General features: G+C 54.6%; 3 protein-coding genes across 12 annotated transcripts; 1 reads left to right on the top strand and 2 right to left on the bottom strand.

Moving 5' to 3' along the window:
• Nucleotides 1-2,060: 2,060 nt before the first annotated feature.
• CLUH (clustered mitochondria homolog) lies at nt 2,061-32,502 on the bottom strand. 3 transcript variants are annotated; one of them, XM_065646950.1, is made up of 26 exons: nt 32,325-32,502; nt 22,878-23,074; nt 21,442-21,613; nt 21,137-21,280; nt 20,798-20,925; nt 19,997-20,151; nt 19,388-19,513; nt 18,236-18,383; nt 17,716-17,808; nt 16,558-17,252; nt 15,956-16,173; nt 15,316-15,420; nt 14,082-14,182; nt 12,471-12,623; nt 11,853-11,915; nt 10,943-11,187; nt 10,414-10,498; nt 9,618-9,771; nt 9,152-9,291; nt 8,960-9,040; nt 8,217-8,342; nt 7,809-7,930; nt 6,373-6,466; nt 5,571-5,705; nt 4,345-4,418; nt 2,061-3,846 (listed from the first exon to the last, which is right to left on the bottom strand). In XM_065646950.1, the coding sequence occupies exons 1-26, from the start codon at nt 32,440-32,442 to the stop codon at nt 3,678-3,680; spliced, it is 4,041 nt and encodes a 1,346-aa protein (XP_065503022.1). In that variant the 5' UTR covers nt 32,443-32,502; the 3' UTR covers nt 2,061-3,677. The 3 variants fall into 3 exon arrangements, with proteins under 3 accessions (XP_065503022.1, XP_065503020.1, XP_065503021.1); XM_065646948.1 differs by lacking the exon at nt 32,325-32,502 and adding an exon at nt 25,392-26,756; XM_065646949.1 differs by lacking the exon at nt 32,325-32,502 and adding an exon at nt 25,995-26,754.
• Nucleotides 32,503-35,902: 3,400 nt separating this feature from the next.
• Nucleotides 35,903-43,778, bottom strand: CCDC92B (coiled-coil domain containing 92B). The gene is made up of 4 exons (XM_065647313.1): nt 43,734-43,778; nt 40,338-40,491; nt 38,084-38,131; nt 35,903-37,013 (listed from the first exon to the last, which is right to left on the bottom strand). Exons 1-4 carry the CDS (start codon nt 43,776-43,778, stop codon nt 36,364-36,366), a joined length of 897 nt encoding a protein of 298 aa, XP_065503385.1. The 3' UTR covers nt 35,903-36,363.
• A 16,487-nt stretch (nt 43,779-60,265) lies between these two features.
• Nucleotides 60,266-102,073, top strand: RAP1GAP2 (RAP1 GTPase activating protein 2). 8 transcript variants are annotated; one of them, XM_065646849.1, is made up of 25 exons: nt 60,266-60,575; nt 61,161-61,196; nt 82,332-82,416; nt 85,266-85,301; nt 85,856-85,900; nt 86,467-86,499; nt 86,767-86,976; nt 87,475-87,578; nt 88,124-88,202; nt 88,609-88,662; nt 88,759-88,842; nt 89,700-89,800; nt 90,471-90,600; nt 90,816-90,971; nt 91,661-91,732; nt 92,132-92,218; nt 92,434-92,568; nt 94,554-94,691; nt 95,075-95,190; nt 95,510-95,623; nt 96,140-96,257; nt 96,661-96,787; nt 97,906-97,985; nt 98,154-98,192; nt 98,673-102,073. In XM_065646849.1, the coding sequence occupies exons 1-24, from the start codon at nt 60,319-60,321 to the stop codon at nt 98,160-98,162; spliced, it is 2,406 nt and encodes an 801-aa protein (XP_065502921.1). In that variant the 5' UTR covers nt 60,266-60,318; the 3' UTR covers nt 98,163-98,192; nt 98,673-102,073. The 8 variants fall into 8 exon arrangements, 6 of the variants coding, with proteins under 6 accessions (XP_065502921.1, XP_065502920.1, XP_065502919.1 ...); XM_065646848.1 differs by having other exon boundaries at nt 95,075-95,193; nt 97,909-97,985; XM_065646847.1 differs by having other exon boundaries at nt 95,075-95,193.
• The last annotated feature ends 20,254 nt before the right edge of the window (nt 102,074-122,327 follow it).

The following is a 122,327-nucleotide window of genomic DNA, read 5'->3' as shown; positions in this document are numbered from 1 at the left end:
GTGAAGGAAAAACGCACTTAGAATGAGTTGTTCGCTGTTCAGCTGTACATACAGTCCAGTGTGTTCTAAAAAGTCAGTACCGAGAATCTTCCAGCAAGAGCTGGTGCGTAAATCGTAGGGATAAACACATTGGGAGTGGGGAAGGGTGAGTTGGATTTACAAGTCACGACTGGATTTAACTGGCCTTTTTATCTTTCCACTGTGTCATGTAAGTAGCTGCTTTCTTGTCCTACCTGTCCCTCAGGCTTCCCCCACTTCATTCTGAGATGAGTTAGCAAAGTCTTCATGTTTTAGAAGTTGATCCTGACATTGACATGAAGGCAAACGTGGAATTTTTTCATAAGAACGCTGTTCGAGGTTGCAATTGGAGAAAACAGTTCCCAGACTGTAGGAATTAACTGAAGCTATTGACACAATTTAAAAAAGAAAAAAAAAATCAGTAAAGGAATGTATATAATACTGCTCTGTGTTTTACAGTAAATTCGTTGCTCTCAGACTGTGTAAAACAAAATTTATTCATGTTTTCTGCATATTAAAAAAATCTTATTGTACCAATTGGTAAACTATTAAATGCATATAAAACTAGATGTGTTTTTGTTTCCTTGGATGCAAGAATTAAAACTATTTTGGAAAAAAGCTAATGGTGTTTCACCCTTCAGATTGTGCTCCGCACCCGCTTTTTCTTTTGGCTGATTTTGCTGTGAATGGTGCCTTTGCGAGGCGGGTGTGAGCACAGCGGAGCTGATCCAGCTGTTCCAGCTCCATGCGGGGGGACCCAGTGGCTCTGGGCAGCGGTGGTTCCACATCGGTGGCTTTCTGTTGTCTGGTGGTGTGTAGCTTGTTGGTTTTTTGGTTTTTCCTGTGGTCTGGCCCTAACTGCCTTGAGGGCTGCTTGTAAGCAGGTCAGTGAACTGGAAATGTGTGTTTCATAGATGTAAGAGCAACAACGGGGCTGTGACTGTGATGTGGGGCAGCGAAACAAGCTGCTGGCAGTTGTGTGCTGTGTCACTGGGGAGCAGGAGCAGACCTGAGGTGGGCTTTTGGGGGAGATGGACTTTCATTTGGGAAAAACAATGGAATTTTGTGCTCTGCCAGAGCTGAGGTGCGAGCGGAGTGTCTGGCTGAGGTGAGGGGTGTCTGGGGGGCTGGTCCGGAGCTGTCAGGGTGCAGGTTTTGGAGGTGGCCCCTGTACACCTGACAACAGTTTGTCAAACGGCAGAGATGAGGGAAATCAAAGACTGGGTAGCTGAGGAGTTTTGTTTTCCCTTCAACTTCACTTGTTGACGGTGCAGCAAGTGCCTTACTGAAAGCAGCTTTCTAAGTGTAGGAATTTAATTCCCAGCAGTTGTTTCCCTGTAGCACTCTTAAAACATTTCTCAGCAGAATATATTGAATACGAAAGAATAGGTTGAATATGAAATTAAACGTATAGGAATTTTGGCCAGTGTTGGAAGGTGATGTATTTAGCTGACTGGGCTTTGCTCTGAACAACACGAGCACTGAATGCAGTGAAGGTTTAACTGGTGGCATTTTCTTGGAAGTTGTAGCTTTCGTGACGTGATGTGTGTGATGACGTGAAGTGGTGGAATTCCTTCAGTCTGGACAGAAAGCAAGGAGGATAAACCCAGTGTATTTCTGTGTGGGGCCTTCAGGATTGGTGGTGGTTTTCGTCTTTCTCTGAATTAATCTCCTGCAGTTGTTTTTCTCAGGCAGCAGCAGTTCCCTCTGGGAGCAGCCGAGGGTCAGCGCTGCTGCGGGACGGGTGTTGGATCTGCCTGAGCCGGACCAGAACGGGTCCGGGAGGGTGAACTCCTGTCACTGGATGAACGTGGACAAAGTGAGTTGCTGTCCACGCAGACAGAGCGGTGTAACCTGCACCGGCGGCACGAGCTGGGCCAGGAGCTGTCGGTGCTGGTGAAACCACCCGGTGTGCACCCCGGTGACGGGCACAGCTGGCAGCGCCTGCAGCTGCTCCAGACCTGCTGTCCTGGAGCTCAGACTGGTGGTATCCAACCCTTCACACCAAACCGTAAAGAAACCAATACATAAAGTACCTAAAATAGTTTAAAAAGCTTTTAATGGACTGAAAGACACTAGTAAAAGAAAAATCTTGTAGGAAAGATGCACTGTAGTCATTTATTGATTGCTTTCCAGGAAATTCAGAATTTTTCTAATAGGAGCAAGTTCTTTTGCAGTAAAGACTCGTGCTTTGTCATGTCTCACAACTCGGAGGCTGCTCCCCGCTGTCCCCCAGCGAGTTACAGATCCCTGCCATGGCGCACAGGGACCCGAGGGTGCAGGGCACAGGGACAGCATGTTTCTCCAGCAGGTCAGTAAAAGAAGCAACGCGAATTAGCACAGGACAGACAGCGCGACAGAGGGAGAGACTGTGTCAGCTGGGGACCAGCAACAGCTTGATCTGTTTGGGAAAAAGGACATTCAGCTCTGTCGGCACCCCCAGCCTGTCCCCGACACCCACCATGGGACCCTGTGACAGGGAGGGGACACCAGGGTTCATTCAGTGGCATCTGCCATGTCAGTAAAGTCCATCACCAGCAATGGAGGCTCCCTGGCAACAACCTCAAAACCAGTGTGCAAAAAAAGTTAAGATATTAGCCATAGGTTTCAGTGCTGTGGGAATTCTTAGTTTTTATTTAAACCCTCTTCCCTCAGCCCAGTAATTTCAGGTTGTGGGAAACTCCTGACTGAGCTGGCTCAACTTGTCCCTCAGGTTGAAGTCCATCAGCTCCAGGTTACAGTTGCTCTTGCACATGGGATTGAGTCCCTGTTGGTTCTGACTTTTCCTCCCCCTCTTTTAACAGGGCCAGGATTTCCTGCTCAGTATTGCAGGTCAGTTGATGGCATTCCCAGGCACTCCCGGGCACTGGGGTTTCCATTGCAATGGAAGTTGTGCGCTTTTTAAACAGCAAGCCCTCACTCTTTGGATACAGTATCCTAAGTTACTCTCAGCTGCAAGCAGATCAGAGAGGTGGAACTGTGAGTATCATTCATATATATATATATATATTTCTATCTATATCTTTACCTTGAAAATTAGAATGTGAACATTACAAAACCCCACTGAATTGCCAAACTGCCAACCAAAAGTAGAAAAATGGTTAAAGGAATCCAATGGCTATGTCCTGATGTAGAAAATGCTGTATGTCCCCCACTTCCACACAGGTTACAGGCTTCAGTTGTCTGAGCGACACAAATATGGCTGCGTAGTTCTCAGCACAAACTGGGATAGTGACTGGGGGAAAATCAACCTTGGATGGGGCTGGTTTTGTACTGTTTTAGCAAAGCAGTGGCCTTAGTCAACATAAAAATGACCTGAGAAATGTTACATACCTCGAGACAGTTCATTTGGAATTCATATGTACAAGGTAGAAATAACTGATGAGATGCACACGCACACGATACGTACACACGCACGCAGGCCCGGCAGCCCCGGTCGCTGCTGCATCCCGGCCACCTTCCCCTCACGTGGCAGACACAAGCTCAGGCAGACAGATTACATTTCTCAGATTAGTTCTTTGCATTGTGTATTAATTGTACCAGTGCAATAACATTGTCAAAAAAGGAGGAGCTGCTCCAGGGGCATCCGAGACCCTGGCTCAGACTCAGAAAAGGGTTTAAACTTTTTTTTTTTCTTTTTTTTTTAAGCGAGGTACACATTAAGCAGAGCTCTGTGTTAAGGGGATCTCAGCAGAAGGCATGCTTGGCTCAGCCTCTTTCTCCTCCACAGCTTTGTCCTCTGGTTCCAGCTGTTCACCACTTTTTATGCTTTCTTGGAGCTGCTGGCGTCGCTGCACCTCTGCTTTAAGGTTCTCCAAGTCTTTTTGGCTGAAGGGGAAACCAGGAGGGGTAACAAATGTTAGACCAGCCTGAGGTTGCGTGAAGCAGAGGGACAAGGTCGTGTTCAGCAGAACAGGACGTGCTCCCAGCACTGCCTGAGCCAGGCTCGGTGCTTGGTTTGGAACCAAGAGGCACAGTGACGTGACCCATCGGTGGCCACTCACGCACAGGCAGTGAGGTTACACCTTGTCTATGGCCAAGCAGTGTCCAGCTACTGCTGGAAAATTTTTACCATCAGGGATTTTTATAGCAAGAGAAGAATACGGTCTCAGCCTCAATAAAATTTTCAACTATAAGTCTAGGAAGCAATTTATAATAAATGAAAACAAAAAAATTAAGAGTACTGCTGTTTATAGTGGTCTCAAGGATGATAATCAGTGGCTCTTAATGCAACGGGAAGCACGGGGTTATGCTTTCTCAGGAACAAAGATAACACAAAAAGACTACTTGATTTCGAGGGTACAATGCACCAGGGTATCACTCTACCTTAGTGGAATGAAGAGAATTCCATTGATAATGTTGAGCTGCTCCAGGACACTGGCCATACTGGGAGCTGTGAACTACAGCACAAGAGAAAAAAAAGTTTTACAAGTCAAAACCCAGAGAGCACAACACAGAGCTCCTTAGCAAATCCAGGCACCATTTACCAACAGCTGAAAAAAAGCTGGGTCCTATACAACGCTCTGGCAGCTGTGAGGTGGCACAGTTAATATTTTCTACCTCGTGACATCTAAGTTAGAAAGCAGCATCCAGAGGCCTCTGGACACTGGGGACAACCTCCCCTCTGAACTCTGTGGGACTCCAGTTAAATGCAGTATATATATATATGTCTGTCCAAAAATGTGCATTTTTTTTCTCCTTCAAGCATAACAAAGGTAAAATCTTCATTATCATTTTGTGGGTTTGAGCCTCTTAGCTGGACACTGTTTCCTGGACTTGACCATTTACTCGATTCAAGGTCCCTATGCGCCAATTCCTCAGTTCTTTACCCAATGAGAAGAAAACCCCACTGCTCCCAGCACAGGATCCTGCTTGGCCTGTTCTGGAGGGAGCTGAAGCCTCTTTCCCCTCCTGGCAGCCCATGGGGACACGGGGACACAGCCCCAGCGCCTGGGTCAGCGCTGCTCCCCTGGACGTGCCGCAGATGGGCTGGTGAGATCTGTCAGGAGCACAGACCAGAGCAGTGGGGCTGGGCCCAAGAGGCCACGTCTGCTCCTGCCCCACAGCCGGCAGAGCAGGGCCCCCCCGTGCCACTCTGCTCCCTGCACCACAAAATCCTTGGAAGGAGAACAAAGCACCTCGTGCAAGATCATGGCATTTTTTAGTATGAGGAAACTGAAGTACTTTGGGTTGAGCAACCTGCCTGCAGCCAGTGAGTCAGCGGAGCGGCAGGACTGTGTGGGGGTGTCCCAGGCTCCCGCACCGCGACCTGCCCCCCGCGTCCCCACCGACTTCCCCGGGTGCCCTGGGACCATCGGCTGCGCTCAACTGCCCGAGCTCAGGAGAAAGAGCCGCAGCCCAGAACCGAGGGGAAAAACGTTCAGTCTGCGCTGGTCACCCTGCGCCGGGTCAGAGCCGCGGCAGGGACCCCCTGCCCACACAGCCATCGCCACCTCCTGCATCCCACACACACGTGGCCTTTGGGAGCAGCTTGACACAAACCTCCGCCTTCACAGCAAGTGCTCTCGATCGCTTGCGTTGCACAAGGTTACCTTGAGCGGCATGATGTTTGCGTTGGAGCCGTTCTTGTAAATCTCGTTCATTGTGCGTTGAAGAGCGACGGCTTGCTGAGTCAGGTATTTCAAGTACTCAGAGCTCTCTTTGGTCTTTTCGTGGTGTTCTCCAAGCTGATCAGAAAAGGAAAAAAAAGGTACAACATTACAAAACAGAACAGGACCCAAACCAGGGTGCACTCTGAGTCTCTGCTGGCTCAACGTCCCTATTGAAACTCACTAGAAGTGGATTTCACCTGCCTTGGCATCCAAAAAACAAAACAAAAAAATTTCTCTAGGAGCCTTATTATCAACAGGACACGTTTCCATCAAGTCAGAGCACGTTTGCAGGGTGAGCAGCATCCCCTCACCAGGCCGTGCGTTCAGCCAGTGCCACGGCACTGATTCACCGCGTACGGCTGCAGACGTGTTCAGACACACCCCGGGCTGAAGCAGGAGTTTCACTGTGCAGGAAGAGAGTATTGCCCACGGAACAGCGCAACCACCGAACTCGTTTGGATTGGGTATTTCACACACAGGTGGTGTGAAACGTGGAGAGAACAGAGCAGCTCTCTCGGTGCCCCATGAGAACGTGGGGTCCCACCACCAACACGAGTTTCTGTCCATGGACAGAAGTCCAGCAAGAACAAGCTTGCAGGAAGGCTATTTGAAGACTCTTGGCATAAAATCCGGTCCATTGTTGGACAGGGTAGCAGTTCTGCCCCAGCCCTAGAGAGCAGATTCCCCAGCGTCTGCTCTGAGCTGTGTGTGGCCGCAGCAGGTCATCCCGGCAGCTCCTCACCTGGTTCTTGTAGATGGTGTAGCCCTCCTTCTCGTGCTGCAGAGCCGAGCGGAACTCTGCTTTGCTCTCGTACACTCGGGCTACCAGGTGGTGGCTGAGGGAAGGAAAGGGGTTGAGAGGTACTTGAATGAAGGAGAAACATTTCTGCACTACAGCAAGCACAACTTCAACATAACCACGTGTGGGCCAGAAGACCTAATGCCAGTGTCTGGGGAGGCAGATCCCAGGCTCTGCATACAGCACCCCTGTAGCTGCTTCTCCCCACCCCGTCTGGGGATTCATGTCCTACATTGATTTCAGCCGGATTTTTGTTGAAATGCTGAGAAGTGACCTACAGAAATAAAGACTGAACTGGGGATTTTCTCCTCCTGCACCCAGGAAAGCTGAAGGCCAGTGGTGAAGTAAATGGAGCAGCACATCCACAGGACCATCTTGGGGACAGCTTTGTTAACTGGAGAAGGATGCAGCCAGAAACCCTTCCCCTTCAAAAAAGGTATTTTTGCTTCTTAGAAAGCAAACATGTGAATTACTTGATTATTCACCGAAAAAATTAAAAAACCTTCCAGCACAGAAACAACCAGCAAACAGTGGCAGAGCTGAGACCCCAGTCACCCAGGCTCCCTCCAGCTGGGAGAACAGACTTGGCCTGGACTTTGCTTCCCTAGTGTTCCTGGAATGAAAAGCACATTTCTGGGTCTGGCAGAGTGACTCTGTGGGAGGTGATGAATCTCACTGGCATCCCGGTGCCGCCAAGGGAAGGCAAGATGCTTTCCACAGAACACATATCCATCAACTGCTGGAAAACAAATCAGACTCTTGTGGGTGCTTAGTAAGATTTATTTTCACCCTGACAAAGCACCGATGGGTTGCAGTGTGGTAGCAGTAATGAGGAGCGGGGCAGCCTGTCTGACAGCGAGCCCGTTCTGCAGCGTGTTCGGAGCAGATCCCACAGGTGCCGACCGCTCCCAGCTCCCTTGGAAACACAAGGGAGCCGCTCAGTATTTTATTCAAATACAAGGCTTTATGGTAAAGGACAAAAGCAAATTATATGCTTCTCAAAGATAGCTCCCTGAGGGCTAGAACAATTAAATACGAGTGTTTACATATCGTCTTGGTCTCCCAGTATAATTACACGAATCTCACTCACTCTCCAGCCTTCACTTGCCACATACGTTTTTCACCTGAGAGTCCACAAGAACCAGGGTCACCTTGACAGGTTTTTGGGGCAACCAGCAATACAGCAGATCCCACAATTACCTTTAAGAACAAGGGATTTCTGACTTTCGAGACAACAAACTTGGATGCTGCATCATGACCTTGACTTGTGCAGCCCAGCAGTCCGACAGCTGGGCCGAGACTGAATCTCTAATGCAACAGGAAACAGGCGGACACAGCTGGACCGGATCCCTCCCAGCCCAGCACTCTGCCTGCCTCACCTTAGTGCAACTTTCAAAGACTTGGAGCCGTGGTACTTGGAGCTGATGGCCAGCGCGTTCTCCAGGAAGCGCAGGGACAGGTCGTACTCCATCACGCCGTGGAGCACCAAGCCGATGTTGTTCTGCAGAGAGAGGCGCACGGGTGGTCAGAAAGGTGGGTTCACACCACGCCTTTACTGCTGTGTAGCCAGCAGGACCAGGCGGGCGTTCTGCTCTCGAAAGGGCTGCAGCAGCGCGCGTGGCCCGCGGATCGCTCTGCACCACACGGCAGGAGCCTGTTCTGCCCCTTGCGAGCTCAGCTCAAACCGCCAGACCAGAGAGGGAAGAACTCTCTCTATTTTATGCAAGGGCAACAAGAACAGAATCCGGGAGTTTCTTACGGATTAGAAACTCTACAAGATTACTCACATCTAAGAGTGCCATTTCTGGGTGATCCTCCCCAAATACCAACAGCATGAGGTAGCGTGCACGGTACAGCAAGTTGAGTGCCGTGGAAAGCTGGCTGTTTGCAAAGCAGTACAGAGCAAGGTGCATCTGTAACAAAAGAAGTAATCCAGCATTAATGGTTTTTACTTGCCACGCTGTAATGCAAACTAATCTCTCCTTTCTACTCCCTTCCTCAGCTTCACACAAAAAAACGGTTTTCTTTTATGGTTAAAAAGGATTTCAGCCCCTCAGGAAACTTCAACTGTGCTGGCTGCTTTACAGCTCCACTGAGGTATCACGTAGACACAGTGCTGAGGAAGCTGTTGAAGTGTTTCAGTTCAGTTTCTCTTATGCACCTCATGGAATATTTCAAATTGAAATTGTGCTTTTGGAGGGATTCTTGTTCTTTCATTGTTTTTGACATAAGCCCATGGCAAAAGCCAGCAAAATTAATGATTATAAATAAACATTCAGCAGACAAACCCCAAAATTCTAAACTAAGGACAAATACTGACTACACAGGATGCTTATAATGCAGATGCTTAGGTATCCAGTTTACAAAAATCACACGATACAAAACTTATGATGAAAGTGGAGGATTTGGGGAAGAACGTTGCAGAAGGAAGGAGAGCTGCAACTGTTCTCTAGATGCAGACACGACTCAAGGCTCAGAGACTCGGGGTGGACACACGAGGTGCTGCTGCTCCCCAGCACCCTGTACTCACGTATTCTTGAATCGTGTTGGGGTGTTCAATGCCCAGGACCCTCTCGCTCATTAGCACCGCTTTCTGCTGATTACTTAAGGCCTAAACAGAACAGAAGACCCAAGAGCAAGTCACACAGTGCTGCACACTTGAGCAAGCAGGCCGGGGGAGGGAATGCGAGGACTGAGCAGCCCTGCACGAGCCATTGCTTACCTCTGAATAATCCCCCATGATGTAGTTGAGACGAGCCAGCAGCCTCAGGCAAGCACAGATTTCTACATGCATAGCACCATACACATTGTTGAACAAGTTTAAGGCTTCATTGATGAGCTCACAGCCCTCCTTCAAGAAACCTGAAAAAAGTTACATATGTATGTTAAACAACCTCCAGTGCTACTGGAGAAGCGCGTTGCCTATGAAGTGTCCAGAGCAGTGGGACACACAGCCACAGGTCACTGCCCTGCATGAGGACAGACACCCAGGAGCAGGAAACCACCACTCCGCATCCAGCATTGCTCACGGCTGGTAACTACAGCGGGTGTTTCAGATGGTCCTGGAGACCAGGATTCTGTCCCAGAATGGGCGGGTGCTGGTGGGGGCAGCGGGTCCTGCCACACGCACCCCGCTCGTCCTTCCAGCAGCGGTTGCCTCGAGAGGCAGAGGAGTGTTGGGTCTGTACCTTGCTGAACCTTGGCTTGCCCACTCTGGAAGAAGTGGAAAGCATCTGAGGCTTTGGGGTTTACGTGCTTCACCACAGGGAAGATGTTGAGAATATCCTCTTCCGTGAAGGTGGGCTTGTGCCTGCTGTCGAAGTTGTACTCCTTCAGCAGGATCTGGGGAACCGAAAACACCAGAGGTCACAGTCACCACTGTCATGGGCACTTGGCAAGAAAAGAGGGAAAAATGAGCCCTGAATTCTGCATGTGAATTCACAGTCAAAACATCTCCTGTGTCGGTACCTGTGCACAGAGTTTTGAAAGGTGATGTGTAGGTGTGCAGCTGACCTGCGCCTGGTGAAATGGAGGCACAGCCGTGCCAGTGCTGGGACCCCCACCCAGCCCAACTCCCGCACCGCGGAGCAGCGAGACAGCAGCGCTGCGGGGCAGGAAACCCCCGGGGCCAAGCGAGGACAGCCCCAGGTCCTGCTCTGCTCAGCCTAAGAGCTGCTGCTTTTTGCACGGGGGATGTGTGCACAGGAACCGAAGGTGTGAGTTTGGTTCATCACACAGAGCAACCTCCAGGACCTGTACTCAGGCTGGCTGATCTCCCATGGGGATGCACAGCAAGTTCACCCTAACAGGGAACTGATTAGAAATCTCTTTCCCCAGGGCTGGAACCTGTATTCCAACACAAACACCGCCAAGACCTTTGGAGACTCACAGTCCGTGGGAAAGGCTGTCCCTGCAAAGCAGTTTGCACTTACTCTTCCTCAGTACAGAACATGATGGGGAAGGGAGGGAAGATGTGGATCTTACCTGGACTCCAGTTTTGAGGGAGATTTCACGAAGCAGGGTGATTTTCTGCAGATTATACTCTTCAGCTGCTTGGTCAGCATTCTCACTGCAAAAAGCACACACAAGCTCAGCTCTGGGTGAAGTCTCTGCTCCAGGACATCCCTGCACAGTTAGGCGCCAACCAAAGCCCATGACCAACATTACAGTCGTCACTAACACTCTAGTAAAGCTTACAGAGATGCACAACAGTACTTGTTACTGAAATGCTATGTGTGTTCTCGTCAAAGCTCACTGCAGAGTTTAGGCGAGGGCCTGAATGCCCTCTGGACTTGCTGAAGAGCGAGCTGTCTCATTTCAGATTTCAATGGCACTTCCTCATGCTGCTCTTTGCCTGATTTATTTCCATGATAAGCCTGTAAAACTCCCTCAAGAGTACAAATTTATATTCAAACAGAAAACAAGTCAAAAAGGGAGGTCCTATTAAAGAACAGCAAGAGCTACAGACACTCTGTGAGTCTGGGTACAAGCGAGGGCAATTTCCTCTGCTTACCATTCAAGACTAAAATCGAAGTAGTTCTTTGCTTCTGAACAAATATTCTTCCAAAGCTCCTGAGGGGTCATGCTGGCCCACGCAGTGTTATCAGCATTTCCAAGGTTCCTGTTTTTCCTTTTCTTATTCTTTTTCTTAGAGACCAGCTCATCAGCGGGAAGATGGGCAATGGGGTTTGGGAAGGAGCTCAGGAAGCAGTTGAGGAAGTGGCTGATGGCGGCTGATAAACCCGACAGCTCCACGCCCTGCGGTGAGACACCAGAATCAGAGGTGGGAGACACAGGATCTCACAGGACAACTCCAACCCCAAGCCCCACACAGATCCAGTCCTGCCAGAAACAGGAAAATCCTCCAGGAGAGGGAGAGGAAGGCAATATTTGCAAGTGGAACTAGCACAGACAATTGCGGAAATATAAGTATATAGCTACACATATACAAATAGATAGTTCTGTTTCGGACAGAGAAACTAGAGAGTGTAAAGAAGATTTTGCCACTGGAATAAAGCCAGGTGTATTGCTGTCCTAGGGACGGACAGGTATATGGATACACTAGTGTTCATGCAATTAAAAAAGCTCCTAAGAAGGGCAAAGGCGCATTGTTTAACAGGAAAAGGTATTACAAGGAAAACAAGCTGTCATTTCACTTTTAAAAGCCTCCAACATAATGAGTGAGAATCTGGGGAAGGCAGGCATGAATGATTACTCCCTGGGAAAGCTGCCTTCACGTGGGAACTTGTTTTCCCTTACGCACAGGCCTGTACCTATTTTAGCGCTAATGAGATTGTACTTCCTGTTGCTAAGCAACCCCCACGAACTGCTTAATGAGAGAAGAGACTCCAACAGCTCTCCATTTGTGGGAAAAAGTCGTTAGTGAGGACACAAAAGGCAAGAGGTTAGACTGTGGGTCATACCTGGAGGTACGTCTTGAAGATGTGTTTAGCCGATCGAGTGATCAATTCACTGATTCCTATTTTCTACCCAAAGGAATAAAGAACAGAGAGAGTCAATTTGCAATAACAATGAAATATACACTTTGCTTTTGCAACGGGCTTTTCCCAGACCTGCAGCCGCCGCGTTCTCCAGCCCTCACCGCGCAGCACAGCCCTGGTTTGCGTTTGCCGACGCTCCGGCAGCACCCTGCGCGGTGCCCAGGGCCACCCGTGCACCAGCCCGGCTCCAGGGGCTGCCAGCAGCCACCGCAGCACCAACGCTTCCCAGCTTGATCCAAAGCCCTGATGGATCCTGGAGGCTTAAAAAATGCTTAAAATCCAACTGTGTGTTGCCTGCTATTACACTTGGGAATCCCTGAAGCGCTTCTCTGTCCCAAAGGACACTCAAACACTATGAAAGCCATTAAGGATCTGGGAGCAGAACTCCCCATCCACCACTTACAGGTCCTTCTCCCTCCTCCTCTGTTTCTGAAGCTGTTTATTTTTTACACAAACAACTGGCCCAGTTGGAAGCTATTCAGGGCAAATTGCACCAGAGGCAGTTTTAAGTGACAGTCTGCAGTTAAGCCTGATGCTTACGAAAATGTGATCCAGCTGCGCACGGCCAGGGGTCTTGGCGATGAAGTTGACAACTTTGCCCAGGTAGCGCATGTTGATGCCCCTCTGGTGCATGGCCTCTGCCAGGGTCGCCCCGTCCATTGGGAGCACCGTGTGGTCCAGGCAGTCTTTCACCTGCACAGTACAGACAAATTTCTGTTACTGAGAGCAAGCAGGAAAGAATTAAAAAAAAAAAAAAAGAAAAGAAAAAAAAAGTTATCTGACTGGGGAGGGAAAAAGGCGTTGCCTGACAGACAAGGCAATTTCCAGGGATGACACTGGAGTTACAAGCACAGCAAAAACTGGCACGTACAGAACCCAGCTCAGCCGGGTAATGAGCTGTAACCCCAGAGAGCACCACGCTGCGTGCAGGGCACACGTGCAGTGTGTGCGAGCTCCTGCCATTGTGCCATTGGTACTCGTGTCTCTGGGGAGAATGAGCAACGCACACTCCCAACAAGTGCTGAGCAGCCAAGGTGTGGGGGGATCAGCCGTCACACCAAACCAGCTCTGGTTCACCCCATTCCCCGTGCAGAACGACCAGAGGCCGAGGCCCCACGGAGCAGTGCAAGGATTGTGCGCGGGTGCTGAGTGTGCAGCCTCTCGGGGCCCAGGAGACCAGTGACGGGTTCAGGTAACTCAGCACAACTCCCCGTAACTCTGCAGACTCCAGCGGCTTGCCATGGTCGACTCGGGGACTCCTGTGGCTCAACGAGAACCACGTTCCCCTTGGCACGGCTTGCTTAGCTAATGCTTGTGCAACCAGCAGGCTAACCCTTCTCTAAGGGCCTCACGGTCACCAACTAAAAACATTTCCATTTAAAAGACTACACGGAGTTGTACCCGCATAGCTGATAAGGGGAACTGGGGCTTGCATTTTAAGTTGTGGTGCAGTGCTGATAAAGAGTCAATTCATGGAGTAACAGCAGTGACTCTCTGATAGGCAGAGCACAGAGCTCTGCCCACTCACCCAGCTGCCCTGGAACTGGCCCTGTGTGTGCTTGCGCAGCATTTGGCGTTTATATCCCAGTGTATCAGCTACCTTGTAAAACAACAGTCACCAGCTGTAACACATGCATTAGCAGTTGATTTAGAGAGCTCTTGAGAAGGGAAAAGCTGGTATTTCTTATCTAGCCAGGTGCACAGGTAAGCACCAAAATGCTTAAGCCTTACAGAGGGAGTTTTTCCCATAGATATTAGTAAGAACAATTTCCCAGTTCACTCCAAATTGTTAGTCACCAATTGAGTCACAATCAGGGTCAGATAATACAATAAGCTGTGCAGGATGCCCAGGGCTAGGGAGGGTGACTTACGTGGTCTTCATTGTCCCAAACTCTTAGCAATAGCTGTTAATTACTAGTGCCACTTTGTTGGAGGTGGGACAATTGCGCCATGACACAAGGGAAATGGAAAACCCCTCATGCGCTTGCACCAGAGATGCTCACGCTGTTCACCGTACATCCCCACCGGTGCCAGAGCCCATCCGGCAGCAGCAGCTGCAGCGTTTCCTTGGGAGCAAAGCTGGCGCACTGCAGCAGCACAGGCTCGGAGCGGCTTTCTGGGGGATGTTACCGCTGCTCCTCAGTTCCTTACCAAGCCGGGGATTTGGCACGACAGCAAGAACGCAGCTGCATCCTTCAGCAGCTGCTTCTGATCCTGCACCTCCTCTTTGCTGGACTCGGGAAATCGAACACCTGAGACAGTAAAAGAGAAAAATATAAAACACATGAACTCAAAAGAAGAAACAAGGCGTATACAGAAAGGTATAGCAAGAGCACCTAAAAAGTTAAAGTGATTCTGTCTCCTTGGAATTAAAAAGACGCTGCTTCAAACACTCGTCTACACTACAGCATGTTTTGATGGAAAGAGCATCAGATGGAAAGCTGCTCTGCTTGCTGAGGGGCTGTGCTGCTCCTGCCCACCCATTCTTTCTCAACGCAGATTTTCAAAGTCCAAATTCTGCTCTTTATCTGGTCCATCCCACCTGCTGCAAAGTGCCATGCACACTTCCAGTGCAAACAAGTCCACTGCCTAGAATGGAGCAGGAACGTCTCAGCAGATGGACCAGTAAATAACAGTGCTAGAAACTCAGCCTTTTGCTTTTGCACACTCAAATTAAGATAAGGTTGAACTTCGACCTGCAAAGTTGGTGCCAAAGCACTAACGTTTACCAGCCTTAGGAGATGCTTGGGCGTTTCAAAACACATACTCCTTCCGGCACATTTACTCCAAGCTAAATTCAAGTATATGACCATTCCCCTGCAATTTGCACATGTACGGCCTTGGTATTCACCCCCATGAACACTGTGGGAGCTTATTCTGTATTTCCAAATAAAAAATACGGATTCCAGCCATGGAAAGCTATACACGATGCCTGTGATGCACGCGTTTGAAAGGGCACTGTGACCTGCTTACCACAATGTTACTAAAACAAATCCTGCCCTTCACTGAGGATCCAACATCAGTTGTTCAACTACAACTGCTGGGTTTTGTGTAAACTACTACATTAGGATCAAATTTAATTTTCCCCCTCCCTCTGCTCCAAGTGGTCTAGCAGCTGGGATGCTGGAGAATCGCAAGCAGATTCTTGGCAGTGACCTGCAGAGCTCCCCAGGCGCAGCAGCTCACTGCCACCTTTGGCGTTTGAGCATTGCAATCAATTCCACTTTTCTCCTTCTGTATCTTTGTGCTTCACGGGGAACCCTGTACCGTGCCCAGCTAGCCAAAAGCCAACAATATTCTTGGCAACAGAACACGATTTTTTGTCTGTAGCTGGCTGGACACAGTGATTCTCTGAAGGAGTAAATCCAGCTCTTTGTACACATACCTGGTGAGAAAATATCTGGGTTAAACCGAATATCAAATGATGTGTCACTAATGGAGCCTACAGCCTTGCAAGCATTTCGAATCACTTCTCTGCTTTTGGGATCCACTGGAGCAGGAAGAAAAACAGAATACAAATGAATGTGGATTTCAGAAAATGACAAGCCTAGCTATTAAATGAAGATAAAAGCTTTGTTACTAAAAGCAGCAATGATGGTACATTCTGCAAAAACCCATTACAAAACCAGTCATTTGGAAGATATCTGGCAAGGAGGATGGCTGCAAAACGCAGTCTGAGCAGGAGCACACGAGACAACCCAGAAAACCCATGGACCACCCTCCAGCCGCCCGGTACTCAGAAACCCCCGCCTGGGATCCCAGCAGTGCTGCTCCCACTGAGCCCGGCAGCCCAGCCCAGCCCAGCCTCCGGCCGCTGGGCTCAGAGCTGCTGGGCTCGCTGCACACACACACACTTGCCAGGGTGACTAATTTATTAGTGTGCAAAGAGCTGAGACAATACTGATAGAAGCAGCTGGTGCTTATCCTGTTTAACACCAACCGGTCACCCCGAGCACCCCAGTGCTGCAGCCCCAGCCAGGGCAGGCGGCCGGGGCTGCTCCTGGTGCCGTGGATGAAATAAATACCTGTTCCATCATCGGATGCAATGGTCTCAGCCAGCTCCTTCACCTGATCAAGTCCAGTCACGTTATCATCAATTTTACCATCCTCTGACTCAGATTTCTCGCTGTCTGCAGTACCGTTCTCCGGAGAGGAACCATTTTCCAGCACACCTGAGCTCTCCTGCTTGTTGGCTTTCTGCTGCATCAGCTGCAGTGCAGCCAGCTTCATGAATAAGAGATACCTACAGCAAAGGAAGAGGAATTCAGCACAGCAGGAGAATCTAAGAGGATCACAACTGCTCTGCGAGAAAACACCTCACAGTTAACATTGTAGACCATACAGTGCATGGGATATCCGCAGGGAAAGAACTTCCAAGTGTCTGGACAACAGCCCTGGAGCCTAAGAAGCAAACCACCTCTTCCCACGGCTCCTTGCAGCCCTGCCAGAGTCCCTGCTGTTTTCACCTCTCGTTAATGGAGTTTCTATAATTGCCGCTGCAGGACCAAGCAATGGGGCATCAGCTGCCACTTCTGGGAGCTGTTGGGATGTCCCTGGGACAAGGCAGCCTGGTCCTGGCCCAGACTGGTACCAGTGGCAAGTCGAGAAAGCGGGGAGCTCAGCTCACCTGTGTTCTACAAAGGCATCAACAAGCTCTTGCCGGAGACAGCAAAGCTTGTGTCTGTGCTGCTTGGGGAACCCCATTTTCTTACATTCCTCTGGCATCTCCTCCCCATCAACAGGCAGGAAGTTTAGATCTGGAGGGAACGTGCGGAGCAGGTCCAGGATGTAGTGACGCCCGTCATTGCCAATAATGCCTTTGCACTCCACCGAGGAGCACAGCTCCACTTCCTCATTCTTGTCATTGAGGACTTTATGCTTCTGGATCTTGAGTGGCCTGCTGGTCTTCTCCAGCAGCTCCAGGTACTTGGGGTGCGAGACAACGGTCTTGCCAAAGTCTATTGACCCATAGATAACGCTCTGTTCCTGCTCCCGTTCCAAGATGCCAGGAATAATAGACTGAGCCGTCACCCTGTAACCTCTGTAATCCACCACCACAGTCCCCAGCGTGTACAGCCCTTCTACATCCACCGCATTGTAGGTCCGCACACCATTGAGATCATTGGTAGGAGCTACATAAGCAGCAACATCTCCGCCAAAGTCCTTGTAGTGGTCACGGACATCAAAGCCTAGGCTGAAGAAGATGTTGTTCCAGATGAACATCTGCATCTTGGTCTCTTCGCTGGGGTTGATGGCCATGACGTTGCCATCAATGACAGCCATGGCACCTCTGGTTGCTGCCGCAGTGAAGTCGCTGTGAACCTGGAGGCAGGTGGAGAGAACGCTGGGTAAGGAAGAGCTCCCACCCTCCCAGCACCTCGCTCCCAAACCTCCCCACAAACTTTTCCTGCCGATGGGCTGCCAGCAGGCAGGGCAACTGGCTTACACTGTTGTGAGCCTGGCCACCGACTTGGATACAAGCTCTGGCAGCCAGAACAGGAGGGATCAGCACGGCTCAGGCTCCTCAGCTCTCTGCAGAGGAGGGCTCAGGTGTATGCGTGTCCCTCCTCCCCGTTCCTCCCACCCGCCCGAGAGGACGGGGTCAGACAGGACAGCGGAGGACGGGGAGGCGGCTGCCTCGGGACTGGCAGCAGAACACAACCCGTTAGCTTACAAATGGGCATCTTCCTCTTGCGCTTGTCAAGGGGTCGCACAGGTGAAGTGTCCAGATGCGATACAGGCAGCAGAGAAGGGGCTGCAGGGGCTGCCTGCACATCCCAGTTACCTTGAAAATGGCTCGTTCTCTCAACAGCCTCTCGGGCAGGTTCTTGCGTGGCAGCTCTCGCGTGGTCTGCAGCTCCTCATTCCAGTCTCTGGTCTGAAAGAGTCAAAGCCTTGTGGGAAGCAATGCACTGGGTAGGAAGGGGCTGGCAAGTCAGCGTTTCTGCTTTATGAGGCATTTTGTGAGAGAAGGGAGGGGAAGGGGGAAGAACTCAGGCTGCCATGGAGTTCAGAGGAAGTGGATTAGCAGCAGGAATGAACACTCCTCGTGAGCGGACTCTATTCACCAGTAGCTGGGGACAGATCTTACATTAGCCCAGCTCCTCTCAGACCTTTATGTGCTCAGGGAGCTGCAGCCCGAGCAGCACAGCCCCTGCAGTCAGGGGCACTGACAAGAACAAGGACTCCTGCAAGTCTTCCCTTGATGAGTAAAACCCTTCCAAAGATACCAGAGGTTACTTGTTAAAAGTCACCTGGTTCACAGCACAGCTGGCAGCACAACTCCTGCCAAGCAAGACCAATACCTGTCCAGGTATGTGCTCCTCATAGCCCAGTCTAGAAGTGTAAGCATCTTCTGCCCGAACACAGTCCATGGCGTGTTCCACCTGTGGAGCCGTCCAGCTGTACACTTGGAAAGGAGTGGCTATCCTTTCAAAAGGGTGTCTCTGAACCCTAGTTTGGGAGTGAAAACAATTAGACATTTTCCAAAGGAAGATTTCTTTCTACACTAAGAGAATTTTCTCTCTGCTGCAACATCAGCTTCTGACAAACAACAGAACAAGACTAGGCCTGAGGAGCAGCACAGTGGACTCTCATTTCCCAAGTACTCTCCCCCGCGAGGACTGCCTGGCGCGGGCAGCACCTCAGCAGCCCGCAGAGCCACCCGGGCTCTCCCCGCTTGGATCCCCGGTTCCATCACCGCAATGCCCTTCACCCCCTGTGCTCGGGGCGGAGGACGCCCCTCCCAGCCCTCACATGGCCGTGGGGGCTGTTCCAGACCCAGCACACACCCCCGGCCATGGGAAACACAAGTTGCACCAAACAGGCTCTCCTGGAACCTGTCTGCTCCCAGCAGGTGCTGTCTCAGCTGCATTTCCTTCCAGCCCGAGCAGCAATGCAGTAAAATCACTTTTCAATGGCCAGATAGACGCAGTGGGGGCTGCAGGCCACTGCTCATTTCCAGCTCTCGTCTAGTATCGCTTTTATCTTATTAAGAAGAGCAGAAGCATAGCTCCCGAAAGCCACACAATGTGCCTGTCAATTTGCACCCTGCTGAGCCCAGGCAGTTCATTAAGTGGACTCTAACGAATGACAGGCTTTTGCACAGAACCTGCTGTCCTGGAGCAGAATAAATGGTCCTTGCAGCAAGGACAGGCAAATGAAACAATACATTATTGTTTTTATTATTATTATAGGCACTAGAGGAAATTAGAGAAAATGATCATGCACAGACATGTTTAAAATAATTATCCTCTCCGCCATAAGCCCACGCAAAGCCAGGGTGCTGCCGTGACACTGTCAGGTGTTCCGAGGTCCCCGCGCGTCCCAGCCACCCCAGCGCTGCGCGGGCTCAGAGCAGCACCACGCTCCTCGCTACAGCAGCGACCCAGCTCCCCAGAACCAGCCAAGCACACAGCAGACCGCTCAAGGCAACTAGAGAAGAAAAGTGCTGCTACCGTTTCTTCTGCAGAGCGGAAAAGTTTTTTTTGAAGGTAGGGCTGATCTGGTTAAGTAGTTCCACCAAGGAATGACTGAGAAAACTGGGGTTTGCAGGTTTGGGGTTGAAGTTGTAGGCAGTAGATCTGCAAGAGAAAAGGGACAACAGCTGTTTGTCAGACCTGAGACTTTCCGTACCGTAGGAACGTGCTACATGAACAAGAGCTTTCCACATATGCAATGAAAAATCTAGTCCAATCTGTGCCCAGCTTAGGAAGTTCTGACTGGCTGTGCTTTTGCTTTAGGGCAAAATGAGATAGCTGCAATGGCCAGGATGGAATTCCCTCCCAACGCAAAATGCTCTAATTAGCTGATGACATTATGTGATGTTTAACTTTCCCTAAAGCATCAGGTATTTATCCACTGCGGAGAAATGGTACCAGGTATAACTAAACAGCCCAATCCAGTAGAGCAAGTCCTACAAACCCATGTGAACAGCCAATTAAAACGGGCTATTTTCCACCAAAAAAGAAAAACCCTGCAGCAATTGTTTGTTTGTGGGTTCTTTTCCAGTTGGCTATCACAAGGTCCCTGCTGTGGGGCAGGACAGGAGGATCTTAGTTACTCACTGATTCAAGTAAAATCCTCGAGTGGACGCGGTGATACTGACGTGCCGATCCTCCACCGTGATGACATATAAATACATGAGGTCTCCGTGCATTTTCCGGTTACCCGGTGGAGGATTCCAGCCACTCATCGTCAATACCTTTAGGCACTGCAAAGGCTACAGAAGAACACAACAGAAGCAACTCCTGTCAGCTGGAATTAATTCCCTTGAGTTACAGAGCCACCCAATGTACATGCCAGACTCCTTTTACCCGCCACCCTTGGTTGGTTGCAGAACCAGAGCTTACAAGAAAAGTTGTTCTCAAGAGCACAGCCTTCCTCAGGCCGTTTGCAGCCCACTGACATGCCTCAGTTGCTGCCTTTCGCACCATAACACACAGGCAAAAACAGACACCCTGGGCCTTTGGGCTGCACAAGGCACAGATTTCTTGCTTCACTGGTTTTTAAACAGCAGCTTCTAAACCAGAATCCAAATGGGACAGTATTGGAAAGCTGAGGGTAATTTGTAGTGATCTGCAGCTCCTGCCTCTAGGACCTTGCAGAGAAATGCTGCTCTCCCTCCCGGCCACCCCCGCCAGGACTGGCTATTTTACACTCTGCAGACGGCCAGACTGGGTGTCCAGAGTTTTGCACACAAGCTCTTGGACTTTATTCCTTTGGCTAAGCTGTGCTGCTCCAGCACTCATTAAGCATCAAGCAGAGCAAATCCCAAAGTCCACTTCAGTGCAGGTTTCAATCCGTGAACACCAGTTTGCTGCAAGGAACGTGCCGATTGGCACTGGAATGACCCAGGAGAACTCTACCTTCCAGTCTCTGTTCTGGGGCTGAAGGGCACACAGGGGTCTCTCTTTGCTACCTGGCAGGATATGTTCAGGAGGGGTGCAGTCAATTTGCTCCATTTCAGTACCTTTCTTCTTCCGTTTTCCACTGTCTAGAACAGACAGAGATAGAAAGTCAGTGCTGAAAAATGTAGCATTCCCTCCTCCAGTAATTACTCGAGGAGGAATGCAGAACTGCTCCGAGTGTTTCTCTGCACTCCTGAATGATGTGGGACAGCTGATCGTTACGAGGTGTTTCAATGAGGCCAGGAGTCAGGGGAACGAAAACACCAACCACACCAGAGAAGCCTTTTTGCCCCATACCTCCCAGGTCTCCTTCAGTGAAGACACTCAGGAAGGACAGGGAATTACAGTCCACACCATTGAAAGCATCTGATGGGTCAAGACTCTTCAGAAGGTCCCGAATGTGACGCACGTGTATCCTGGCTTCTCGCACTGTGTATGGCTCTGATGAGCAAAAAGGGAGGAAAGAAAATGGAATTACATGGTTGCTTACTCCTTTGGCACACAGGTCTCCAAAGGGAGCCATGGGAAAGGGTTGCCGGGTGGCCGAAACCACTCCCTGTGGAAACCCTCAGCATTCCCTCCCAAAGCCTGAAGGAACTTGCCTTCCACCACTTTCAGCAGCGAGCCCTCCTGCAGTCCTTCAATAGTTTTCAGCTCAGCAAAGTTATCGAGGACGTTGCCATCCAGCTGCAGAGAGAAGCAAGTCCGATGGCAGGTATCCTCACGGTCCATCAAAACCTGGTGGATCTCTTGCACCATCTCCTGAGGAGAGACCTTCAGACGGAAGAACCCAGTCAGTCATTTTCAGTCCTCATACATGTTCTTGCCAAACCCTGTCCCTCTGCTGCAGAATCAAACTCCAGGCTTGGACAGGCGGGGTCTGACTGCCCCCCCAGATCACCCTGTCCCTGCCGGGCGGGCACAGCCACCTCCACCAGTACGGGCCACCCCTGCTCCCCCCGAGGCATCACCCCACGGCACCGCCCCGAGCACTCGGCATGGGACAGAGGAGGCAGCGAAGGAACAGATGGTGCTGGGGGAGCCCAGGGGCTCTTCCCTTATCCATTCACACTGTGCATTTGTGGCAAGGCTTTGAGTGATGCACATGGAAAACGGACTGTTTCCTCCACCCGAGCTGCCGTGGTACCCGCGGCATGTTGTGTCCGTGTCAGTGCCACATCTCCAGGGCACGTCACCTGCAAGCGCACAGCTCCCGTGATGCAAGAAACTGCCCTGGCTTGTGCAGCAGGGCTGCTCCGCTGCCTCCCTCCCCGGCTCCAGCACCACCAACACTGCGCTCGAGCTGCGAGGACGCAGGGTGGTTTACATAAGCTCCTGTAAACAACATGGCCTGCTATTATTAGCCTAATAAAACTAAAAGCCAAGGGGATTTAAAGAAGAAAGCCAGGCTGAGATACAGCTCGTTCCACCGGGGGTGCAATTCACTGCACTCCCGGCTGGTCCAGGGGAGATAAGACTTCCCTCTGCATTTATACTCCAGATGCCTCTCCCTGAAATTAGAGATACTTCCTTCAAATGGCTTTCAGTGAAGTATCAAGCTAAATCAGAATATCAGCTAGGCATGTCAAAGCCCATCCTGCTTTTGCAGCACGTCACTGTCCACATGACACACGCGGAGCTCTCTGTGCAGAGGCTGCGTCATTGTTCCCTTGATCCAGGCTGGTGCTGGAGCTCCCTGTGCTGTGCGAGCGCCTGTGGCTGGACCAAACCCAGCTTAGCCCGAAGGAGCATCACGCCAGCATCGCTGGGCCACGGGGCGGGCAGCTCCTCCTGCACCCGCCGTGCTCTGCTGCCTCCTTCCCACTTCACCCCATCAGGATGGACACGTCTGGAGCTGGGAGCAGCCTGGAGGTGCTGTCCAGAGCGTGGAGGCTCACAGGGGCCTCCCTGGGCACAGTCCTGTCCCCTTATCCCCTTCCCTGCCTGGCTGAATGAACAGTGCTGTGTGTGCCCTGGCTCAAACGCTTCCATCCCCTCCAGTGCCGTCCCCGTCCCCCCAGCCGGTGACAGGAGGTACCTGCAGGGAAAAGGGCTCTATCCCCGGAGCACAGATCTTGACGGTAAATCCCGTGTCCTGTATGACAATGACCTCCTGATCGTTCCCATCTTCTCCTGGCTCAGGCTCCTCGTGGCCGTTCTGCCTGGGCTCCTTCTCACCCTTGAGGCTGTCGTGCGGGCCGCTGCCGTTCATCAGCGCCACGCCAGCCGGGTGCTCTGCGCGAGAGGAGAGGGACTGAGACAAGGGCCAGCAAACGGACGGGCCTCTCCGAGCGGCTGGACAGGCCGGTTTGGACAACACCAGCATCCTCTGGCCAACCCAGGTGAACCAGGGGTTAAAAGGCAGCCAGCATTTTATTCTGCACTTGGTATTTACTAGACATAGGTGTGCCAGGCCCTTCCCTCCCTTCACATCGCAGCATGATTAACACGCTCTCGCTCGCCTGCGGGGTTTGCGTCTTCCACAAACTGTGCGGAGAGGGGAGGGAAGGAAAGCAGGAAGGATAGGCCAGTGTACAACACATCCAACTTTGTCTATGAAGCCTCTTAATTAAAAGGAATGGGTGTGTGGTGCTTTGTGGCCCAGAGGCAGCTGTAACCTCTGCACCAACACGTTACACAGCTCCCAACATCCCTCCTGGTGCGGGGCCGCTTGGGAGGGAGGAGACGCAGCGGCACTGCCAAGCTGAGCATCACGTGGCTGCCAGGTTACTGCACAGGCAACAAACAGCTCCCACGGCCCTGTCTGCATCTGGCCACCCTCTCCACTGCCAAAATACTCCGCGGAGATCCCATCGTGCCAGGGCGAGGCCTTGCCTGAGCAATTTTATTCAAGAAAAAGGTGATGACATTTAAAGTGCTCTTTTAGACAGATGCGTCACAGGGACAGGGAGCTCTCTGCACCTACTTCACCGCTCCCACAATGGTTTGTTTTCTTTTCCAGTAAGGCCGATAGTGTCAGAGCGCTGATAAGATCTAGGAAGCTGCAGGTCTCCTAGAGCAGCCTGCCCCCATCAAACCAGGCTGGGGACCATGCTAGAAGAGGACTGAGGGTAAGCTGGAGTTGTGGAAAGACCGGCTGACATCAGGCTTGGAGAGGGAGAAGACCCCGTGACTCCAGCACCACCCTGAGCCGCTGGCCCGGCGGTGAGCGCTGAAGGGAGCGGGTGCCATGCCCACGGGGTCTGTTTGCAGCACGGCTGGCCCGGCCAGCGCAGCACCAGACCCCAGAGTCACATGTGGTAGCCCCGCTCGCGGGGAGCGCAGACACAGCAGGCTGGGGCACACAGAGCCGGGGCCCAGCACCAGGCTGCCGCGCTGCTGCCCCCCGCCAGCTGCACCTGGCAGGTCTCCTCCTCCTCCTCACCAGCCCCAAGGCACCAGCCCCAGCTGCACGCCGGGGGAGGTGGCAGCTCAACCTCCATCACTGCTGCGACGCAGACCGGCGCTGCGCTGGAACACCTACAGCTACCACGGCTGGTTCCTACCTGTCAGCCCCAACAGCTCCAGCAGCCCAGAGAAGTCAGCCAGCCTTGGCCATGGGTACAAACAGGGAGGGAAACGCTCTGTCCCCTTGCACACCTCTGGAGCACAACACCGGCTGCAGCAACCAACTGCTCAAGCGTCCCCGGAGGGTCGTACACCTGCTCCAGACTAAGGCTGCCAACAGCAAACCGCCTCCCAGATGACTGTCAAGGCTGAACCAGGACATGGCGAAAGAGCAAGAAGCACAGGGAAGCACACTCGTTCCACACGGCAGCAGGTAACGCAGCTACCTCGACCAGCCTCTGCTGCCTTCAGCATTCAACAGCTGCAGCTCATGTTCCCTGTCACTTCACGGATGTCCCTAACACAAGCTCCTCATTTCTTTGACAGATGAACCCAGGGGTGAGCCAGATGAGAGGCCTGGCTCTGGCTCTAGTAGCTGCAGTCATGCCAAAGGCTTGCCCAAGGCCGCTTCCAACCAACCCACTCATTGGCAGCAGCGAGGTGGGCACCGAAGCTACTTTTGTGCTGCAACAGTTGGCAAGATGCTCCCAAAAGGGACATTGTCACCTCTATGTGATTTTGTCTCCTGTATTTTTTCCAAGCTGCTCATCCCTGCAGCTCAGACATCTCTTCCCACCCACACATGGCTGGAGGGAGCCAAAGGCTCTGAGCAGACGCTGCTCCAGCCCCTCGCTGGCCCTCGCTTCCGCCCGCGCTGCTGCAGCTCGGGCCCGCACACCCGCTCCCAGCCGGTACCAGGACCACGTCTGCAGCCACACACAAGAGAAGGACTTGCTTTATCAGTAAAAAAAAAAAAAAAAAAAAAAAGAAGCAAAACCCCTGTGTGTTTGTTTTGCTAACACGGACAAGGCACAGATGGGTCCCTTGCCACATTCCTCCTTTTCCTTCTGCCATGAAGTTAAACGCCACCTGCCTCCCCCCTCCCTTGTCCTGCCCCATTCCACGGGCACAGGCGGCCACCCACCCCATTATGGGCAGTGTTTTGGCTACATGAAGCATGACAGAGCACCGCGCCGCTGAGCACCTGCAAGTGTGAGCTTCTTTTTCTTCCTCTTCTTCTTCTGCTGCTTTGACAGCAGCGCCTGTGCCTGAGAGTCAGGATCACGGCTGGACCTACCGCCAGGGCAGGCAGCAGGGCCCATCCCTACAGAACCAGAACCTGCATCCCGAGCCACAGGTGACACCTCGCCGGGGGAGAATGGTGGCACAACTGCCCTTTGGGCCAGCGGGGTTTTCCCCGCGCTTGCTGGCAGAGCTGAGGAAGGGGTCCCAGGGCTCCCCGGGGAGGGAGCAGCACCCCTGCATTTCAGCCCGCTGTTCGGACTTGCTAAGACTGCGTCTAAACACAAAGCGGCTTGTCCCTTGCCACAGCCCTGGCCGGTGGGATGTGCTCCAGGGGCCACATCCTCCCTGTCAGCTGCCGCCTCGTGCTCCTGCCGGCAGCAGGATCTGTGGGCAGAGCCGCCGTCCTCAAGTTTCATGCAGCTCTGGCAAGCCCTAAGCGACTGAGCATGATCGAGCAGCCCCGTCGGTCTGGCCCCAAGGTCGGTGGGAAGGACGGCTGCCGCGCGGGATGCCTCTGCTGGCCGCAAACAGCTCTGTGCACACACCGTCACCAGCCCCTCACCGCCCGGGGCCTCAGACAGGTCCTGGATGCGTTCCGAGCGTTTCTGCAGGCTTCCAGCCACCGCCTCGCTGGGGACGACGTCTGGGTATGGCCCGGCATGCTGGGCAGCTTCGGGCACCTCTGGGCACACGGTGCAGCTCCTGGGAGGCTTTGGTAGGAGCGGTGACCTCTCATCGGGAGAGTCAGAGCTGCGCGTCTGGAAGATCAGATCGGTGACATGTCTGCAGCAGTTTGCAAAAAGGCCGTTCCCCATGATCACAGGCAGCCTGGCTCATACAGCACTGGGTTAGAAAAGTTAGTTTTGTTTGCAAATCTCTTGTTTGCGCACATATACAGAAGGCCCCACAAGGCAGACTCCCACACAGCAGCCTCACTCTCCCCAGCTGGGACCTGCTCGCCTTCTCACACCGGCAGCCACCTTCTCCAAAGAAAATTCCTACTCAGCCCCAGGGCAGTGGGGGGCAGAGGGCCGGCAGCTGACTCAGTGCTGTCCTGTGCACTCGGAGCTCACGTCCCACGTGCTGGCTGGAATCGGACGCTGGGCTCGCAGCAGTTCTCCCAAAGTGCTGCCCAGTGACCCTCACCCACCGCACGCCCTCGCCCTCTCCCCACCACCACGCTCACGCCACCATCACATCGCCAAGCCCAAAAGCGGCTCCCGGCAGCTGAAGATCTCCTCTCCCCGCCGCGCCAGAACAGCAGCAGACGCGTATCTAACAGGTTCTTCAGGCGCGTTCGCAGAGGGATGCCGGCCCAATCGCGGTTATAAATAGCCCGATCTCGAGTGCTGCTGCGGTGCAGCCTGGGACGGCTGCTGGAGCGCTCGGCGCTGCCAAACCTGCGCGCGAGGGAGATGCATTGAATTACAAGGCGAGGGCAGTTACTATGGCACACCCGGGCTCGGGCACAGCCATCCATACCAAGCAGGCGAGCACAAAACACCGCGGCAGTGAACCAGGGAGTAGTTCCCAGACAAATCTTCTGTCCTGTCACTCTGCCGTACCGAACATGAACCACAAAACCGCACACACAGCCCCCTGACACCACTCCTCTCGCCATGCAGATTTGAGAAATCTCAGCCTGAAGCTGGGATTTTGGAGCTGGAGGTCACTGCAAGCACCAGGGGCCCTGCGGAGGCCGCAGCATGTCCAACGTGTCCCAGCGAGGCTGCGCTGCTGCCGCCTGCCCCTTGCCTTCCCGGCCACACCGACACGCGTCCTGCACTGACTGGTTCCCTGGGACACACGACAAGAGCTGGATCTTTCAAATTCACCATGTGACGTGTGAGAGCTGCAGCCTGACCCGACCAGCCCTGGATCCATCTGGGAAAGCTTTTGTGTCTGATCAGGAAACATGACAACCCCCCAACCCAGGGCAGCCCGAGTTTCGGCACGGGCTCCCCAGCAAGTCTGAGTGCTCAGCACAGCTTCACGTGCAGCAAGGGCCCAGCCCCACACCGAGCAGAATACAAACATGTGCCACAGCCCTAGCACAAAAATCTCAAAGCTAGAACAAAGCCCAGAGCACGGAGCTCACGCAATCACTTGCTCAGGGCCAACACACACACACACAGGAAGGACAGGGCTGGTGTCAGTATAGCTGATGCAAATTACATTTTAGCTGAATAATTAATTAAACAAAACTAATAGTTTAATGAATGTAAATAAATGGACAAAATGAATAGGCATGAGCTCCAGAGATGGCCCCAGGGGAAGTGTTTCTGCAGGACAGCCCATCGGGGAGGCGGGGGACAGCAGGGACCTGCTCCCTCTGCCTCCCCTCGGAAACCACCGCTTCCCCAAACTGTCAGCGCTCCAGCTGCAACAAGCACTTCTTTTCATGAGGGCCCATGGCAAAACGTTAGAGCTGCTCTCCCGCCGTCATTAAACTCAAATTGGTTATAACCCATCTGTGGGCAGAGGTACAAGCGCCGTGTTTGTTTCAGCAGCCTCCCCACAGCAGGGCTGACTGGCGGTGAGCGGCGGCTGCAGCGTGCGCTCGCTCGACAAGGGCCCACATCAACCCTGCGGCACCAACGATCCACGGACAGCAAGCGGGGAAATTATTCACTCCTGGCTCTTGTGCATCCACAGTAAACTCTGGCTGGATAGACCTAAACAACTCAAGCCACATTCCAGCCTGCTGAGAAGTTTGTGGCTTTCTGTATTTGTATTGATACTGGGACACGGGCATTGCAGCCATGCCCGAGGGCATTCACAGTCCCACAGCTGCTGGCTCAGGCACCGACAGGCCACGGAAATGCCTCGTACTTTGCATTCGGCACCCCAGGTTACCCACACTGTGCTCTCTGCACCTCGGAACTACATGTAAACCTATTTGTAAACTTTCTATCTGGCCAAAACTTTGGAAACTTAGTCCCAAAACTAGCTGGCTGGATGATCCTGCTGCAACATGCAATTCAAACACCGCAGAGATCGGGAGCAAAGACTAGGAGCTAAGGCAAGGGCAAAGAGCAGCACCAACGAAAACATCAACTACGTTAGGAAGAGCATGTTCCTCAAATTCCAAGAGAAGAGCACTGGATGAAGGAATCACATTTCAGACAGATATCGAGAATCAGTCAATAATTCTCCAAATCCATGTATTTTACTCTGGCACATACCTTAGTTTCAGAAAGCTACCGAGGCAGCGAGAGCCCAAGTCAGTGAACTCTCCCGTTAGACTCCGTGCAGCAGGACCAGCACAACATGAGGCTCTCTGGGCAACAGTCACCATCCTGCAGTTTTCTGTTGTTGGACAGTAACTACATTAAACACTGAGTCTGCAGCTTCACCAACAGGTTGCAGTAGAGCTTTTCTCTTTAAAGAGAATGGCAAACTAAGGAGACGCTGTTTAAAAAAAACCATGCTGTTAATCTAATGTCACTTGGCTGTCAGGAACCGCACTTCAGTGGCCTGCTTCACGGGATTCTTTCCTCGGGACCAGTCAAGCAGCTGGTGAGCACCGCAGCAGGTATTTCTTCAGCTTGAGAACAGAGCTTGCTTCCGCAAGTGTAGATCTACTTTTCCACCTGAAGAGGGAAGGTCTGTCACCCGTGTTAAGTGCCTCTACGCCGAATTGTCAAGAAAATGCCAGATAACCACCCGTCCCAGATTCATCATGCTAGAGAGGCAGAACGCAACAAAGCTCAGCTGTCAAACACGTACGTGCGAGCCCCTCTACATCAACCACGCACTCGCGGGAGGCGAGAGTCAAACACTAACCCTTAGACAGCCTCGTTACTGCTGGTGAAAAACTGACCTGCTTCCAAAGAGTGACAGCCACCGGCACCACTGGAGCAGCCATGCTTTGGCTTTCATCTTTCGCACTCTGTCCAAGCTCTGCCCCGTGGACTGGTTTTACTTCTCAAATGCAAATAAAAAAATGCGTGGACTTCAGACTTGTAAACCTTCTAGAAATAACAACTTTCTACTACAACCCACAGAGCACGATGCAAGAAAGCAAAGCGAGCGCTGGAAAGGTGCGCTGGCATGGGGTGTGCTGCCAAGTTTAGTCCTTTACAGACAACGAAGGCAAACACAGGACTCTGCAGCACAACACACTTTTTACTGTGCATGAGGCAGTTCTGCAGGTGGATTTATCCAGGTGCATGTTCCTGACCTACTTACTTTTGCTTTTCAGCTCGAAAACCCATGAGCAAGGCCCTGCCGGCAGAGCAGCGAGCTGCCAGCAGGAGCTCAGCTCTGTTATCCCACCGGCAGAACCACTCCAGATACGATCCCCTCAGCCTCCCAGCTTCCATCCTGCGCACAGATGCTGTGTTATCACACTCCTTTCCTCTTCTTCACCTTGGAGCAGTGATCAGATTTCTCTTGCACAATATTCTTCTGATTCTCCCCCCTGAAGCCTGTTACAACTCCATATTAAAAAACCCCGACTGCCAGCAATTCAGCCCTTTCCAAAACACCAGCGAACCTCCAAGGTCGTGCGACAGACAGCGACAGCAGATCCCAAGATTAACAATCAGTCTTCTGACCTTGTTACTAACACACAGCTACACTTGCCTCCGCAGCAGTTTTCCACTAACACCTGCATTCTCCGCTTTTTTAACAGAAGACATGGCTGAAGATATGGGTGGCCGGGAAGAACAGAGGTGGAGAGATCTAGTTAGAAAAAGCAAATCTTTGGGCAAGTCAAGGTTGCAAAGCATTTTATGGTAGCTAGAAGCACCGCTAAACTTGCACCTGAGACAAACTTGTTGGAAGAGAGTGGCAACTGTAGGACCAAAAATAATCCAAGAAATGCTGCATGCAACAGCTGTGTCTTCATCTTGTGCTAGCTAACAAGAAAGGTAACTTAACCCGTAACTGTCCTGATGCCCGGCACAGCAGAGCGGTGCGTTCCTCAGCCAGACACCCACTCAGCCTGCCCGGCGGTACCGACCGTCTCCCTCGGACAGAGCGGGGTTCACAGCCTGCCCGGCGGTACCGACCGTCTCCCTCGGACAGAGCGGGGTTCACAGCCTGCCCAGCGGTACCGACCGTCTCCCTCGGACAGAGCGCGGTGCTCCACAGACAGCGGCGGGTACACGCAGCAGCGGCAAATCCTCCCTGGCAGAAACAGGCCTGAGAACCAGAGCTGCAATGCTGCCAGCGCGGACAGGCTGCCCCGACTCCCTGCAGCAGCGGAGCCATGCGGGAGGGAACTGCCTCAGCCCCAGGCTGCGGGCAGGACAGGAGCCTTCCTCCCCCTCCTCCCCGGCCCCAGGAGCCACCTGAGCCATTGTGCAGCACTGAAACCCAGGGAGGATTTTTCCACCTCCCTGCCTCCCTCAGCAATCAGCCTTCGCCCTGAGAGGCAGGGATTACGTGGGGTAACTTTTTAACCCAGTTGCTGGCACTGCCGGCGTGACGCCTGCTCCAAAATCCGGTGTGCGGGAGGGAGGGAGAGGCCTTCGGCACCGCGCTCCCCACTCCTGGCCTGCATCCAGCCTGCTCCAAACCAAACACTGATGAACTTTGCTTTAGGTGACAAACTTCAAAAATTCACCTAACCGCCACAAAACCAGGGGAGGGAGGAAGCGGCGGGTCGCTCGCTCAGCAGATACGAGTGCCTCAGGACGAAGGCCAGCCACAAACCAGGCTGCTCCTGCCCTTTCTTCTCATGTGTTAAAGATCAGAGAAAAAGGCTAAAGCTGAGACCAGTGCTCAGGACTGTAACGTCTTGACGATCAGATGCTCAGCAGCACCCAGAGCAGAGGCAGCCCCGCAGGGTCTGTGCCCAGAGCCCTGGAGCAGGTGCTGGGGATGGTCAGGACACGGGGCTGCACCGCGTCCCTGGCCTGAGCCACCCAGGCTCTGGTTTAAAGCTTGAGCAGCCGGCAAATAACTAGTTAAAACACGTAGTTTTCAGTGAAGATCTCACATAAGCCACCAGCCCTTCCCAAGAAAAGCCAGGGTCTCACTTTGGAGTATTTCCCATCGTGACAATGGCTCTCGAATCCCGAACCCCCAGGACAGCCCAGCCCTCTCCCACCTATCGCGACACCGGCAACACGGGCAGCGCCAGCTCCCCCCCCGCCCCCGCCCGGACCCTCGTGGCCGGGGACCGTTCCCGTTCCAGGAGCGGCCGCCGCAGCTCGACCGGCAACGGCAGCGGGCTCCTCGCGGCCCGGCACGGGCGGGCCCGGCCCCGCCGCTCCCCGCCCCACCCGCCGCTCCGCCGCCTGCGGGGCCCGGGCAGAGCGCGGGGCCCCGGAGCGGCCGCTCCCCCCCCGCGGCCGCGCGGTGGTGCGGCCCGTGAAGGTGACCTTCACCGGGGCCGGGGCTCCCGCTCCGCCGGGACGGGCCTGCCCGGGAGCGCCGCACGGCAAGGCCGCTCCCCAGGGCCCCGGCCCCGGGCTCGGCCTCGCGGGGACCGGGCCGAGCAGCGGGAACCGCGCGTCGCGGCCCCGCTGCCAGCGCCGCGGCCTCCAGCCCGGCAGCCAGCGCCGCCGCCGGCTGCGCGGAGCCTCCCCGAGCCGCGGAGCGGGCGGCACCGCTTCCCACAAGAAACGGGCACCCCTGGGCCGAGGGGACCCGGGAGCCCGACCCCGCGGCGGGACAGGCGGGCCGAGCCCGGGCCGCTCCGCCGGGCTGTCCCTGCCGGGACCGGCAGCCGAAACTGACAGCGCCGCCCCGGGTCCCCGCCGCGGCCCCGCGGCCCCGCTCCCCCGCCACCTCTCCGGCGGGCCCCGGGCGCCGCGGCGCCGGGAAGGGGGCAGCGAGCCTGCACCGCCGGGGCAGGCACCCCGGGGCGGGCACCCCGGCCCCGCCAGGCACCACCGGGCCCGCCCCGCGCTCCCGCCGCAGGCCCCGGCCGCCCCCTTACCGGGGCGCTGCTGGGTGTCCGCCGGCCTCCTGCCGCGGGGGCCCGGCTCCTGCTGCTCGCCACCTTGCGCAGCGGCCGGCACGGCGGCCGGCGGCATCTCGTCCGCTTTACCGACCATGGGCCGCGCCGAGCCCCGCGCCCGCCCGCCGCGAAGGACAGCGCCGCTCGGCCCCACGTGGTGCCGCGACCCCGCGCCGCTACGGCGCGCCGCCTGGGCCCAACCTCCGCGCCCGCCGGCAACGCCTTAAAGGGGCCGCGCCGCGCGGCCGGCCCGGCCCGCGCGAACCGCCCCTGCGGCGGCCGGACGGGGCCGTGGGGCCGGGCCACGGGCTGGGCGCCAGGCGCGGGCACGGCCTGGGGAGGCCCCGCAGGATCCAGTGAAGGTTACCGGCTGCGGGCGACCTTCCCGGAGGCCGCAAGGTCGCCGGCAGGGAGGGCCGCACCGGGGGGTGGCAGCGCCCGCCTGGGGAACCGGGACGGCCCGGCGGGGAGGGCTCGGCGCGGGGCCTGAGCTGCTCCGGGCCAGCGCGGAACGGTGAACGCGGACAGAGGCCTCGGGAACCGGCCGCCTTCCCTGAGCGGGGCCCGGCGGCCGGCGGGGCTGCCGGCGCAGGCGGCGCGGGCCCGGCACAGGCGTGCGGGCTGCCCGGCCTGCCGGGCGGGGACGCGGCAGCGCCCCCCGCTCAGGGACAGGGGCACGGCGGGGCCCCGCCGGGCACTGTGCGCTCCAGCAGCTCACAGGGCGGAGCGCACATGGTTTGGGTTGGAACGGGTCATGGCTGGGAGCTGGAGGTCCAGGGGCAGGTCAGGACAGGACAACCCTCTGCAGATTTCAATGTCTTTATTAAGAAAAAGGCATATTACAACGACTCCTAAAGTACAGCTCCATACTCTAGTCTCTGCGTATTAACACATTTTGAAAAGCACTTGGTTAAAAAGCAAAGTCAACATCATCCTGCTGAATAATGGTGTCATGTAGTAAAATGAACATTCAGATAAAGCAGAGCGCTATCAAACCTTTGGCATCTGTCCCACCGCAATGGCTCTCCCCGGCACGAGGCACAGGCTTTTATTCTCAGCTGAGCTTCGCAAACTCAGCCAAGGAGAGTATTTTTGCTCCGACTAAACCGCAGCTGCTCTGGGAACGGAGAGACTGTACCTGGGGTCCTTCCCTCCCGTCCCCTCGGCCAGAGCCTCCTCTGGGGCCCCGAGCACAGCTCTGGCCGGGCAGAGGGGACGTCCCCGCCTCAGGAGGCCTGTTACAGCCTTGGCAAGGACTAGGGTGACAGTGACCTTCCACCTGCCCTTGAAGCACCCGAGCAAATACGGATGGTGCCCGTGCCCGCAGGGCCGGCGTGCTGAGGCTCAGCACCTCACCCACGTCCCAGGGGGAGAAAGGGTTTGTTTTTTCAGAAATACAAAGGTTTGAGCAATCTCATTCCTGCTATAATTGCAATGACAGGAAAGGGGATCTTTTCTGGAAGCTACAAGATCAATGAAGTCTCTTGGAAAGAGGCAGGAGGCATCGCCGCACCCCGTGGAGGTCCAGCTGCCGCGGGGGTTGTGCTGCGTGCCCCTCTCACACCGGCAGCTCTGCGACCCTGTTCCTGCCGACAGCACGAGCTCCGCTCGCAGCGAGGCGGTTCACACGATGCTTGGGCTCTGCCTCCGGCACAGCTTCCCCGAGGCAGCCGGACGTGGCCGCGCTGGGGACAGGCTCTGCCGGCGCCTGCGGCAGCGGGACGGTCCCACAGCCTCCCCAGGGTCTGAGGGGCCGTGCTGCCCCCGCCCCGCAGCGGCCCCACAGTGGGATGGGAAGGATGCAGCCAGGAGCGCCTGGATTAGCCCCAGCAAACACATTCAGAAAATATGGCTTTTTAATTAACAGGGTCAAGAGGGAGAACTTCCCAATGGTCTGCCCAGGGTTAAAATAAGTCCAGGGGAGCGTGCACCAAGTCGTCAGGATGGGCTCTGTCTCCTGTTCCAGCACCGGCACAGCCACAGTGAGTGGAGCAGGAGCATCTCCCCCTCATCTGCCACTCGCCCCACACCTGCTGCGAGGTTGTGCAATTTGACACACAGCTTTCTCAGAGAGCATTAGGCAAAATAATAAGGAAAAAAGAAATTAACAAACCAAACTCATCAAGTCCATGAGCCGCTGCAGAGCTGCAGAGGGAAGGGGGTGCGGAGGAGAGGTGCCCGGCTGTTAGTCTGTGCACAGAGCTCTCAGCACGTTGTGCTGTATAGACATAAGACATCGTTTAACAACCGAGCTTATTGCTATGCATCCATTTCCAGTCTAATCATTAAGCTTTACGAGTCAACACTAAACATTGCTTGTTCCGTACAAAGCACGTTGGTGTCTGCGGTGACTCTCCGCGCTCTGTGTGTGTCGGGTACACGGCGCAGGGTGACGCTGGGCACCCCCTGGGCTCCCACGAGTCCAAACGCACCTACAGATCCGTGTCACACAGGCCAGGGGCTCATGTCCAGCCTGAGCCCGGGGGGCTGCAGGAGCCCCCGCGCCGGGGGGAGGGCAGCACTGCCCGGGCTCCCTGCGGCTCACAGCAGCCTGCTCAGTGAAAAACAGGAACGCTGTCTTTTTGTTCTTTTTTTTTTTTTAAACATTTTGATCTCTTTGATCATTTTATATAAATACAAAGATTAAAATAATTTATCTCGACATCATTTCTATTACAATCATACAGTGTTTTCCCTTCAAAACAAGTGCATGTATGTGTGTGTATATATATGTGTATATATAGTATCTCTAGATCTTCCCTCCCGCCGAAGAAAAGCAGCAGTGACGGAAGCGGGTACAGCGTGCAGGAAGCTGACCCTTCCCGCTCCAAGACAAGGATGCCCAGGGAAAAGCACAGGGCTCACCCCAACAACTCATTTCCGAGCAGGTTACGCTGGCGTGAAGGGAGAAACTGGGGGCTCCCTCCCCGTCCGTTTGGGAGCTCCCCCCTCGCTCAGGCAGCCCGTCCCTGGGCTGCGGGTCAGGCCTGCCCAGCTGCCCGCAAACACCAGAAAAGCAACCGGGGGACTGGAAATGAGATCAACTCCTTCAGCAAGCTGCTAATTAGCAGTGAAGAGGAAAAGCTCCTGCAGCTCAAACAGGGTTGCTTCATTTACATACTAGGCACTAAAAATGACGATTGCTAGGAAGGTATTTACAGAGAAGAAGGATCATACCTCTCCCTCCCCTTTTCAATGCTCAGGTCAGTCATGAACACCATGATTTTATCAAGGATTTTATAATAAAAATGCAACATACTCTGTTCATCGGGATTGTCTAGGAAGGAGAGAGGAAAGCAGCTGTGCACACCACAGCCAAGGGAGCAGCCGCACAGCGCAGACGTGCGCTGCCCTCTCCCGTGTTAGAACAGAGACAAACCCTCAGCAGAACCACTCGGAACCTGAGAGAAACAGCCATTTCCAAAGGCCAAACGGTGCCTCCCCTGCGCGACACCCCGGGAACCGCCTGCCCGCGACGCTGCCGCCCGAGCCGCCCCTGCTGCCGCTGCAGGGCGGGTGACAGCGGGTGACCGCGGGGACCCCAGCCCCCTGCTCGCCCAGAGCCCGCACGGGCACAGCCGGCCTGAAATCCCCCTGCACAGTGCCAGCCAGGGCTGGGGCTCGGCCGAGCCCCCGCAGTGCCGAACCGTGTGCCGCACACACACCCCGGCCAGGGACACGCACCTGGCGTTCCACCCTGGGGGGCAGTGGCAGCAGCAGATCTTCTCATCGCAGAAATCCTATTTTTCTTCATTTTTCTCTCCCTTGCAAGCTCTGCACAGGCGCTCAGCCATCTTCCCTCCGCAGCCCTGGGGCTGGGCTGCCCACCGGCTCAGATCCTGTGGGCTGGGGGGTTCCTTCCCAGCCGCCCGTGGGCAGGAGCTGCGAGCAGGGGACCCGCTTTCTGCTGCCCCTTCCCCTCCGAGGGGACGGGGAAAGCCAGCTCGGCCGGCGCCCACCCCGGTGCCGCTGGGCTCAGGCCATGCCGGCCGGTCGGGCCGTGCCGTCCCCTCGACGCCTACTCCCGGGCGCGGGGGGCACTCTGGGGGCCGGGCCCCTGCCTCTTGCTGGGCTCGCCCTTGGTCGACCTGGCCCTGGCTGCCGGCTCCTGCGGGGGCTGCCGGGGCGGCCTCTGTGCCCGGGGGGCCGCGGCGGCACCGGCCGTGCTGTGGGCCGGGGTGGGGGGCTCTGGGCGCTGCGGGCCGTGCGGCCGCACTGTGTAGAGGAACAGGGCCGGGTCGGGCATGGCGTCGTGCTCCTCCGGCGCGAGGTCCCTGGCGCGGGCACCATCCCCGGGTGGGCGCCGCGGCTGTGGCCGGTGGGCACGGCGCCGGGGCCTGCCCTCGGGCGGGGGCTGCTCGGGGGCCGCCCGCCCGCCCGCCCGGGGCCCCGGCAGCCGCTGGGCCGTGGCGTGCAGCTGCAGGGACAGGTAGGCAGCCGCCTCCGTCTGCTTCTGCAGCTCCGTGTCCAGGATGGTGACGCGGTGGCTCCGCCGCTTCAGCTCCTCCAGGAACCGGCGCTCCTTGTTGCGCAGGCTGGAGCGCAGCGCGGCCACCAGCGTCTCCTTGTGCCGCAGCTCCTTGCGCAGCTCCAGGTTGTCCTTCTCCTTCTCCTGCAGCTGGGCCTCCATCGCCCGGCACTTCTCCTCCAGCTCCCGGTCCAGGACGTCTGTGGGGACAAGGCACGGGGGGTCAGGGGCAGCAGTGGGGGCTCAGCCTGGCACAACGGACTCAGCCCACAGCTCCCGGGGGTCCCTGCACACTCCCGACATGACTGTGAGGACACATGGACGCGGCTGCTGGCCGCTCCGTGGTGCTGCCGTGTTCCAGTGGTGCCATTAAGGCTGCTCGGGTGCTTTTGGGAGCTGGAGCCCCAAATCCCCTGCCAGCGCAGGCAGCCCTGCCCGTCACCCCGGCCGCGGCGCTGCGGGCACGGCACGGTGTGCGACACCCAAACCAAGGGGCGAGAGCAAAGGCAGTTTCAGCGGAGGATGCCGTTGCCATGGAACCTGCCGCCTCTGCCTCGCTGCAGCCTCGTGCTGCAGTTTTAAGATTTCCCTGGGTAACTAGTCTTTCACCCTAAAGATGACTCTGAGTGTACACAGAGGGCACGGGGGAGAGAAGACCGCCTGCAAGAGAAAAGGAAACGGCAGCAGCGAAACCATCGGGCCAATTTAGGAGGGGTTGTCAAGCTCAAACCCGAGACTCCACAGCCCAATTAGCGAGGACAGAGATGCTAACCTGGGATTACGGGGGAGCCAGGCTGTGCATGCAGGGAAGGAACCTCCACCCTGTGCAGGAGGAGTGAACTCAGGGGGACCTCAAACATTATTTTGTGGGCAAAACTGATTGTTTGATGAACCGAAGGTGCTGGGAGATTTTCAGAATTGGCATCTGGATTGCAGTGGGTGAGCGGAGCTGGAAGGGGCAGATAATGTCGCTGTTTTTTCCCTGGGGCTGCAGGGTTTGCGGGCGTTGGGTCAGTGTCAGGTCAGCACAGCCAGCCCGGGGTGCTGGCTGTCACACCAGCCCCTCCCAGGCGGCTGCCCAGGCACTAAACGGGCTGCCAAGAGGCTGTGAACGCGCACGCTGATTGTCCAGCGCCAGCCCTGCCTGCAGCCCAACTGTCCCTTGCAGACAAGGTCCGTGTCCCCTCCCTGGGCCACCCCCACGGCCCCTCTGGCTGCCCCCCACACCCAGACACGCTCCCCCAGATCTTATCTGGGGTTGTGCCCTTACCTTGCTGGCGGGCTTCCAGCTCCTTGATCTCCAGGTCATGGGTGAGCTCTGGAAGAGAAACCAAAGGGGACTGAAGGCGCATCCCCCCGTCCGTCCCACGCTCCCGCTGGGGCCGGGGACACGGGCGCTCAGCACCGCTGCGGCGCTGCCTCTGCCTGCCCTTGGCGTGAGCCACAGGCTGAGACAAAAATACATGATCCTGGCAATTTGTATGCTATTAAGCAGCTTTGAAGTCTGAGATCTGCCACGGCGCTTGCCCCTGTGATATGGCCAGCGCTGCGTCTGCGGGTCCTGCCCCACGGCGAGCGGGAGGCTCCGTTTCTCTGGCAATGCCATTGCTTTTTCTAAGAGAGTTGCTGAACCATTTTCAGTGCTTTAAATCAGAACAAAGAGCAGAGCAACGGACTGAAAATAGACCAAAGTGTAAGCTGCCGCCCCAAGTATTTCATAATGTACTGCTTCCAGGCTGATCTCTGCACGTGACACGTGTGGGATGGGCTCGTCTGGGCGCGATGCGCCCACAGAGGGATGCTGCCCCACTCCAGGGCAGCGAGGGGGAGCTCAGGGACTTCGTGTTCACTTTAACCTGTGCACCTTTACATACAATCACTTTTGAGATAATGATCACAGCCCACCAAACCCCCAGCAGCCCTGAGGGAGAAGGAAAAGGGCAGTAGCAGCGTTCGGTTGTTTTGGGACTTTTTTTTCACCTGAAAATGAGTTAAAATGGTTAATCTTTGCCCTACATTTTTCTTTTAATCTGCTTTCATGTTGACTCTAATCCTCATCACTGCCATCCTTCTGAAATGAAATGCTTGGCTCAGGCTTCTCTGCCCGTCTGCCTTGGAAAACAAATCTGTAGTGAGAAGGCAGAAGTAGCTGAGAATGGAATGCAGTTTCTGGAAAGCTTCTGCAGGGCAGAAGCGGTGCAGCTCCGCGGGACGGCGGGGAACGCTGATGGAGCCCTCGCGTTCCTCTGCAAACACCTTCCAGACCGCGGCACCCAAACTGCCTGCGAAGTCACCTGCAAACCAGTCGGGGCTGCCCCCATCGCTCCGAATGGGAAGGGGCTGCAGAGTCACACACGTCAGCTGAGGCTGTCACCTGTCCCATCAGACAGGGCTGTCACTCGCCTGCCCTGGGAGGAGATCCCTGATCACCAGCTGTGCCCCTGGGACTCACAACCCCCTGGGCTCTCGTGCCCCCGGGCACAAGAACTCTGCTGTCTCCTATCTGGAGAGGCTCTGGATGAAGCTGTTAAAATAACGAAACAGAACAGCAAAAGCTCAGAAAGGATGGAGAGAAACAGACAATTCTATCACTACAGACATGTCTTTGTTACCCAGGAATCAGGGAGAACGAGATGCTGGAAGACAAGGAGTAATTAGCTATGGCTGAATTATTGATGAGGGCACTGGCACAAGCGGGAAGGAGTGTTGGTGGCAGGCAGGGGGCTGGGGAGCGAGGCTGGCTGAAGGGGAGGGTGACATTGGGTGACATTGGCACAGCAGGGCCATGGGCGGGGGGCTGGTGGCTGTGTTCTGAAAGTGGTCTCACACGCCCCCATTACTTCTTTCCCCTGGCACACTGGCACTTGGGAGAAATGAAGAACCACTTTCACATTGCAATGAACAAAATACCTTTGTGGGCACAGAACACGGGAGGAAAAGGCAGAACCATCCTGCTGGCTAATGCTGGTTTTTCCCTTGCCTTACACCAGGAATCCCTCGGGGCAGTGACTGCTGCAGCCAAACCCCTGCAAGGTGCAGAACACGCAGCCGGGAGAGCGCTGAGCTACCGGCGCTAATCCTCCTTCAGAAGCATGCCCTGAGCACGGCATGTAGGCAAAGGGAGGGGGTTTAATGCTGGATTATCAACACAGACTCCTGTTTTATCACCCGCTTGGCCAGCTGATGCCCAGGAAAAAAATCGCTCTGGTTCTTCAGTGTTGCAGCCGGAGGAAGCTGCTGGCACCCATCGGCAGAGGAGCTATTCCAGAGGATTTGACGCACATCAGACCATGTAGCATGGTCCAGGCAGGGGCTGGTGCCACCTGGCCAGGTGTGCAAGCAGGAGGCTGGAAGGGATGGAGATCCCCTGATCCCACACTGAGCAGGATCCCTTGGCTCGGTGCTCGCCTCCTCCGCGTCCTGCCGAACACCAGCGCCAGCTCCCGCGTGGGCCCGGCCCCAGGTGCCAGCAGGTGCTCAGTGGGCTCGTGGCTCCCCCGCACCGTGGCCGCCCCAGCGCTCACCTGAGCAGTGCTTCTGCAGGCGCAGGATCTCCAGGTGCAGGTCATGGAGCAGCTCCATCTGCTCCTTCTTCAGGAAAGCGATGTGCCGCTGCACGCTCTGGATCTGGTGCTCCAGGGACACGGTCTCCATCGCAACCAAATTCACAGTCCAGGCCTGTGGGGAGCGGAGATGGCTGGTGATCAGATGCACAGCAGCTCAGCGGGCAGTCCCCGAAGCCTGGCGAGGGGCAGATGGGTGACTGCTCTCATCTGCCCTTTCCACAGGCCGTGACTGTGGGTGATGCAGCTGCACTCAGCAGGTCCCCAGGGAACAGTCCCCAAGCTGTCCCACTGCCCCAGCGCCTCTTGGGACTGGCTCTCGTCCTGCTGTGTGCAGGCTGGGAGGCTCATGGACTGCAGAAGCAGAAAATGCTGCTGCACAGACCCTGACATTGGAATGGCTCGTTTCTATTTTGGATTTGGCCCTAGGAAATGTATTATTGCTGAGCAGGATCGCATCTGGGGCAGGATTGCTCCTGCAGTCCCCAGGTGGGAGTTGCACCAGAGACGATTTTGGCTCTCGCCTGACAAGCCGCATGTTACGAAGCAGTAACTGCAGTGAGAGATCTAACACATGAAAAATACAATATGCTCCATCTAACCCAATCAGTGTTACATGGCGAGGAGTGTCGTGTTGTCTTCCAGAAGAAGAAACATTTTCCCCAGTAATTTGGCCAGCACAGCAGAGCTGCCGCAAGTCCCGCGCCGGGCGGTGCAGCGCATATTGGGGTCCCTCACCACGTGTGAACAGCTCCGGCAAAGCAGCACCATGAGCTGCCCACCTGTGCCAGTGCAGTGGGAGAAAAAATAATCCCCTGAAAGAACTCGTAATCCTGGGAAACACCATTTCCTACGAACGTGGAATCTATCCTGACTCCCCGCACGCAACCCAGGAGGAGGGGCAGCCTCAGCAAACCGTGGTGCCAACGGGGTGACACTGCACCAGCCAGCCTGAGGGACGGTGTGCACTGTCCTGTCCCTGGGGAGCTGCTGCCATTCCCTCCTTCATTCACGTCTGACTTCAGGTTTCTTTCTATAGAAACTTCAAAACGAAGCGAGCGCTCTGGGTTATGTCCATGGCACAGCCCAGCTGGGTAACATAGCACATTTCAAGACAATTCCTGCAACCTAAATCGAATCAAACTGCATTTAAGCTCAATTCCGCAGTAAGCGATCTTGGCAGTGCTGCGAGTTCAAAGCTTTCCTCTTGCCAAAGCCTCTCCAGATTCATGAAATCCTTAGGTCAGGTCTCCTGTTCCATGAGAGGGAGGAGAATTTAAGGGGGTAGTAATTTACTTGTGCCAGTGCAGCAGCTGTGGCAGTTACCTGGCATCTGCTGCAGGCTGGAAACACAAATCACCCCCAGCACAGCCCGTCCTGCCGCCAGCTGCGGGGCTGGAACACGCCGTGCGCTGGGCCCAGAGCAGCTTCTTGATGGGAGTTGGGGCACCTCATCTCAGAAACGGCAGAAAGTAGGTTGGACAAAGCCCGGGGGATACATAGTGCTATTTTCAAGCACTTTGTTCTGTCTAGTTGAAATGTCTTTAATAGAAATGGCTGCAAATTTTCCATTGAACTTTCCCTCCTCCCTTTAAGTGGGAAATTACCCTTTTTTACCAATGAAAATGTTTTAATTTAAAAATAAGTAGTTGATAAATATCAAGCTGTAAAGAAAGCCGAAGAAAAACAATTCTGGAATTGAGATCTGTTTGTTGTCTCTGATTTGGAAGATAAAAAGCCTGCATAATTTACCTGACTGTGTGTGGAGAAAGTCTGTTTTCAGCATTGCTATGGGAAATCTCTAGTGGGTTTGGCTGAGCTTTGTCTGTCCACTGTGACTTTCACCCATTCCCTTGAGAAACAGCTCTCAGCTCCTGCCAGGAATGTCAGACATTTCACTGTTCTCACCATGCGACTACAATCTTTGGGACAAGGCACATTGGAAGTCCTGATCTCAGCTGGGTGGTCCAAAGCGCTGGCAGAAGACCTCAGTGAGATTCACAATTTCATGCCAGCTTACCAGAACTCATTTTACAAATCAAAATGACTGAAGAAACCTCTTGCAGTAGCTATAATGACCAATTTAGTTGCAAGTCTGCTAAGAGCTGATTTTCATTGCACAGACACATTGTTTGAGAATTTGCTTCCAGGGCAAAACTATACTAAAGGCTGTTGTTTCATGCCAATCAGAATCCCAAAACTTTGACCCAAGGAAAAACCTCTGCTCTGATGGTGCATTTGAAAGGCAGATATGGTACATACACATACCCAGCACAACAACCATCAAACCGAGATCACGTAATCATTTTTCCCCATTAAATGGCAAATTAACCAGGAGTCAGAGGGCACAAACAAGGTTTTCCAAAACAGGTCGATAATTTGTCCTGTTGTGGTTGCCAGCAACCCCCTTTCCATCACATTAAAACATATGCAGGAATAAACACTGATATGTATTAGAAATCTATACTGTTTAGTATTTACAATCTCAAAGAACACAAATGCAAACTTAGCAACAATGCCACAAAGCTAGTACATCTTTAAATGTCAGGAAAACAAGGCAGCAGGAAGCTAAGAAACTTGTAGAAGGTCACAGAGGTAGCGGCAATGCCAGGAATAGAAACTAGAGGTGAAATCCTGGCGTTGTGAAAGTCAGTGGGAAACCTTCCTTGATCTCAGCAGAGGCAGAATTACACTTGGAATCCTATTTGTTATTCATTATCTATCAGTATCTATTTCAAGATAAAATCAATACAAGCGGTGTTTATAAATTATTGTGTTTTCTCACAATTCTCTAAACACCACTGCCTGACTAACAGCCAAAGCTGAAGCCTGTGATTTGGTTGCAGATGCTGAAAGCAAGGCCGTGTTTTCTCCTGCTGGTTCCGGGGGAATTAACTATGGATTCAGCTCGCTGCCAGGAGAAGAATCTGGCCAACCATCAACGCTTTGAATCAATCATCACATTAGGTGGGTGATCCCCCCGGTGCCATCCTACACTTCGGGAATTTCGGAGCGACGCTTTCTGGTCCGCAGCTGAGTCCTGCTACAGACACTTAACCCTGCAGCTGCCGGCGGGCAGAGCCCCGCTGTGCTCGGAACTGCCCTCTGCAGCGGGCGGGGAACCAGCGGCGGGTCTGCACAGGGCGAAGCAACTTCTAGAACAGGCACAAGCGGGGCTGGAGGCAACTTCTGGAGGGACGGTCCCCACGCAGCGCAGAGACCCTTCCCGGGCCGCTCCCTGCCCGCGTCCCCCGGCTCCCGCGCCAGCGCCCGCATCCCCGCCGCGCCGCCGCCGCCCGCCGGGGCCGCTCTCCCCGCCCGGGGCCGCCCCCCCTGCGCCCAGCCCCTGTCCCTTACCTGGGGGGAGCGGCGGGGCCCCGCCGGCCGCCCGCTGGGCGTCATGGGGCGGCGGGGCCGGGGCCGGGGCCGGGCTCCCGCGCTGCCCGCGCTGCCTGCGGCGGCCCCGCCTCGCCCGGCCCGGCCCCGCCGCCAGCCGCGCCGTAAACAGGCGGCAACGTGACCGGAACTGGGGAGCTCCGCCGGGGCGAGGGCGGGGAGCGGGGCCGCGCCGGGAACCGAGGCGGGGGCTCGGGGGACCGACCCCAGCGCCGGGAACCTCCCCTCGTAGCCGGGCCGGGGCTCCGCTGCCCCGGGGGGGGACGCACTGGGGTCGGAGATCCGCTCCCCGGGACCCCCCACCGGACCGGGCTCCGCTCCCCGGGACCCCCGCGGCCGCCGCCGGTCCCGCTCCCCGCCGCTGTCCGCGGTGCTGAAGCCGGCGCGTCCCGGAGCCGCCCCCAGCACAGCCCCGGGGCTGCGGGCGCCACCGGGGGCCACCATGGGCTCGGGGGCGGCTGGGAACCCGCAGCGTTCGCGTGTCCTGCGGGGTTTTCAGCGTCAAGGCGACTGAAAGGGGGAATGGAAGTGAAATGTGGGATGGTCCCCACTCCAGCCAGGAAATCAGTGGGGAGCGCGAGTCAAAAAAGAGCTTCCCAGAAGCTGTGGTCAGAGAGATGGTGAGAAAAGGTGGTTTACTCATGTGCTTACTAATTCTTCATACCCTTTCGTTGTGATATGCAGACCAGCTGGGGCTCCACTTTCAAAGATGACTAAATTCATTGCGCCTCTTTTACAGCAGGGGAAGCTCAGATGCAGTGGCCTGTTCCATGTCGCATGGCAATGAAGGCACAGAGAAATGGTAGCGTCCTCCCCGTCAGCTGACAGTCTGCTGATTCCCATTCCCTTATTCCCAAATATGCTACAAAGAGTGCAGTGTTCCTGTTCCGATGCTCAGCCAGATTGTGCTGCCATCCTCACATTACAACGGCCACTATTCTGCCTATTCAGCCTTCAGTGCACTAACAGCATGTGAAGATGTCGTAGGGCAGCCCACAGGGTATGGTTTATGGTATCGTTTTGCCATCCCACACGTCCTTTCTTCCCCTTGGATGTTTCAAACCTCTGACTGAGTGCCTGTGCTGAACAAAGCAATAGAGGTTATCCTGTGCTGACTCCTGTGTGGGCCTCCTCTCAACTTGCTTTCTCTGAAAAAAAGAGATCTTCCTGCAACAACAAGTTGTTAAGAGGTGAAGGATTTCTGCGTGAAGGAAGACAGTGCAGACATTCTTACTCAGATAAATGTTGTCTCATCAGGAGCACCTCTCACGTGCTTATAACCATCAGGTCAACTCTTGCCAAGGTGTCTTTTGCCCCTCTCTTTGCAGTTTGCTATGTTTGGGGTGTGTGTGCTGTTTTAATATCTCACTGTATCTTCCCCTAACTCATGTGCTAACTTGAGTAGCAGTGAATTACAGGTAGGGGGGTTGGAGAAAGAGGGAGGAGTGATTTCTGAGTGCATCATGTTTCACCAGGTTCGTACAATTTTCATTGATTTTCCAGTGAATAAAAGACAAGCCTCCAAACAACCAAGGTCAGGCATTCAGGGAGAGCTGCCTCTGTGAATGAGGTCATGGCTCTGGGACACAGCCGTGCTGTGGGGGAAGGCAGCGGGGCACAGCGCACTCTCTGCACCCAGCAGGGCACAGCTCACCCTCTGCACCCAGCAGGGCACAGCGCACCCTCTGCACCCAGCGGGGCACAGGATGAGCCGGTGCTGCTGCAGCAGTTGCTGGCAGCTTGGATTCAGCCACAATGGATACAGACTATTAACATTTCCCATCACCTCTCTTGCTTGTGCTCATCGTTCCACAGTGAACTGGTTTGGCTGGCAGCTTTTTGCTCTGAGAGAGCTGCTCTCAGCTTTCTGACTGGGACATGGCCTAGCAGTCCCTCAGCTAATGCCTCCTGCAACCGCGCTGTTCTGCGCCACAGTTACGCTGCGACCCCTTCCCTGCTCCCACCTTGCTCTGAGAGACAGGAACGGCCTCTCTGATGGGTCTGAGGTGGTTTGTGATCAACACAATGAGTCAAAATTGGTAGGAATATCCATTTCAGCCTCAGGAGGAGTTGTGGGGTCCCTGCTGACAGCCCTGGTGCGTGACAGAGCTCCGAAGGCTGTCGGGCAGAGCCGGGCTGCTCCTGGCCTGCTGGGCACCAGCTGAGAGACATCCAGCTGCAGTGCTGCCCAAAGAGGTTGCTGGCAGCACCCGCTGGCTGGGCCCGTGGGTGGCAGCGGGGCTGGGGGGAGCAGCTGCACAGGGAGCCCCCCGCGCCCGGGTTTGGCTGCAGAGTCGTGGCTCTGCCCCCCGGCAGAGATGGAGATGGCAGAGCTGCAGATGCTGCAGCGCGGTGTCGCAGGCGGCAGCTCCGCCGGGCGGGGCCGGTGCTGCCCGCAGCTCCGAATCGACACTGGCCTCTAGCGGCAGCGGCACCGGCAGCGGTGCGGGAAGCGGTGCGGGAAGCGGTGCGGGAAGTGGCGGCGGTGCGGGCTGCCCGCAGGTCTGTCTGTGGTGACACGCCTTGCGATGGGTGACACCAGTTCCCATCAGAGCTGACAACCAATACCGGGATAATCCAGCCACTTCCCAAGAGCAGCGTCTGTCTCAGTGTGCACCGAAGTTAAACCCACGTTCTATGCCTGTTGGGGCCAACTGCATGGAGTGCTTTAGACCACTGCTTTCCCCTCCAACCCCGAGTTATTTATTAGGGGATTTTTTACATTAATTTAAAAATGAGTTTAACTTTGCCTCAAATATTATTTTTCAACCTAATTGAAAAGTAATGTGTGTGTGTCTTCTAATTACTTTGAAGAAACTAATAAGAAGCTCCTTAAAGTGATGGAGGGCTAAAAGCTAGAGGGTTTTGATAAATTTAACATTAGCTTAACATTTCCACTGGGATTTGAAAATATCAGACTTGTAAGGATATTTGCTTGAGCTAAGTAATGCAATTTGTCCTTCTTCAAAGAGCTGTTGCTCTCCCAGCTGACTGTGGGGAGGGCTGCGGTGGTGCTGGGGCAGCACAGCCCCGTGACACCTGGCTGAACGGGGCACAGCTTGGGGAAATGAGGCCAAATCTGCCAGGCTGGCTCTGGCACACTGGCCCAGAGGGACGTCCCGCTGGGATCAGCACAGCGCTGGGGGTGCAAAGGAGCATATGAATTCTGTTTACATGACCCTGAGCAAGGCATGGACTCTCCAGCTGACACGGCAGAGCACCACTCTGCTTCTGACCAGTGGGCAGCTGGGACAGAGGCACTAATGCCTTTCAGATGTGTTTGGGCCCAACAAGATTGGGACTCCAGAGTTGCCAATAATAGGTACTTACTTCAGTAATCAATGTTATTTGATTTAAATGAAACTGTTGGATTATGGGTGCAGCAGCTGGGGTTGCTGAGTTGGGAAATTATGTTCTTAAAGATTAGAAAAGCAAGGGTTTAGGGCCAGAACATCACTGTTGAGGAGCAGTTTTTAGTGGGATTTGAAGCTTCTTGAAGTAACACGTAACGTGCATGTCCTTGGAGGCTCCGGTGGGATGCAGCCGGTGGGTGGGAGCCCCTCACCCGCGCAGCCCCCCCGAGCACCCTTCGGTTGCCCTGGGAGGAGCGGGCACTGCACGGGGCTTTACATAACCGGGCTGGGCAATGTGACCCCCCCGCACCTGCCCGGCCCGGTCCCCCGGTGCCGGAGGAGGCGGGAGCGCGCAGGAGCCCGCGCAGCCGCCCCAGCCCCCGCGGGGACGGTGACCGCGCTCCGGCGCTGCAGGACCGGGGGTTCCCCGGCGGGGTCCCCCACTTCCCCGGCGGGGCTCCCCCTTCCCGGCGCCCCGCCCGCCCTGCGGCAGCGCTCCGGGCCGGCATGGCCTCGGGCAAGGCGGCGGGGGAGCGGCGCTGGGAGCTGGTGCGCTGGTGAGTGCGGGGGGGCGGCGCAGGGGCCGGGGCAGCTCCGGGGGCCGGGGGGTCCCGGCGGGCGACGAGAGGGGCTCAGTTTGCAAGGGGGTCCAGGCTTTAGCGTGGGGGGTTGCTCCTAGCCCGGGAGAGCCTCGGTTGCTGAGCCAGGTGAACGGGGGAATCCCGGCTGGGGAGGGCTCCGGTGGGGTTGGGGGGGACAGGACATAGCCCCGGCACTCTGAGGTCCCCCGGGGCACCCCAAGGGTCGCAGTGTGGTCCTGGGTACGGGGCTGTGGTGGGTCCCCGGCGGCCGGCTACTCCAGCTGGTGGGGGACGGCACAGTTCCCCTGACAGGGAGAGGGCAGTTTGGGGCTGCAGCTGCTGCAGGGGGATCTCTGGTGCTTGGGGTCCAGTAGAAGAGTTGGATCCCAAAGCAATAATCTACTTCTGGGAAATGGCCTTGCCCTGCACGGGAGAAGTGTGGGGAGCAGCAGCATCCTGGTCCCGGGCACACTTGGGTCCTGTACGTGCAGCGGGAAGTCTCTGAGACACGCACGGGATGCTTGGGGGACATCTTGGCTGTTGTGGTGGGGGTGAAGGGGTGCTGAGGCTGCTCTGGGCTTGGTGTGTGGGGACCTGCTTCTTCCTGCTGGGAACGGGTGATTGCGGTGACCAGAGCAGCTGGGCTGGGCTGACATTGGAAACAAGCTTCCTCTGTATTTTTTGATTTTTAATTGTGTAGTTTGTGACGTCCAAAGCTTGTGACTTTTGAGCAGGGCGCTGTAGCGATGCCAGGCTGTGACTGGGGTGACTTCGGTTACAGCATGGTGCTGCTGGTGTAAGAGCTGGAGTGAGCCCAGGGCTCATCCTGCATCCCAGAGCCGGGCTGGGGCTCCCGGCTGTGGGTGGTTTCCCAGCAAACCTGGGGGAACAGAGTGGAAATTGTTGGAGGATCACTCTATGCTTGTTAAGCTTTTTCTTTCTTTGTTCCCCTCCTCAGCAGCCTAGGACACTATTTCTCTTGCACACTTAGACCTGAACTGTTACAATGGCTACTTGATTGTTCTGCCATCGCCCTGTCTCACCCCCCTCCACCTTCCTTCTCAAAAGGCGTCCTGGCTTGCCTGCCACTACTTTGTGCAATGTTATCATGTGCAAGAGCTGCAGGGGAACACTGGGACTATAATGTGCTTGGCTGGTTGTACTAAGAAAATTAGCGGGTCAGTCTGTACCGGGGACACTCAAAGAATCTCCTGGCTTTCCTTTGGCTGAGAGCAGGAGGTCCCGACTCCTGCGCTGTCACTGCCCCTGGCTCTGGCAGGATCCCCCCAGCCCTGGGCTGGGTGAGTTCAGGCCAGCAGCATCTGCACGCAGGGGAGAGGCTGCAAGCTCGCCCCAGCCTTGGCTGGGCTTTCATGGATGCTGCAGCTGTGCGTGCATGTGTCTCCAACCAGTACTACAGGGGCTTTAAATAATTAATTGCTTGTTGATGAAATTTCATGTTCAGAGAAGGGTGTGTGAAGTGCAGCTGGTTGTTGGGATGAAAACAGGCAGCAGAATTGTATTCTAAAAGATGGGAACGACTGCGTTTACCGACATTTTGCTCATGTAAGAGAGAACCTGTACTTCTCTAATGAAAATAATAACCATCAATTCATCACTTGAATATTATTTAATAAGCCTCAACATCTGGCCTGACATTCAAAACAATGTTAGAAATCACTGGCTCTCAGACCAGACTAATGCCTAATATTGGGGCTGGTCAGGAGCTGTGGGAGCAGATGATGCCCCAGGGCGGGGGTGCTGAGCTGGGGGTGCTGTGCTTCTGCCTCCCAGGGTTTTACAGTGAAACATCCCGTTTGGAGATGTTTGCTCTTTTCTGTGCCTGGGGGTTACGGGTGCTCATGGGCCTGGCCTGGGGCATCCCATGTCCTCTGCAGGGCTTTGCACTGCAGCTGCCCGTGCTGGGTGACGGGGACCTCTGCTCTGGTGGCAGTGGTGGTGGGGATTGAGGGTGGTGGAGGAGACACCATCCCCTCCCCTGGGCACGCCCTGGAAGGGATGCCCTGTCCCAGCTATGGCTTTGTGTCCATGGGAGCATCTGCTGATGGGGACAGTTGGGGCTGTGATGTTTTGCTGCTGCCCCTGAGGAGCAGTCGGTGGTGCTGAGCCAGCTGCTCTGCTCTCCACGTCCTGCCGCTCCCTCACTGCAATCCTGCACTAATAAATATTTCAGCCTTTCTTGCTGTTATTTTTAGGTACGTGAGGGAAGGCCGGTTTCAGATCGAGGAGAGGACGCTGACGGCTTTCCAGTGGCTGTACTCGCCCCAGCAGCACCGCATCGTCAGCCGGGCGGACCTGGGCTCACCCAGCAGGTAAGGGGGGGCTGGTGGGTGCAGGACTGGGGTCCATGGGGAGCGTTGCCATGTCCCCTGCCAGTGCTGCTGACAGCCTGCTCTGTCATGAGCCCTCGTGGCTTTGAGGTGGGTCTCCTGAGCCTCAGCCTGTCTCTGGGGCCCTGTGAATATCTCAGCATCTTGGGTTTCACTTTAAAGTAAGGTTCCAGATGCAGGGGTTGCAGCCGGGAGCTGCAAATATCACACAAGTGCCCTCGGGTTTACAGCAGTGGAAAGGACAAATCACTGGCTGCCATCCCAAACTTTTGTTTTTAAAAGCCCCATGCTTTTTGTCAAGCACATAGTCTTTTGGGGACCTCCTTAAAGCATGTAGCACACTTGAGATTTACTTAGAAAATAAATTGGGAGGCTGCATATCTCCCAATCACAAGTGATCTCTGGAAAGTATTTGTTCTGATCCCCCGATTTCACTTGGTGCTTAAACTCTCCCCTTCACAGCTCGTTGAGAACATGTCTGGGAGCCATGTCCTGGGCAAGTGCTGTGACTCTCCCTGCTGATGCATATGCATCGCCGTCAGTTTGGATCCCAGTGTCTGATGATAAAATGCCATTAACATAAAAGCCTTGCAGGCCTCAAGACACATATAGCGCCGTGTCTGTTTTGCTGCCTGTTAAGAGCACTGAAACACCCCGAGTCCCTGGGTGGCTGTGCTGCTAAAAGCTTTTCCCTCTTTATTTCAGCAGCAGTTTTGCTCTGAGAGCCCTTAAAGCCCTGAAGTATTTATTTCCCTGGAATCGCCTGTGCCAGAATAACAGTGGGAGAGAGGGGGTGCATGTGGAACTTCAATGTGTGTAACGCCATTTATAACTAATGTTAAATACCGTTGGGGTTAATTCCACTGGATTCATTTGATTTCCCAGTGGGCTGGGGAGTTACCTGGAGAAGTCTGGTAGAGTGTGTGGGACATCAGTGAGCACGGTGAGTTGAGCACTTGCTGCTTTTTCTTTGTATAATGCTGGTGACACAGCTGAGCAAGAGGAGGGCCTATCTGCTGGGGGGTTAATGTAACAGGTGTATTTTATTATTCGCACACATTAATGTACTCATCGGTCCCACTGGAGCAGCACTCCAGGATGAGAGCACAGGTCCAGTTTCCTATGGCTCTTTGCCCAACTGAGTGGCTTTAGCCCTGGACCCCTGCAGTGCTGTGTTTGGGAGCAGTTAAACAGGTTTCAGGGCTACCAAAAAAGGGGATTGCATTGGTTTCACTGGGTCTCTTTAGGAACCAGTGGGACCCAAGCAACGTGGCTTGTGAGGAGCATGCTGAGCTCTGTGGTGCAGGCTGATCCTTGGGGCTCTGCCAGGTGACAGCATCGTGGGGCTGGGGGGATGACCTGTGAGTTAGAAAGGATGGGGCCTGTCAGCGGGAATGGAAATTTTGCCTTTCCTCTCAGTGGGCCTAGATTTTGGCCCTAGAAGCTCTTGTTTCGCGTGGTCCAGTCTGCGTCTGTCTCTAGTTTGGCTGTAACACACGAACGGGCTCGCATGCCAGACTAAAGTCAGCTTTCAAAGCCAAATGCGAAGTGGGTAGCTCCATTTTCTAGTTATTTTTTCACAAAACAGCTCTTTCACTCTAAAAGTCCCAGGCAGGTTTATACAGGCGAGATCCTCAGCTTTCGCTGGCGGCGGCTTCTGCTCCAGCAACGCCACCGAAGTCCCCGCTGTGAATAGCCCCTGCCCAGGACCCTGTCACATCCCCATCCTCAAGGGACCCGGTGCCGATTTCTCGCTGACACGTTACTGGAGCAGCGCTCGTTCCTGTCCCCTCCGCGGGACGAAGCGGGGGCGGCTCTGCCCCAGCAGCCCCCCCGCAGCCCCGCGATCGCCGCCCGGCTCGGAGCCTGCGCGGGGCGGCCGCTGCGCGGGGATGCGGCCGCTGCGGGGCGGGGAGCGCGCTGCTCCGCGCCCCCGCAGCCGCGGCTGCTGCTGCACCGGGAACGCAGCGGAAACACAGGTAAGGTGCTTTTGAGTCTTGCTAAATCTAAACACACGTATATAACGGTATTTACAGCGCGTGTGGGGACCAGAATATAAATATCCAGGGTAATCCTTCAACAGAAGAGATTTAAGTCCGTATTTGTCCTTGTTTTTACCCTGTATGGGCTTGTCTGAATGCAAATGTAAGGCAGAGCCGAGAGATCTATTGTTGAAATGCTTTGCCATTCTCAGCTTCTCGGTTTGCATTTAAATCTGCGCTAAATACTTCAGGCACGGGGGCTTTGTGTGGGGGGCTTGGGGACAGGGAGCTGGGATCTGTGCCCCGGTGTGACTGCGGTGCTTGCCAGCACTTATGTTAAATAATGACAATTCAAAGGAGGCAACTTCAAAAGGGCTTTTCAGCGCTCTGCTCCCCTGTCTTGGGGGGTTCTGGCGTCGGTGCCTGCTCGGGGCCCCCCTTGGGTGGGCTGCGGGTCACGGTCCTGCCTCCCCAGGTGCCTCGTTGCTGAGGAGCCCCAGATTTCTTGCATTTGACAGAAACAGGGCACAGAAGGAGATCGGTTTGAGCCTTGCGATGCACCCAGTGCCCTGTTTGCTGGGGTGGCCCTGCTCCCCTCTCTTTTCGAGCAAGACCACAGCTTATCTCTGCCAGAGAAGCAGCGTCATGTCTGCTCCAAAGGAGAGCAGAGCGTTTCTCTTTATCCCGCTCATCCCCACGGGTGAGCACTGGTGTACCCGCTGTGCAAGCGTGTCACCCGTATCCCTGGTGTATGCGGGACGTGAGACAGATCTTGCCAGGTCCTGCTTTATTTCCTCATCTTCTGCATACTCCAGGCTTCACTGTTTTATTTAAGACTGCTTGTTGTTTTAGTAGCACAAGGGACATAATGTCTGTCCACATGGCACGATTTATTGAAGGTTGGAAACACGCCAAGGAGTCTAAATTCAGATGCAACAAGAAGCATGATTCCAGGCAGCAGGCTCCCTTTCTGCACACATCAGGTTTAACAGATATTTCGTGCTCCCTCTGCTGCTGGTTCCTCCCAAAGGGCAGCTCACAATAACCATAGCAGCAAACCTGACTTTTTAATTTGCCGGTATTTGTTTTAGCATCCTTCCTTCCTCTTCATCCCTGAGCGTATCTGTATGGTAGCAGGTTCTGGGGGCTGCTGGGAGAGTCCCTCTGCTGCCTGTCGTGTACCTGAAGTCAGATGCTTGATTGTCATTAGTGGCTGCTGTGGAAACAGGAACAGGACTTCAGTAGCAACAGTAGGAAGAGACATTTTTTCCAGGAGCTAAAAACAGCTCCTTCTCCCCAGACTTCTTTCCAATTTCATGGGTGTAGATGAATCCCTGCTTAGAGTTAACATCTGCCTCCAAGTTGGATGCCAAACCAGAAAGAGCTGTTTCTCAATTCTGATTTGAATCTAGCCCAGCTCTTTCAAACACCTCTCAAAATGGTGGAAAAATACAGGTGATACTTGCAAGATGTAGCAGGGTTTTGAAAAGCTTAAGTCCAAATCCTGCATGTCTTGTTTGCAGTGTTCAGATGGAGCCATGTACAAGTTTGGCCTTGAATTTGAGCCCTGACTGCTGCCTAAATCTAATCCTGCGCCAGCGCATGTTGGTGTTGGGCAGCGAGTGGTTCCCCATCTGCTGCTGGGGCTGTGAGGGGCGAGGGCAGACATTGGTCCCCGAGCCCAGCTCCTGCTTCTGCAGGCACCATCTCCTGTGGTGTCTTCCTGAACATGCTGAGTGTCAATTAGGTTTTTATTTTTCCTTCTGTTATTAGGAAACTGTTCAAGAGACTGTTTGTATTAAAGATGAGAAACTTCCTAATTTCCAGCCAAAGCATGTTCAGGTTCACCCATGCTTTCCTCCCTCCATGTTTTGCCAGTGCTGTTCTTTACTTTGAGCAGATCTTTTTCTGTCTCACCACAATTTCTTCATAGGCTGCAGATGCATCCCGCCCATGTTTGCTGTGTGATCTGGGCCAAATGCTCTTGGGTTTTTCTGGTCCAGCTCTGTGCCAGCCTGCCTGGCTGGAGCATCCTCTCCTGTGCTGAACCTGCATGGGAAGGTCCGTGGCTGGGAAAGGTGGGGCAAACAGACACACAAACGTCTGCTTGAACAGGCTCTTCCTAAGGACACAGCCTCCCCTCGCCAGCAAGACAGAGCTCTGCAATGGGTGGACCTGAGAAAACAAGCAGCTCTGTATGTTAAATTCATACTGGGCTGAGAAGAATTTAATGAGCCTGGGAGCCTGCGTGATGACTTTCCGTGCACAGCGCTGCGATCAGACCAGCTCCATGTCCCTCTGCAGTACAGAGCTGGGTCGTGTGATGCTGGAGGAACCAGTTGCCTCACGTGTGTCAGGCTGGGTGCCCAGAGAGCACGTGTGTGTTCAAAACACGAATGCTGGTGATGTTTTTGGTGCTGCAGGGTGCTCAGGAAACCCGGTTACCCCAGGAGGCCTGAAGGCAGCAGCCGGGGCCCTGACGGGTTGTGTCGAGCTCCCCGATGCTCCATGCAATGAGTGTGGGAGGGATGGGGAGTCACTTGCTACGTGTGGCAGGAGTGGGGGGTTTGCTTCTGAATGTACAGCCTGGATGGGCCTTCCTCACCCTCCCTCTGCACTGCCTGGAAACAGCGCAATCAATACTGCAAAGAAAAGACAAATTAGCATTGGCGGACTTCAGACCTCGAAATACTTCAACACATAGATTTCTGCTGGTGTTACTGTCCTGAAGCAGCCCAGACTTTGCAGTCTGGCCTTGCCTTCCTGCACAGGGGTCCTGCGAGCGTTGCAGTCTGTGCCAGGCTGGGCACAGCTCTGCTCCCACCCACCGCCAGCGTTCCCCGGGACAGCGGCTCTGGAACGGCTCTTGCTGTGGTCCCAAACCCGGCTGGGTCAGTTTGCCTGTTTCTGCAGGTTCTTGAGCTGCTGCCTGGCTTATGGATGGGTCTGGCCTTTGAGACCAAGCTGGGTTTTGTGGGAAGCTGCTCTTTAAGGCATTGAGTTACACACTTCCTTTTACTTTAGCAGCACCATGAAGGGGAGAAAATACTGTTAAAAATATTCCATGCACTGAGTCAGAGTTAATTCGGACACTGCTTTCCTTTGCTTTGTACATTGAGGCTGATGATATGCACAGCGTGTTCTTCCTGCCAGGACAAAATCTAATATTTCTGGGTGCCCACAACCTTCCTTAGAATCATAATAGAAAGATGAATACCGTCAGCATGCCGCATGCAATATTAAAGCACTCGTGATGCAATCAGTCTCTCTTAGCCTCAGTAACAAAGGAAAGAATTACGCTGTCCTTCCTGGGCATAATTCTGCTCCGTGGTGTGGGCTCTGACTGCCGGCAGATGGCCCGCTGCCCAGCCAGACCGTCCTGTGCCCGCGCTGGGGGTGCGATGGAGCGGCTGAAACTTGGGCACCTCTCCTGTGCGCTGTGCCCTGGGAGCTGCAAATGCTCCAGGGGAGTCTGGGTTTATTAATTGGCTCGTTAACAGCATGGCTTGCTGCCCCAGCTGCTGCTCCCTGTCCCCGCTGTCACCAGTGCGGCGGGGGCTGCTTGCCGGCGTGGGGCAGGGCGATGGGAGCTCCTGGTTCAGGCAGGTGCCCTGAGAAATTTGAATTTTGTCTGGTGCAGATGGTACCAAGGAGACATCCTCCCCCAGGCCTTTGTTTCTTAATTTTGACTGGTCAGTTATGATTTGGCTGTGCCTGCTCTGAAGGGAGGAGGGTTTATTTTTCCTTTTGTTTCTGAGCCCAACTGTGCAAAATACCTTGCGGGGGAGAGGGGAAGTGAGAAAATGTCATTGCAGACAAACTATTTCTGGATGTGCTCCCATGCGGGTGAGGTGGTGCTGAGCGGAGGGAGGCTGGTGGCCTCCGGGAGTTGCAGTTGAGTCCTTGGTATGTGTTTAACCTTGTTCAAGTGCTGTTTGTCACCTGTATCTGGTGGTCCCTGCAGCCCTGAGGGTGCCTGGCAGCGGGGGAGCAGGGAGAGCTCCGCTTCAGCCCCCACCAGCCACGCGTACCCCCGGGCACTGGTCCCACAGCGGGGTGAGGTGGGATTTGTGCTGGGACTGCCCTGCACCCCTCCTGGGCAGTGGGACATGGGGACAATGTCCCTATGGCTGCAGCAAGGTCCTGCCCTGCTGGGCTCCGAAATCCCATGGCGGGTGTGTGAATCTGTGTGAATCGCAGTAGAGCTGGGCAGAAATCAACTGGTACAAGTGTTAGAAAGACGTGACCTGGGGGAAGATGAAGTGAGAGGATAACGTCACCCTGCTGTTGGTGCAGAGCTTTGACACAGAGCATGCAGGCCAGAAGCAAATGTTCTCAAAGCAGGTGTCTGCTCCAAATATTTCATGGTACCTAAATTATGGCTTTGAAGCCTGCAGCATTTGGGGGATTTTATTTTATTTTATTTTATTTTTAAATGATGTCCTTAGGAGCTCTAAAATGCAAAGGATTTCCATCATTTCATGCCTGTAAGGAGAGAGATGGCTGTGGGCTGAAAAGTAGGAGTAGAAATAGCTGGATTTCAAGCTTTTTCCCTGGAATTGAGCGATTTCTCCCTCCAGCCCCCTATCCCCCCCTCCTTCTTTCACATATCAGACAGAATCCAATGTCTCTCCGTTTAAGGCTGCTGGGTGCTTGGATGGGAGTCTGACCCCTGTGGGTGCCAAGCGCTGGACTGAACGTTGCTGAGTCCCGCCGGAGCCCCGCGGTGCCGCATCAGGGGATGTTTTCTGTGTGCACCAGGTGATATTTTAACTCACCGGAGCAGGAGGTGAGTGTTCGAGTAGCCAAACCGGTAGGACCGTGGCAGCTGGAGGCTTTCAGCTGATGCGGGGACGGCTGCCTGGGGGGCTTGGTGACTGATGTAAGCTCATACCCAGCTAGAGGTCAGCATTTCCATTTAAATGGGATTGCTGCAGCCTGCCTGTTACAGGACCACGGGGTTTTTGCTGTGGCCAGGCTGCAGATGGAGGGTTTGATGTTATGGAGCTTCTGGGGGACTGGAGGAGAGAAAACCTGTGTGTGGCAGCTGCTCGGGGCTGGGATGAGATGTCTCACAGGGGATCTGTTTGCCACAATGGGATTTTTGCTTATTGAGTTTTAATGCTTTTAGTGAGATGTCCTATGAAATACACTGGCAGGTCAGTCAGAGGATCCCCTGCCACGGAGCCAGCCTGGTGCAGTGGATGCAGCCCGGTCATTTGGGGACAGCCAGGAGCAGAGCCACCCCAGGAGGGACACCTCAGCATTGCCACTGGTGACATCTGCACTGGGTCGTGGTGGCCGGGCAGGCGCGGCGGATGCAGCCCCATGGCATGATGCTGGTGGGCGACGCTGTGCCCATGGCTCAGTGTGCTGCCCATGCAACCCTGTCTGTGGCTCCTGCCACTCGGAGAAATACGATATTTGCAGCGTAAGGTTGTGAAAAGCCTCAGGCCACAAAAAAAAAAAAAAAAAAGGAAATGACTTTTCTGGTGTTTGTATGTGTGTGTACATGCGCTTCTGCGCTGGGGACAGCTGAGCAGGAGGTGCTGGGTCCCCCTAGCACAGCGCGGGCAGGAAGCACCCGCCGTGCTGTTCTCGGCACAGCTGGCACGCGGTGCTGCCGGCTCCGTCACCGCATCCCCCGTGGCCGGAGCGCCCCGGCAGCACCGCGCCACTGCCATGTTCCAGAGAAAGCGCAGCGTCTCCTTCGGCGGCTATGGCTGGTGGGTGCCTTTCCTTTCCTCTCTGTCCCCCTCACTGCCAGGACCGCAGTGCTGTGCCAGGAGCTTTTCTTCCCTCCACGGCTCAAAGGAGGAACCACCACGATGCTGAGCCCCGGTGAGCCCCTCGTGAGCCCCGTGGGTGCTGAGTGCTGAGGCACCTCCTGGGGCTCGTGGTGGGCTCCCATGGGCATGTCCCTTGCAAGAGCATCTCGTGCCTCTGCCCCCGCTCCTTCCGTTGTTGCGGACCTGCCACCCGCTCTCCCTCTGCCCAGGCAGCAATGCGCACGGCCGCCTTCGGCACCTCGTGGCACGTGCGGTGAGGTCCCACCTGGTTCATGGCAGGTTCCTGTGCCCGTCGGTGCCTCCCTGAGTCACTCCTGCACCGTCTGTCCTCGGCAGAGTGCCGCGGCTGCCGCCTGCACCCTGGGCTCAGCGGGACTGTTTGCTGCTGGTGTTCCTGCCCTCCCAGACGTGTCCATCTGTAGGGAAATAGTTTAAGCAAGTGGCACTGTTCTCCCTCTGCCCTTCCTCTAGTTTCCCTCACTCTAAGGTATTTTATGCCCATTCTGAGTCTGTGCTGTGTGATTGCGATCAGCCCGTGGGAACTGATGGCCAAATCGGCAATTCTGTACTGATTTTGGCTGTTTGGCACAGGGGCAGAGGGTCCTTCTGCTGTCCCCTGCCTGTGTGGCTGGGGCTGGGCAGCCGGGAGCACTGGGGTTTGGGGAAGGGCTTGTGCCCGTGGGCTTGGAGCTGCTTGAAACCTGCTGGGGAAGTGCTGAGTAACTGGGATGGGTGTGGGAGAGCAGAAAACTCATCAAGAGCTTCAGCAAAGTCTCCTGGGAACAGAAGCACCTTACTGATGCCATGTGTTTTGTCTGAGCTGGATCTTTTTTCTTTTTGTAAAAATGGGAAGGAAGCACTCTGATAAACTTCTGTACAAATAAGCTTTGTGAAATGTGGGCTCGTTTTGTGGCAGAGAGAAATGGCAGCTCTGGGGCAGCTGCTGTTGGGAGCGGTGGCTCCGGGTCCAAACCGTGCCGGGCACATCCCGGGAGCTGCGGGTGGCTCCCGCGGGGACGGGGACAGGAGCGCGGGGCAGGGCTGTCACCTGCCTGGCAGGGGCATTTGGGGCCGCCTGGGCTTTGCTCAGTTGTTTTCCTTCTGCACTTTGGCAGTTGCAGGGTAAAGATAACCACGAGCCCGAGCGTTGCGCAGGAAAAGTGTGGTCTGCTGGCTGTTGGGACACTGTGCTGCCATCGCGGTCCAGGCAGGGCATGTGGGCTGTGGGCTTCCCTTTAAATCTGTCGACACTGGGGTCTGCACAGGGAGACAGACCCGGCGTGTGGGGAGTCCTGTTCTCTGTGCTCTGTGGGGGGACCTCCCCAGTGGGGCTGCTGCTCGCTGGGCAAGTCACCCCTTGCAGTCGTGTGTCACCCAGGGAGCAGCACACACAGCTGGGAAAAGGCTTCCCCGGGTGCTTACGGGAAAGGGAGAGACCTGCTGCAGCCCTGTACCTGCATCTGCATCTTGTCACAGCCGCCTGGCCGTGGCGACACACGCCCTTCCTGTGGGGACCGCGCGCGGGGTGCCAGGCACACCCCGCCACCGCCCCTGCGCCTGCAGCCGCCGTTCCCAGCCCCGTGCTGGGGGGAAAATCGGGTTTTTGTTCTGTCTGCCCGCCTGCTGCCAGCGAGGTCCCGGGAGCACCACGCTTGTCCCGGGGCGGCAGCTGTGGTGCTGCTGCTCTTGGACGTAGGGATGCACGTGGGGGGTGATGCGGGGGTGTGGGGTGTGCCCCCAGGAGCTGCCCCCCCCGCCCACACCCCGGCCCGGCTCCACGGCCCCGGTGACCGATGTGTGTGCCAGTTGCCTCCTGCCGGGCCATGGGCACCCAGCAGCGTGGGCTGCTGGTGGCGGGGTGCGGGTGACCCCCGCTCTGCTGCGCTGCAGGGCTCAGGGAGCCCCAGGGCTGCGCTGGGAGAGGCCGATGGGGCGTGGGGTGTTTCACTTCACCCCACCTCGGGAGTGGGTGCAGGGCAGGGCCTGACGAAGCGGCTCTAAACTTAGTCATATCGCAATTGCGGTTTCCCTTGCGGAGGGTTTTCTTTCTCGTGTTTCGTTTTGTTTTCGTTTTTTTTTCCAATTGCCTCTTTTTAAAATTTTCCCTCCAAGAAGCCAAATAACATCAACTGATTTTTATTTCCTGTGGTTCCAGATGAAGCTGCTCGGTGCCACTTCGGCACGGGCAGGAGTTGCTACACCGCCCACTGTCCCTTTGGCTCACTGGCATCTGCCACCGAGTCTGGCAACAGCTATTTACACCAGCACGCTTTAATGTTCAGCTTGATTTAATGATCAACAGGGCCTGTGGACAGGCTTGTTAAGTATTAAGTGACAATAGCAGGTGCCCAGGGTCTATTTTTAGGAGCAGCGGCGTGCTGGCGCTCCGGAGGAGGAGCACGGAGCTGATTGGGGAAATGCCTGGGATGGAGCTGCCGGGGGCTTTGTGAGCACGATGTCGGTCTGAGCAGGAGGGACCCGGGAAGGGTGATGGCGAGGGCAGGAGGTCGAGCTGGGGACACCCCCGCCATGGGGAGCAGGGACACCCCGTGGGGGTTCCCGTCTGCCCGGCGCTGGCTCCGCTGGTGGCACAGCGTGCCAGGGATCGTCCCCGCCGTGTCACCATGGGTACAGCCTGCTCCCGATGGAGAAGTTCAGCTTGGCAGCATAAATCTGCAAGTAGAGGGGAAACTGCATTTCTGCAGCCTCGCCGTGGCCTCTGCGATCACAGTGAGAAACAACTCTGTGTGCGGTTTGGGGTTTTTTTGGTGTTTGTTTTATTTTTTGAGAGATGTAGAATTTATTCTATGTGGCAGATAACAGAGCATTTGCAATGACTGCCAAAAGACATAATTTTGTATTTTGAGACATTGCTATGATTTGCATTAATTACATTGATATGACTCTAACCATAATGATTCTGTGGAGGTTGGCACTTATTATTGGTGCCAAATAAATAAGTGAAGTGACTGGGGCTTCTGGCCCCACGGCAGCCGGCCGGGCTGGGAGCGATGGGGCAGCTCTGTGTTCCCTGTCCAGGGCTCTCGGCACGTGCGTGGGTGCTCGCTGTGGGTACAGGGTACGTAACAGGGTAAATCCCTGGCTGCTGCTGAGTGGGGACAGTTTTACTTGCTTCCAGGCTTAAGTTTGGGTTAGATTTTGGTTGGGTTTGTTTTCTGGTCAAGCCTTTCTGTAGTGATCATCATGTCAGCCAGAGCAACGGCACCTCCGAAGGAGATGCTGTGGGGGGTGCCAGCAGCCCCGGTACCCATGTCGGGGGGACAGCCCTCCCGTCTGCGCCCGAGTAACCCGCTCCTCTGCTTCCTCCCCAGGATCGACAAGACGATGCTCGCCAGCCTGAAGATCAAGTGAGTACTCGCACTCTTCTCTCGTTCAGAGCGGTTTCTGTGTGAGATGTGCAGTGTGAGCGATGGCTTTGTGCGTGGAGGACGCGTTCGTGTAGCTGGGCTGTCCTGGTTCCAGCTCCGGGCAGCGGCACTGGGCTACACTGAGCTGCTGGCTGTAAATTCTGTGAAGCCTGGGGGTTTTCATTTTGGTTTTGAATCCTGCAGTCTGGAAAGAGGTGGTGTCGGTGGGATAAGGGTGCCTGTGCCGTTACTGAGCTCCTGCTCCCATGCTGCACAACCAGGGAACTGATCGCTTCCCTCGCGCCGCGGTGGATCCTCTCCGGTGTCCAGATAAGCTCCCCAAGTCAGAGGTTTTCCATTGCAAGCACATGTGCGGCTCTGGCACTACCAGTGTAACCGTGTGCTAATATAGAAATATTCTGGCTAAGCTTCCCCTGAGCTCAGGTAATGTGCGTAACGGCTCATGTGGTCTCCCTCTATAATCATCACTTGTGCAAATTATTCATTAATGGAAAAGTATATAGAGAGCCTCAGGGGCACCTGAATGAGCCTGCAAGTGCCTGCTGGAAACAGCACAACAGAAACGCTGCTTCTGAGCTCCTTGCTCAGGGTTTTGCTGAACTAATGAGAAGTTTAAAACAACGTTTACCACTTTTGGGAGGGGAGGGAAATCTCCGTAGACTTTCCTTTTCCTGTGGAGCTGAGAAGGATTTAACTGCTCCTTGTACTCTGCCGTACGCTGTGCCCTGATTTTGTTTCAGGTCCCACGCAGCAATTCTGTGGCAGAAATACCATTTGACCTCCTTTCCCCACTGTACTGGGCAGCTGGGCTCGCTGCCGTGGGTGCACTGGGGCCAGGGTGAGGGTCTGGGGCCGCGTTTCTCTGTCTCCCTCCTGCCCCGGCCAGCGGAGGGTTTTGCTCAGGGAGATCGATGAACATCCAGTGGAGCAGTTTTATCCCCACTATTAGCAGCTGATGCTTTCTGCAGCCTCATAGCGCTTCTGCTTTGTGGACAGATTGCTTCATTAAATGGTTCTGTAATTGAGGCCCAGCCAGAGCCACATCAGATTTCTGTAAAAGCTTTAAAAAAAAAAAAAAAGTTTTGGTTTTCTAACACCCTCTTATTATTGCTTATTATTAGCCTTCTGGCTAAGACATCAGGCGTAGGCAATTTTCTTTGCCTGTGTAACTTGTTAACAAAAAGACAAGCTGCTTTCTGCAAGCCAAAGAGCCCTTCATGAGCCTTGTGCACGCTGCAAACATCGATATTGACTTGCAGAAACATGGCAGGGGAGGAATAGTGCGTGGTGGTGATGCGGCCCGGAGCTTTTGGCTGCAGAGCAGGTCCCCGGCAGTGGGGAGGCTGCAACAGCCCCCGCTGCGGTGACCCCTCATGCTCGGGGCGAGGGCTGTTTGCTGGGGTGGCAGCAAGTGCCCTGTCCTGGGGAGGCGGGAGCAGCGGGCGGTGTGTCCCAGCGGGCTCTGGCGGGTGAGAGCAAAAGCTGGATCTTGCACAAAGCTGGTGTTTGGTGAAACTGAGCGCGGCAGAGCCCGAGACTGCGGGATGCTCCCCTGTGGCTGCTGCTCTTGTCAGTCTTTGTGATAAACTCACACACGCAGGTGGCACCAGAGGATCAAAGCACTCTTCCCTCTGTCTTCTCTCCTTTTTCTTTTCTACTTTGGGTTTCATTAGTTCCTATGGTAACCACGAGTGTGTCTGAGGGACTCGGAACCAGAGAGATGGAGTAGATGTTGCAGAGTGGGAGTGTCGTGGGGAGGCGATGGAAGGGGAGCCCTGGCATCGCGGTCGGGGGTCAGTGCACCCCGTTAGCGACAGGTGCACGGGGAGGTACCGGGGCTGCACGCAGGCAGGGAATACTGCAGAGGACTGAGCATCCCCGCGCGCTGCTGCTGCACGGCCACGTTCCCTGCTCGGCCCCAGCATACCCAGGAAGCTGCGGTGAGCTGGGCTTGGGCTCTGCCCGGGGAGCTGTGCCCGTGCCCTGCCTGGCGCTGGGGCTCTCCAGTGCAGAGCTGCTGTGCCCAGTCCCACCACTCTGGGTTTAACTGTGCTGCTGGCGATGGGCCGTCCCTGGCTCTCAAACCCGCTGTTCCGGGGCAGGGGAGGCTGAGTTTGGGGCTGTGGGGGTGGCTGTGGGCTGCTTGGGGTGCTGGGGCTGCACCTAGGGCCTTGCACAGTGCCCAGAGGCAGTGCGTAGGGATGGGAAGTTTGCGAGAGGGCTTGGAAATACTCTGCTGGCTGTTTTTTGGGGGTGCGTGTCCCCAGGGAGGTGGCAGGAGCTGGTGCTGGGGTGCTCAGGTGCCAGGAGAGGGGCTGGGGCTGTGACAGTGACCGGGGCCAGTCCCAGGGTGCGGGGTGGAGACCGGGGCGCTTGGGCAGTAACTGGGATTTGGCATGGGCGTGTGTTAGGGGTTTTTTTTATTCCTTACCCGCCTCATGGGAAAGTGCTGGGGGCAGCAGACCCCCCCGGGCTGGCAAAAGGGGCGTCATGTCCAGAAGCAGCTCTCCCAACCCTGGCTGGTGCTGGCATTTCCCAGTGCCATGGGAAGTCCCTGCAGAAAGGCAGCAGCACCTGTGGGATCATGGGGTGCTCCTGGGGTGCTCTTCGAGGCACAGCTTCGCACAGAGCTTGTAAAACGTGGTGGACTTTGAGGTCAGGTCACACTGCCAGGCAAGGGAAGAGCTGAGCCAGATGGCAGCTGAAGCCACTTCCTGAGCAGGGAGGTCACGCTGGAGGAAACATCAGCCTGCCAGAGGATCTTTGCATATCAAAAATCAGCCCGAACCAGTGGGTTTGCCTCTGGAGTTTTTGTTCTCACAGCCACCCTCTGCTAACCCCAGCACACGGTGAGTGCAGGGACCCCCGAGGGAGCAAGCAGGGACCCCGAGCCCCGCTGCCTTGGGAAGCCCTTGTACTGGGGACGCTGCAAGTGGGAAGGTGTGATGGGCACACACCCCTGGGGACCTTCCTCTGATGGGGACAAGCCCACGGGGATGAACCCGTGGGGACCTTCCTCCTCCATGCAGCCGGACTCCCCAGGAATGAGCTGCTGGCGTGACACCCCGTGCCGGCGGTCAGACAGCCCTTTGCCGGCTGCTGCCTCCTCAGCCCTCTGCACTCCGGTCATGCTCTTTCTGGTGTCATCAGGAGGATGTACTGAGCAACCACTGAGTATTTAATTTTTTTTTTTAAATCAATAAATAATAAGACCCTCCTTCAGGCAGAGAGTCACCTCTTGCTTTAGCCTTGTAAAGCAAAACCAGCAATGGAATGATCACATCTCTGTGAAACAGAGGAGCCTTGTACACCAGTTACTGCGAGTCAGTGTGTGTACAGCTAAAACTCGCATGAAAGAGCATGTGATGCTCATCTGATGATGGGAATGATGGTGGAAGATAAAGGTGGGAAGAGAAGAAAGATTTACTTGACCTTCGTAAAATGAGCTGTGTCCAGTTCGAGGGTCTTTAATATTTGATGGGCCAGAGCCGAGTTAATGGGAAGATGTGGGAATGATTGAGCTTCTTGGCGGCAGCTGCAGGAACTGTTGCAGTAATCTTGGAGCTTTGTGCTGAGGTCTTGTGAAGACAAGGTCTGGAGAGCAGATTGTGCCTAAGTAAATTCCTTTGACTTTATTACCACCTTGTAAAACGGGTAATTGTTTGCAAATGCATATTTTGCAGCTATACTTCAGCTGTAGTAGCATATGCGTTGCACTACAAAGTAAACACTATCGGAAGTGTGGCAGAGCAGCCGTCAGCAGCGTGTGGGGCAGGCGGGCAGGTTTCCCATGGAATTTGATTCGGAACTGCTTGTCTCGGGGCTGCCGGTGCCCCCGCAGCGCCCCAGCCCATGCTGTTACCTCGGCGCTGGAGCCGTGATGCAAGAGCAGAACCGAGCGCAGGGGCTGGGGTGCAAGGGACACCCGGGGCTTGCAGCAAAGCCCAAAGGTGCCAGCGCTCGCTGCTCCTGGTGCTGCTGCCGTCCCCCGCCTGGTGCCAGCACCCGCCTGCCCCGGGCCGGGGTGACCGTCCCACCGGGGTTTTACTGGTGTGCGTGTGGTTCATCTAATCACAGCAAATACTTGTGAGCTTTTCCTGTGCCATCTTTCTCTGTCCCCTGGCTCTAATATCACCCTTACTTTTTGTAAAGTTCTAGTGGAAATTTAGCCTGTCCATGATGGGCCACGAAACAGCTGTCCCTTTGCAGGTGTTGGTGGGTTCCCACAGGGTTTCCTGTGTCCCCGTGGCAGTGGGGAGAAAAAGGCACCCTGAAATGTTACCATCCCTGTAAAACCACGGTTCACCTCGTTTGACATCTCCCCGGTGAAGCCGCTGCCTTGCTCCCTCTCCTGGAGATCCACGTCACACCGTGTGGAGAGGTGACGGCACGTGGCTTGACGGGGCATCCCAGGCAGAGCCAGTCCTGTGACAGTGGCAGGTCTTGCGCCTGTGTCCCTGCGGTGGCCTGGCCACTGGTGGAGTGACAAACCCCTCGGGTGCCAGGGACGCTGACAGTCCCTGTTGCTGCCGCGGGCACTGGCTGCCACCGTCCCGCTTGCCATCTGCTGCCCAAGAGCCGCCTCCTGCGGGTGCTGCCAGCACCAGGGAGCTGCGGCTGCACAGATGGATGTCGGCGCCGGCTTAACGCAGAGCCGAGGTGACAGCTCGGCCTGGCAGGACACTGACTGGGAGGAAGGCAAGGCCCCGCGGCTGTTGCTGCTGCTTGGTACCCGCTGCGCCAGCTGGGACGGGCAGCACCGGCCCCGGCAGCTGCCGGCACACGGTCAGGGCGGGGAGAGGGCCGGGCCGGGGGGTCAGCCTCTGCTCCCCAGCTCCCAGGGTGCCGGGGCAGGGGCTGGACCGAGGGTCCCCGCGAGCAGCATCGCGCGGCTGCTCGCCGTGGGTTGTGTGACAGAACATCCTGCTGCAGGCAGTACTGCTGCGGCCGGGAGGTGCCGAACGGGGACACGCCGTGAGCAGAGGGTGGTGGCAGAGACGGGGGTGCAGCCCAGCCGGGGTGCTCACCCGGCGGCGGGGCACAGCCAGCCCTGCCTCGGCTGGCCCTGCGGCTGCTGGGGATTCACCAAATCCAGCCAGTCCCAACGTCTGCCCCGTATCTTGGGCGAGCAGGCGGGAGCGCGTCCCTCTTCGTGGAAGGGCAGTTATCGCCCCCGCAGACACCCAGCCCTGCGCAGCACGTTCCACAGCCCGCCCGGGACAGAGGGAGCTCCCCGGGAGGAGAAGGTGCTGTCGCTGCGAGGACAGGGGCGTTTCAGCCATTCCACCTGGTGAGCCTTCTCCGCATGACGTTTCAGGGTGGGAACACACACAGCTCCGCCGATGCTCCTGCCCCGGGAGGCTTCCCGCGCTATTTGCCTGGGTGCTTTCCTCTCCGTGGCTTGCTGTGGATATTTGGGTTTATTTGGGGGTTTATTACGGCAGAAGCCCCAGCTACAGAGTGAGGCAGCGAGCTGGGATCCGGTAACGCAAACGATGCTTCCCGGTGACATTGGAAGAGCTGCAGCGGCACGTCCTGCTCCTATGCTGCCCAGTCCCATATGTTAAAATGTTGTTGCTGTCAAAACAGCCTTCACATATTTAAAGCTAGATTATCCACAATTACATCTGCCCAGAGGACTTAGCAACCCCACGTGGGTCTATTTTTAGCTCTGTTTCAGAACTAACAAACTGGGCTGGTTTATATATCTCTTTTCTCCTCCCATATTTATAGCTTGTCAAAATAGGAGCTGTTTGCAGACAATTGGAAGGCAGCTGCTCGGAAGAATAATGGCCTTCTAAAAGCAAATATTGTCATGACGGGGGGAGGGAGCCTTAATGCCTGGTGTGATGGAGGCACCACCTGCTAGCAGGTGCCTGCTCCCAAATATCGGGGTGCGCAGGAGGATGGGTTGTCTGCCGGAGCTGGGGCTGTGCCGGGGGTTCGGAGGGGCTGTTTTTGTGCTTGGTTCACAAACAGCATCAGTGCTGAAGCCATGGGGTACCCGAGAGCCCCGCTCTCCCCAGGCCTGGCGTGAACCCCCGGCTCGTCCCAGGCTCCCACCCAGCAGAGGCGCGTGGAGCCGTGATGGGTCCGTGAACAGGTCAGAGCTGCGTCGGGAAGTCTGTGAGACGACCCAAAGGTCACTTCATGCAGACACCGGCCTGTCTCGTTCCTCTCCAATGTTAGCGGTGTCACGCCAAGGATAGCTCCTTCCTCCAGCAAGCAATTTGGTGCTAATCCTCTTCAGTTTGGAAGGCAGAGCTTGGTGCTCTCTCCCCTGAGGTGATGCGGGTTCCGCCGCTCGGTGACAAGGGGCCGATAACTGCCCATTCCCGCTGCACCAGGGGCTGGAGAGCGGGCAGGGCTTCAAGCAGGTCTGCACCGGAGCTCCAAATCCAAGCGCAGCTGTGTCAGCCCAGCGGTTCGCCCCGCGCTTGCACGTGGAGCGCCAGGACAGGAGGTTTGCTGCCAGGCAGGAGGATGAGAAGGGGATGGCAGGAAGGACAGGATCAGAGCAGGGATCCGCGTCTGCTCCCTGAGAGCACCAGCGCTCAGGGAAAGACTGAGAAACAGGGCGTAAGTCGTGTCCTTTCATCTCTTGTTCCCCATTGTAGATGAGGGTGCACAGTGTGAGGTGATTTAATGAGGAAGATGTCAGCTTTCAACCTAACGACTGCATCATTTTCCATCTTTTTGATCTGGAAGAGGCAAGGAAAAAGCCACAGAGCAATAGAAACCCATTTCTCCATGTGATTGACTTCAGCATATTCCCTGTTGTAGGGATGTGTCACTGAGATAATACCTGTGTTTTAGCTCCACAAATTATATGTCTTTTACCACTCTCACATCAAACACGGTGATGGTGTCTGAGGGAGACGGGCAGTGGAGGCGGCGGCAGGTCCTGGGGCACTGCTGGGTCAGGCTGTGCCCCCCGCACCGGGACAGTTCCTGTGTGAGCTGCCCCCCCGCTCCCCGCTGGCCAGCGCAGGATGTCACTGGACGTGCTGGGACATGCAGGCCAGGGCTGGCTCTCGCAGGGACGGGGCTGGAGCGCTGGCTTCGGGACGTGCCAGCATCGCCTGCTGCTGCGGGAGCAGCACCAGCCCCGTGTCCTTCCGGTGTCCCCTGCCCTGATAAAGCCTGTGGCGGGTGACTGTCCCTAAACGGCTCCTGAGCTGCCCCCAGCAGCCCGACCCCTCTGCCTGACCCACCCGCTCCTGCATCCCTCGCAGCATCCTCGGGAAGGGACAGCGCTTGGCTGAGGTTAAAGCTTGGGCCGATTCCTGGGCCGCCCAGCTGGATACTGGGGGCATTTGATTAGAATAACGGCTCCAGGGACGGTCTTTGTTCTGCACGAGTTGCTGGGGAAGGGCCAAGGACTAAGGAGGGTGGCACTGGAAGCGTCAGGCGTGTGGCTGATGTTAGTTTGCTCTACATCCTGAATCTGACTTTATTAGTGATGTTAATGATAAATGATGGCATTTAGTTCACTGATTTGCTAGTAAAATTCAAAGGATCTGCTCATGCTGTGAAGACTTATTTCCTCTGCTGATTTGATCTAATTTAATTGAATACTGAAATCTTGGAGCTCATCTCTTCAGAAAGCCTGCGTTCACAGGGAAAAATACCCCAAATTATCGAGAATGCAATTTCCATATACTTGTGCTGCTGTCACAGGCATGACTCCCTTGCACTGTGTTTAACCATCAGAAGTGACACAGTCACTCAGGGGAGCAAACAGGGCAGGGGCTGACGCTTCGCCCGGGGTCCTGCCCCGTTCCGCGCCCGCAGCCCCGTCCGGTTCATCCGCTGCCCGGTGGCCCCGCCACGCGCTGGGGAGCCAGAGCTGCTCTGCTCGCGGTGCCGAGCGCTGGGCTGGGCACCAAAATGCCACCCTTGCTGTGGAGTCCTGGGGTGTGCGTGATGGGAAGGTACTTTCTGAGAGCTGCTTAGCAAAGCTGTGTCTCTCTAGAGGCTGCTGAAGGAGGAATGGTTCCAAAAATAAAATCAGGAGAACCTCTAGATAGATGTATAGATGCATGTAGATAGGTATCTGTGTATCTTCTCACATAAAGCAGATCCAGCTCTCTAAGCCCCCTGGACTATCAGAGACGGCTTTATACAAACACAGAGCAGGGAACTGGGTGTTCCTGTCTGGCCCCAGCGTGTTTGATGGGGAGAGTGTTGCAGCAGCAGTCTTGGATGAGGAGCTTTGTCCCCATTTGTCCCCCAGTTATTTTTAGGTTGTCTTTTCTGATCACTTTACCTACTGAAGTCTCTTCTCTCAAAGCCTCTGACCACAGCATGGGTGCCCACGTGCTCACCCACCACCTCGCAGCCCTTGCGGGTGCTGAATCCCCCGACGCCAGAGCCGGGGGCTGCTCTGGTGCAGGGCCGGCTGCTCTGCAAGGGCGGGTGGTACCTGCCCGAGCCCGGGCTGCCTTCTGCAGCCAGAGGTCGTTCACTCCTAATGAGTTTTTGTTCTTTCAGTGCAGCTTTGATTGCTTTCCCTGCTCGTTTCCTGGGAAGGCTGATAATTGTGCTGGGGAGATGAAGCTGTGCTCAGCCCCGAGTCAGGCAAAACGTCGATGCTTGTGTGCTCTCGTGACGGGCTCTGGACAGGGACATTGGCTCCCTGTCGAGCCAAGCAGATAAATTTCTTTGTGCACGTCACTCCTGTAGTTCTGCAGAGGAGCCCCAGCAGCGGGCACAGGCAGCTGCCGGGTTCGGCACCGCGGCGCGGTGGGGAAGCTGTGCTGGCTGTTCCAGGCCGGCAGCGGGGGAGCTGGGTCTGCCCCGTGCCTCAGCACACACCGGCCCCCTTCCCGTCAGCCCAAATTCATGGGTGCTGGGGCTGCTGGTGCCATATTGCACTTGTCTCGCACTGTTTCAAGAGACAAAACTTGAAGTGCCTGTGTGGAGGAGCCGGCTTCGTGCTTTCTTGGTGTTTCCTCTATGTCTTTCTAACTGAAGTCATAAAATAAATCTCTAATCAGACTACTTAGTGCTGGATGTAACAATCTAAAGCTCTATTTCTCATGATGCTTCTCTTAAAACTGTATGCACTCGTATCCTCTTCCTGCAGCACTGTTTGAAATGCTGTAATCACTTTCTCCCTAGTTTCCCAGCTCCCAAATCCTTTTCTTCGTATGCCAGGAAAATTGGAATGTGACTGCTCCTTTGCAGAGAACTGGTTAATATTTTTGTCTTTCGGTCGTGCTGCTTCGGCTCCTTTTGTTCCTCTCTGGCTCCTGGTCCCTGGCGCTGGCGCAGCTGCCCCGTCCCAGGGCTCGCACAAGCGCACTGAAATGCTCGGGGGTCTCTGGGCGAGTGCTGGGGGCGGTGGGGAAGGGTCCCGGGCAGAAGTCTCAGCTCCGCGTGGGCCTTGGTGGGGACGCGCTGCCTGTGCCCAGCCCGGCCACGGCAGGCACCCGGCATAGCTGGTGTATTTCTGGCTCTGTCCCTCATGAGCCGGGGAACCAGAAATATCTCCTGGAACGGGAGGTGCGGGGGGTGTCGGGGATTTATCCTGCGCCATCTGATGAGGCTGTGGCTCGAGAATCCCTGAGTCACCAGAGCCGGGCTCGGCTGCACCCCGTGCTCCGGTGTGAACAACGGGACCTTCGGGGTGGGAATGTGCCCCTGAGCGGCTCGGGAAGGGCAGCGCGCTGCTCCGAGCCGAGGGGTCATTTGATCTCACCGCAGAATTAGCATAAAAGCCAAAGTTATTCCATAAATATATGGCTTCTTAATAATATTAAGTGTCATTCACTCACAGGAGATTCAGTAATATCGGGGATGAAGGCTTGATCTTGTCACAATCTGGTATTTTCAGATCCTTCTTTCTTAGCAGAGTGTCCAGAAGAAAATGCCAAGTTTCACATAAATGAGCCAGCCACCCAGGTGATTTATTAATTACGGCGTGTAATTGTCCTAACCTGCCGTGAGCCCTCTCCAGCCCCTTGGGAGCCAGCTTCCTCGTTAGCTGCAAAACTGTTCTCTCTGAAGCAAAAACATCAGGGCATTTTTAAAGAGATATTTATTTCTTCATAAAATAGAGGCAGCTGCTTAACTCCTCTGCTCCCATTGGCATCCCCGGCATCCCACCCCAGCCTGTCCTGGAGCCTTCATGAGACAGCAGAACATAGGAATACAGAGCCGCTTTTTCAGTGTTCCATGGCAGCCGCGAGCAACGTCCTCTGGAGCAGGAGTCGCTGTGCCCACCACCCGTGTGTCCGGTGGCTGAGCACTCAGACCCCCAGGAGAGCCCCTGGCCCCTGGGAAGGTGTCCCCGTCACCCGATGGAGCTGCTGTGTGCTGGGCTGGGGGCAGAGGGGGCTCCGGCGTTTCCTCACAGCCCTTGCTCTGCGCAGGAGGGAAGCAGGTCCTGGCACGGCTGCAGCCCAGGAACCGAGCTCCCAAACCTGCCCTTCCCCAGCACCAGCCTCCTCCAGCCGCTCGCCGTTTATTGTCTTGCTCTTGTCCTATAAATTACACATCAGCTGCTACAGGGTCCAGAAGCAATTGATTACAGTGCAGGCTCGTTTGCTGTATTTGGGTGGAGAAGGAAATATGGCTGAGTGTGTCTGCTTAAAGTGATTCTCTATCTCCAAATATGAGAGAATTGAACATCTTTAAAGATCAATACAAAGCCACTTCAGCATAAAACAAGAGGAGATTAATACTTAACTTGTCTGGCAAAGGGGAAGAGAGACAGTGGAAAATGTCTCAGGAGAGAGACTCAATGAAATTTGAAGCTGCCTGTTTAATGTGAGAGGTAAAAGGTTTAAAATTAAAAAACCCCTCCCCCTCCATTAACTGGAAGCTAATGAGGTGCTGGAGAATTGGTATCATTTGGCATGGAAATAGGCTCTAATTTTTTTTTTTTTCCTTTCCTACGCCTGAGAAGTTTGTCAGACTGATGATTTGTGTTTGAAAGGAAGCAGCCAGGTATTTTCTGCAAGAACAAAGTGGTTTGTTGGTCCAACAAAAACTTTGTTAAAAGGCTTCGCAGTGGGAGTTAAGCACCAGCGATGAAGGTAGCACCCTGGTTTAACAGAATTCTTGCCTCTTACACACTCGCATTCTCTCACCCACCACGTGCGGTTTGCAATCATCCAGTGTTGTCCTGAAGAGGCAGAAATGCATTTTGGGGTGTTTTGAGAATGGGTTGGGCTTTTCTTTGTGGGGAAGTGGAGCCCTCAACACTCGTCTGCTGGAATTACTGTGCTGGAAAGACCTTCTGCTGCTTCAGCCTTCCCAGGGACCTGTTGGGATCTGCTGAAATACAAAAATACTAATCTTGGATGTAAGTTCAGGTCTTGACTCTGAAGAGCTACACACATGCTGTGTAGGTCAATATGGATGGTGTGATGACAGGTGAACTGCCATCGGGTCCTTCTGGGGTGAATAATGTGACGTGTTTGCAAAAATAACATTGCACATATTTTTATCTGACTTACAGTAGGATGCATAAAGAGATTACAATGATGATGGGCTTTTTGGTTGTATTTCAAGAACAGATCCGATTAGAGATTGTGCTGAAACATTTTGATAGAAAAGGCAGAGCTAAGGTCATGTCGATCACTGTAAGCATGGCATGGAGGCGGCGAGGGCAGCTGCTCCGCGCCAGATGTGATCTGTGGCCTGTGCGAGCTGTTTGCTCCTGAGCAAACACATTTATTACAGACTTTGCCGGGAGAGCCCCATGCACTGTTAATGATTGACTGCCCTGGCCCGGGGTTTCCAGGCCGCTCGTGCTCTGCTGCGCGCGAGCCCATGGGCATCGCTGCTGCCCCGTCTCCCACTTGGGTGGGATGCTTGTGGTGAGGGGCTGTGGTCGGCCTTGCAGCCCATGCGTGCCCCCCAGCCAGCTGCCTGTTTGCAGCAGGGTCCTCCCAAAGCCCTGCCCCGGCGGCTGTGACAATTTGCCAAAGGGCCGCTCTGCGGTGCTGCACCCGGCGGGAGGTGATGCTCCCGGCGGGAGGTGCTGCTCTCCCTGCTGCAAGGCCAGGCTGGTTGAAGCACACCCAGGGGAACGGTTTGATGGACTCAGCCAGACAATGCAGTAGATTTTGATTTCTCTGGGGCTGGCTGTGAAGATGCAGAGCTCCAGTGGGTTTTGGGTAGACGCTGACGTTTCAGTCCTGTGAAGGCTGGATTTTCGCCTGCGTGTTCTCATACGTGCCTAAAGCACGGACTGTTTTCATCCCTCTAACCAGGAACATGCTCAAAATGCTGTAGCTAGTCCTGTGTCTAATTCCTGTGAAAATTAAACTCGCAGAGGAGGAAGGTGAGATGGGAGGGGTGGGGGGGCAGAGACACCCGGGTGTTTTATCACCATGGCAACAAAGACTTCCAGGGAAAGGTGCTGAGGTTGTAAAGTAGATCATTTACAGTTTACTTAATTTTATATGTATATATTTCCTGGAACAAGCTGTGTGCCAGCTCCCCTGTGGAAGAGCAAGCCGCAGGGCTGGTGCTGTCGCGCTGCTCCCAGTCCTGGCTCCTGCAGCTCTGCAGCGGGAGGGAGGGAGAGATGGGAGAGAGAGAGGGAGCTCATCCCTGGCACCGGCACAGCAGGCACGGGGCTTGGCCCAGCTCAGAGCTGTCCTGTACAGGGAAGGTTTGCTGGCGTCTGGAAAAGACAGAAGAAAACATTTGCAGGGCAGGAAAAAAACCCTTCCCTCTGTTCAGATTTTAAAGGAGCTGTGATGCAACTTCCCCTATTTAAAGAGCTGGTGTATGGGTGAGGGCACAGGCTGTTTTCATTAAGACCTCGGCATAGTCACCATCCCTGCAGGTGGTAAAAAGACGTGTAGATATGGCACTTGGGGACATGGTTTAGTGGCACTTGGCTGCGTTGGGTCAGTGGTTGGGCTCGAGCGTCTTAAAGGTTTTTTCCAACCTAACTGATTCTGTGATCGGGGTAACGCAGCGCCAGTGGGGACACCAGAGCTCTGCCACAGGGAGTGGGGTCCCCGGTCACTTACCGTGCCCACACCCCAGCTCCCCGGCTGACGGGCTGCGGGGGCACAAGGGGACAAGGGGGCGCTCCCCGTTCCCGCGGCCACTTCGCGGGGCTGGCGGCCGCGCGCTGCTCCCCCGCCTCGCGCATCCCCGCGCATCCCCGCGCGGCGGCGGGAGCGCGCAGGGGGCGCGGGGGCGGGCGCGGCGCCGGCCGCAGGTGCGCGGCTCGGGCCGGAGCGGCGGCGGCGATGTCCCGGGCGGGCGGCAGGATGCGGTCCCGGCGGGCGGGGATCCGCGCGGCCGTGGTGCTCATCGGGCTGCTGCACCGCTCCCGCCGGCAGAGCCGGGAGCAGAGGTGAGGCGGGGCCGGTCCCTCCGCCGGACGGGCGGGCAGAGCCCTCCTGCCGCTCGGCAGCCGCGGGGCCGGGGCTGGGGGGAGCCGGCGGGAGCGGGGCCGGGGCTGGGAGGAGCCGGCGGGAGCGGGGCTGGGGGCTCGGGGGGAGCCGGCGGGAGCGGGCTCGCGGCGGCTCTTACCCGGGCGGACCCAGGATGGTCCGAGCCGCAGCTGCCCCGGGGCCGGAGCGCGGGGTCACCGTGGCCCGCCCGGGTGCGGGACTGCGGGCAGGGGCTGCTGCTCCGCTCCCCCCGGCTGGTCAGCCCCGGCACCCGTTCCTTCTGCTTTAGGGGAGCGAGAAGGACCGTTCTCTTTCAGGGATCGCCTTGTTCACAGGACTGCTTTAACTCAGCTCAACAGCTTTGTCTCTTTGCTGGGGAACAGCTGACAAACGGTTTCATCTTTCATTGACTAAGCCACGGATTGTACTTTATGTTCAACTTTGTGTTTTGAGGAAATAGCATGTTTGCAATATTGTGTTAGCTGGCATCTGCTCGGCTCCGCTTCCCCCTCCATCATTAACAGGAGTTGCTGTTGGCTTCAAAGATTTACCCTGCTCTGATTTATGGTGCACGTCCTCGGTCAGGGAGTTCTCTCTCCTCCGGAACTGTGCTGCTCTGGCAACTTTGCTGTTAAAAATAGTAAGAAATGTACATCCAAACCTCAGTGGTGTGCACACTTCTCGTTCGAGGTGGAAGCGATGTGGGCACTGCTGTGGATTGAGGGTTTGGTTTGGGTTTTTTTTGTTTGTTTGTTTCTTTAATTTGTGAGTTTGTACCAAAACCATATGAATGAAGAATTGATTATTTTGAATTTTTGTTGTAAAGTATCCCCCAGTCTGTGAGCCTGAAAAATCAGAATAAGATGGTTGGGCCACAGGGTCAATACCCTCTCTTTTGGTGCTGCCGCCTTATGTGCTTTGCCTTGAGAGCAGGATTTAGCGATGCTTTTATGACTTAGTGATGGCCTTCCTGTACAGTTTGTGTGTTGCTGGTGTTGTTTTGCAATATTTTCTTCTCCTGTGTGGGGTTTTAGGTAGATCATCAAAGCCAAACAGTTGGTAAAATCAGCCCTCAGGTCCTGATGGTCATGAATTAACAGCAGAGATGGATGTTCACCCGGGCTGGGCTGTGGGGTGCAGGGGCTGCGTTGGGGTGCCCCAGCAGGCTCTGCCATTCCCATCCCTGCTGTTGCCCCTTTGGCTTGTTGAGCCCAGGCCCATCCCTGCTGTAGCTCCGCCCATGGGCCCGGGTTCCAGCAAGTTTTGGAGGGGCTTGCTGTTTTGGAGGTAGCTGGGTCCCCCATGTCGCCCCAGCACTCCGTGGTCCAGAGCCTCTTCTCCAGCTCTCGTGTGCTGCGGGTAGGGAGCGTCCGAGTGCTGGGGGGTCTGCACCACTGGCAGGGGCGCGAATGCTCCTCCGAACATCATCCCTGCTGAAACTCCTTGGCCATCCCGCGTTCACCTGACAGCACGACAGGGAGAGAAGTGCTTTAGTAGCCACACTGAGCAGGATGTTTCCCAAAGAGTTGTCTTTCCCCTAGGTACCACATTTCTATGAGTGAGCTCTGCGTGACACTTAGGGGCTGAGAAAAAAATCTGTCTCTGAACTCTCACAGAAGTCTGGCCGGTGATGTGTGAGTCTGGGGTTTTTTTTATTTTTTTCCCCACCGTCGTGTGTTGAGCACAAACCCGCTCAGTGTAGTTCTTGCTGCAGGGTTTACTGAGTACAATGAGACTCACACAGCCATCTCAAAGGGAGAACAAGACCCTGAGGAGGTTTTTTCCTGTCTGTTCTGGACTGAGAAGCCTTCATGGGAGTGATTGCAAGAATTCAAGCAGTGCTTTACGATGGCTGCTTCTCCTTACGCAAGCTGCCAGGGCCATCAAAGTGACATAATCTGCAGGAAAAGGAAGGGACTGCTAGCGGCATCGTCAAAAGGGACACTGTTCTTCCACCTGCTCCTATTTTCTTTTTTTCCTCCTACATTTGGTCTTTGTTCTGCGTTTGCAATTGAATTTTGCTTTACATGAGCCATATGCAAGCCTGGCAGGATTGGTGGCAGCTGCAGAGTCCCTGGTGGCCCATGTCCCTTCCTTGTTAGCAACCCAGCAAAGTGCAGCATGACAAATCGACCTCACCGAGCTCCCCTTGCAGAGCCGGGGTGCCGGTTACCTGCTCCCCCTGCCCGCAGTCGATCTGTCCGTGCCAGTCCTGTGCACTGGGGCTGGAGGGAACAGCAGCTGGGGCCCAGGGGGGCTCAGGCTCCTCCTGCCTCTGGTCCCGCTCCAGAAACCTCGGATTTGGAACTGGGTATTTTCACCTAAATCCATTTTCCTGAATGTCCCGCACACAAGCCAGGTGATGTGATGGTGGCTGTTGTCTCGGAGGTGAATCCAGGGTGGGTGCCGTGGTGTGGGCGCACCCCTCCCTTCGCTTGTTGGCCTCAGCCACGCTGTAGGCAATCGGGAATACGGCAAATGTCTGTTGTTGCTGTGGTTCGTTCACTGCTTGGTTCAGTGAAGGGTACCCATGGACGGTCTGTCTCCCTGAGCCACGAGTGAAGTCTTTGTGCTGTTCAAGTTTTAACTCCCATTGGTTTCAGTTCACCAGAGCAGCATCCTGTGCACTTTGGGCCTCTCCCCTCTCCCCACCTGCCGCCGGTGCAGATGCTCAGGCAGGGACAGTGGCCCCTGGTTGTTCGGTGTCAGTTCCACCTGTGGCTGGAGCTGCTGTTTTCTGGGAGCTGTTCTCTGCAATTCGCAAGTTATTGAATCAGCTCAGAAAGGGCTGCCCAAGGCTCGCTGGCTCATGGTTGTCAGGAGTCGGATCAGATGAGCTTTTGGTTTTAAAAGGTCTACGAGTGCCCTGGCTGCGTTACCCAAATGCCGTGGGAAATCACTGTGTCCTCTCTGCTCCTGCAAGGGACATCAGACAACAAAATTTGTAAATGACAAAAATCTTTTTCCACCACTATTTGCATATTTGAGCCTCACTTTCCCAGCCAGACCAAGCGGGAAGTCCTTGGCCGGTGGGAAAGAACCCAGTGTCTCTGGAGGTGCAGGCAAAGCATCCCCTGCTCGCCATCCCCGAACAGGATGGGCAATGATCCCCCAGCCAGCACAGGCATCACTGCCTGCACGGGTGCGGGACGCTCCAAACTGTTCTCAACAGTATTCTCGGTGCAGAGGAGTAATTAAAGCCAAACACCTTGGCAGTTAAATGTCACCTTGCTCTGCGCAGAGTTTGGTTCCGCTGTGGGAGCTGCGCGGTCGGGGAGGCTGCGTGTGCACAGATGCAGGCTGGCAGTTTGCAAACACATAAGTTATTGCAAGGAATCTAGACCAGAAAATGCTGCGCTTGTTCTTTGCTGACTCTTGGGATTCAGTGCAGGAAAGTGACGCTTCGGGCAGCGCCAGCCTGAGCCCGGGACGTGCCGGGTCGGTCAGTTTATCAGGCAGGCTGCTTCTAGGCAGCTCTGCCCTGCGCCTGGTTAAGCTCGGAGCAGCGGCAGCGCTGGGTGCGCGTGGCCAGGAGAGTGACACCGGTCGGTGTGGGGGTCTGTGGGGCGCAGGGCTGTCTGGAGGCAGCGGAGCCCTGCGGCAGCGTGTCCTCTGCAGCCTCCTCTGGGACGGGCGATGATGCAGCGAGATCTGAGGCCCTGGGATTGGATGCAGAGCTGTGCAAAGTCAGAGTAAGGTGCCTCGTTCAGACGCTCGCTGCAGATTGCCAGGTGTAAAATCTCAGCGCGGTGCCCTTGACTCTGTTGGAAAAAAAAAAAAAAACCAAAACATTTTGGGGTTGGTTTTTTTTGCCACTTAAGAACAGCCGGCTGAGGGCTCCTGGTGGCCTCTGTGCCGGGGTATCAGCAGGTCTCACTGGTGTCCCAGGGGCTCAGTCCCAGCCCCGAGCCGCAGCCGTGGTGTGGGACCTGCCTGTGGGGAGCGGGGACGGAGGGACCCCCCCGGGGGAGAGCGAGCGCCCGGCATCCGCTCCCACCACCCGCCCCGGGACTGGGGCTTCACCTGGGTGCTGTGAGGATGAGCAGCAATGCAGAAGTGCAGTCCCCCGTGAAAACTTCAGATACTGGGCATTTAATATTAAATAAACTAAAAAGGGAGCAGCTGGCAAGGTGATGCCCATCAAGGACAAAAAAAATGATGGCTCCAAAAATAGAGGCTGTTAATTTACAGGATAGTCTTTGCTGTCCTTCTCAAGGTTATCGCATCTAGACAGGCTGAACTTGTAGCTGCAAGAGTTTTGCACTTCCTCAGGCCAGGTTTCATCTGCAGAATTAGGTGTAGGCATAAAGGTAACCTGCGATGCTCTGTGTTTAATTTACACGGTAGAACAAAAGGTAGAGCTCACTGCTTGCTGCGAAACACTTTGCCGTGTCAGATAATATGTTGACATCTCCCCTTCCCACGCATAATTTATATGAACGTACCGTGTCAATTTAGAGTCTGTCTGGTAAATCAGACGAACCAAACAAGAAGATGGGATGCATTAGAAGTTTTTCATTAGACTTTAGACTGGGGAAGCGGGAGGGAGGTGTGTGCCCAGAGGCAGGGGTTTGGCTGGGAAAGCTCAGGGGGCTCCGAGGGTCTTGGTAGCCCTGGCTCTGTGCTGAACAGGGCATTTTAATCACAGTCTCAGTGTGACCACGAGGTTTACCAAATTCAGGATATGAATTTGTAGGCGCTTTTGGGATGCAATCAGGGATGCTCTAAAGGCAAGAGAATGACTCCACCTGCCCTGGTTGTGTTGGGAACTTGCCAGCGTTACAAACCCAGTGCCCACACACTCAAAAGGGGGAAAAGTCCCCTCGTGCTTCCGCTTTGGGAGAAGCAGAGGAGCAGCCCCGCCGCATGGGCTGTGCCTTCCCAGTGCCCCCAGTGCAGCCCCTGGGGGAACAGGGTCCCGAGCTGGGGCGGTAGGGCTGATCTCACAATCTCCATTAGGAAACCCTGCAGTTGGGCGCATAACTGCATTAAGGTATTTCCTTAATTAGATTTGCTAAGTATGTAGGATTCTAATTCTTTCTTTTCCTTCTCTCTTAATTTGCCTAATGAGAAAAACAAAGAAATAAAATTACGAAAGCGATGCCTGCGTTGCCTTCCAGGAAGGCTGATGTCGAGCCGTGCAGCTCCAGGGATGCTCTTGCCCACCCCGGGTGCTGCTGCCCGGCCGGAGCAGGGTGGGCGCGGGGGCCTGGGGCCGGTGAAGCACCCGGCTGCCCGCCGGTCCTTGGTTGCTGCCCTGGGAGCGAGCGCAGTGCCGAAACCTTTGGATATGTTATCGATCCTTGAGCCGCACGTGTCCTGTGGTATCAGTGAGAGGCGAGTGGAGAGGGACCGCGGAGGCTGCTAATTGGAGCCGTGCTGTGCCAAGGCCAGGCTGAAGCTTATCACACTCTTCCTGCTGTCACTCCTCACCCCATCCTCTCCCCCGCTTCCCAATTGCCCTCCTGTGCTTCTAATTGCCCTCCCGTACCGCGGCTGCGGTCAGGCTGCTTGGGCAGGAGCCGTGTTTTCTCTTGCACCATCCTGGTGCAGGACGGGGTGGAAGAGCCTTTGGGGAAGCGACCGTGGAGCAGCGGGGCCATGCCACGGGCGGCTGTCCTGCGGCCGAGCGGTGACTCTCACACCCTGCGGGCACCGGCATCCCCAGGAAACCCTCGGGGGGCTGAATGTCCTGGGGCCACTTCCCGGGGTCTCTGCTGTGGGGGGGTGCTGGCACCTCAGGGAGCTGCGAAGCGTCCCCTGCCCCTGGTCCTTGCTGGTGTGACCACCTGGGACCTTTGCTGTGGTTCAGGCTCTGCAGATGCTTGTGCCACCGGTGCCGGCCAGGGCTGGGGTCACGGTGTGGGGCTGCTGAGGGCATCCGCTGCTCCGGTGTCATCCTCGGGGAGATCCCCGGGAGGGAGCTGCCGCTCCGTGCGAGCACGCCGGTGCGCAGATAACGACGTGCTGATCTTCCTCATGATTCATTTATCATCCCATGAGGGTAATCTGTTTGGAAATTAGGCTGATGGCCCTTGACCCCCGTAGCTGACGGCAGACTGAATCATCCCAGTCAGTTGTTGCAGTTCAACATAACATATTTCCAGTGCACGGAGGCTGATTACAAGCGGTGGCTGGTGAATGGGTTTGTTTTGCTCTCCCGGAATTGCAGGAGCAGTTCCATCAGTTTGGCCCCAAAGAAGCAATCAGCATGTGACAGAGGAACACGTTGTTAAGTTGTGTGAGTGATTTTATAATACTTAGAATATGATGCTATGGCAACCTGTTACAAATCCCAGATCAAATCAGATTATTTGTGTGCATCCCTGTAACTTCAGTCTTTGAGAAGTCTGATACATTTTATGCCTTTGAGGCCGCTGTGCAGATTAGTGCAATCAGGCAGCGCTCAGGGTTCGGAGCAGGCAGAGCAAAGGATAAGTGGTTTGCTCCACATCAGGCTGTGCTGCAGGATCCTAGAAAGTCAAAAAGCAAACCGTGGAAATATGTCATCCTCGGCATTTTTTTAATCAGTGGAGTCAGGGTGAGTTTGTGGAGAGCAGAAAGGGAAAGAGCTCGGTACACAGTACGGGTGGGCAAGACATGAATTCTGCTATTGCCCATACACGGTCTCACATCATTTTAATTCATTTCTTGCACCGGGAAACTGGAAGATACTAAGAGCTTAAATGAGCCGTAATAATGTAAGGCAAATTTGACATGCTCTGATTTAAAAGATAGAAGGAAAAAAAGATGTATATTGGTTTAAAGTAATGTAAAATATCAGTCCTTGGTCCAGATCCATGTTTGGACACAAACCGCTGGATATTTCCCCCAGTGAGTCCGGCCGTGGTTGCGCCGCGCCGTGCCGTCCCAGGGCGGCTGCCATGGGAACCAAACCTCGTTACTGCCAGATAAACAGTTGGACATTTTGGCCCGGTTTCTGCAGGACTAACCTGGCAGGGACGAGAGGAAACTAAATTAGATCTCAGATTTTCTGATTCCCAGAGTAGCATCTGGCAGCACGGCTGCGAGCGATGGCTTGGTTGTCTGCCTGGGAAGCCGTTGGTGTAGCAGGGACAGCGTATTTTTGTCAGGTGGTCGCGGGGGCTGAGGTTGCACCTTTTCGAGCCTGTGGGGTTTTTGTGTGATGCTTTTGTGGCAGGGCCGTGGCGCGGGGGCTGCTCCTGACTTCGCCAGGGTCTCACGTCCTCTCAACGCCTTTTGCTGCCTTCAAATTCCGCTCCCATGCCCCAGTACCCCGTGGCGGAGGGGTCTTGGCTGCACCCAGCCAAACCTGTGCAGGGGTGTCCCTGTGTCCTACATCAGCGTCACTGAGCCAGAAGCCTCCTCTACCATCCGTGGCTGCTGGGAGGGCGATTGGCCACGGATCCTGCCCAGACAGGGACTGTGCCAGATGGAGGGAAACTGTGGGAACGGGTTGTCATGGAAATGAGCCCTGCCGTCCCCGCTCCGCTGCCCGGCCCCGCCAGCACCACTGGTGCCCGGCCCCGCAGCCGGGAGCCTGGGCGCTCCGCGGGGTCCCAGCCTGCCTGTGCACGGGGCTCCTCAGATGGCTTGTACCATCTTTTTACGCTGGCTGTCTGTTTTTTTTCTCAGATTCAAGAGACATTGTTTTACAGGCAGCACCGCACACCCGCGGCTTTGCCAAAGAAGATAAGCCCTTATCTGCACCCGGTGCTCTGCTCAGGGCGCGGGGAAGCTGACGTGCCCGCCTTTGGTTTTTCAGGAAGCAGGAGCTGCTGAGCAGCGCGGATGTGCCCGTCGCGGAGCGGCCGCTGTCCCCCCCCCTCACCGCCCCGCCGACCATGAAGGTGAGTGCGCGGGGACGCTCGCTGGCCGTGGGCGCGCGCTCCGGCCCAGGGGCTGGTTTTGGAAGCTGAAGCTGGCGAGGAGCGGCACTGCCAACGCAGCGGCTGCGGGCTGTTCCCGGCAGCAGCCGTGGGCGGTTTCTGGAGCTCAGCCCGCGGCGTGCTCAGAGCCCATCCTGTGCCGCCGCTCCCGCTGCGCGATGCCGTCAGGGTGCAGAGTCCCAGTGCTGTTCTCCCGCTAATAAACACGCGGGCACCGCGGCGGCAGCTGCTGGCCAGCACGGGGCGGACAGCGTGTCCCCGCGGGCTGGCACTGCTGGAGGGGTCCGACCCACCGCTCATCCCCCCAGGACCACTCGCTGCTGCCTTTGGCTGCGCAGGAGGCAGCGGCTTGCAGGACATGACTTTTCCCTCTGCTCTGCCCGTGCCAGCTGACTCTGCAGGGCTCTGCCCCTCCTGGGTTTGCCCAAACCCAGTGGGAGAAGGTGACGAGCAACCTGGTCAGACCTGGAAGCTGGTCCTGCCTGAGCCAGGGCTCGCTGGCTCCTCTGCAGCTGCCAGGTCATATTTATCTCACTCAGTCTCCAGCAAGTGGGGAGCGTGCAGCCCTGTGCCAAGCAGGGCAATCCAGAGAGCTGAGGTGGTGACCCCGGCAAAGCTTCAGAGCAAATTCAACTAAACAGGACAAATTGCTACACGGGTTCACGAAAAGTAACTTCCAGCAGAGTAACCTGAGAAATTTCTACAATACCTGCTTCCAGGCAGAGGCAATTGTAGCTCTTCTCCCCAGGCTGCTGCAGAGTGCTCAATATGCTGCCACCTGGGAAATGAGTCATTCAGCTGGAGATGAGATGGATGTGAGGATTATGAGGTAGCCAAGGACCTGGTTAAATGGTTGTTAAGAGCAAGTTGGCTTGGAGATAGAATATTGAGTTGGAGGAGTTCATTAGTGGAGCTTCTGATGGGTTTTGTGTATGACCTGGGCACGGGAAGGAGCTGACGCACTTCACTGGTGACACGAGCTGTGGCACCTGGTCAGGCTGCAGCGGAGCAGGTCCTAGGGGAGTTCGTGCATCCCGCCGTGGGGCTGTGCGTCCCACCAAGGCACCGTGCATCCCGCCGAGGCACCGTGCATCCCGGCAGGAGCCTGCCCTTGCCCTGCAAACTGTCACCGGTTCCTGCCCAACCTGTTTCAGGTACTTTGCCTCCCCGGGAGCCACCCTGTGCACTAACAAAGCAGCAGCCCTGCCGTGCCCCTGCCTGGAGAAACATTAACGCGGGGGTGTGGGGCTGGGAGGGCCGGCGGGGCTGGCACCCTTGGCACAGTCTGGTGGCGGTGGCAGTTGTGGGGGGTGACACTGGGGTGACACCAGGAAGATGGTGGATTTCTTCCGGGCCCTGGTGAGTGCTTGGTGACCCCCGGGGCGCTGGGGAGGGGTGCTGGGCAGACCCCTGCCCCCCTGCGCTGTCCAAGGCGGCTCCCGCCTGCTGCAGGGTGTTCTCTCTGGCTGTCATTTTCTTCGGAAAGCTCCAAAGCCGGCACTTACCGGCTGTGCTGCGGCCTCTTCTCTGGGCATTCCTCATCTGGTCGCTGAACTCACCCGGGGTGTTGGCGTGGCTGAACAGACACTGCTGCAGCCGGCTTGGCGCTGAGGGACAGGAATCACGGACTGTGCTGGAGCTCTGGGACGTGTCTGTCCATCCCTCACGCTGCGGGTGTAGCACGCTCAGTGGTGGGGGTTGTGAGCAGGAAAGGAACAGAACTGTACCATTTCAGGATATTTTGCATTTCAGAGGTCTTTAGGCCAAGCCGTGGGCGGGTTTGTCCTGCCAAAGGTGGCTGGGAAGCAGCTGCCCGCTCTGGTGTTGCATTTGAGAAGCAGATGCAGGTTTAGTTTGGAGCAGACAGTCTTGGTGACCCAGGTGTGTGAGTGTCACCCATCCTGCAGGTGACATCGCTTCCTGCCGGGCAGCACAGCGCTGTCATTGTCTCCACTGTAACAACCGAAATATTTGTGGCCCGGTAAAGCTTGGCTTCAAGTGTGCATCAGCCCCTGAAGGGTGCAGACTGCCTGCTGGATTCAGCACGTGCACACGCTTTCTGCGGGAACGCGCTTTAGCAGGCGCAGCCAGTGCTGCTGTGCTGTTTGCTTCTCTGGTTCTGGCTGCAGCTGGAGTGGGACCTGGAATTGTTTTAGTTGACTCAAGGAGCATTTGTCTTTCTCAGAGACCTGAAGATAAACTGGAATCTAAGCCAAGCTCAAAATAAAGAAGTTTTTTTAAAGTGCTCCCAGCTTTGGGCACAGAGCTCTTCTGAGCCTGGGGTTTGTTCTTCCTCCCGTACGTGCAGCAGATAAAAACGGGGCATAGTCTAAAGCTAGAAATGTGGCCAGGGCAGGTTCCGAGGCAGGCAGCGTGCTGGGGAGCAGGACGAGGTCCCTGGCTGCAGGGCTGGGCTGCTCTCCAGAGGAGCCACACGGGGTTTTAATCAGAGCCCAGGCTTCACTAATCTCTTTAGTTCATTTGGCAAGTCGGCCGTTAACCCTGCACAGGCAGCCCAGCGCTGCTAGCAGCGGCGTTGCCAGTGTCCCCACAGAAGGTGACACGCAGACCCCAACACTCGCACCTGGCAAGGTAAGGGACACGGGGAGGCTGCTGCAGGTGTCTCGTTTGCCAGAGTACTAATTTGCACAGAGAAAGAGAGAGGGTCCTTGCTTCCTGCTCCTGCCGCGGGCCAGAGCAGCGTGCCCAGGGCAGGCTGCGGGTCCTGTGCCCTGCCTGCGTGTGGCTTGGGCTGGCTCACCTCATCTCTGCTCTAACTGAACAGGAGATTTCCTTCTTTTCTTTTTCAGTCTGCAGAATTCTTCGAAATGCTGGAGAAAATGCAGGTGAGCAGCAGCAGCGTGTGTACCGGTAGTGCCAGATGTTCCTGCCCAGCACCGTCTGCGCTTGATGTGCTGGGTGCTCCCCACACCCAGTGCCGGCAGGGTTTGCCATCTCCACACTCCACCTGGGCCAATGCTGTCAGACGGCCGGTGTCACCCTGCCACACTGGGCTGTCTCCGCTCCACAGGAAGGCAGCACGGGGGTTTCCTTTTGGAGCCCGTCCCGGGGAAATTGAGATGAAGCTGGATGGGAATATGGGGCACTTTGTGTTTGGTGCTGTGCCGGCACCTGGGAAATGATAGTCCCTGCCTCTCATTTAGACTTTTGCAGTCCGGTGACACTGTGTCCCAGGTCTTGTCCCACCACATCCCCGTCACCCATTTTCGCTGTGTTACGATGGAGCCAGCAGCTCTGCCTGGCTCGTCCTGGACACAAACCCCCTCTGTTCACGCCACTCGTGTCAGAGTGATTTCCATGTAGCAAAGTACTCTTGTGGTTTCATCTCTGTTGTTGAAAACATCTTAATTTTTCAGTCTATTTGTTTTGTTCTAAACAGGCACCAAAGCTTGAAGAACAGAGGACTGGAAGCCAAAAACATAAGGTTGGTTGAATTTTGTTTCCTGCGTGGATCTCTTCAAGTGTCCCCCCCTTACCTCAAGGGCTTTAATGTGTCTTGTCAAAGGCAGTCACTCAAAGGACTGGAAAGGATTTAAATGTTATCTAAAAACAAGGCACTGATTGAATTGCAAAGATGGAGAGAGTGGTGCCTGTAAATCCCTAATCCAGCTTTATGTCCAAACCCGTGTGTCAGCAGCAGAGCCGTGTGAAGCGGCTGGGCTCTGCCGCAGAGCTGAGCTCACGCCGGTGGCGGGGACCCCGTTGGGACGGGACTCAACCCGCTGCAGCGCTTCCCTGCAGCCCCCAGCGGGAGGTCCCTGTGCCGTGTCCCCAGGCAGTGTGGTGGCCCCGCTGCTGGGGCTTGTGCCCGTCACCGCACGCAGTGGCCTCATCCAACAGGAGCATCGCTCCCTGTCACCACCTGGCGCTCGTGCAGGGCGTGGGGAGGCGGGGGACGGTGCCCCGGGCTGGGTGTGCGCGGCTGCAGTCGTAAGGGGTGACTGGTGGGGAACACACGGTCACACGTGGTGTTTTGGTTCCTTTTTCCAGGAAGACTACATCCCGTACCCCAGCATTGATGAGGTGGGTGCCCTGAACCAAAAGTGCCTTTCCAAAAGTGCTGATAAAGGGCAGCTGGTGGAGACCCTGTTCCCAGAGGAGCTGCACGGACACCTTCCCCCTCCCACCCCTGCGGCCGTGCTGCTCCTCGCAGAATGTGTCCTCTCCAGGGGAGGTTTCGGAGAGGGGCTGGATTTGCCTCCACGGTGCTGGGGGCAGCACGTGGGGTGGTGAGACCCTGCCCCCCACACCTGCCCCCAGCCCTGCCCGAGCCCTCCCGTGTCTCTGCAGATCCTGGAGAAGGGCAGCCCTTACCCGCTGATCATCCTGCCCCAGTTCGGGGGGTACTGGATTGAGGACCCCGAGAACCTCGGCACACCCACCTCCTCCGACAGCAGCATCTGCGAGGAGGAGGAGGAGAACCTCAGCCCCAGCGCCTACGGCTACCGGCTGGAGTGCAAGGGAGAGGCGCGGGCATACAGGAAGCATTTTCTGGGGAAGGTGGGCGCCTCTCTGTGCGGGCAGCTGGTCAGCTGCAAATTGCACACTCCCTCAAGAAAAAAGAGAAATTCTAAAATTGTGGGCAAGATGGGCAAATTTTACAGCTTCTCTCTTTGCAGGGTGGGGAGGGGACCAGCGAGTACCAGCCATGGCAGCAATGGCCACGAACACGGGCTGTGCCCCCCACGGCCGCAGGGCCCCCCTGGACCCAGTGGGCACAGGAGTGCTGAGCCTGCCCTATCTGGGGGAGCAGCTGCGGCAGCCGCCTGCCCTCCCTGTGGCTCACAGCCTGTAATCCTCTTCTCCCTCTGACAGACCTGGGAGCAGGGTGGTAAAGTCCACGGGCAGAGGGATTAAAGCCTGGTCCCTGCGAGGAGGGGGTGCGAGTGTGCGTCCCTGAGGGGCGGGGGGTGTCGGGGTGGCAGGTGACTCCTGCTATCGTCCTTGCCATCGGCAAGCTGCCTTCCCCGCCGCTAACACACTGTTTTCTATTTTTAGGATCATTTAAATTTTTATTGTACAGCCAGCAGCCTTGGAAATCTGATCCTTTCTATTAAGTGTGAGGAGACAGATGGCACTGAATATTTGAGGATTATACTCAGGTATGAAAAAAAAAAAGCTTTGTTTAACAAAATATTTTCTCTTTGGGAGTCCCTTCTTTTGCTCCTGCTGTGGATGCTGGAGCCGGGCGGGCAGCGCACGGGCTGGCGCACACGGCGGGCTCGGGGTGGGGTGGGAACCAGCAGCATCAGCCTCTTACTGGTTCTGCACTGGGACTGCCTGACCTCCCCCAGTGAACACGAGACTCTGTTCTGTTGCTAAACCTGCTGAAAGGAGTGTAAGCCTCTCAGTGAGGCAGCATAACACCAGGCACATCTATCGCCTTCCCTCTGTAAGCTGACAAGCCCAGCGCATCTGAACCCTTGTGTCATTTCCCTCCAAACTATGAATATTTTAAGAGCTGCGGAGATGAGAAGACAAACAGAGCCTGTGGTTACTCAGCAGGCCCAACAAGCTCAGCAGAACGCGGTTTCCCAGCAGCCGGCGGAGCATCGCTGCGTGCGCGCAGGGCTGTGAGCGCGGGCTGCAGCTGGCGGCTCTGCCTCCAACACTCTCCAGCATCTGCTCCTTTCTGCTCCTCTGTCAGGTCCAAAGTGAAGACGCTGCATGAAAGGATCCCCCTGGCAGGGTTCAGCAAACTCCCCAGCATCCCCCAGATCGCAAAGGTAAAATGCTGGCTGGGCTGTGGCAGCGGCAGCAAAGCCCGTGCTGCTGGCCTCAGGCGGCGTTGGGTGCTGTTGGGAGACGCTGGGTGGCAGAGATACGTGCTAGCCCCGCTGTAGGTTTCCTGCTGATCCTGGGCAGGTCACTGGTTGGTGTCGGGGGGAACAGGCGGGGACATGGCAACACCTTTGGCTCAGAGATGGACCTGGGACTTGTCTCGCTGGGTACCTGCCAGGCCATGGGGCATGCCAACGAGGGGCTGCCGAGAGCAGAGCTGCTCAAGTCAGAGGCTGGAGTTGGCTCCTTTATAGGACATTCACGGCCTCGCCGTGGCGTTTCAGCAGGACAGAGCGTCTGCTCCGCGTGCCCGGGGACCTGGCGCTGACAGCTCTTTCCCCTTGCCCACAGGCCTTCTGCGATGACGCCTCTGGCCTGAAGTTCAACCCAGTTCTGTACCCCAAGGTGAGGTGACTTACCCAAGTCAGTCGCATATTCAGCAGAGAGTTTGTTGTGTTTTGAACTACCAAATGAAATAATTCACCTATTTTTTTACTGCAGGCATCCCAGATGATAGTGTCTTACGATGAACATGAGGTCAACAACACGTTCAAGTTTGGTGTGATCTACCAGAAGTTCAGGCAGGTGAGTGATCACAAATTCAGCCCTGCAGTTAGTGCTGTCACGTACAACACGCTGCATTAATGGGTGTCCTCACTAATAATGCATTTCTTATTGCTTGGATGTTTCCCCAACTCATTAAAAAAATGATGTGACTGAAAAAATTCAGTATGGAAATCAGCCCACAAGCCGCTGTAGGGAAAAGCGGATGTGAAAATAGATTTTAGCAGGCATGGTATTTTAATCAGATATATGTTTAGACAGGGAAACAGTTAGATTTGTCTAGTAGGACTGTGGGCTATGGAGACACGCGTGTGCTGCAAATGCTGTCATTAGCCGAGGGACTCCGGATGGGGAGCGCGGAGGCAGCCGAGTCGTATAACTCACCAAAGATTATTCTGACAGGCGCTCTAATTATCTTTACATATTGCATTTTATTTTGGATTGAGTAACTCATGCAAGACCATAATTAAGGTCTCATTGTTTTGAAATGTAGCGCACAAGGGATGATTCAGAGTTGGATTTTCCAAGGAGGATTCATTTGTGTTTGGGTTTTTCCCGTACGTTATCCGAAGGTCCCTTGCTGTCAGTCAGAAGTTGGTCTCAGCACCATCACCTTTGGGTGCCTTGGTGGCTGAGCGGCCGGGACTGGCGCACGGTGGGAGCAGCCTGTGCGGGGCTGTCCCGGCGTGTGGTGGCCGCTGGGGATGGTGGCTTTGGTGACACTCAGCTCGGGCAGCGCGGGGTCTCTGTGGCTGTGTCAGACCAGTGCTGCGGTGGCAGGACCGTGGCCGTCCCCAGGGCTGGTGTCCCAGGCGCTGGGCTGGCTCTGGGGACAGGCAGGGCTGCGGCTCTCCAAAGACATGCCCCGTGTTTTGTAGACCCAAGAGGAGGAGTTGTTTGGCAATAATGAGGAGAGCGCTGCCTTCAAGAACTTCTTAGGTTTTCTGGGAGACACCATAACACTCCAGGACTTCAAAGGGTAAGCTAAATAAATAGAATGTTTTTACAAATACATTTAACAAGTGACTGTGTCATATGTAAAAATATCTCCCGTGTGAGAACAGAAGTCATCTCGCTCATGAGCGGGATGTACAGACCAGAAGCAAATATAGCTTTGGCTTGTTTTTCAAAGCTGGGGGAGTTAAAAAAAAGAAATGGAGCTGCCAAGAGCGAAAAACTTCCTTTCCTGCAGTTTTGAGGCTGTGAGAAAATCCAGTTATATTCAGCCACAGACGAGGAATTTCATAAGGAAACATGCCCTGTCCGGTGTTGCTGGCTCAGCCATGGCACAAGCAGGGACCCGGCTGCAGGGGGGCTGGCAGGCGCAGGCAGCGGCACCGCTGGTGCCACGGCTGGTGCCACGCTGGTGCCAGGCTGGTGCCACGGCTGGTGCCACGGCTGGTGCCACGGCTGCCGTCAGCCCCAGCGTCCGGCACCGTTCTGCCGCACACGCAGGGTTTCAGAGTGGTGATGGCGATGCTTGGTTACTATACATGACACACAATTTGTTCTTTCCAATTTGCTTGCTACTAGATAAAGATAAATGAGCTGGTTTGTTCTGTCACCGTCCCCTGACAGCCACCAGCAGTCTCTGCTAAGCTTTCAATTAATATTTCTTCATTTCTGCCTGCCTTTCCCTTCTTCTCCAGTTTTCGAGGAGGTCTGGATGTCAGCCATGGGCAGACGGGGACAGAGTCTGTGTACACGGTGTTCAGGGACAGGGAGATAATGTTTCATGTCTCTACAAAGCTGCCGTTTACCGAAGGAGACACACAGCAAGTAAGAGATGAGCTTCCTCGCGCAGACGTGTCGGAGTCGGGATGCGCCGCCCTGCCCAGCGCGGCCAGCCCAGCTGGGCGGTGGCACGGGCAGTGACCCGGGTGGTGGCTCCCTGGGCTCCCCGGCACACGGCAGGCTCTGTGCCCAGAGCTGGGTTTGCTCCCAAGGAGCAGAGCCACCGGCTTTACCCACCAAACGTTTCCCTTCCCGCTCAGCTCCAGAGGAAGCGGCACATTGGCAACGACATTGTGGCGATTATCTTCCAAGAAGAGAACACGCCGTTTGTCCCAGACATGATCGCCTCCAACTTCTTGCATGCCTACATCGTGGTGCAGGTGGAGAACCCTGGGGCAGAGAACACCACGTACAAGGTGAGGGGCGGCTGCCCGGCAGCTGCGCTGCCCGTCTGCTCCGTGGTACAGCCAGTGTTACAGCTCACTGGAATGTGTGTGTGTATGCTAAACATACATATGGATATACGCACGTGTATATTTATGTACGCGCTATTACATAGCGTGTGTATATACATACATATGTGTATAAAATATGTGCATATGTAATCGCATGCTCGTTTGCTAACAATTTTTGATGCTACTCGGTGTTTGCATAAGCCTCAGAACAGCTCATACCCGTCTAACGCATCGCTCAAGTGCAGGTGGCATAAACCATCTTATCTGTCTGTTTTCTATGAAGAGATCGAGTAAGACATAATTTTCAAACCAAAAGCATGCTGCTTAGAGCCACAGAGGAAAACAGAATTCATAGGAAATAAATGTAAAAAGCTGTGTGTGGTTAACCCTCTCCTGAGAGCAGGAGTGGGGACAGATGAGGGCTCCGGAGGAGGCGGCTGTGCAGCAGGACGGGGCGCGGGGCGATGCGCCTGGGCCCAGGCACTGGGGTGGGGCACCTCGGCTGGGCTGGGCTTGGCTGGGCTGGGCTTTGCTGGGCTGGGCTGGGGAGAGCATTGCCTGCTCTGTGCCAGCTGCCCTCCAGGAGAGGGATGTCTGCGCTGGGGCTGCGCTACGGCACCTGCAGGAATAACATCCTCTTGGCTCCACAGGTGTCGGTGACAGCCCGAGAAGACGTTCCCTCCTTTGGCCCCCCCCTGCCCAGCCCGCCGGTGTTCCAGAAGGTAGGAGCTGAGATGGGAATCACCTTCCAAGCCATAAAAAAAAAAAATCTATGTGCATGTCTGAGATGTTTCTAAGCACGCCTGACTTCTGGAATTTCTGGGCATTTATTTTGATTTGTGGTGAGGCCCCAGGGTTGATGGCGGAGCAGGAGGTGTGCAGCACTGCACAGTGTCACGCTGCAAGGCAGCGGCTGCGGCTCTGCTGCTGTGCACCTGTGTCACTGCGGGGTGACGGCTGGTGCGGGAGGGACCCTGAGCCCCACTGGGGTTTTCCGCCAGTGTTCCCACCTCTGGAAGGGCTGCAGGGTGCTGGGAGCTTGGGTTTGGGTGGGTGCAGCCCCAGTGCCAGAAACAGGCAGAGTCTTTGTCTGGTGTTTGCCACCTGGCCTCTCCCCGCAGAGCCCTGAGTTCCGGGAGTTCCTGCTCACCAAACTCATCAACGCCGAGAACGCCTGTTGCAAGTCGGACAAGTTTGCGAAGCTGGAGGTAACGCTGCCCGCCAGCCCTGCCCAGCACCGCGGCGGGCACGGGGGAGCTTGGGTTCCTCCTCAGAGCTGCATGTCCCCAGCCCAGCTTGGTGGCCATGGGGTCCCCTGGGGCCACTGGTGCCCTCGGCAGGGGGACGAGCCGGCGGTCCCCTGGGCCAGCACTGCCGTCCCCTCCCTCGAGGCCCCCGGCTGAGCCCCTTCTCGCTCCCGCAGGACCGGACACGGGCAGCCTTGTTGGACAACCTCCACGACGAGCTCCACGGGCACACACAGACCATGCTGGGGCTGGGACCTGAGGAGGACAAGCTGGAAAACGGGGGTCATGGAGGGTTTCTGGAGTCCTTCAAGGTAAACCTCATCCCTGGCTGACAGCAGAGTTCAGGCTCAACCAGGGCTGGCCAAACACGTTCTGGTGGAAGGTGCAGATGAGCGGCGTTGGGGACAAGAGGTGCTCCCCGAGAGCAGGGTGGTGGGAGAAGGTGGAGGCTGCCCAGAACCAGCATCCACTCAGCTGGTGGACACCCGAGCTGGTCCCAGCAGGAGCAGCCTGATGTGGTTGTGGTGTTGGCAAGTGCCACCATGGGGGTGGCTTCTCCAGAGCCCCTGAGCACCTCCTGTCCTGCCTGCCTGCTCTGGCATCCGCCGTGTCCCCAGAGGGTTGTGTTAAATGGGAGACACAACAAGAGGTGCTGGGTGTGGAGAAGGGAGACGGTGCTGGGCTATGGGAGAGAGAAGGGAGAGTGGGTTGCCAGAAAAGGGAGGAGGAGAAAAAGAAATGAGATAAAATGATGTGGATGAAACTGAGCAGCCAGTGGGGCAGGGACAATGACCAGCTGCGCAGTGGGGGATGTCCCTCAAAATGGAGAGGCAGCACTTGCATCTTGGGGGATGAGCGTTGCGCAGTCTCTGGTGTCTCCCCTGTGACAGCAGCGGGGGGCGGCTGGAAAGGCTGGCACGTGCGAAGCCAGGCTGCATGCGCGGGTGGGCGTTGGATGGAGCCCCCGAGCCAGGGCACCACGTCCCTGCCGTGGGTGACACCGTGGCCGTGCCTTGGCCCGTGCAGCTGCCCCCGCCTCCCGTGCTGCTCCGGCATGTCGGCTCTGCCAGGCAAAGGCCGATGCAGCTGCAGCTGAGCAGGTGGGTGCGGCTGTGGGGAGAAAATTGCTGCAGTGACCGTATGGGCAGTTTCCTCAGTGGTGCAGAGAAACAGGCGCTGGAGGGCGAGTCCCCTCCTCCTGCACCTGACAGTGATGGTGGGGGAGCAGCTCCCTGGCCCCCACAGGGGAGGCTGGAGGCTCAGGTGTGCCCTGGTTGGGTACGAAGTACATTATAGAAATGGAGACGCTGGGCAGTCACATCACAGCGTTCAATTCAGGGTGTGAGATGCCGATGTTGAATGATCAATGTCTGCACGCGTTTTGTGCACGAGGAAGCGGACTGTGCTGTCTGGCGTTGCAGGGTATGCTGGGGCAGGCGGGGAGCTCTGCGCTCCGTGTGCCCGGCCGGCTGGCGACCGCGCTGCTGGGCTGCGTCCTGGCGTACGTCCTGCACCACGTGCTGTCAGAGTGAGCGGGGACAGGAGAGACGGTGAACGAGGGCTGGGAGGGGCGAGACCCGGTCCCCATGGTTTCTTTTTGCCCAGTGCCTCTCTCCCAGCACCCAGCCCACAGCCCCTTCCTCCCTGGCCATATGGTGGGGGCCGGCTGCTCAGAGGGAAGTGGAGCTTGTCTCTGCTGGGCTCTGAGCAAGCCAGTTGTGCCTTGCCTCCCTCTGTGGGAAGAGGAGCTGCTGGCCGGCCCCTGAGAGGGCTGCTGGGGCGCCCTGCAGAGCTCCCCGGGCAGGAGCCCTCCTGCCTGCTCAGCACCAGCGCCCGTCGGTGCTGCGGGCAGCGAAGCAAGCAGGTGGTTACTTCTGTTTGCAAACACTGTCGCATTTTGTATGAATTGCTGACCCTAATAAATCAGGTCTGATGGACTCTTGCTTGGTGTTTTTTACTGGATGGGCAGTGTGTGGCTGTTGGGGCAGCCATGGTCCCGGCACGGGCTGCGGCTCCGTACGGGCTGGGGCTCCCATGCACGCCAATGCAGCTCTGCCCGTAGCTCCGTGAGCCCTGGAGCCAGCAGAAAATTGGTGCCTGTGCACCATCGGTACGGTGCTGGACATCTCCAGGCTTGTTGCCTCCAAAATCTCTTTACCTTGAGCTGGGATTCAAAGGTGGAGGAGAGGTAGCCAGACAGGTCATGCTTCGGTGTGCCTGGAGCTGGGAGGGGGTTTGGGTTCAGCGCCCTGCAGGGTGGTGATGACCTGCTGTCCCCTGTCCCCTCCGGCCGCAGAGAGCCATCCGCGTGCGCAGCCACTCCATGGAGACGATGGTGGGCAGCCAGAAGAAGCACCACGGCGGTGGCATCCCGGGCAGCCTCAGCGGGGGCATCGCACACAACAGCGGCGAGGTGACCAAGACCACCTTCTCGGTGAGCATGGCCACATGTCCCTCTGTCCAGCTGTCCCTCTGTCCGTCCCTCTGTCCCCAGCCTGGCAGGGACTGCACTGGCACAGTCTGGCTGTCCCTGTGCAGGCAGTGACTGTCAGGGCAAGGAGTAGATTTGGGCAGAGTGTGATTTTATGAGTGCTATTGTGTTCAAGTTCGGTGTTTTGTGGAGGAACCAAAGATTAGCTTCCTGGGGTTTTTCAGCCCCAAAGTACGAAGGAGATAGAAAAGAAATTCTGGTATTACGTATTTTCTAGATGCGCAGGCTGAGAATTGCAGGCAGCATAATTCCTCATAGGAAGTTTAGTGTTATGAGCCTGTAGGAGGGAGCTTTGTTCTCCAACCCGGACTGTTCTGTGCCCTCAGCCCCCGGTACCAGCAGCTGCCACCAAGAACCAGTCCCGGAGCCCCATCAAGCGCCGCTCGGGGCTGTTCCCCCGCCTGCACACGGGCTCAGAGAGCCAGGCGGACAGCAGGACAAGGTGGTGAGTTGGACATCGCTCTGATCACTGTGGTTAAAAGCCCGTGTTGTGCATTAAACATTAGAGAAGCTGTCAGTGGGTGCTGGAGACCCTGCCCAGGGCACAGCCCCCCTTTCTACACAAGCCAGCAACGAGAGCTGCTTTTGCTGTGTTCGAGGGAATGGTGCCTTGAATGCCTTCCCCTGATTTAAATCAAAGTGGTAGTATGCAGAGAGCATCTGTTACTCTTAGTTTAGCATTTGCTGTTAGGGAGTATAATGTGACCATCCTTTTTAAGGCTCTTGTATAATTCGTGCAACCTGTCTCCTTGTGCCCTCAGTGACAGTGTTTCTGGGGCCCAGAAGACACCGGATTTGGGACATTCGTCTCAGGAGATGAAATCTGAAACCTCGTCCAACCCCAGCTCCCCTGAAATATGCCCCAACAAAGACAGGTGAGCCGGGAGGAGCTCTGTCCATCCGCCTCCGACCGGAGCTCAAGTCACCCTGTAGCTGACAGACCATCAGGGACTTCGTCAAACAAAACCGTCTCCAGGTTTTACTATAAATAAGCTTGATATTAAGGGAGGAAAAAAAAGATTTTGGTGATTCATAAGCACGGTTCCTTTATGATCTGCAAATAGCTGTCTTTAAAAAGAAGAGCAAAGAGCAGTACTTGACAGAAGTTGCCCAAACCCTCATGGTGGGAGCTGGGGAGGCCCGTGGTGCCCGGCTTCCCCCCGCCACGGGGCACTCAGCCTGACCCGGCGGTTTCCGCTGGTGGCCCCGCCAGCTGCTTTGTCCCCTGCTCTTGCAATGGTCATTTATTTAGAGAAACACCCTGCTGGGTCTGCTCTTGCGGCAGCTGCTTTGCTCCGGAGGTGTGCGTGAGGGTCTGTCCCCGCTGTCACAGCCCAAAGAACACGGCTTTCCGAGTGACACTGCCTGCTCTGTTCTGTCTCCCTTCCCAGGCCATTCATTAAGCTGAAAGAAAACGGGAGGTCGAATATCTCCCGCTCCTCCTCCAGCACCAGCAGCTTCAGCAGCACGGCGGGGGAGAGCGAGACGCTGGAGGAATATGACAGCGTGGTGGGTCCTGACCCCCAGCCCCTCAGGCTGGGACCCCCCTGCACCTCGGGCTGGGACCCCCAGCTCCATGTGGCAGCGATGTCCTGCTGTCCCGGCCCCCGGCTGGTCTCTGTGCAGGGGGGACATGTCCTGCAGCCCCTGGGTGTCCCCTCCCACTGACACCGGGGGCTTAATCCCATCGCTGGGTGCGAGGAGGAGGGTGGGGGTGCCCGGTGGGACCCCCGTGAGCCGTGGCGTGCCTGGGGACGGCGCCAGGCGCTCCGGGCAGAAGGTGGCTCCGTGGGGACACGCTCTCGGGCGGGGGGGTGTGTCGTGGGCTGTGACGGTGACCAGGACATCAGCCGGGGGCAGAGAGGGGAGCTGGTGGCACCAGAGACAGCCACGTCCCATCTGTGCCGCGCAGGGCAGCCAGCCGTCCACCGCCTCGCCGTTCAAGCAGGACGTGTTTGTCTACGGAGCCTCGCCTGGCAGTGAGAGCCCGAGTGTGGCAGCCGCAGCCACCCCCGTCATCATGAGCAGGAGCCCCACAGGTGGGAGCAGGGGGCTGGGGGGCACCAGCTCTGCCTTTGCCCCCGGGAGCCCCCGGGGTCCCTCAGCGCTGGGTCGGGATGGGGTCTGTGGCTTTGGGACGGAGAAGTGCCCGCGGGATGCGGGACGAGCTCTCGTGCTCCTGAAACCGCCATCCCGGCGGGGCTGCTCTGGAGAGGTGGCCCCGTTTTATTTCTGTATTTCCATGGGAATTTATTTCCCTGCTACCTCAGAGGTGGCTTTTGCTGTGGCTTTGTTCCCTGCCCGCTGCCCTGACAGACATGGGCAGCAGTCATGGAAACTCGCTGTCTCCACAGACCAGCCATGACTCACAAATCATTTAATAAACCAGCAGCTTCCCTTGCTCTTGGCTCCATTACCCAGCTGCTAACTCACTCTGCCACTGACCCCATCCATTGCAGTCGGACAGTTTGCAAAGTGAGATGCAATTGAACAGGGTAAAATGGGCAGAAGTTGCTCTTTGGTACCTCCAAGGTGACGGCACAAGTGAGGGCACTGGTGGTGCTGGGCTGGGGGTGTTTCAGCAGCTGTGACCTCCTCATGCAGTAGCACCATCCCGAAGCAAATACACATTATGAACGGAGGAGCTGTTTGCAAAACAGCCAGGGAGCCACAAATCCCCCTGAACGGCTCCGGAATAGGGAGCAATTGGAGAAAGCCGGGCTGCGGAGCGCAGGCTGGCTGGCCTGTTGTACCTCAGCGCTCCACAGGTCCTCCTCCTTATTTCATTAGCGATTTTCTGAACTACTAAACCAGCCTGTTTTAATGTTTCAAGTGTTTATTTTGTATTTTTCCTGCCAAGAACATGGAAATCCACCCATATATTATATGGATCAGTCATTCCTTGTAGCCTTTTCAGTGGCATTTCCAGTAGAAAGACTGTGAAATGTAATTAAGCCTCAATTTGTTCCATCAAAAACATTTAATGTACAGAATTTGCCAAACATTTAGCCACGATAGACTAAATATTGGTAGCACTTGTGACAGTCTATTGAAGTGCCTGCCTGTCAGGCTGGTCGAGCAGCAGTCAGCACTACAGCTTCAGCAAATATTTTTGTTCACAGATTGTTTTTCTCCTTTGCTTTTCCCCTCCCTCCAGCAGATATAAAGAACAGAAACTCTCCAAGGTCAAACCTGAAGTTTCGCTTCGACAAGCTCAGCCACGGCAGCTCCAGCACGGTGGGTGCCGGCGGCTCTGCCGGCAGAGATGCTGCGCGGCCGCATCCCGCCCTGCCCGGGTGTGCAGCGGGAGGCAGAGCCCGCGGGGCAGCGCTGAGGGAGGGGAAGGGATTTCATGACTTCTTGCCCTTTATTTGCAACCCCACCCATGTTCTGTTTTTTCTTTAGAGCCACTAGCAGGAAGAAGGGGACATGAACTTGTACACGGTGAGTGTTGGTAATGCGGCGTTGTGCAAAATGACTTGTCTCATCTGTAGTCAAGTGTGTGTAGCTAACATTGGCTAATTGTGCTGTTTATTATTAAATATGTGCTCAATAATGTATCTTAGAGCATCTTAAATGCTTTTGTGAGATGAGGGCAGCACTGAATGAGAACAACTGCGGAGATCGGTGTCGGGTCTGTGCCCATCGGTGCCTCTGTGTAGCTTCACGTGTTCCGTTCTGGAAAACGTGAAATGTGAGGAATTGCCATTTCCGAAAGCCTGCATCTCAAAAAGCTGTGATTGCAGCCCCTCACTGAGTTTCCTCTTCACCTGGCCCAGGGAGGTGGGTGGTTTGTGTCCAGAGGACGGGCACTGCTGCGGCTTCTGCTCCCTCCCTGGGACCGGCCTTTCCAGCCGTCACGGCAGGAGTGAGGATGTTCTCCTTCCACGCTCTGACACTTCTATCCTTTTCTTTTTTTTGCAGAGAATTTTTATTTCAACAAAGGGAAAACTCTTCAACATCCTGTGGGAAATGCAGGCCCCGGCCGCGGGCAGCAAGGTGCCCTCCCCTCCCGGCAGCTCCGCTGCGCCAGGAACAGCTGTCACCTTGTCACCATCGCTGCCCTGGCAGGGACCCAGCCGCCTTCCCCCCGGTGACCCCTTGGCAGCCCACACCCTGCACCCCTCCCTCTGCACCACGGGAGCAGATTGTCCCCAGCCACGCGTGTGGCTGTGGCCATGTCCCCTCCGTGGTGCCATGTCCCCTCTGCAGTGCCGTGTCACCCATGGGCTGTGTGTGCCGGGGCGGGGGACAGAGGGGCAGCAGGATAGACCCCTTGGGCAGTTTGGGTGCCTCCATCCTTTATTTGGGGAAACAGGGTTTTTGTGTTTGATTTTTGGTAGAGCAGGTGGTCAGTGCAAAATGAGGTGTTTGCTTGGCCCCAGGGCAGCTCCCCTGCCCCGTCGTTTGCCATCGCTCTGCTCTGTTTGGAGACAATGGGGCAAAATTTCCCCCCGCAGCACTGCGGGGGCTGCACAGCTCAGCAGCTGCCCCCTGCGCCTCCCCCCACCTGCTACCACATCGCAAAACTTGTAGGACAGACGCAGCCTCTTGCTCCATACTCGGGGTCTGGCACCAGCGGAGGGTGTGTGAACCGGTCCCGGGGGAGCACGAACAGTGACTGGGGCCGACTCATCCTTTGTCAACAGCGTCAGAAATGGTTTATAGAGCCTCCCTGCTTTTTCCCTGCCTGAAACTCTGAGCACAGGCCTGGCAAAGATTAACCAAAGCTAAAGCTGTAGCCTAGTTAACTGCCAGAGCTGATGCTTGGAGTGAATTTCCCCTGTGGGCTCAGCTTTACCCAATGGGTTGGATTGCCAGGCAAGCAAATGCATCAAACTCCAGTGATTTGGATGGCATTAGGCTGCTCCACCCCTCGCAGAATCTGTCCCTCTGCTTTTGAATGTGCTTTTGGTTGTTTTGAAAGACGAGGATTATGAATTCTGCAAGGTGACTTCCCTGTAACCCCCTTTTCCAAAAAATACCTCTCTCAAAATGCCAAGAAATCCTTTTGCTCTTTTATGGAACTTTGTCCAAAGTTTACTGAAGTCTGTCCATGAATTTTGCATTGCTCATAGATTTTCCGTATGAGTTTTTTGAAAGATACACTGCAATGCTGCAGAGAAGCTCCCTCCCCATTACCACACCCTGTGACCTTTGCAAACCCCCCCTGAAATGAGGTTCTCACTCTCAAGTGAAAGCAATTCTTTGAGTTCGTGATTCCTAATGAAAACGGAACTTTGAGTGCCAAAGTTAACTTTTCACAGCCGAAGCTGTGGGGGGCACAAAAGTACCTGACGGCGGTTTGAGGAGACACGTGCAGAACTGCTCACCCAGCAGCCGCCCCGGCAGCCGCAGGGATTCCCGGGGCTGCCGCTGCTCCCGGGGATGCAGCGCTCTGGGGACCGGTGCTTGCAGCACAAACCATCACCCCGGCCCCCGCCCCGGCGCAGAGCACAGCCAAACCCAACAGGCTCTGCACAGCACCCGCGCTGCTCGGGTCACGTCGGTGCTGCCACTTGTGCGTCTGATTCATCCATTTGAGCGGAAAAGGCTGCAGCCCTAACGGGAGAGGAAAACTAAAGGAGGAAAACATGTTGTGGAAAAGGCAGAGAGCAGTTTTGCAGGCACTGAGCACACTGTGTAGAACCAGTAAATCCAGTAACCACCAGTGGGGACCCTCCCTCCTGCTTGCAGCGAGTTGCATTTAAATAGTTTAAATCTGAAGGTTTTCTTTGAGAGAGAAGCAGCACAGTGTGTTCATCCCGGTCCTTAGCTGGCTCTAGATGTCTCAGGTACCACGTACTTTGCTGTTCATCTCTTCTGTCTGATGATGCTTTGGTAGCACTTTCAACCCCCCCCAGTTCTTCCTTGTAGAAGCTTTCGGTCTATTTTCTTACGCTGCACAGTGAAATACTGACTGGTGCAACGACGCGCTTTGAGGGTCTGTTCTTGGTTTTGCTTTTTTCCCCTGAGAAATTGCTTGATTCTATAGACGTCGTCAATCGCATGGGTGTTGATCTCTGTGAGATCTTTCAGCAGAAGATGCAGTGACTACTGTCAGCTGGGTTTATAATTTTGTTTCTTTTTTTTAACTTGAAACTGTGACTTTCCTTTTTGACCTAGATTGATTTGTATAATTATTTGAGTGGGATTAGAGGCAGGCAGGACAGTGCGAAGCTTCATGGAGAGAGCTGCAGTGTGTTGGACTTGTCTTTCCCCTGCTGGGACGGCAGCAGGGCCGGGAGCCAAGGTCTGGCACGAGGTTTGCCGGTGGCTCCTGCGTGTTCTGGGACCTTTCCGACAGCTGGGCTGTAAAACCTGCTGCAACATCCCTAATAGCAACGAGGCTTCTAAAGCTGCTGGCTTCCAAAGCCGGGCTCAGCGTGGGCTCTGTCTGCCGCACTGCAGCCGTGTGCGCTGGGGTCCCTCTGCCAGCCCCGGAGTTGTCCCCAGTTGTCCCTCAGTGGTGCTGGGGACTCGCCAGCGGTTGTGTTAAACCTCAGAGGCATTTGCACTTCCAGCAGTGGGTGAAGGTGTTCCCGTATATATGCTGCAAAACGTTTCGTGCTTGTAAGCAACACACACATCTATACATATATATACAAGGGATTTTTATAGCTAGAAAAGAAAAGCTCCTTAACTGACACTAAAACTACTGGGCAGTGCATTTTACTTGGCACGTACTTGCACCCTTTTGAAATCCCACAGAGTCAAGCACAGGATTACACGGAAGCACAACGTGAAAGTGCTTTTTTTTCCTGAGTGAAAGGGAGGATCCCAAGCACAAACTCAGTTTCTTTCCAGAGTTTTGAGGGTCTTCAGGAAGGGCAGGGCAAGGGGCCAGGATGTGTCGCTGGCATGGATGGGCTGATTAACCAGGGCTGAGGTTTCTCGGCTGCTTTTGGGTTGGCAGCAAGAGGTGCTCAGCACTGATAACTGTGTTTAAATCCAGCTGCTGGTCAGAGCTGAGACCTCTGCAGATCCCACCCTGCACTCATGTGGCTTTGCTGATGTTCCAACTTCTGTTCACTAGAGCTGGCAGAGAGTCCGTCATTCCCCAGTCCTAGAGCATGCTTTCATTATGTTTTAATGAATGTAGCACTGCATATATCCTGCAAAGGGAAATGCTGAATTTATATCATTAGAATGTGAAGAGAGTTTATAGAGTGAAAATAAATATTGAAGAAATGTATCTGACAAAGTTTATTTTTTATGTAGAGAAGTGGTGCTTTGTAGTTCCTGGTGGCCTATGTCTGTTGTAAATAATGTACATTTAATTTATTGCTATGGTAGCAGATTGTATTTGTTATGTATAAAACTAAAGGTTCACAAATGTATATTTTGTTGCTTAAATGTGTCTTTGCAAAATTCACAATAAATAACATATTTTGTGTCCATATGTGTACTACGTTGTGTATGTCCATGATGTGACTGCGCTCTTTGGGAACAGGCGGTGAATGTTCCTACACCCCTGTGAAAGCTGTGCAGTGGCACAGACGGGGCAGAGCTGTCCCTGTGTCACTCTGGGTAATGTCACCCAAGTCACAGACCTGAGTTGCAGCGATTTGGAGCACAAGGAGGTGCAGGTGGGGACATCTCTGCTGCTGTTCCCAGCGCTGGGACGGGGGCAGCGGGGGAGGACCCGGCTTCTCTGTTACACAGCATAGCGATTTTAATCAAGTGAACTGCTCTGTTTGAACTAGAATTAGCACCACACAAAGCTCTATATAAACCGGTCCCTGTGAGCAGCCAGCCCACATGCGGTAAATAAACAGGCAGCAAGTCAGTTTGTCTAAACCAGCTCAGCTTACCTTGGGTCGGCAGCCTCTGGCATCTTGGCTGCCTTTGGACATCCTCCGTGCGCTAACTATGAAATTGGATTTTCTCTCTCCAGCTCCTCAGGCTCCTTTCAAATCCCCCTAATTTCCCAGATCTCTTCCTCCCAGGACACTAAGAAAAAAGCTGTTATTGTTCGGAGGCAGTGTGTCTGGTGCGTTTTCCCCACAGCTCAGGCTGAATGAAGCACAAAGCTATTAGTGTTATTTTTTTAACATTTTGTGACACGGAGAATGAACCCATTAACTTATACCTGTGAGAATAAAATACTTGCCTTTGCCAGGAAAAAAAATTCCACCACCACGAGGGTTTTCACCCTCTGTAACGCAGCAGCCCGGCCCAGCTGCCTGATTCCCACAGTCCCCGTGTGACCCCAGGTCGGCACCGCGGGGAAGCTCTGGCAGGACCGGTCACAGCCCTGGCTGTGGGCTGGGGGTGCCTGGGCTGCTGGGATGGGTCCCGGGGGGCTGGGATGGGGTCCCGGTGGGGCTGGGACAGGTCCCGGGCAGGTGCTGCTGCAGCTGCTGTTCCCCATGTGCGGCAAAGCCAAGTGCCCCCTGTCCCGGGAAGAGCTGCTGCCCGTGCTTGGGGATCCCTCCGGCTCCCCGAAGAGCCAGAACTCTGCTCTGGTTGCACGGTCCTGCCCACTGCACAGCCTAAGCTACAGGGACGTGTTCATCAAATCCACCGGCACTCACCAGGAATGGCAGATGAAGAACAAAACAAAACGGGCAACATTCCATTTCTCCTAATGAATCTTTATTGGTGTAAAAATTATTCTTGGTTATCAAACCCAGATTCTCCTCTTGTCCAGAAGATGATGAGTCAGCACTGAATCTGTGTCACCAAGTCCCATCTCTGGCTAAAACGAAGTGAGGCAGCCCAGGCTGAAGCCACATCTGTCCTCCAGCCATGGTCGGGTGCCAGGTTCCTGAAAACAGCAGGACCCGCCTGAAGCAGCGGCGAGCGCGTCCCAGAGTGCTGGCACAGCCAGCACGGCTGTCCTGCTGCGTGACCGCCCGTCACAGGAGTGTGGTAGGGAAATAACTCGTGGGGTTCTGGCAATCTGCTGGAGATACTGCTCCTCTCTTGGATTTTTCATTCATACTTTGCTGCTGTTGTTGTTTTTACAATGAATCAGAATAAATACATTTGCCTTTGTGTGGCTTTGTTTTTTCTTTGTTGGTTAGAAAAACCATCTGTCACTCCTTTTATACCCAAAGGAGGGCAGAATGGAACAAAACATTAAAATGAACAAACAGTCTCTGGAAAGTCTCCTTCCCAGATTTGGCACCCAATGTTTTTTGTGTATGCTTTAGAGGAGCTCTGCTGGTGCTGGCGGTCCCGTCTCTAGTAAGGTTTGGGCTGGAGGGTAAAGCAGCGAAGAATTAGCAAAGAGTAGAATGGAAAGCACCACATGTGCTTCAGGTAGAAAATGGAAAATAAAAACTACACCTACCTTAGCAGTGCTCCTCACTAGGGCAGGGAAAAAGGGAAACAAAAGAGCCCGTGGCTAAAAGAAGACGAAGCACAGCTGCCACCTCCCATTACCCACTGTGGTGACACAGGTCCTGGGGAGAGGCCACCCCTCATGGGGACAGCTGGCACGGCACAGCCACCCCCAGCAGAGACCTTCCGTCCCCACGGCTGGGGTTGGCAGTTGCCGTTATTTTACCTTGGTGACGGTACCACAGGGTGCTGGCGAAGATGAGGAGCAGCAGCAGCCAGGGGCTGGAGGAAGCTTCTGCTCACGAACAGCAGCAGAGACACAGGACCCAGCGCTGCTGCCACCGCACAGGGGATGGGGACCGAGCGGCCGCTGGTCAGGTCGGCTGAGGGGACAGGGTGAGACCAGGCCTGGCTGGCAGGAGGGACCCTGCAAATGCCGTCGGGCTGTGGGACGTTTCACTGGAGTCCACTGAGCTGAAAGGCAAATTTAGCTTTGCCCCAAACACCCTGGCATGAGGTTTCTGCTACATTGCGTCTGAAATGATGTCCTTGTTCAATCCTCTCTACAAAGACTATCTCCTGTGCTGCCCAAGACAAAAAAACCCCTCACATTTCAAAGCTGTTTTTGAGGGAGTTCTCTGTGTTTTGCTTAAGGGCATCCAGAACTGGCCAGGAACCGAACTGGACCGAACCGAAATGGACATTTTGGTAAAAAAAAGAAAGTGGTCTGTCTCATTAATTTAATTTTGAATCAAGGAGTCAATTTTGTCGTTTTTCATCCAGACAGCAGAAAGTCTGAGGAAAACAGAATATTTTGTTGGATTTGCTTGTTTGTTTGAGAAGAGCAGTGGAAGGGAAGACTAAGAAAGGGGAAAGATCAGTGGAAAGGTTCCCCCAGCAATCACACGGGGTCCCCCGGCGAGCAGCACCTCTCACTGCACGGTCGCGCTTCTCCCGAGGGGTCTGCGGGCCCCCCGCACGGTGACACCGCACGGGCGCTCGGAGCGGAGCAGCAGCCGCGCTGGGGGCAGCCCGACGGGGGACAACGGGGGCACCAGCGGCGGCGGGGGACAACGGGGACACCAGCGGCGAGGGGGGACAACGGGGGCACCAGCGGCGAGGGGGGACAACGGGGGCACCAGCGGCGGCGGGGGACAACGGGGACACCAGCGGCGAGGGGGGACAACGGGGACACCAGCGGCGAGGGGGGACAACGGGGGCACCAGCGGCGAGGGGGGACAACGGGGGCACCAGCGGGGACCAGCTGCCCTCTAGTGCCCCCAGGCTGAACTGCAAGCCCGGGCGCCGCCCGCGCTCCCACCGCCCCGTCCGGGGCGAGTGCCGGGCAGCCGCCTCTGCCCGGGCCGGGCTGCCAGGGTTGGGTGTTCAGCTGGGCAAGAGGGCGCTCCGGGAGATCTTATTGTGGCCTTTCAATATATAAAGGGAACTTATAAGACAGCTGGAGAGAGACTTGTTAGCAGGGCCTGCAGTGACAGGAAAAAGGGTAATTAAGCTGAAAGAGGGGAGATTTAGATGAGATGTAAGGGATTGTTCCCCAGGACGGGGGCGGCCCTGGCACAGGCTGCCCAGGGCAGCTGGGGATGCCCCAGCCCTGGGTGGACAGGGCTTGGAGCAACCTGGGCTGGTGGAAGGTGTCCCTGCCCATGGCGGGGGAACTGAATGATCTTTAAGGTGCTTCCAACCCGAACCATTCTATGAATCTGTAACAGATGCAATAACTTCTTAATGACTCTTATTGCAATAGAAGGTTTAATGAAACAGCTTTTCCTTTTTACCACACCGAGTGTTGCTTTGGAAGTCATTGCAAACCTGAAAGCTGCGAGGGAGCCTGCACAGGCCAAAAGCTTTCAGTGGCAAATTGCACTCAGCTGAGTGGCCCAATTTACCTGCTAACTAATTTACCTAGGCTATAAAGGGCAGCTGGAGGGCAGCAGCAAGGCTTTGCATGCAAGAGGGCTCTGGGAGGGTATTTAACTTTTAAAAAAGCCTTTCCTGGTTTCTAGGCTGAGTTTCTGCCATATTTTATCTGCTTGGATGTAGTCGGGCTCTACAGTCTCAGTAAAGTGCACCTGAAGCAGTAAGTAATCAATTTAAATCCATTTTCTTTACAAAGGGAGGGGGAGAGGCTGATGTGGCCCAAGGGGAGTGGAAGATCCTGCAGCCTGGTGTGCGGGCGGGGGGTTTGTAGGCAGCAGCGATGGGCTGTGCAGCTCCCGGCAGCGATGCGTGAACTGGCAGAGCCCTGCTGGGGACGCTGCATGGGGACAGGGCTGGGAGCCTCCTGCTGCAGCTGCCCAGCCACCGCGTTGGGGCTGCCTGACCTCAGAGTCCCTTTCCTGCTGTTTTTAAGCATTGCAGCTGTGTATCTCAACCACGTAACACCAGCTCCTGCGGGTCTGTGGTCTGGAGATGGGAACTAGAGCCCTGCCCTCATGTTCTGACCCTGACTTGCAGCCCTTTTGCACATGACCAGCCTCTTTTGTTTTCTTCACCTGAAACTTCTTAATGGTACAAGGGCAGCTCACAGCACAGAGCTTGCTCTCTGTGCAAGCACCGTGAGAGGGCCCTGTCTGCTGAAAAACTAAGATAAGGCTTAATGGGTATGGCTGTGTTAAAGCTTTGGTGACGACTATTTGCTGTTAGGGCTTTTAGCAATGATGGTATGGAGGTACGTATAAAAAAAATCATGTTTTTGAGAAGCTGTTTTGAAGTTAATAGTTTCTGCAATGTATGTGTAATTCTCGACACAAGGGAGAACACGTGCTTTTTAATAAAAGCATTTTGTCTTGCAGTATGTTAAGGCTGGCTTAAACTATTTGCGAACTCAGGAGGCCTTTACAAATAGACTGAGGTGCATAATCGCAGAAGTCCAGAAGCTAAGTGTTGGGAAGTGACACAGAGGTGACAACTGTTTCAACGCCTAAAACTGGAATATGAATTTGTAATGCCCTAGTGTAGGTGTGGAGGAAAAGGCAGGTTTCATCTACATAATCCTTCTGAAAGGGTCTCAAGTTTGGGGTACAGCTGAAATGCAGCAGTGGCAGCTGGTCACCAGTTAACGTCAGGGACAGCCCACATCTGCGCAGCTCTGGTCGTGTCCCGCCAGCCTCGCTCTGCACTGCGCGTGGTCCGTCGCACACCAGCTCCTCCAGAAGTTAACTCTGTCCCTTCTGCCCCCTCCTGCAAGGTGCAGCATCCGCTCCCTTGCGGAGGCTCTGGCACCTCACCTGGAAGGAGGGGGCGTTCGGTTCTCGGTGTGTAGTAGGGGATGAGCCGCATGTCACCCAAAATCAGACTCGCACAGAGCGACGTTCTTAAGTCTAAGGACAAGTCTTCACAGGACTGTGAAATCTAGCCAGCCGCTGAGTTTTGAAATGCTGTTGGGTTTTTTTGGTGGTGTTTTTCTTTTTTTTTTTTCTTTGTATTTTTAGTACCCAAAGCACAGTGAATTTAAGGGCAAAAATACTCCCAAGAGTCTACCAGAGCATCCCTGGCTTTTTTGCCGCTGTGGATGCAAGTGTCATCTCCTCAAGTGTATCCTGTAATAACTTGTGTGTGTAAGAAGCAAAAAGCAGGTTTGGGTTTACTATTTAAATGTGGAATTATGGACAAGAAAATCAAATTTAGGGATTTTTTTTTTTTAATGCCTGTGAACTCTTAATATAATGCGAAAAACTATTGAGGGCCAGTGTTTGCAGCAGTCGCTTGCAGCGGTGTCGGGTGTTGCGGGCAGTGTGCGGGGGTGCGGCTGCGCTGTGCAGCTGCTGATGGGACAGATAAATCGCTTCAAACCCTGCCTTGGGGAAAAGCTCTCCCTGTTCACATGCTTTAATTATGGTCCTGTGAATTCATTTAACAAGAGGTTTTGATATTTATATCCAGATTTATACTTCAGTTTGATTTTTTTTTTTAATAATAGTTGATGCTTATTTCTCTCATCTATTACATGTCACCCCAGAAGCTGTATGAATTTATGGAAAACATGAAGCTGATGTACTTTCTTTGTATAATTAGAAGTTTTGGGCACATGTGAGTGTCTGAAGCGAACAACTCAATATGCTGTTGAGCATATGCTGCTGAAAATGTAAATCTTTCAGTATTTAATTTCAGTAGGTACTGTGTTCCCACGTGGGTGGGGAAGAATTTTCCAGTTTCATTCCTTGCAACTCCTGAAGCTGAGAGGTTTCCTCTTTTGTACAGAAGGTGGCACTGGAAATACAGGAATGAAAGCAAAATCCTCTGCTTGCTTCTACAAAACAGGCTTGCATTTGAGTAACGCTTGTCGGGGGGTTATTCCCACCTTCAAAAAAGCGATCGTTCCCTCTTTCTCAGTTATTAAGGTTTCCATTCAGCCGCTTTCAGAGGATTGATTTAGCCGGTGTTTGTACTGCCTCGGGGGTGGGTTTTGGGATGTCCAGTGGGTGCTCTGGGCCCCATCCCAGCACCGCGGCTGGTTCTGTGAAATGAGTTTTTCCAGCCTGTTGCCCACAGAGCTTTTGTACAAATGACAACGGCTAATGGAAGTTATCACAGAAAATATAATAAGTGTGTCTGGGCTCCACAGATGAATTAGCAGCAACTGAAAGGTTGGGATAACCAACACACGCAGGAGTGCAGTTCATCAGTGCCTGCCGATGTGCTTGCATTATCAGCATTTCAGTGGTAATTTGATGTTTCTCTTGCCATGCATCAGTTGTCTTATTTAAACAGTGCTTTTCATATGCATTATACTTTCTAGGTATGAGACAGGGCTCCTTCTGCAGAAAGCTCCTGCAAAATCAGGAATGACAAAACAAGGAGTAGTTTAAGCAATGCAAGGGAAAGAGAAATAATGGCTTTCTTGTTGTGATATTGCTGGATAATAAGAGTGCAATGGCAACTATACTTAGCTGTAGAATTTTTCAACTTTAATAATTGCAGTGAGGTTTCCACTGATGTAACACTGCATCATTACAGGTGCCAAGCCGGACAGTTTTTAGATGAGCTTTACGGGCTTTGGTGCCATATGCAGAAAAAGCAGTCATTGTGCCATTTACATTACTTTATTAGTTTAATGAGTTTGGCTCTATTCCTGGAAATGGTGTTGCTGTTTTTTCTGTCTCTGCTGCTCCAGAATGCTGTTAGGATTGGGGTGTGTGGAGGGGTGCGGCATTGGTCAGCAAAGGGGGTTTGGAAATCACACACTTGTGGATGTCAGGGTACTTTCTGCTGGTGGTGTTAGCCTGAGGACAAATGCCCTTTACCTTAAAAGAGAATCAGGTCTTGACTGCTTATGGCACAGCCAGCTCTCAGCAGATAGTGTCTTATCCAGCTTCCAGGGAAGATCCTATTGCTGCCCATTGGTTTAGAAACATCGCTTTTGACTGTTTCTTCCAGCTGAATAATTGAAAAGGTTTTTGTGCAGCTGCTTCATTTCCTGCACCACTTCTGACCAAACCCAGTGTTTTCTAGGAAAGCTCTTGCGGTTCCTGCTGTCACCATGGAGATGATGCTCGTGGTGCAGGTTCCTCCTCTCTTCCCTGGCAGAGCGAAGGAGCGATTCCCGCTGTCCTGCCCGCAGCTGGAGATGAGCCGTGGTGTTTGCAAAAGCATTTTCATGGCTCGATCTGTGTTATCAGAAATGCCTTAAATGGCCCTGCTGTAGTTCATCCCTTAGTATGTGCTATATAAAAACAATATGTTTAGAGCTACTTTTAAGAGCTTTAGAGATTATTTTGGAAGGCAGGAGAAACTCTTTGTTCAGATGTCTTCTCTCTAATCTCAGTTTGCTACTTGAGTGCTTGACGATAGGAGACAGCAAAGAAGCGGAGCTGTAAAAAGAAAAGGGGAGGACTGAGGAAAGGAAATAAAAAACACTTGCCAAAAGGTTCTGAAACTTGTATTCATCATCTCAGATTTTCTGGTGTTTGGCAGTGCTTTCCCTGGTTATTGCTCTCTGGGCTGGCCACTGTCACTCTTGAGGACTGGCAGGGGCTGTCTGTCTGATCTACAGCCCATGGGTGCGAGCAGCGTTTCATTCCAGCAAGCAGACACAGACCCCAGGGTCTCAGTGGTGCTGGGGCTGGTTCAGGATGTCGGCGCAGGAGCCACAGAGCGGCAGCATCGCCTCGCAGAGACGGGCTCTGCCGGCCACCTGCCATCGCTCTGCCTCGAAATAAAACCCCAGCACACCACGGAATGTAGATTCTGGAGATAAAATAGAAATAAATCATTTTAGTTGTAGGAGCTTAGAACTCATGTGCTTGACTAACATGGGAAGATCTTTCTTTTTTTGCAATGTTGGAGGTGCTGCAAGAGACCTCAAAAATTGCTTCTCAGAAACATAACAGCTGCTCTCAGGGAAAGTTCAGCACCAACAGCGTGCAGTGAGCTGAAAAAGGCAGGTTTGTTTTCATGGTGTTAATACATCTTCGAAATTGTAGCATTTGGTAAAGAATTTTTGTCCCAACTAGAAGAAACAAACGAGGCTTGCTTGCAATTCTTCCAGTGTTTGCTCACTTTCCACCTTGCACACAGCGCCGCTGCCCTGCTGAGAGCTGCTGGGGGCGGGTGTCCCCGCGCCGTCCCCTCCACCCATGGACGCTGCTGCGGGTGTCCCTGTGATCACCGTCCGCTCTGCCCATGGACGCTGCTGCGGGTGTCCCTGTGCTCACCGTCCCCTCTGCCCATGGACGCTGCTGCAGGTGTCCCTGTGCTCACCGTCCCCTCTGCCCATGGACGCTGCTGCGGGTGTCCCTGTGCTCACCGTCCCCTCTGCCCATGGACGCTGCTGCAGGTGTCCCTGTGCTCACCGTCCCCTCTGCCCATGGACGCTGCTGCGGGTGTCCCTGTGCTCACCGTCCGCTCTGCCCGTGGACGCTGCTGCGGGTGTCCCTGTGCTCACCGTCCGCTCTGCCCGTGGACGCTGCTGCGGGTGTCCCTGTGCTCACCGTCCCCTCTGCCCATGGACGCTGCTGCGGGTGTCCCTGTGCTCACCGTCCGCTCTGCCCATGGACGCTGCTGCGGGTGTCCCTGTGCTCACCGTCCGCTCTGCCCATGGACGCTGCTGCGGGTGTCCCTGTGCTCACCGTCCCCTCTGCCCATGGACGCTGCCGCTCTGTTCAGAGGACTTGACACGTGCACCCTCTGGGCTGGGTGTCCACGCTGAAATGTAACCCAGGCTGTGAAACGTCCAGGTTTCCTGACTTGTGCTGTCGAGGGTGACCAGCTGTGATGGCGTTCAGAAGACCAGCGGAGCCAAGCGTGGGACGGCCCCGTGCCAGGTGGAGCTGGCTGTTGTGTTTGCCACTGAAAGATGCAGAGAGAAGATCACACAATAATTGTGTACTTCTAAAAATGACAAACAAAGGTCTGGCTGAGCCTCAAGAGCTGACTAAATGTCTGGCAGTTCCCATCGTCTCACAGCCAGTGCCACGGTCTTTACTTCCCATGACGTTCCTGGCTGTATTTCACATGCCCAATAGGAGAGGAAAGTTTGGAAAGGAAAACTAATAGATCTGTCTTTCTGTGCACGCATGGAACTGAGACCGGTGAGACAAATTGTGTAGCTCTGTGGAGTGCTGGGCAGCATGACAAATTGCGCTGCTACATTACCCTCTGCCCCCAATCCATCTCCCCTTTGATCCCCCCCCCAGTTTCCATCACCCTCTTTCTGGGAAGGACCCACACCTCCTGAGTCGCTGCAGAAATTTCTTCCTTTAACCTCCCGATGCCTCTGACACCTGGAGTCAGAAGTTGGTTGTGATTTGGAGTATAGAAATGGCCGCTTTGGGACACTCCAATCACGCCTCTAATTGTCTGTTTAGCAGAGTAGTATCGCTTTGCTTTTAACGGGGATGGTCTTTGCTCTACTGTACCTTCTGGAGATTAGGCAGAGAAGCAGAGGTTGGGCAGAATTTGGCATGTTCTCCCTCTGTTTGCTTTGCTTGAGGTCTTCCTGGTGGATTTTTTTATTAAACAAATTAAGTTTATTGGGAATTACAATTGTTCGTAACTACTGTGTAAAGACTCAGTTGTGTACCACTGACACCAGGGGGGGATTTAACATCAGACGTCAATGAACACAGAATTGTGTCTGATGAGACTGTTCTTCTGGAGGTGGTTCCATTTCTGAAGAAATGGCCACATTTACTGACAGGCAGAATTAATCTGTTGGGTTTTGTTTGCATGGATTTTGCAGGAGTAAAATCCAGCTTGCTTTCCATTTCTGCACCGAGAAGTGTATTGATTTTTCTTCACTTCTGATTGTTCACATTACTGGATTGCTTTTAAATGGTTGACAGAGAGATCATTCATTTTCCTGCCTCAACATATTTTACAGCGCCTTTCTTGTTTTATTTGTGTGTGTGGGTTTCCAAAGTTATCCATCACATTGATCGCAGCTGGCGAACCGCGGTCGGTGCAGGCGTGGGGAGCGGCTCCGCCGGGGGGTTTCCTCCCTTCTCCCAGCAGCTGCAGCGTCTGCGTTTCAGGTTCCTGGCTTGGATGCTGGATGCGCGGTTCAAATAACCCAAAGACCAGCAAATGCCAAAGGAATTAAATGACCGTGGATAAATCTATACAGTTGCAAGTGGTGGTTGTTAGTGACAGAAATACTGGAGTGGTCACTGGCGTTTTGTCTCTGCAGGAGTGTCAGATACGGGCTGATGTGCTCTCGGAGTGTGAAGTGTTCTTGTGACCCAACAGATGCGATAAATGAGGAACGTCTGGGATCTTTTCAGTGCAGAATCCAGCAGGCTCTGAAGTACTGTCCTCGCCAAACACCACCAACATCTCTCTACGGTATGTGCCTTGAGATGCTGCATCTTGCTGAAAACCAGACTTGTCCGTGGCACAGAAGCAAGCCAGTTAAGGGTTGCAGTAAAAGAGAAGATACTTCGTCTTATTTTTGTTTGAAGACTAGCATTAGAAAAACCCCAGCTGACCATTAGCAAAGGGTGTGTGTAGCTGAAGTGGCAGTGCTGGTTTGAATGTACTTGCACATTGCACAGATACACTTTTCCACTCCCTAGGGGTAAATTGTAGAAATTAACGTAAGTTGTTTGTGTTTGCAGACAGTGATATTAAAACCCAGGCCTCCTAAAATATGCAAACTTGTCCTACATGGAATTTATGTCTATCACAGCAGGAACTGCACATATTGCACAAAGCTTTTGCCTAGAAAGGTTAAAAACATCTTGTCTGTTCAGCAAGATCATGACTGAGCTGGAAATAGTTAGGTGCCTGGGGCAGGAGGTGGTAGGGGAATAGCTAAACCACTGAGTTTATTCTGGTTTGAACTAGAACTTTTCTTTCATTATATTGTCTTATTCTTTTATTGGGTTTTTCTGGCCACTTAATTTTATCTACCTTTTGCTTTGAGTGTAGAACAGCAAACTATGTGGAAAGGGATATTTATTTCTCATAGCTCTTTACACTGCAAAAATAATGGGGCCTTTTAGTGCTCATATTAAGTGTTATTAATATTGATTAAAGTATCATTACCACTATCAATCAGCACTCTATGTGATAAGTGTGCCGTGGGTGCGCGGTGCCTCGTCTGCACCGCCTGCTCTGCCGCCCCTCGGCCGCGCTCACTGTAACGCGGCTGCGGCAGCTGCGCGCTCAGTACCTGCAGATCTGCCGCACAGGTGACCTGCAAAATCAACAACAGCATTCCGTCTGTCTGATTTATGCCATAGGTGTGGCTCTAGGCTAAAAGATATTTTTAAGTGGGATTTATATGTGAATTGCTCAGCTTCCAGGGCATTTACAGTGGGGATGAAAGGCAGAACAAAACTCACCGGAGAGCTCAGTACGTATTTGGAATGAGTGTGCTAATGAAGGCTCACAAAACTGCAGCAGAAGAGTCTGCTACTTGGGCATTTGTAGACATTTATGAATTAAAATATTTTTTCTGGGGGCTAGTAACGTTCCTTCCCCAGAGAAACAGACAGTTGTTTGGAGACTATATTCCTCCACTCTGTCTTTATCAGGTCTCCTCCTGCCAATCTAAGTGATGTATCTAGACCTGTCTCACAACACATCTTCACTAGAGGAATACGGATTGAATTTATGATGATCCCACAGGCTCCATGTGCTTGTAGCTTTGTTTCTAGGGAATTTGCCAGTGGACAAATTCAATTTAGTTCAACAACACCATACAAGAAAGAACTTAAATGAAATTAATGGCTAATGCAGCGCTCCTCAAGAAGGAAGAGGGTGTGACTGTACTGTGTTTCGTCCTGTCGACACTTGCCCATGCCTTGCTCGGGGATGGGGACAGAGGCTGCATGGCAATGCCCCCCCACCCCGGCTGCTCCCCCCCGGCACCGCTGGCACCCAGAGGGACCCTCTTTAATGTCACCTGCACTGAGCCCTTGAATTTCTCCGAGCCTGACAGTTCCTGAAACATGCTGGCGTAACGACAGGACAGCAGAAATCGTGCTGTGCTGGAGCAGATCACCAAGGGGGTGATAAACCTTTGAGTGTTCCGTAGCTCAGGTGCAGAGCTCTGGCTCTAGAGTTTCAGCTGTGTTTTGGTCACGAGGTGGTGGACTTGAGGGAACTGTCTCTGGAAGAGTACAGGAGGGCAGTGGTGGTGTTGGAGGCTACAGCTTGCCTTGCAAACACGGTGGCGGTTGGACGGTTCAGGGGCTGTTGGCAGCTCGAGGCAGCAGTGCTGCGTTACTCCGAGGGGATGCGGTGGGTGCGGGGGGGTCTGGCTGCTGCAGGGAGCAGCGGGGAGGGGAGGCTGGGGCTGAGACCCCATCCAGCAGAGGCAGCGTGTCCTCAGCCCGCGGGAGCTGCGGGGCTGGTCCGGAGCTCCCGAGCGCTCAGCCCTTAAGAACAGCCTTCCCTGCTGTCTCGTGCGTCTCCGTGCTAGTTTCTGGTCAAAAGGATGCACAAATGGGTGGAGAGAGATGTCATCTCTCTGGGGAGGACTGGTTACCCCCAGGAGACTGAGTGCACAAAGGGATGTGAGAAGAAGCCGTCGCCCGAGGTGTCCTCGGGAAAGCCCTGTTCTCAGCTCTGCCGCGAGGCTGGAGTCAACGCTGAGCAGGCCAGCGTCTCTTCCCATCCTTCCCCCATGTCGCAGCTTCTCTGCAGGCTGGGAGCGCTTGGAGAGCAAGAACTGTCTCTCCCTATCTGCTTGTGCAGCACCTACAGCAATGGGGTCCTGATTTCAGTGAGGCCTCCAGGCAACAGGACAACAGTGCTAATAATGAGAATTAATAATTCATTTATCACTTTACTCTCAGTGAATAATAGCCAATAATCATGTACAATTTGCTGCTTCAGTGAGTACACTGACAGTAAATAGGGCTGCTAAATAAAGTCACAGGAGTGAAAACCCCATGTAAAAGGAGTGAGAAAATGGTTGAGACTAATTTAAAAAATTCCAAGGAACGTTTGTGCACAGTTCTGTGCAGTATTCACCCAGTTCTAGTAATAGTGTGGCTCAAGTAAGCACAGGGGGAGGCAGGTCCAGAGGAGAGTTGCTCGTGTCTCAAACGGCTCTGGGTAGAGAGCCCGTACCCAGGTGCCTGGTCCCGGCGGGGACCCCGCGGTCACAGCTCCGTGGGCTGCGGGTCCTTTTCCCTCCTTAACCTCAGCACAGGGTGAAGAAAGTGCAGCCAGAGAACTGCTTGCCACTGAATCAGGCAGGAATTAAATATTCACAAGGTCCAAATGACTGGGGCATCCAGACTGCAGATCAGAATCGAGCCGGCAGAGCAAATTGCCTTTTCACAGGGAACTGCATTCAACACAACGAAGGGCGAGTTTGCATGTAACTACCCATAATAACTAAATTACACTTACTTTCTCCATGTGCTCCTGCCTTTTCTTTTCCCCTGATTACTACATTGCTGGATTCACAGGGTTGGGCTGATTCATACCAAGCAGCTCTGGCCCTTATTTTCATTGGTGCTTATTGCGAAGCTGTGAGAGCGGCCGCTGCTGGCTGCGGGAGCTGGCTCGGGCTGCAGGTTGTTATTGGAAACTGTTGGAGCCCCATCCCTGTTACCAAATGTAAATGTCAGAAACAGATTCCACTTGAATTATATTGTTTTATTCGTAGCATGATGTTTACAGTGCCTGCTCACATTATCCCTCACTGATGCATGGTGATGATGCGTAAGTTAGATCTCACAATGCTGAGAAAATTAACGCTTCAGGAGGATTTATCTCCCCTGTTATTGATGTTCTGCCATAGCAGCGCTCTAATATTCTATCCAGAGAAACTAATGGCACTGACAAAAATCACTGGACTTCTGTTCTAATCTAAATATCTAGATAAAAGACGACATTTCTGCACATGAGAAGCATTATTTAGTGATAGCAAACTGTTATCTGTGTTCCCCTTTGTGAGTTACAGGATATTTGTTAGGTTTTTCTTTTTCTGGCCAACTTTCTGAGTCATGATTTGGCAGATGTTATTTACACGTGCTTTGCTCTCTTACATCTTTTTCCACAGAAGTATTAAAGCATTTAACTTTCATTTAGGCCACCGATTCCCATTCCTTTCAACTCGAAAGAACATGTCTGGGTACCCGGGAGGACCGAGTCTCCATGCTCCAGCTGACGGCATTGCTGCTCGGCCACCCTGAGCACGGAGGATGCTCAAACCACCACCGTCGTCTGGAACGGGATTTGCGATCCTCCCAAGCCGGTGCTTTTGGAGGGATGAAGCACAGTCAAAAGCCAGATGCAGCTGTTATCCAAAAATGGGTTTGGACTTGAGGTGAGACTTTATATTATGTTAAATGTGATCATAAAGGCTTAGATTTTTCAAGCATGTGAAGAGTAAATAACCTAATTCTTGCTAGGTGCTTTGAGTTTCCTTGAACACGACACACATGAATCATTATTTTTAGGAACATCCAGGCTGTGACCCAGAGTTTATAACCACAGGCCTGGGTGTGTTTGCATCTCTCTTCTTCCATTACGCAGTGAGCTGAAAGTCACGTTTTGGTGTAAAGTTTTTTGGAGTTTTTCTCCTCACCTTTTCCCTGTTGGCAATGAGCACTTTCTGCCTGTGAGGACGAGACTCTCCCTGCAAACACGCGTGTGAAATGGTTTGCGGTCTGGGGGGGTAAGAGTAGATGATTTTCTCCGCATAGTGCAAATGACTTTTGCAAACCAGACTCTGTCCCAAGTGGAAGAATGGACAAATCTCCTGTGGATGAGCACCCTGCTGGTGGTTAAACCTGGGGGTTGCCCAGAAAAGCCCATGGCAACAGGAATCACGTCTGTCTTCCTCAGCTGTGTTACCGCAGGGTGAAGGGGCTATTTTTGGGTAAGAGTCATTTGATTTCTGCACATAGTGGTGGACTTCTCAAGCATATTAACTCATAGAAATGATGGAGACGGTCTCTTCAAAGCAGACAATTCTTAACTGGAATGTCAACAGTAACAAACTTCACAGGGGGCATCCGGCAGCTGCTGGTTTAGGCTCATCCATCAGTCTGTCCATCCATCCCCAGCGCAGCTGCTGGTCGGGCTGTTCCCCTGGGTGTCGTCCAGGTGTTCATTTCTGCAGTGCCCGGAGTTGTGCCAAATGCCACATCGTGCAAATGTCATTCAGCTGCTCTTTGATTTCATCTCTAATCAGGTTTGTTAAATTAAACCCGCCAAATGAATATTCAGCCTTACATACTCGTAAGTTTGTGAATAAAGCCCCGTTGGTGGGACGAACTGCTGGCAGCTTTCCTGTGCACAAAAAGCATGTGCATTTCTAGATATAAAAATGAGTATAACATTTTAAAGCTATAAGGAATTAAAATATTTAATGTTTTGGACAGCTGGTTCAAAAGTAAAAACCCAGGCAGGGGTTTACTCATTTTCTCATGAAGCCACCTGAAACAAATCCCGCTGGCTGCGTAAGATGTTTCGGTGAAGGACGGGGCTGGTTGCCAGCGCTGCTCAAGGCGACACGGGCTGGGGACGCCACTCGGGCTCGGCCAGGCAGCGGGGACGGGCCGGGGACACGGAGCGGCTGTGACGGGCACTGGAGCCTTCCTCTGCACCGCCACCACCAGCCTCTTCCTCCTGCCTGGGGCAGGCCCTGGGGGTTCACGGGCATTTGGGAACTCTCTTCCCGCCTGCGCTGGCGGGTGCTCAGACTCGCAACGCCCGAGCCAAAGCGCCGCCATCCTCGCGCCTCGGTGAGCCCCGGACCCTGCTGCTACCCACCGCCCAGCAAACTCTAAACCTCCCTCTTACAGACACGCCGTGAGACTTAATTAATACTTCTAAAGTACTTTGAAGCCCTTGGATGACAAGCAGGCTAAAATATTGCTAGTCCCTGGGGAGCTTTCCCCTTCAGCGAGGAATTTGTGGTTTTTATTTAGCAAGCAGTGCTGTCTGAGGGCTGTCCTGATGGTGATTGTTTCTGAGGCAAAGCAGCAACACATCCACAAGGTGCTGCTGAATTTTAAATAGATTCTAGTTTATTGTTGAAAACAGCAATGGAGCAAACAATCCCCATTGTGCCACCGCAGCAAGCCTGACCTGAGACAGCCTCCAGAAATTGTTCTACCACTTAGTGCACAAAAGACACAGGCAGAAACCACAGAGCCATGTGAACAGGTTCAAGAGGTCCGGCCTTTTTTCCTTAGGCAAAAATGTACGGAGCCAGATAATTCACCTTTTCTGTAGGAATGTGTCTTACCTTGCTCTGCATCTTCAAGTTGGGTAGCGACCTCCTCTTCTACCTTGAGGGGAGGTTTGGGGAAGTTCAGCAATGCTAATAAACAATTATGATAATACAACAGTTTTTCTACTATTTCCATGCTACCCATGGGAGCAAGTACTTTCTGGTATGTGAGCAGGCTGAAGAATTGAACCCTCTTCCTTTTAAAAAAAATGCTTTACAAGAACAGAAATGTCTTCAGAGGTTCGCTTGTCTGATACCCTGACTAGTGCCTGTGAACACAGCAGCTGCCGTGCAGAAGCCAAATAACCCTCCAGGAATTCTTCCTATTAAAGTAATTGCTAGGGCAGAGGAATACTGCAAACAGCTGTGGTTCATCCCATAAACATATTCTCCCTCCTTTTGGAGCTTCAGCTTCCAACTTATGCCAGAGCCTGTCAGCTGCAGCAATAGTGGAACATATTTTCTTTGCAGAAATGAAATTATTACTGTTGAATAAATATGTTATGCATAGACCTGAACTATCCAGTGAGTATTGCATATGCAAAAAGGAAAAAAGTGAGAGTGTTTCACACTGAAATGAGCTGAAGCAACAGTTCATCTGCCTAACGTGATGGCAGCAGAGCTGCCTTGTGTTAGCAACCTGGCAACACTGAGTTTAATGGAAAAAGTCCCCCAGAATCGGTTGTGCTCTGACTGGCAGCATCTTGCCATCGCAGGGCACTGGCCGGGCTGGGAGCAGGGTGTCAGACACCCCGTGCCAGTGTCCGCCCCGGACAGCCACTGCTCCTCCGCAGCATCGTCACCTGGCTGTGTGGGTGCTTTGGGGTATGCGCCCCACGCTGCTCTGCAGAGCCGCAGCTCCGGCACAGAAGACACCTGGGCAGACTGATTTATTCTTAATGTGCCTTTCTCCCAGAAATGGCCCCAAAACGCAAGCCTGGTCCATCACCTCTGTTGGTGACCTCCCAATTCCTTTCAGAGGGCTGGAGCTTCCTGACTGCCCCATTGGGCCACCAGCAAAGGTATTCTCTCTGCTTTGGCCAAGCTTGGTGTCCTTCAGACTCCAGCTTGCAGCTGCTTTGTCAGCTTGGCCTGAATTCAGCCAGACCGACACCCCTGGTGAGGTGGCGTGGGGATGGCAGACACCCCGGTACCCGCTGCTGCGGTGACCGGCGGTGCCGGGCGGGACGCTCGGCTCTCCTGTTTGGTGGAGACTTGGTTATTGCGAGGAAAAGCTATTTCCCAGGTTTTGTTTTACAGTGTTATGAAAAATAAAACATGGGGCCTCGGAGGCTGAGAGGTCGGACTAAGCAGGCAGTCAATACTCTGGTTGAAGGAAGGATTACATTTTAGATTAAATTTTAGAGCTGGCAGGGGAGTGGGTCTGCAGGGGCGAGTATCCCCTGATGCTCTTCCAGCCGAGAAGCACAACCACAACTCCGAAGGCTCAGAAATTTCCTTCCTCGAAGCATCACCATCTGAGAAATTTAAAAAAAGGGGAAATTGAAGCAAGATGAGGTGGCAGTGTCTGCTCAGAGCAGGTCTGGAGGCTGAACCTGGATCCCACCAGCACTGCCACAGCTGGGTTTCTGACCCTTGACATGTGGGGAGGGGAAGGTTTTGCAGGAGCGGCGCTCGCCCCGCGCACCGGCTCCATGATCCGCCTGTTGTGCTGCTCAGATAGACTGTGCCATATTTGCAAAATATTGTTAATCAAGAGACACAGTTCAAGGCGTTTGACTGGCACATCCAGTTAAGTGGTAGCAAACACATGTTGTAAAACTACTGTGCTGAGGCCACCTTCCTAATGAATGCAAAGTGGGAGCAATCAATCAGAGCCTGAGAGCAGTCAGCACTCAGCTCCCTGCATCTGCAAATGCAAATTGAATGAACAATAATGAGTGTTATCTAATTAGTCCACACAGCTGCAATGTTACAGTCCCATATAGGACATACCTTGTTAAATTTCATGGTATGTATAAGAGAGTGTCTAAGTGAATATGATTGAGATTCAGCATGTGCATGCCTAGTACAATGCAGATAGGTAGATTCTTAGTGATAAATGCGCTATCCTCAGCAGATGGCCTCTGGATTAACTACTGCAAGGATCTCTGTAGCAGTAAGCTAGTTGAAGTGCAAATTAGCCCATGCAGCGCAGTTTGGTGTGCGGTGCCTTGGCTCAGGATCACTGGGAGCAGAGAGGTGTCTCCGCAGGAGCTTGGTCACTTGGTCTGCCGCGGGGAGGACGGGGCAGGGGCTTTGTCGGGCTGGGCGGTGGGAGCTGCTGCTCTGTGCCTTCCACGCCAGGTCTTTGGAGCCGCCGGCTTTCAGCTGCGGGTCCTGGTCCTCTGCAGACCTGCCTCCCTCGCCCAGAGCGCCGCTGGGCTCTGCTTGTGCTCGAGCTCACGTGTCCCTAAACGCTCCTCAGCAGTAACGTCTGTCTCCTGGTGTGACCGTGCAGAAGATTTTCTTTTGCATCGTCCAGTAATCTTGGTGCTTTGAAGTACTTGGCATGAAGCAATGCTGGAAAGCGAATGACAAATGATTTAGGATCCGCAGCGGAAAGTGCTCTCCAGCAGCCCGTGGTTCTCTCCAGCAGTGTTTGAGCTGGGTGCACACGCTGATCGTCAGCAGGGCTCAGGAGATGTGCAGTCACTTGTGGCTCAGTCCTGATCATCTTCACAGTGACCTGTTGCTCTCAGTGGTCGGAGCAGCCTCTGCTTCAGGCTCCCAGCGGGCGTCCCCTGGAGAAAGGTCTGTTCCAGCAGGCGGGTCGCCTCCCTGCACCGACCGTATTGAAACGGAACGTTCTGCCCGGGCTCTGGGTGGCGGCACCTGCCCAGGACGGTTGTCCCGGCACACGCAGCGGTTCCCAGGCTGAGCGTGTGCTCGCCGGGGATGCACCCGCTGCAAATTAACTCTGCGTTCGTCTGGTGTCACTTGACCTGCGCGGAGACTGGAGACCCATTTCACAACAGTCCTTAACCATGAGAGGGAGAACATGTGAGTGCAAATTTAGCCCCGAGACAGTTTTATTCAAATCCACATCAGGAATTTGGCCAAAGAAGCATTTCAGGCTGTTCTTGCATCTCTGTCACCTTCATCTTCAACAATATCTGCTCCTCCTGCAAAATCTGTGGTGACACTGTAGGGGATGGTGTTTAAATATTGATGCTTTAGCAGCTTATATTTTTAATACATTTTAAATTATGCCCATTTTTATTGGACTCACAGGCTCATCATCAAATTAGTCTCTTCCAGCTGCGCAGTAGGGTGTTCAGTAGCTCCGTATTGATTTCTGCCTCAATCTTTCCATTCTCGTGACCAGACACATCTTAGTGCCTTGGCAAGGTAAACAAATCCACAGGCCTTTATCTGAGTGCTGCTGGTTAGTAGCCATAAATGTGCAATGAACAACTCGGGATCCTTGGAATTAGATCTTCTTAACAATCATTAGTTTCATTCCTTGCCGTTTTAATAAACCTCTTGGTAGCAGGCCAGAGCCAATTATACTTGTGCTTGGAAAATTACAACACAAGGAGAAAAACTGTGTGTTACCACAAATAAGTGAAAATTTTAACTGGCCTAGGACTGCAACACGTGTGGGACTCATCTGCTGTCAATCTGAGGTT

This window comes from Caloenas nicobarica, chromosome 17, assembly GCF_036013445.1.
Source record: "Caloenas nicobarica isolate bCalNic1 chromosome 17, bCalNic1.hap1, whole genome shotgun sequence".
Classification (NCBI taxonomy): domain Eukaryota; kingdom Metazoa; phylum Chordata; class Aves; order Columbiformes; family Columbidae; genus Caloenas; species Caloenas nicobarica.
Note: the sequence above shows the minus strand (reverse complement) of the source record. Positions and strands in the feature narration are given on the sequence as shown.

Coding starts and splice junctions, on each gene's coding strand:
- CLUH (XM_065646948.1), bottom strand. CDS start 26,247: ATGGGGAACGGCCTTTTTGCAAACTGCTGCAGACATGTCACCGATCTG. Junction 16,174..16,557: donor GATGCCTTTGTAGAACACAG/GTGAGCTGAGCT, acceptor CCTTTGCTGTAG/GTATCTCTTATTCATGAAGC. Junction 10,499..10,942: donor TTCGATTTTAGTCTTGAATG/GTAAGCAGAGGA, acceptor TGCTTTTTGCAG/TGAGAATGCTGACCAAGCAG.
- CCDC92B (XM_065647313.1), bottom strand. CDS start 43,778: ATGACGCCCAGCGGGCGGCCGGCGGGGCCCCGCCGCTCCCCCCAG. Junction 40,492..43,733: donor GGCCCCGCCGCTCCCCCCAG/GTAAGGGACAGG, acceptor CGCTCCCCACAG/GCCTGGACTGTGAATTTGGT. Junction 38,132..40,337: donor CCTGCAGAAGCACTGCTCAG/GTGAGCGCTGGG, acceptor TTTCTCTTCCAG/AGCTCACCCATGACCTGGAG.
- RAP1GAP2 (XM_065646847.1), top strand. CDS start 60,319: ATGGCGAGGGCAGGAGGTCGAGCTGGGGACACCCCCGCCATGGGGAGC. Junction 85,302..85,855: donor AAATGCTGGAGAAAATGCAG/GTGAGCAGCAGC, acceptor TGTTCTAAACAG/GCACCAAAGCTTGAAGAACA. Junction 88,663..88,758: donor ACCCAGTTCTGTACCCCAAG/GTGAGGTGACTT, acceptor TTTTTACTGCAG/GCATCCCAGATGATAGTGTC.